Source organism: Hypanus sabinus, chromosome 3, assembly GCF_030144855.1.
Source record: "Hypanus sabinus isolate sHypSab1 chromosome 3, sHypSab1.hap1, whole genome shotgun sequence".
NCBI lineage: Eukaryota > Metazoa > Chordata > Chondrichthyes > Myliobatiformes > Dasyatidae > Hypanus > Hypanus sabinus.
In genome coordinates this window covers 176,681,079-176,825,257 of record NC_082708.1, presented here as the reverse complement: position 1 = coordinate 176,825,257, position 144,179 = coordinate 176,681,079, and the positions used below count along the sequence as shown (strand labels likewise).

Here is a 144,179-nt window from a genome sequence, read left to right as displayed (position 1 = left end):
GTATTTATAATTATCTGGATAGACGAGATCTGATTAGAAGTAGCCAGCATGGATTTGTGCGTGGAAGGTCATGTTTGACAAACCTTATTGAATTTTTTGAAGAAGTTATGAGGAATGTTGACGAGGGTAAAGCAGTGGATGTAGTCTATATGGACTTCAGCAAAGCCTTTGACAAAGTTCCACATGGAAGGTTAGTTAAGAAGGTTCAGTCGTTAGGTATTAATGCTGGAGTAATAAAATGGATTCAACAGTGGCTAGATGGGAGATGCCAGAGAGTAGTGGTGGATAATTGTTTATCGGGATGGAGGCCGGTGACTAGCGGGGTGCCTCAAGGATCTGTTTTGGGCCCAATGTTGTTTGTAATATACATAAATGATCTGGATGATGGGGTGGTAAATTGGATTAGTAAGTATGCCGATGATACTAAGGTAGGAGGTGTTGTGGATAATGAGGTGGATTTTCAAAACTTGCAGGGAGATTTATGCCGGTTAGAAGAATGGGCTGAACGTTGGCAGATGGAGTTTAATGCTGAGAAGTGTGAGGTTCTACATTTTGGCAGGAATAATCCAAATAGAACATACAGAGTAAATGGTAGGGCATTAAGGAATGCAGAGGAACAGAGAGATCTAGGAATAACTGTGCATAGTTCCCTGAAAGTGGAGTCTCATGTAGATAGGGTGGTGAAGAGGGCTTTTGGAACGCTGGCCTTTATAAATCAAAGCATTGAGTACAGAAGTTGGGATGTAATGCTAAAGTTGTACAAGGCATTGGTAAGGCCAAATTTGGAATATTGTGTGCAGTTCTGGTCACCAAATTATAGGAAAATTATTATATCAATAAATTAGAGAGAGTGCAGAGACGATTTACTAGGATGTTACCTGGGTTTCAGCACTTAAGTTACAGAGAAAGGTTGAACAAGTTAGATCTCTATTCATTGGAGCGTAGAAGGTTGAGGGGGGATTTGATCGAGGTATTTAAAATTTTGAGTGGGATAGATAGAGTTGACGTGAACAGGCTGTTTCCATTGAGAGTAGGGGAGATTCAAACTAGAGGACATGATTTGAGAGTTAGGGGGCAGAAGTTTAAGGGAAACACGAGGGGGTATTTCTTTATTCAAATAGTGATAGCTGTGTGGAATGAGCTTCCTGTAGAAGTAGTAGAGGCCAGTTCAGTTGTGTCACTTAAGGTAAAATTGGATAGGTATATGGACAGGAAAGGAGTGGAGGGTTATGGGCTGAGTGCAGGTAGGTGGGACTAGGTGAGATTAAGGGTTCAGCACGGACTAGGAGGGCCAAGATGGCCTGTTTCCGTGCTGTGATTGTTATATGGTTATATGTACAATCCGGAGATTAATTTCTCTGTGAGGATATTCCGCAAATATAGCATAGTAACTATACACCTCACAATTACTGAAGTTAAGTGACTACCAACTATATGTTGGTTTGGACATGAATGCTTTGGTAAACAATAATCTCAATAAATCTTCCTCAACTATATCAAGCTCTCAGGAATCTGCTTCCAAAGCACTTAACCTCTTCTAAAGGATTTAAATTTAACTGATGTATGGAGGGTGCATAATCCATCTGCATAATCTATCCACCTTCTCCACAACATAAAACTTTCTCTTGGATAGATTACATTCTTATATCCTCTGGTTTGCTGCCTTTGGTACACTCAACAGAATTTTTGCCCAGACATCTATCTGATCACAATCCAGTTATATCTGCTTTTGATTATGGCAAAATCAAAAGTAAGGCTATTGGGTGGAGGTTTAAAAAATGACGAATTTCCAACAAAACTGACGGAATTCATAAATTTAAATAAAAATCGTGTCTCGGATGTGACAGTGGTTTGGGCCTCCATCAAGTGTTTCTTATGAAATAACGCCATATGGTTCAGTTCCCACCTAAGGAAAAGCCAACTTCAAAAGATTTCCACCCAGAAGAACAATGTAAAGTTTTAGAGAATGATCTCAAAAGGAGATACACCATAACAAAAGAAAACAAGCTCAAAACAGAACAAGCAGAATTAAATGATTTATTAATAAGCAGGGCAGAATATATGATCCATATAACCAAACGTAAGTATTATGCAGAAGGCAGCAGACCGTGCCATCTTTTGGCACTAACGCTCAAACAACAGGAAGCTAAAAGGTCTATACCAGCGATTAGATGTGCTAAATGTGGAGTAGTATCTTCAACAGAGGAAATTAAACAAGACATTCAAGAATTACTTTAAAGAACTGTATACAAGTGGCTCAGTTCCTTCTGAGAATGACTGCACTGATTTTTTTAGCGGATTAGACCTCCCTACGTAGTCATCAGAGGACACCAAAACTCTAGACTTTCCTATTACACTGGACGAGCTACTCAAAGCAGTCAAAGCTACAAATAAGGGCCGTACACCAGGTATAGATGGCATACCTGTGGAACTTTACTTAGCACTTTGGGATATTCTTGGACCAGTATGGTTAAAAACATTAAATTAGGCTATTGGAAATGGCGCTTTCCATAGAGATCTAAACACAGCCCTGATCACAGTTATACCTAAGCCCGGTAAGGACCCTTCGGAGTGTGCCAATTACCGTCCAATCTCCTTGATAAATGCTGACCTCGAGATATTTTCCGAAGTCTTAGCCAGTGGACTCGAGGCAGTAGTTGGGAATTAGCCCAGATCGAACGGGCTTTATCAGGGGACGTCTCACATCTGATAATATTCGCCGGCTCTTACACATACTGAGTGCAACACATAAAATCCCACCTGCCTGTGACCTGCTATTTCTAGACGCTGAAAAAGCGTTCCATCGCCTTGACTGGCCATTTCTTTGGAGAGTTCTAAAAGAATTTAAGTTTGGCGATAAATTTATCAATATGATTCAAACACTGTATACTAATCCTTCAGCCCGGGTATGCGTGGGAGGAGGTTCCTCAGAGTTATTTGACATAGGACGGGGCACACGACAAGGAGACCCTTTGTCTCCTTTAATTTTTACTATATCTATTGAACCACTTGCACATTTAATTAGAATCTCTCCTCAGATCTCCCCTATTACAATAGGTACAACATCACATACAATATCACTTTACGTGGACAACACATTAGTTCATATGGCAAATGTTCAACAAACTCTCCCCTATGTTTTAAAAACACTGAAGCAATTTGGATTTTTTTCAGGATACAATCTGTCAAAATCAGCACTGATGCTAATTAATACAGATAAAAGTAAAGTGTCTCTTCCTTTTCAGATTAATGTTACAAATGAGGTCTTCTAGTTAGGTATTAAAGTTAATACTTCCCTATCATCTGTGGCTAAAACAAATTACTCTTTAATTTTGAAAGAAATAGAAGATATTAACAGATGGAGACAGCTGCCAGCATCAGTCCCAGCACGCATATTGGTCATTAAAATGAACATCTTACCCCGCATCAATGATCCCACTTACACCTCCAGCAGGATATTGGCAGAAACTGGACTCCTTACCACAATGCTAGATTTGGATTGGTAAACGACCCAATATAAAGTGGTCAGCTCTACCATTCAAAAAGTCAGATGGGGGTTTGGCATGTTCAAATTTTAAACTATATCACTGGGCATTTGTATTAAAAAGTCTTAGCTGGAGGAGCATAAAGTTTCATCATGGAAAAATATAGAACAAGAGCTAATTGCTCCAATAAGGTTGAAGCACTTTCTCCTTATAGGTACATCTACCAAAAAATGTGATTTGTATTACGGTCCAATTTTAACCCATATGCTGCAAGTGTTTAGAGCAGCAGAAAAATTCCTAAAATTTAAAAGCGTATGGTGCAAATCATCTCCATTATGGAACAATAATCATTTTCTATCTGCGGGGAAACCATTCACTAACAGAACTTGGGAGGATAAAGGTATTACTACTCTTCACGTTACTAATGGGGCAAGTACTATCCTTAGTTTTCAAGAACTGGTATCTTGATATATTATTGATAAACACTTTTTTTTCTTCTACTTTAGAGTAAGATCAGCTTGTAAAGCCTACGGCATTCCCTGGGGGTCAGATTTAAAGGATTATCCCATTTTAAGTTGGATACAGAGTGCTCCAAGACAGATAGTGTCATATATCTATGACAAATTAAACTCCCAGAAATATATGCCCACATCATGAATGAAAGACTGGAACAGGGCATATCTGAATTGGGATAAGACTTAGACTGGGATGCGATTTGGGATAACGCTACCGGTGTTTAGAAAAGCCCAACCCATCAGTGTATACACTTGAAATTTTGTCATAGAGCATATCTAACACCAAGAATTAGACATCAAACGGGATTGGCTCTTGACCCATATTGCTCATTTTGCCCCACGGAACAATTGGCTCCTTTATACATGTTGTATGGGAATGTCCAGGGGTTTTTGGTTTGTGGGGGAAGGTTATCAGTACTCTTACAGAACTAACGGGGGTATAATTACCAATGGACCCCACTGTACATCTTCTAAATGATGACTCCTACCTTTCCCTTATGGAAAAAACACCTAAATTCTGGCTGGCAGGCCTGACTGCAGCTAAGAAGATTGTAGTCCTGTGTTGGAAACCTCCTCATGATATTTCAAATACTCACTGGCTTCAGAGCTTTTTGGACATTGCTTATCTGAAATTATCATCAGCAAGAGTAAATGATGCACGGCTAAACACAATCTTAATGTGGACAAATTTAATATCTAACTTAAAAGATCTTCTGTTAAAATAGGAATGCTCTGTCTGTGTATGCACTACTATTCAGTTGGTTGGAGGACAGGAGAGGGGTGGGGGGGAGAGAGAGGGGTGGAGGGGTGTGGGATGAGGGTTGAGGGTGGCTGGGTTAAACAGTCAAAATGTGATCGGCAACTGGTTGTATTGAATGTAATTTGTTGGTGTTTCAATAAAAATTAGTGATTAGAAAAAAGAATAGTAACTATAACAGGATCAATGTATGATCAACCAAAAGGCAACAAACTCTGCAAATCTAAATATAAATAAATTGCAATAAATAGCGAGAACATGAAATAACAAAGTAAAGAGTCCTTAAAGTGAGATCATTGGTTGTGGGAGCAATTCAATGGATGGGCAAGTGAGTATAGTTATCCTCTTTTGTCTAAGAGCCTGATGATCGAGGGGTAGTAACTGTTCCAGAACCTGGTGGTGCAAGTCTTGTACCTTCTACCTGATGGCAGCAGTGAGAAAGAGCATGGCCTGGGGAGTGAGGATTTCCGATGATGGATACTGCTTTCCTACAACAGTGTTTCATGTAGATGTGCTCAATGGTTAGGAAGGATTTGCCTGTGATGTACTGGGCTGAATCTACTACCTTGTATAGGATTTTCCATTCAAAGACATTGGTGTTTCGACACCAGCTATGATGCAGCCAGTCAATACACTCTCCACTACACATTTATGGACGTTTGTCAGAGTTTTTGATTACATGCCAAATCTCTGCATACTCCTAAGGAAGTAGAGGCACTGCTGTGCTTTCTTCACAATTGTATTTTCACGATGGGTCCAGGGCATGTCTCTGAAATAGTAACACTCTGGAATTTAAAGTTGCTAACCCTCTCTAACTCTGATCCTCCAATGAGGACTGGTTCTCCTGAAGTCTACAATCATGTCCTTGGTCTTGCTGATACTGAGTCAGAGGTTGTTGTTATTACACCACTCTGCCAAATTTTCAATCTCTCCCACTGTATGCTGATTCATCTCCACCTTTGATAGAGCCTACAATGGTGGTGTCATCAGCAAACTTGAATATGGTGTTGGAGCTGTGCTTAGCTGCACAGTCATTGGAGTAAAGTGAGTAGGGCAGGGGGCTATGCACACAGCCCTGCTGTGCACTTGTGCTGATGGAGACTGTGGAGGAGATGTTTCTGCCGACCCAAACTGACTGTGGTGTACAAGTGAGGAAATCCTGAGCTTATTGGAACAGCAGGTGCCTCTGACTCATCTAGAGGTGTGTTGACAACTCATGGTCATGCTGTGAAGTCAGGGATATGGTAGTGGAATCTTTGAGGTTATTGATTAGTTTTGAGGAGGTGATGGTATTAATTGTTGATCTGTAATTGATAAGGAGCATCCTGATGTATGCATCTCTGCTATTCAGATGTTCCAGGGTAATAGGCAAATTGCAGTTGGTCCAGGTCCTTGCTGAGGCAGAAGTTGATTCTAGCCATGACCAACTTCTCAAAGCACTTCATCACCATGGTTGTGAATGCCACTGGGAGATGGCTGTTGAGTCATCTCACCCTGCTCTTCTTGGCATTGGTCTGATTGTCACCCTGAATGCAACAGTGAGAGACTGAAGATGCCCGTGAACCCACCCGCCAGTTGGTTGGCACAGATCTTCTGAGGCTTCAAGGTGTTCCGAAGTCGGCCTCTGAGACAGAGATCGCTGGGTTACCAGATGCTGCAGGGATTTGCACTGATTATTCTCCCTTTTAAAGTGTGCACAAGAGGCGTTGAACTCATCTAACAGCAGTCATGGTGTTAGGTTTTGTCTTCTTCACGGGGTGGGGGAGAGAGAAAGGGAGAAAGACATTCAAGTTTTAAAAAATGTGCAATGCTTTTTTTCTTTGGGACTATAGTGAGACATCCAAGTTAAAATAACAAGACAGAAAACAGGCAAAATTCATGGCTTTATGAACAGTGATTACCAAGTGATAACAATAATCTAATAAAAAAGCAGAAAAGGCTGGCTACTTCAGAGAGATAAAGACACTCAATTGCACAGCAGATAAATGGATATTGTATACAGAATAAATTGAACAGTATTTTGAAGAAAATGAAATAGCCAATGAGAAATGAGCACCAGTGCAATTGAGTGCAATTGGTGGAAGAGTGTACAGTTTGCTTATAAGTTTAACTGCTCCTGTAGGTTTTCTCAAATAAAACAGCGTGAGGCATTTTATGTTTAAGAAAAGCCATAACAACTCATTGTGCACTCAACAAAAAGCACATAATTACATCCTCACTTCAGACCAGCCACTTAAAGTGAACCCAACTCAATGTCGGTGGTTGTGAATTATGTACAAACGTTTGTATGTTTTCACCAATTATGTTACCATACACAAGCGGCCACCTCCCCGCAGAAATCACAAAAATTGGCATTGTGAGCCCATCTGGAGCTTGGACAAGCTCCCAGGTTTGGGTCCTATGCTCCAAGGGTGGAGGAACAGCAGGTGCCTCTGACTCATCTAGAGGTGTGTTGACAACTCATGGTCATGCTGTGAAGTCAGGGATATGGTAGTGGAATCCTCCAAATCTTGGTGGGCTGGTTCAAGGACTGAAACACATTCAGGTTTACCCCTCTTATTTATGATAGCAGTCTTTTCTCTCCATTCCAAAATGCAGAATTGGCCATCCTAAGGGGGCCTAAGGGGATGTTGGTGTGTATCATGGTGGATGAAAACAAACAAAGCAGAAGGGAGGCCAACAGGAACCCAAGCCTGATGTAATCCATAATGGGAGGTAGAAATAGGTATAAAGGAATTGAATTTACTGAGATGGGTGGAACGTTGTTGAGAGGCTGACTAGGTGGTCAGGAATAAAATCACCTAGCAATAGTAACGGCGGCCCGTATACCAATTCAGCTGCAGATGACTGCAGGTCCTCTTTGGGAGGTGTTCTGACCCCAGCAGGTCCCACGGGAGATAATCGTGCCAACACTCATCCGTCCATGAAGACCTCAGAGCTGCCTTTAAAGATCGGTGAAACCGCATGCATAGTTCTTTAGAGAGTGGGTGATACGCCATTGTATGACGTAGTCTAACGCCGAGGTTCAGCCCAGAGGTCTGAAATGAACTGGGGACCGCAGTCAGAGGAAATATCAGGTGGGGTGCCAAACCAAGCAACCCAGGTGCTGATGAATGACCAGACCACATTTGCTGCTGTCATTGATCCTAGAGGGATGAACTCTGGCCACCTGGTGGTACCTACCACCACAGTAGGGAGGGGAAAGAGGACTGGCATGCGTCGTGAACTTACTTAACTTAGCAGCAGCAGTTCATTGCAATACGTAACACGGAAGAGGAAAAAAATAAGATAATAATAAAAAGAAGAAATAACTAAGTAAATCAATTACAGTATATGTATATTGAATAGATTAAAATCATGCAAAAAACCAGAAATGATATATATTGAAAAAGTGAGGCAGTGTCCAAGGGTTCAATGTCCATTTACGAATCAGATGGCAGAGGAGAAGAAGCTGTTCCTGAATCACTGAGTGTGTGCCTTCAGGCTTCTGTACCTCCTACCTGATAGTAACAGTGAGAAAAGGGCATGCCCTGGGTGCTGGGGGATCCTTAATAATAGACACTGCCTTTCTGAGACACCGCTCCTTGAAGATGTCTTTGGTACTTTGTAGGCTAATACCCAAGATGGAGCTGACTAAATTCATAATCCTCTGGAGCTTCTTTTGGTCCTGTGCAGTAGCCCCCCCATACTAGACAGTGATGCTAGACAGCCTGTCAGAATACTCTCCATGGTACATATATAGAAGTTTTTGAGTGTATTTGTTGACATCCCAGATCTCTTCAAACTCCTACTGAAGTATAGTGTAGTACAGCCACTGTAATAGAGTCAACTAAAGTGAATTAAGGAAGGTACTGGATGATGCCACAGTAGTGTACAAGTTTGGCATTGGAAAACTCAAACATATCAAGGATAAAATATTAAATGAAAATACCGCACCCAAGTTTTACAAAGCCAGTATAGTTCCTTATACTATCCATGATGAAGTAACCAGTGAGCTGGATCACATGTCGGCTGAAGGCATTTGTCCAAGTTTGAGTGGAAACCATAGGCAATGCCGATGATCCTAGTAGCCAAGAAGAATGGGTCTGTCAGGATCTGTGGTGATTTTAAGGTTATTATCAACCCACTACTGAAAGTAGATCAATACCCTCTGCCAAGGAGAGGGGATATCTTTGCAAGTCTTTCTGGAGGGAAACCCTTCAGCAAAGTGGAGAAGGCTGAGGCCTACCTACAGATGGAGATGGAAGAAGAGTCCAACAAGTTTCTCATCATAAACACTTTGTCACTAGAATAGGCTTATTTTTGGAGTAGCATCTGCACCTGCATTTTGTCGGAAAGTTATGGACCAGGTGCTGCAAGACTGCCCAGGTAATCATTGTTACCTGGATGACAATATTGTTACAGTTAAGGATGACAAAGGACGTCTCCAAAATCTCAAAACAGTGTTAAAAATATTGTAAGAACAGAGGCTCAGAGCATGTCATAAGAAATGTGAATTCTTTAATCCAAGCATCATTTATGTGATCACATCATTGATGCACAAGGATTACACAAGTGTGCTGAGAAAATTCAAGCAGTGGCGGATGCTCCAATTCCAAAGGATGTTTCACAGTTGCAATTCTTTTTAGGATTTGTCAACCTATATAACAGGTTTGTGCTCAACCTGACTACTGTGCTCTTGAACTCATTGCTACAGGTCGGTAAGAAATGGCAATAGACAAAGCAGTGTGAGATGGCTTTCAAAAGGTAAAGGAAATAGTGAAGGAAGACATGGTGCTTACACACTATGATCCATACCTTCTAGTGAAGGTTGTCTGTGACATCTCGGCTTGTGGTATAACTTGAAGTTGTACTTTTATTTAAATAAATTTTTTTATTGAATTTTCAAATAGGTTACAGAAAGAAAAAAAATGTCGGAGGAACTCAGCAGGCTAGGCAGCATCTGAGAAAAAATGTAAACTGTCAACTTTTTGGGCCAAGATCCTTTATCAGGACTGGAGAAAAAAGAAAGATGAGAAATCAAAGCAAGGTGAGGGGAGGGAAGGAAGAAGTTGAAGGTGACAGGTGATAGGTAAAACTAGAAGTAAAGAGCTGGGAAATTGATTGGTGAATGAGATATAATGGGCTGGAGGAGAGGGAATCTGATAGGCGAGGACAGAAGGCCGTGGAAGAAAGAGAAGGGGGTGGAAGACCAGAGGGGGGGGGGTGATGGGCACGTAAGAAGATAAGGTGAGAGAGGGAAATGGGAATGGGAAATGGTAAAGGGGGGCATGATTACTGGAAGTTCGAGATATCTCTGTTTATGCCATCAGGTTGGAGGCTAACCAGATGGAAGAAGGCAATATATTCAGTCCAAGGCCTCCTCTACTAAAATGAAGCCTCATTCAGTCTGAAGGAACAAAACCTTATTTTCTGTTTGAGTAGCCTCCAACCTGATGGCAAGAACATTGATTTCTCTAACTTCTGTTAAGTACCCCCCTTTACCCCATTACTGTTTGCTTCTCTTACCTTCCTCTGGTACTCCTCCCCCTTCCCTTTCTTCCATGGTCTTCCACCCTCTCCAATCAGATACCCCTTTCTCCAGCCATTTTCGCCAATCAACTTCCCATTTCTTTATTCCCCCCTCCCAGTTTCACCTATCACCTGCCACCTTGTACTTCTTCCTCCCCTCCCCCACCTTCTTGTTTACACTTCTCATCTTACTTTTTCTCCAGTCCTGATGAAGGGTCTCAGCTTGAAACGTTCACTCTTTACTCTTTTCAGTAGATGCTGCCTGGCCTGCTGAGTTCCTCCAGTATATTGTGTGTGTTGCTTGTCTACTAGTTTTGTTTCCTTGTTTTATAGTGAGGCGATCACATATAGTATGCTGGCATAATGATGTATGTCAATCACATACTTTTACATATAACCCATCACGAATTATGTAAACAGACATAATCAAACAATAAATCAAATATTACTGAAATATTTAATGCACTACAGTTACCAACAGGGGGCATCTTAACACCAGCAGAGATTCTCAACTGATCAAGTCGAGTTTACTGTCAGATGCACAAGAATATGTCTGCACTGAAAAGCTTACTTGCAGCAGTATCACGGTCACATAGCATTAGAGACATAATATTCATATGTAAATCATAAATTAAATATAAATAGTTAAACAAGGGAAAACATAGTTGAAATAAACAAAAATGAAGTCCCTTGTAGTGTAAAATGGTCCTAGTGTTTTGGTAAAGGGTCTCAGTCTGAATCGTGGACAGTTCATTTGGCCGCCATTGATGCTGCCTGACCAGCCGATTACCTCCTGTGTTTAACGTGTGTTGCTCCATGGTGTTCTTGCTTTGGATCAAGGGTCATAGATTAACACAGCACTGAAGCAGGTCCCTTATCCTCACCTGGCTGTGCTGACCATGGTGCCCTTTAGTTCCAATTACCTGCGTTTGTCCCACATCTCCCAAAACCGTTCCTGTCCATATAGCTCTCCAAGTGCCCTTTTAATGTTACTATTGAACCATTTCCCCCGGCAGCTCATTCTTCACTCTGTGAGGAATTTGCCCTTCAGATCTCTTTTCAATCCTTCTCCTCTCACCTTTAACCTTTGTCCACTAATTTTGAGTTCTGCTTCCCTGGGATACTTTCACCCACGGTTTTATACACCCCTATAAGGTCACCTCTTAATTTTTTTGGTTCCAAGGAATAAATCCTATTCTTCCCAGTGTTCCCCTATACCTAAGAATCTTGCATTGAGACTGAGAGGGACAGGGAAGGCTACAAAATACAGCAGTATGTGGAGGCTGGTACATGATAGGTACAACTAGACTGGAAGTGGTTGATGGGTAGATGGGGGGGGGGTGGCGGAAAAGATGGAAGTGATGAACAAAATGAGAAGAAACCAAGATAAACATAGAAGCATAGAAAATAGGTGCAGGAGTAGGCCATTCGGCCCTCCAAGCCTGCACTGCCATTCAGTATGATCATGGCTGATCATCCAACTCAGAACCCTGTACCTGCTTTCTCTCCATACCCCCCGACCCCTTTAGCCACAAGGGCCCGTCTCTGTGGGAAAAGTACAATGAGGCTGTCAATTACCCAACATTGCAAAATTCAGCATTCATACCAGGAGGCTGCAAGCTACCCACATGGAACAAGAGATGTTTTCTTCCAATTTACTCTATGTCAAAACATGCTGGTGAAACTAAGCAAAGACAAGGAAACTGTCTTGCAGTGCCCCTGAGCTCTGTGTTCAATGGCTATTATAATCTTGCAGCTGCATATCACTGTAACAGTCCTTCCAACTCCCATATTGATATGTCTGTCCTCAGCTTTCTACACACTATAGAGAGACTAAATGCAAACTGAAGGAATGTCAACTCCTGTCCCAATACCACTCTCCCATATTGTTCTGTCTACCCATCATCCCCTTCCCATCCGGTTCCACCAAAAACTTGGCCGCCTTTTACCGACCCTTTCCTCCACTATCATCTTGGACCTTTCACATCCATAACTGCTGGTTAACCTGTTGAATTCTTCCAGATGGAATATTGACCTTCATAAGAGGTATACTGTATTGTAGTCATACTTGGCCTTGCTGAGACTGCACTTCGGGGACCGTGTGCAGTTTTGGTCTCCTTATGTGAGAAAGGATGTTCTTGCTTTGGAGGGAGACAGCAGGACTGATGCCTGAAGAGGATCTGGGATAATTCGGCTTACGGTCTACTTTACTAGAGCTTTGAAGAATGTGACAGGATCTCATAGAATCCTGCAAAATGGGCCACCCATGCTATTTCCTTTGTTTCTGTGATGGAGAGGTTTTGTCACAAATTCCCATGTATTGTGCCAGTGTTTTGGATCAACAGACATTAATGCAGCATGAGAGTTTATAAAGACAGTTGTAGACAAATCTGTCCCCAAAAAATTACTCAGAGTCTTCCCCAACCATGAAATCCTCAACCTGCTGAGGGCCAGATCAGAGGTAGCTGGATCCTGGACTTCCCGTCAGATCGGTGGCAGGTGGTAAGAGTGGGCTCCCTCACCTCTGCCCTTCAACACAGGTGCCCTTCAGGGCTGAGTACTAAACTCCCTCCTTTACTCTCTGTATACCCATGACTGTGATGCCACCCACAGCTCCAATCTGCTAATTAAATTTGCTGACGACACTACACTGATTGGCCTAATTTCCAATAATGCAGCCTACAGAGAAGAAGTCATCACCCTGACACAGTGATGTCAAGAAAACAACCTCTCCCTCAATGTTGCAAAAACAAAGGAGCTGGTTGTGGACTACAGGAGGACTGGAGACAGGCTAACCCCTATAGACATCAATGGATCTGGGGTTGAGAGGGTGAACAGCTTTAAGTTCCTCAGCATAAACATCACCGAGGATCTCACTGGTCTGTAAATACTGGCTATGTGGTGAAAAAGGCACAACAGTGCCTCTTTCACCTCAGACGGTTGAAGAAGTTTGGAATGGGCCCTCAAATCCTAAGAGCTTTCTACAGGGGCACAATTGAGACCATCCCGACTGGCTGCATCACAGCCTGGTATGGGACTCTGCAGAGAGTGGTGCAGACAGCCCAGTGTATCTGTAGATGTGAACTTCCCACTATTCAGGACATTTACAGAAAACAGTACGTAAAAAGGGCCCGAAGAAGCTCTGGGGACCCAAGTCACCCCAACCACAAACTGTTCCAGCTGCTACCATCTGGGAAATGGTACCGCAGCATAAAAGCCAGGACCAACAGGCTCTGGTACAGCTTCTTCCACCAGACCACCAGACTGATTAATTCATGCTGAAACAATTATATTTCTATGTTATATTGACTATCCTGTTGTACATACTACTTACTATAAATCACTATAAATTGCACATTGCACATTTAGTTGGAGATGTAACATAAAGATTTTTAGTCAAATATGTGGAGGATGTAAGAAATAAAGTCAATTCAATTCATTCAAGCCTGGCAAACAAGAAAGTTACAAGAGGTCCAGGTATGGACTCCGGAAAACCATCTCATGGGTGAAGTGGCAATTCCGGACTAAACTTTAACCAATGAAGGATGCTTGATAGGGATCGAATGCTATCGCCTCTTATAAAGTAAAATCAAGCAACATAGGTAACAATGGGATTTCGCCTAACGATGAAGGCTAAATGCCTTCTATGCTTGCTTTGATCATCAAAAGATGGAGGAATCATCACTAATTCCTACAGCCCCTGATGAAACAGTCTCTGAGGGTCACATGCAAGGAGAGTGAACCCACAGAAAGCATTCGGCCTGTGCTGATCAACCAGCTGGAGTGTTCACTGAGATCCTTAATCTCGCACGTTGGCAGTCTGAGATACCCACCTGCTTCAGGCAAGCTTCACTTATCCTGGTGCCTAAGACGAATATAGTAACCTGCCTCAATGACTATCATCCAGTAACAATTACATCCATGGTATTGAAGTGCTTTGAGAGGTTGGTGATGAAAAATAGCAACTGCTGCCTGAGAAGCGACTTGGATCTCCTCCAATTTGCCTACCGGAGTAACAGGTCGACAGCAGATGCCATCTCATTGGCTCTTCACTCAACTTGGAACACCTGGACAGCTAAGATGTATACATCCGGATGCTCTTTATTGATTACACCTTGACATTCAATACCATCTGATTAATAAGCTTCGGGACATTGACCTCATTACCTCCTTGTGCAACTGGAACCTGGATTTTCTCACTTGGTGACCCCAGTCAGTTCAGATGGGCAACAACATCCCCTCCACAATCTCCATCTGCACTGGTGCGTCACATGGCTGTGCACTTAGCCTCCTGCTCTACTCAAAGTTTCAAGTTCAAAGTAAAAATTGTTTTCAGAGTACATACATGTCACCACATACAATCCTGAGATTCTTTTCCTACTCGCTTTACATTAAGCACAACTGCAATGACATATTCAAGTTTGCTGACAACACCACTGTTGTAGGCTGAATCAAAGGTGGTGATGAATCGGCATCTTGGACGGAGATTGAAAACCTGGCCGGGTGATACCACAACAGCAACCTCTTTCTCAGTGTCAGCAAGAACAAGGAGCCGGTTATTGAATTCAAGAGGAGGAAAGCAGAGGTCCATGAGCCAGTCCTCATCAGTGGTTTAAAGGTGGAGAGGATCAGCAACTTTAAATTCCTTGTGTTATCATTTCAGAGGACCTGTTCCAGACCCAGCAGATAAGTTCAATTACTTCCTTGGGAGTTTGTAAAGATTCAGCATGACATCTAAAACTCTGACAAACTTCTATAGACGTGCGATGGAGAGTGTATTGACTGGCTGCATTGCAGCTTTGCATGGTGTTACGAAGGATGAACAGCTCTGATGGGCAGAAGGGTGCAAGGTTGCCCATGTCCCCCTCCCCTGGGAGAATTACAAACCGTTACTGTTGCCAGGCTGTTAATGAGAGAGAAGGAGTTGGAACAAAACATACTGGGACTGGAACATTTGCTTCAGACAAGGACGAGTAACACCGGGAGAGAGAGAGACCATATTATGACTCCAGTAAGACTTACGGCTCCGGAGAGGGCTGGTTACTTGGTACTATTCTGTTCATTAAAATTCCTCAGTGGACAGCCGGAGTGGGCTGGTTTGATGGGCTAAGCCATTCAAAACTGATTGACACTGTGAGTAGGGATAAAAGTGAGGTCTGGGGAGACACCCCTGAGACACATCAGGAGACGTACCAAGAGACACACTAGTGAGCACTGTTTAAATGTTGGAACCCACAAGAAAAGTGTGGGGCATTGGAGACCGAACGAAGGATCGGTCAATTTCAACTCACAGTGTTTATAGCGAGGCCGGTGGGGGCTTGTGTGTGTATCCACCCTTGCCTGGGTGACGAGTCCACCAGAGAAGAACGGTCTAGCAAAAGGACAGAGGGGTCATACTTGAATGGCCACAACAATACATCGACGGATCAAGAAAGTAAAGGAAGGTTTGAATGGACTGTAGCTGTCACTGTTTGCTCGCCCTCTCTCTCTCCCTCCAACGATTACAACAAATGAATCAACAACTACCTCAGCCTACATGAACTTAACTGAACTTTATACTTTCCCATGATAATTCCTTATCCCCTAGACAACGATAGAGCTTGTTTATTATTGATTATTATTATACCCACACTTTTAGGTTTAGTATTGCTAACGTGTATTATCTGTATATTTGTATTGTTGATATTGATTTGTATATTTTACTAATAAACACTGTTTTGAAAATAGTACCAGACTCCAAAGGATACTTCTACCTTTGCTGGTAAGACACCCAGTTACAGGATACGTAACAATGGGAACACCAATCTCCTTGAATAGAAAATCCTACAGAAGGTAGTGGATGCAGTCCAGGCCATCATGGGTAAAGAACTCCCTACAATTGAGTACATCTTCATGGAGCGTTGTTGCAGGAAAACAAGCGTCCATCATTGAAAACCCCCACCACCCAGCTCATGCTCTCTCCTCGCCTGTGACATCAGAACGAAGGTACAAGTGTGTCATGACTCACACCAAAGGTTGTAGAACAGTTAGTAAGATGAAAGAGCTGATTGTGGACTTCAGGAAGGGTAAGGTGAAGGAACACATACCAATCCTCATAGAGGGATCAGAAGTGGAGAGAGTGAGCAGATTCAAGTTCCTGGGTGTCAAGATCTCTGAGGATCTAACCTGGTCCCAACATATCCATGCAGTTATAAAGAAGGCAAGACAGAGGCTATACTTCATTAGGAGTTTGAAGAGATTTGGTATGTCAATAAATACACTCAAAAACTTCTAAAGATGTACCATGGATAGTTTTGACAGGCTGCATCACTGTTTGGTATTGGGGGGTGGGGCTACCTCACAGGACCGAAAGAAGCTGCAGAGGGTTGTAAATTTAGTCAGCTCCATCTTGGATACTAAGTACCCAGGACATCTTCATTGAGCAGTGTCTCAGAAAAACATCCATTATTAAGGACCCCCAACACCCAGGGCATGCCCTTTTCTCACTTTTACCATCAGTTAGGAGGTACAGAAGCCTGAAGGCACACATTCAGCGATTCAGGAACAGCTTCTTCCCCTCTGCCATCCAATTCCTAAATGGACATTGAACCCCTGGACACTATCTCACTTTTAAAATATACATTATTTTGGTTTTTTGCACAATTTTTAATCTATTTTGTATATGTATACTGTAAATTTATTAATAATTTATTATTATTATTATTATTATTATTATTATTTTCTTCTATATTATATATTGCATTGAACTATTACTTCTAAGTTAACAAAATTCACAACACGTGCCGGTGATAATAAACCTGATTCTGATTCTTACCCCCGCCATCAGGCTCCTGAACTAGAGGGGATAACTTCACTCAACTTCACTTTGAAAGCATTCAAACATTCCCACAAGCTCTGGACTCAGTTTCTCTTTATCTCATGTTCTCGATATGTATTTCTTATTTATTTAATTATTACTTTCCTTTTGTATTTTCAACAGTTTGTTGTCTTTTGCACACAGATCAAACACCAGTTAGTGTGGTCCTTCATTGACTCTATTCTGGATTTAATAAGTATGCCGGCAAGAAAATGAACCTCAGGGTTGTATATGGTGACGTATATGTACTGTAATAATAGATTACTTCGAACTTTGAACTTTGTATATAGGAGACAAAAAAATCTGAATAAAAGCATAAATTTGCATAAGGCAACCATTCTTTGAGAAAGTTTTGGTCACACTCTTGAGCTTCTGCCTATATTCTGCATTGCAACATTAATTTCAGCATTCTGCTTTTTTTAATTTTTCTGCTTTTCACTTTCCGGATGGATAAAATTATCTGTTTGGATAACATGCAAGCAAATGTTTTTCATCAGATCTTGACACATGTATTCATAATGAACCAATTCCTATTCTAATCTCCAGATCAGGAATGAGGAATCTGATCCCAGGCCAGGAGCAGAAAGGTATAGTGCAGGGAGATGGGGAGGAATGGGGCGAGGGGCAAGGGTGTAGTGTCCCAAAACATTTGGATTATACGATTGTCACCATAACCTTGGTGGATGTGACAATAATAAACCAATACCAATTCCAAGATAGGTATCAGGAGCCATCGGGAAGGGATCTACCTACTGAGTCATCAGGAGGTCAACAAGAGGCCATATGCAATACTTCATGACCATAAGCTAATCACTTCCAGCAAACACAATCCATGATTTTATAGGGTGAGTTAAAAGGGAGCAGTTTCAGGTTATTGCTGGCCTATATGGAACTGGAAGATAAGCTGAGACCAATTGAATATGAAAGGAAAGTGTGTATACTTTATATCTTTAAGGAATGTGATTAAGGTTAAGTTTAGCACAATAATGCTTACCTGCTGTTAAATATTAAATTTACTGGCCCACATTGGTTCACACTGTTGTACACCCTCTCTTAATAAAATGTGGTGACTTCAAGTGCTGCTGTACCTCTGAGGCAACCTGAGTGAATGCTTGGTGCTTACAATCAGTTAAAGGAAAACAAGGCATCAGCATTTCTATTTGAATTCTGGAGAGACACAGGTTAACACAACAATGCCTCTCCCTACAGCACAAAGAAAACGCTTGAGGAACTCGGCAGGCCCGGCAGCACCTGCAGAAAAGAGTAAACAGTCGGCATTTTGGACCGAGACCCTTCGTCAGGACTGGGAAGAAAAAGATGAGAAGTCAGAGTGAGAAGGTGGGGGGAGAGGGGGGAGGAAGAAGAACAAGGTGGTAGGTGATAGGTGAAAGTGGGAGGGAGAGAGGGATGAAGAGAGGTTGAGCGAACTCGGCCTTTTCTCCTTGGAGCAGCGGAGGATGAGAGGTGACCCAATAGAGATGTATAAGATGATGAGAGGCATTGATCGTGTGGATAGAGGCTTTTTCCCAGGGCAGAAATGGCTAACACGAGAGGGCACAGTTTTAAGGTGCTTGGAAGTAGGTACAGAGGGGTTGTCAGGGGTAAGTTTTTTTTACGCAGAGAGCAGCGAGTGCATGGACTGGACTGCTGGCGATAGTAGTGGAGGCGGATACAATAGGGTCTTTTAAGAGGCTCCTGGATAGGTACATGGAGCTTAGAAAAATAGAGGGCCCTTGGCCACCCTAGGTAATTTCTGAGGTAGGACATATTCAGCAGAGCTTTGTGAGCTGAAGGGCCTGTATTGTGCTGTAGGTTTTCCATGTTTTTATGTTTCCAAGTAAAGAGCTGAGAAGTTGATTGGTGAAAGAGATAAAGGGGCTGGAGGAGGGGGAATCAGATAGGAGAGGGTGGAACATCATGGAAGAAAGGGAAGGGGAGGGAGCACCAGAGGGAGGTGATGGGCAGGTAAGAAGATAAGGTGAGGGAGGGAAACAAGGAAAGGGGGAATGGTGAAGAGGGAGGGGCAATTACCGGTAGTATGAGAAATCGATGTTCACCCATCAGGTTGGAGGCTACTCAGACAGAATTAAGGTGTTGCTCCTCCACCCTGAGTGTGGCCTCATCATGGTAGTAGAAAGGCCGTGGACTAACATGTCAGAATGGGAATGGGAAGTGGAATTGAAATGGGTTCTCATCCTTTTATTCCAGTCCTGATGAAGAATCTCTGCCAGAAATGTTGACTGATTAGCCTTTTCCATTCATGCTGCTGGGCCTGAGATCCTCCAGCATTTTGTGTGTCCTGCTTGGATATCCAACATCTGCAGACTTTCTTGTGTTTATGCTAACACCTCTTCCTAACTTACCACCATCTCCAAGTTGTCAGGCTGCTTGTCTGGAAGAGTTGCACCATTTCCTCCCTAAGTCAAATCAAATCAAGTTTAATAGTTATTCAGACCAAACATGGATATAGCCAATCAAGACAGCGTCCCTCTGGGGCCAAGATGCAAAAATATACATGCGCGTTCAAAATAATGAGAAAGTGAAAAAAAGGAAAATGGGCACGTAAGAAAACAAATTTTTAGACCAAGTTCCTGAGTGAAAGGTTCCGCAAATTGATGGTTCCCAGCAGTCTGGCCTGTAATTCCACCAATCTATCAGTGGAGGGCAGCACCAACTGGAGTGGCCAGTCTCAGCCAAGCCTGGACTTCACACTACAATGCAAGCCTGAGGTCCTAATTACAACCGAGACACCGCTGTTGCCTTTCCACCTGTCTCTTCCAACCAAACAAGGGGAGTAGGCCTGCGGCAATCAATGCCCAAAAGAGTCTTGTGATTGCAAAAGAAGCATCCAAGACAGTCACTTCAGGTTTCACTGCACGCAGCCTTCACACCAACTCGAAGTCCCAGCTCCAATCAGTGCCAGGTTAACCTTGTAGCAAAAGTAGCATATGCTACGGGCCCCGCCCGCGCTAAATGCTTGCAAGCTGCAGTCTGGTGAAATCGGCATCTCACTGTATTCTCACGACGATCTGGCAACGCTGTTGTTTTCATGTTGGGGGAGCTGCGTGCTGCATGTTGCGTGTGCAGGCGTGAGTTGGCTCCTTGCTGTGTCGTGGTGACCTTCGTGCTATCTCCCACCTCCCCGGCCGCTGCAGCGTGCGCTGTTACGCTGCTGGAGGGTGCGCCGCCGCGGTGAGCCTGCGACAAGGGATGTGCGACTCAACAGTTTTATGTGACCCTGTTCATGATTCCTCATTGTATTCCTGATTTTAGGTGGACCAAACCAGCTCAGGAACGTACAAGATCGGATTAGCCTGTGAGTTTCAACCTGTATTTCCCAATGAAATGAGTTTCAGTAAGCAACTAAACAGATCATTTTCAGAACACTATTCCTAGTTGGTTGTTGAGTGCATGTGATCCACACGTGTTCATAGCCACAACAATCACATAAATTTGTTATTGTTCACTAGTCTTTGTTGATACCGCTACTTAGCTTTTGTAACATAAACTATTTGTTTTTAAATGCATATTTCTTTTTTTTTCCATTGCAGATAGCAATGAGCAATAGAAACAGAGATATTGGACATCATTATGCTTCTGGAAGTGCAACACGTAGAGGGAAGGAAGAAAAAGAAAGAAGAGACCAACTTGTGATATCAAAAACACGTAAGTTGACAGAATATTTTAAAAAAGAACTAAGGGGCACCATGGGTCAAAACAGATTGAACAATCTCATTCTAATGAGCATTGAACATGAACTTCTGCGTGAAATAGACATTTCCAGTATCATCAACAAATTTGCTCATGCTAAGTCCAGAAAATGTAACTTTTAAATTGTAATTTTGTTACTTTTGACATTTGAAATTGATACTTACATGTAAGTAATACTATTACTGAAGTGTCAGACATTTGTCGTAAAAATTGAATTACTTTACTATGCAAGTAAATAATATGTTTTAATTCTTATGTGCATTTTTAAAATTTAGGGCCTCTTGATAACATCTGCTACAGGCCCTGCACTAACTTAATCTGGGCCAGGCTCCGGTACCTCCGAGTAGCATGCAGCAGAATGGTTTCCACTCAGATCAGCTCTTCCAATCACAATCTGTCTTCTCCTGCGGCCTGATGGCCTGGCTTGAACCCCAGGCCCGATGGCCCAGCTCAAGTTGCTAGGCCTGATGGCCCAGCTTGACATCCCTGGCCCCGAATGCCCAGTTCGACCTCCATAGCCCATGGGCCGACTCACCTTTTCCAAACCACCGCCAGGCTCTTATGACACCCTGGCTGGCTACTCCAAACAATGATCAGCTCGCTGATGTGATGGGCATGCTATACAGGTAGTTATTGGAGTCAAGAGTAGTCTTATTATGTATAAGATCACATTCAACAAGGAAAAATTTGTAAAGCCTCTGGTAGCTGATTTTAAAATTCTATTTGTTTAATGTTTAGCTGTCAGAAGAAGCAGATGAAACAGATGCAATAATAATTTTTAAAAGAGAGTCGGTCAGGTACATGGATTGGAAAGGTTTAGGTAATGGGTGAAATGCTGGCAAATGAAAGTAGATTAGATGTGTTATTTTGGTCAGTATGGACTAGTTAGGCCGAAAGGCCTGGCCTGTTTCCTGCTGTATGACTTTATGACTCCGTGAACATTACTTTCAGTACCTGTCACTACTCTGTTCCTAATAATGGCTAGCTATATTGGAAAGATAGATGTGTTTGATTGCACAGCAGATAACCAGCTCATGTTTACTGAGGAAAATGAGCAGTATTTTGAAGCGAATGGAAGAGTTAATGAAAAGTAAGTGCCAGTGCTGGGTTCAAATGCATACAGTTTGCTTAGAAGTTTAGCGGTTCCAACCAAACCAGCTGAAATGAGCTCGGTGAATATCGTAAAATAATGCAGGGAAATCTGTGGAGCGCAGAATCGGTAGGTTTCATAAACAGTATCAAAAGCAATGGGAGTTTGTTTCAGCACACACAGCTGAATTGAAGAGAATGTCTGAGCATTATCAGCTCAGTGATGTGCCTAATGATGTACTGAGAGATTATTTAGTTTGTGGAGTCTTACAAAAATGCATTCAAAAATGGTTCCTAACTGAAGCACAACTTTGAGCAATGGAGAAAACAGACAGAGACACAAATGCATTGCAGTCAGGAATGAAAGTGAGTGTGAAAAAAGAAATTGTGAAGTCTAACCAGGAACTGGCTTGGTCAAACATAGCCATATCTGCTTTCAGGATGAGGCTTTTCATTCCAGAGCAGAGGAGATGTCATCCTTCTTCAAAGAAAGGGGCTTCTTTTCCATCAGCACTGCCCTCAACTACATCTCTTCTATTTTGTGCACATATGCCCTCATCCTATCCTCCAGCCACCCTACCAGGGATAGTGTTCCTCATGTCCTCACCTACCACCCCACTAGCCTCCACCTCCAGCACATAATTCTCAGCATCACAAATGGGATCCCACTACCAAGTGCATTCCACGCCCCTTCCCCACACTTCCTGCTTTCAGCAGGGATCGTACCCTACGCAATTCCCTTGTCCATTCATCCCTTCCCACTGATCTCCTTCCTGGCACTTATCCTTGCAAGCAGAACAAGTACTACACCTGCTCCTACACCTCCTCCCTCACTACTATTCTGGGCCCCAGCAGTCCTACCAGTTGAGATGGCACTTACCCCGTGAATCTGTTGGGGGTCATCTCCTGTACCTGGTGCTGGCGGTGTGGCCTCCTGAATATTGGTGAGACCCGGCATAAATAGGAAGACCGCTTTGCCGAGCATCCATACTCCATCTGGCAGAAAAAGCAGGATATCCCAGTGGCCACCCATTTTAATCCCACTTCCCATTTGCATTCCAACGTGTCAGTGCATGGCCTCCTCTACTGTCGCAATGAGGTCACACTCAGGCTGGAGGAGCAACACCTTGTCGTTCATCTGGGCAGCCTCCAATCTGATGGCAGGAACATCGATTTCGTGAACTTAGAGTAATGCCCCCCCCCCCACCATTCCCCATTCTTTTTTTTCTTCTCTCACCTTACCTCCTTACTTGCACTTTACCTCTCTCTGGTCCTCCTCCCTCTTTTCTTTCGTACATTGCCTTCTATCCTCTCCTATCAGATTCCCCCTTCTGGATCTCTTTCACAAGTCAACTCCCAGTTCTTTACTTCACCCCTCCTCCTCTCCCAGTTTCACCTATCATCTTGCATTTCTCCCTCTCCTCTCCCCATCTTCTAAGTCTGGCTCCTCATCGCTTCCTGATGAAGGGCCTCGGCTCAAAACATTGACTGTACTATCTTCCACAGATGCTGCCTGGTCTGCTGAGTTCCTCCAGCATTTTATGTGTGTTACTTGGATTTCCAGCATCTGCAGATTTTTTCTTGTTTATGACTGGTCAAACGCATTATGTTACCTTTGTGACAGGGACTCACATACACCAGGCCAATGCAGATTTAAAGGTGAAACTTGCAGAGACTTAGCTGAGGCCTACTTACAGAAGGAGATCAAAGAAGAGTCCAAAGTTTTCTTATAAACACTCAAAGGGCTGTATTGCTATAATAGACTTTTTTTGGGGGTAGCGTCTGCATCTGCACTTTGGCAGAAAGCTATGGACCAGCTGCTGCAAGTTGGCCCAGACATTCAGTGTTACCTGGATGACATCATTGTTACTACCAAGGTGACAAAGACCATCTCCAAAATCTCAAAACAGTATTAAAAATATTAGAAGATTATGGACTAAGAGCACAATGCAACAAGTGTGACTTCTTCAAACCAGGCATCACTTACAATGGTCACACCATTGGCACACAAGAATTACACAAGGGTGCTGAGAAAATTCAAATAGTGCTGGATGCCCTAAGGCTAAAGGACGTTTCACAGTTGTAGTCCTTTTTAGAATTTATCAATGACTATAACAGGTTCCTACCAAACCTGGCTACTGTGCTCTACCTCTGAAACTCATTACTACGGATCGGGAAGAAATGGCAATGGGCAAAGCAGTGTGAGGTGGCTTTCACAAAGGTAAAGGAAATGGTGACATCAGACACTGTGCTCACACATTATGGTCCACTTCGTCCAGCTACACTTGCCTGTGATGTCTTGCCTTATGGTATAATGACCTGTCATAAGGATGGACCCATCAGCCTATCCAGTCCACTTATGGCGGAGGTGTTGTTGCCGAGCCGTGCTCGTCGCACTTTGTTGGTCAGAAATTCCAGGATCCAGTTGCAGAGGGAGGAGTTAACTCTCAGCGTCCAGAATTTTGTGATGAGTTTACTTGGAGTAAGAGCGGCAAAGACTTAATCACCATGAAATAAACAATTGTCTGACACAGGTGTCTTTACTGCAAAGGTCACTATTTTAAAACTCTCACCCTTCCTTTCTGGTCCCTTCATGGTTCCAGTCTCTGAAATTTCCTCCACCCTTTAAATCACTCCCCATCTCCATCCACCCCTTCAGCTGCCAAGATCCTAATTTCTAGAATTCCCACCATAAACTCTCTCATACTCTATTGTTCTCTTTAGTTGCTCCTAACTCCCAGATATTTGACCAAGCTTTCAGTCTCACCTTAGTAATATTTATGCATTTTAGTGGGAAGCTTTGTTTGTTTCTTTAGTAGCACACATGGAATGTTGGAGGAACTGCACAAGTCAGGCAGCATCAATTCAATTGAATAAACAGTCAATGTTTTGGGCCGAGACCCTTCTTGGAAAGGAAAGGGGAAGATGCCCGAATAAAAAGGTGGACGGAAGGGAAGGAGAATAGCTAGAAGGTTGTTTCTTCATTCATTTTTTTTCTCTGGGCGTGGGGATGCGCATTTTGCTGAATTGACTCCACAACCAATAGACTCACCTTCAAGGATTCATTCACTTTTTTATTATTTGCACTATTTGTCTTCTTTTGCACATTAGTCCTTTGTCAGTCTTTGTTATTTATAGTTTTTCATAAATTATATTTTTTTACTTACTCATAAATGCCTAGAAGAAAATAAATCTCAAGGTAATATATGTGACATACTATACGTACTTCTTTCAGAAACAGATTCTTCCCCTCCGCCGTCGGATTTCTGAATGAACAATGAACCCATGCACGCTACTTTGCCATTTTATTTTGCTCTCTATTTGCCCTACTTATTTAATTTCATATTGTGTATATATATATATGTTTCTTATTATAATTTATAGCAGTAGGCAGTCGTCGATCCCAGGGGATCACGGGTTTGCGCCTCTGGTGGACCGTGTCCTCTCCAGGGTGCAAGCCTGGGCGGGAAGATTTGAAGAACAGCTATTGCCCCTGCAGCGGGTTCCCCCTCTCCTCGTCACTGATACAGCTCGGCACCAGTGTCGCAGAGGTTGCCAGAGTGAAATTGTAAACAACATCAAATTGCCTTAGGGACCCTGGCACTGGATTTCTCCCTCAGGGTTTTCTCCCGAAGATTTTCCCACGGGTGGGTACGGCTGCAAGGCAGCACATGTTTAAAATCAGTTTTCCTTCTCCTGGGAGGACTGCTGTCCAAGGCTGACGAGCCCCTCCTGCATGATTGTAATTTATAGCATTTTATTATTATGTATTGCAATGTACTGCTGCCACAGAACAACAGATTTCATGACATATGCCAGTGATATTAAACCTGATTCTGATTATTTACTGCAAAGGCCAGTGTTCACTGCCCATTCCTAATTGTAATGCTCTCTCAAACTGCTGCAGTGATGCACCTGATGGATACGTTATATCACTTGTTAAAATTCTAGATAAGGTTAAGTATCATCATCACTCAATAGCTATTTAATTAAAGGGTTTCAATGTTTAAATTTTGCATTTGTTCAACCACAGTCTTAAATAAGAACTACATCAACCACTGACATGTGCAAATGACAAAGAAGTCCACTTCACAGCCTCATTGAGAACAAATTTAATAAACTAATGTATGATAAATCCATTGATGAATTAGATCAAACATGGGCATTGCAGAGTACATATACATAAATTAATAGGGAGAAGGTTTTAAACAATAGAAGGAAGGGAGGAATGAGAGCTGGAAGAAAAAGAGAGAAAGCAGGAGAAAATTTTGGAGGGAAGGAATGAATGATCAAAGGAAAGAATGGGAAGAAAGGATGAAGCAGAGGAACATGGCAAGTTCTAATGTTACCCATTCTTTACTGGATGTGGACAATATTATAAACACAAGAGCCGGGTGTCAGAGCCCGACCTGCATCCACGTGATGACCACTGGAGCCAGGAACGGGACCGAATGCCAAGAAGAGATGGTCAGTGTGCCAGAGGACAACCCACGAACAACCCATGGAATAAACAGTCAGTGTTTTGGGCCAACATCTTTCATCAGGTTATAAATATTGAAAAGCTTAGATAGAGTGGATGTGGAGAGGATATTTCCTCTCGTGGGGGAGTCTAGGACCAGAAGATACAGCCTCAAAATAGAGGGCTGTCCATTTAAAACAGAAATGAGGAGGAATTTCTTTAGCCAGAGAGTGGTGAATCTATGGAATCTGTTGCTACTGACAGCTATGGAAGCCAAGTCATTGGGTATATATAAAGTGAAGGTTGATATGTTCTTGATTGGTTAGGATATCAATGGCATTGAAAGGGATAATAAATCAGCCATAACCGAATGGCAGAGCAGACTCTCCTTCACCATTCTCCATCCCCTTTTCCCTCTCTCACCTTATCTCTTTGCCTGCCCATCACCTCCCTCTGGTGCTCCTTCCCCCTTTTCTTTCTTCCTTTACTTCACCCCTCCCCTCTGCCATCATCCCCGTCAGTATCCTCCTCCAATCCAACAGGGTATTCTCCCTCTCATGCCCCTGTAATCCCCTTCAATCCATTGCAATACTGATACATGTAACTGATGTTTCTCTCAAATTGCATTATAAATTCAATCATATTATGGTCACTGCCTCCTAAGGGTTCTTTGCATTAAGCTCCTTATTAAGATCTGGGTTATTAAACAACACCCAATCTAATTTACTCGTTCTCTGAGTAGGCTCAAGCACATTCTGCTCTAAAAAGCCATTTCATAGGTATTCAACAAATTCCCTCTCCTACAATCCGATACCAACCTAATTTTCCTAATCCCCTTGCATATTCAAGTCCCCCATTACAATTGTGTCATTACTCCTATTATACGGCTTTTCCAGCTCTCTTTGCAATCTCATCCCCGCATCTTGGCTACCTAATGGAGACCTATATATAATTCCCATAATGGTTTTTTTTACCCTTGCGGTTTCTTAATTCCATCCACAAAGATTCAACATTCTCTGACCCTAAGTCACCGCTTTCTAAAGATGTAGTTCCATCTCTTAACATCAGAATCACACCACTGCCTATGCCTTCCTGCCTGACCTTTCAATACAAAGTATATCCTTTGCGGTTAATCTCCCAATTATGGCCTTCTTTCAGCCAGGATTCAGTGATGCCCACAACGTCATACCGACCGATCTCGAATTGCGCCATGAGTTCATTCACCTTATTCTGAAATGCTATGTGCATTCCAATACTGCACCTTCAGCCCTGCATTCTTTGCCCTTTTGAATTTTGCCTCTGTGGTGCAATTTAATTCTTTTCTCTGTCTGCATTTGTACCCAAGCAATGGCTTGTCCATTCATGTAACATCCATTATCAACTTGTAAACCTGCTGGCTTATCTCAGCTCTATCTTTCTGGTTCCCATCCCCTTGCCATATTAGCTTAAACCACTCCCAACAGCTCTATAAACATGCCTACAAGAATATTGGTCCCCCTTGGATTCAAGTGTGACCCGTCCCTTTTATACAGGTCCCACCTGCCCCTGAAGAGGTCCCAATTATCCAGAAATCTGAACCTTTGCCCCTGCTCCAATTCTTCAGCCATGCATTTAACTGCCACCTTGATCTATTCCTATCCTCACTGTCGTGTGGCACAGGTAGTAATTCAGAGATTACTACACTTGAGATCCCGCTTCTCAACATCCTTCCTAACTCCCTGTATTCTTTTTTTCAGGACCTCCTCCCTTTTTCTACCTATGTCATTGGTAGCAATATGTACCACGACTTCTGGCTGCTCAGCCTCCCTTTTCAGAAGAACATGGATGTGTTCAGAAACATCGCAGACCCTGGCACCTGGGAGGCAAACTACTAACCGGGTTTCCTTTTGGCATCCACAAAATCGCCTGTCTGTCTCCACCTGACTATAGAGGTCCCTATTACTGCTGTTATCCTCTTCAGTTCCTTACCCTTTTGAGCCACAGGGCCAGACACAGTGCTAGAAGCAAGGCCACTGTTGACTCCCCCAGGTAGATTATTCCTCCCACACCAGTACTCAAATGATGGCCAAAGGGGTGCTCTCTGCTATCTGATGTTCTCCCTTCCCTCTCCTGACAGTCATCTATTTATCTGTCTCCTGTGGCCTTGGGGTGACCACCTCCCTGTAGCTCCTATTTATCATTGCTTCACTGTCCCTCACAAGCCGAAGGCCATCGAGCTGCAGCTCCAGTTCTCTAACACAGTCTCCTGGATAAAAACCTACTAGCCTCTGCCAGCAAGCTTAAACTTCCCGCCAGACAACGACCCAAAGCACACTGCCAGCGCAACTGTGGAATGCATTCAAATGAAGAAAATTAGTGTCCTTGAGTGGCCCATTCAGAGTCCTGACCTTAACATGATTGAATACACTGTCAATACCAGAATGCTGTTCACTGCCACCCGGCAACTAACCTGGCACAGTTTGAGCAAGTTTGCACCTTGCTCCATCATGTTGTGCAAAGCTAATTAAGAATCTCACCCAAAAATGACTACTGGGTGTAATAGCTGTGAGAGGTGGTTCAGGTATGTATTGAGTAAAGGGGGATGGATACTTTTGAGCTGGTGACATTGAAATTTCTGAGTTTTTTTTAATTCTTTACAATTTCCCCCGTGTTTTGGGATGTACTGTGAGAAGAGGAGCATTGATTCCCACAAAAAAACTCTTAGTTAAATTGATCAAAATCAGTTGTTGAGGGCTGAATACTTTTGCAAGGCACTGTAAGGTGGCAGACAAAACTGTCATGCATCATCCCATTGATGACACCACACTCAGTGGAATCATACAGTCAGAGATCGCTACAGCACAGAAACAGACCCTTTGGTCCATCTAGTCCATGTGAACCATTAACTTGCCTACTGCTATCAATCTGCCCTCCAATCCATATACCTATCCAAATTTCTCTTTAACGTTGAAATCAACCCCACATCCACCACTTGTGCTGGCAGCTCATATCACACTCTCACCACCCTCTGAGTGAAGAAGTTTCCCCTCAGATTCACCTTAAACATTTCACCTTTTACCCTTTAACTGGTCTCACCCTACTGAGTTGGGTGAGACTAGTTGTAGCCTCACCCAACCTCAGTGGGAAAAAAAGTCTGCTTGCATTTACCTGATTTATACCTCTCACAATTTTGTATAACCTCTATTAAATCTTCCTCAATCTTCTACGTTCTAGGGAATAAAGTCCTAAGCTATTCCATCTTTAAATATAACTCAGGTCCTCAAGTCTCAGCAACATCCTTGTGAATGTTCTCTACACCCTTTCAGTCTTACTACATAGGTGACCAAATCTGCACAGAGTACTCATCAATGTCTTATACAACTTCAAGATAGCCTCCCAACAGCTGTACTAATACATTGACTTATGTCAGCCAATCTCCAAAAACTTTCATTACAACCTTTTCTACCTGTGATGCCACTTTCAAGGAACTGTGGATCTACATTCCTAGATCCCTCTAGGAATCTAGCTCATCTGATTTTCCTATGATACTCCTTACACTAAAATGCACACAGTTCAGAACGTTAGTCCCACAGTACTTGACCTTTTAATTCCTGACGTTGTATATAGGCTTCATAACATCTTTCTTCACAATCACTCCACTATTTGTTCTGCTGTTCTGGTTCCCATTCCCCTCAGTAGAGCACTACAGCACAGAAACAGGCTCTTCGGCCTATCTAGTCCATGTCAAACTAATACTCTGCCTGAGCACCTTAGATCCACACCTGGATATCCTTCCCATCTATGTACTTACCGAAACCTCTTAGAAATTGCAATTGAGCACACATCCGCTACTTCTGCTGGCAGCTTGTTTCCCCTAAATATTTCACCTTTCACCCTTAATCTAAGCCCTCTAGTTCTGGTCACACCCAATGGTTACATTTATCCTATTATACCCCTCATAATTTTGTATACCTCTCGACTATGTACTGCATTGGAACATGATGCTAAATCTTGAGGGGAAAGAATTGCTGATGGTTAACAAGAAATTGTATTTTGAGTCCATATTGTTAGAGAAGTGAACTTAAAGTAAGCCAATGGAAGTATTACGGCTTAGCTGAGGTTGGCAAATCTAGTTATTTCTCTTTCTAATCATTTAAGCTTTTAATTTCAATGAAGTTCACAAGTTGGACATTTGGGCAATTATAAGCTAGATTTAATACGTCCTTAATGAGTGCAGTGATGTAGAAGCCGCCTGGCTGGATATTTATAATTGTGCTTTGGGCTTTTTAATTATACACGTGTGAGGAAAGGCACATGTTTTTTTTAAAGCACCTTATTCTGTGCCTCTGAAATGCCTTAAAGTACTTCACACTTCTCTGGAGACTTGGCCATTAGTATGGAGGTAAATTTAATGGGTTGAGCAGCATCTACAGAGTGTGGAGGAACTGTCAAAATTTCAGGTGAAGACCCTGCATGTAAACACCTTGTGCTGTTAGTTACTTACGTAAGGTTTTGAGGATTGGCTGGAAGGACAGATGTAATGACAACAGCATAGGGGTGGGGCCAGACTGAACGGCATCTCCACCATGATAAAGTGACACCAACTCCAAAGGATAGTTCATGCTACCCAGATGCCTAACACATGTCTCTCAAACAGATCCCTTTCAGCCATTTGAAGGAAGCCCCTGGTGGGCAAAATAAACATTTCGAAAGTAACATTAAAATCAGCCTGAAAATGTTCAACTTTGCATCTAAAAATTGGCAAGACATGGCACTCAATGGATAAACCAGTTCATGAGGGAGCAGCGTTACATGAGAGTGACCTCTGTCGTGCTGCAGATATTGGAGTATAAAAGTTGCAACTTCTATTTGCTATGCATGTATCCAATTTAGTAGGAGAATGAAATATTAAGAATGTAGAAGACAATGGTGGGTTAATGAAAGGTAGCTAAGAGATGTAGATTAGAACATGATTAAGTCAATGGGTAGAAACAGTAGTGGCGGATGTACTAGTGATATGCAACTGTAGACCGATTGGATATGCTAATGCAACTAAACCAGGAGATTGCTATAAAAAATGCTATGTCCAAGGATCGGTGGGCAATCAGCAACTAGCTCAATGACTGTCTCAGCTTTGATTTGCAAATTAAAGTTTAACCCTTCTTGTAGAATCTTCTGCGTCTCCTGGTCGTTTGTGGGGCACGAAAAACCACGACACAGAGAACAAGCGGTGGCTGATAAAAGGAGACAACAAACAACCAAAAGAACCGGACACTGACCACAGCCATCACTTATTTGTGTCCACACTGAACCAGAATATGTAGATCTCGAATCAGCCTCTGTAACCACCTGGGAAGCTGCCAACAGACAAAACTAACAGGTTTGGCTGTTCTGCTAGCTTTAGTGCCAGTGAGGGGTTGGGAGTGTTTGGGATTTGTGAATTTTTGTCTGATTGAGGCCTATCTTTCAACTACTTATAACTACATGAAACCATGTTATGTGGTGTCATCAGTGATAAGTAGCTGTCATGGCATCACCACCTCTGAATAGTTGTTTAATTTTCTAAGATCCATACCTTTGCAGAAAACCTTGCCAGTATTACTGGGGACAGTAAAGTTAAGTTCTCTTTCCCAAATTCTTAATCTTATAAAAGGCCTCTGAACATATTTTCATAATTATGTTGTAAACATTTGATATTACATCTTTCTGAAAAGGATTTAGTTCTAACAATTTCTCCAAAATACCCACTGAGTCTAGATTTGGAAAGGTAGGAAGTACAGTATTTAAAAAGTTATTTGAAAAGACCTGGAGGCCATTCATTCAATATTTTCACATGACGTAATTTGACCTGGTTCCAATTCTATTTATTTTTTCCTTTTGGGTCTGATTTTATATAGGTAGAGAGGATCAGAGTAGATGACACCATTGATTTTTCGCTTTTTCTTAGATACTATAAACAGCCCATGTGTTTTTTTCTTCTTTTTTTTATTAGTTAGTGGTTATTTTGTTAGATTAGTTATTGTGTCGTTTTGGGGATATAATTTTTTTTCTTCTTTTCCTGTTTTTTTATATTGATATACCCATTTTTTTTGTCCTGTTTATATTATATATTTGTATCATGTATGTTTTGGGAAGACCTAACTATAGGGTACTTATTGTTTATGTATCCTTTTATGCTCATTTTAATTTTGTAATTTTGTAATCCCAATAATTATGTATCAAGTTTATCATGTTGATATTAATAAAAAGATTGAAAAAGGAAGTATTACTGGGGATTGTTTAAACATCTTTGGCAATCATAAAGTGAAATCAAAAACAAAGAAATAAAGGACGTAAGACCATAAACAATTAAGACATAGGAGCAGAATCAGGCCATTTAGCCCATAGAATCTGCTCTGCCATTCCATCATGGCTGATTCCGGATCTCACTCAAACCCATACATCTGCTTTCTCACAATATCCTTCGATGCCTTGATCAATCAGGAAACTATCTCTTCCGCTTTAAATATACCCACAGATTTAGCCTCCACTGCAATCTGTGGCAGAGCATTCCACAGATTCACTACTCTCCAGCTAAAAATCCTACTTACCTCAGTTATAAAATGTTGCCCCTCAATTTTGAGGCTGTGCCCTCTAGTACTGGAAACACCCACCATAGGAAACATCCTCTCCACATCCACCCTATTTAGTCCCTTCAAAATTCGATATGTTTCAATGAGAACCCGACACATTCTTCTAAATTCCAGAGAGTACAGGCCCAAAGCTGCCAAACAGTCCTCACATGTTAACCTCTTCAGTCCCAGAATCATCCTCGTGAACCTCCTCTGGACTCTTTCCAATGACTACTCATCCCTTCTGAGGTATGGTGCCCAAAACTGTTGATAATACTCCAAGTGCAGCCTGACTAGTGAATTATGAAGCCTCAGAGTTATCTCCTTGTTTTTATATTCTATTCCCCTTGACATAAATGCCAACGTTGCATTTGCTTTCTTTACCACAGACTCAACCTGTAAATTAACCTTCTGGGAGCTTTGCACGAGAACTTTTAAGTTCCTCTGCACCTCTGATGTTTGAACCTTCTCCCCATTTAGATAATAGCCTGCACTATTGTTCCTTTTATGTAAATATATTATCATACATTTCCAACACTGTATTCCATCTGGCACTTTTTTTGCACATTGTTCCAATTTGTCTAAGTCTCGCTGCAATCGCATTGCTTCCTCAGCACTACCTACCCCTCCACCTTCTCCGTGGATTGTCACCTTGTCGTGGTGGAGAAGCTTGTGTGGTCCTGAGATCCCGAGAGGGATGCTGTCTGGAGCTATGCTCCTGGTAGGGTCACCCATGGTGCCAAGGTCGAGGGTGAGGTCCCTGACAAAGAACAATCCAACCAAGACCTCAACAGTGGAACAGGTGGATGAAGTTACTTCGAACTCAACAGCTGTGAAGGCAGATGAAGGCCACCACAAATCCATCAGCTCCAGTCACCGTGGTTTCCATGCCATCGGAATCAGTTGGTTGATTTGTGAAGTATCATGTGCTTCTTGGAGTGCAACATCAAGTACATGTTAAACAGATACACGCACAGGTCGTGGGCCACTTCACTAAGATTGTACTCATAAGCCACTTGAGAGCCCATAAGTAGATCATTGGAATGAAGACCATCATCCTCAACCTCGAGGGATAGCCATGATGACCCCTCCACCTATCTTCACATCATCCAGAAACTTTGCCACAAAGCCGTCATTTCCATTATCCAAATAATTGTCAAACAATATGAAAAGTAGTGGTCCCAAAACTGACCCCTGAGGAACACCACTAGTGACTGGCAGCCAACCAGAAAAGGACCACTTTATTCTCTCTCACTGCTTCCTGCCTGTCAGCCATTCCACTATCCATGCCAATATCTTTCCTGTAACACCATGGGATTTTATCTTGTTAAGCAGCTTATGTGTGGCACCTTGTCAAATGCCTTCTGAAAATCCAAGTAAATGACATCCACTGCCTCTCCTTTGTCCACCCTGCTTTTCACTTCCTCAAAGAACTCTAACAGATTTGCTATGCAAGATATCCCCTAACAGAAAACCATGCTGACATTGACTTATTTTATCATTAATTTCCAAGTACCCCGAAACCTCATTCTTAATAATAGACACCGAGTCTTTTCCAGCCATTGAGGTTAGGCTAACTAGCTTATAATTTCCTTTCTTTTGCCTTCCTCCCTTCTTAAAGAGTGCCAGTCCTCCAAGACCAGATTCTTGAAAGATCACGATCAATCCATTTGTTATCTTTTCAGCAACCTCTCTCAGGACTCTGGGATATGGTCCATCTAGTCCAAGTGACTTATCCACCTCAAGACCTTTGAGTTTGCCTAGCACTTTTTCCTTTGGCATTCACTCCAGACTCTAGTGTTTTCCACAGTAAATACTGATGCAGAGTACTCATTGAGTTCATCTGCCATTTCTTTGTCTCCATTACTTCCTCACCAGCATCAGTTTCCGATTGGTCCAATATTAACTCTCACCTCCTTATATACTTTTATATACTCCTTATACTCTTTATATAACGGAAAAAACTGTTAGTATTCTGCTTTATATTATTGACTAATTTACTCTCGTATTTCAACTTCTCCCTTCTTATAGCTTTTTTCAGTTGCCTTTTGTTGGATTTTAAAAACTTTATAATCATCCAACTTCCCACCCATTTTTGCTACCTTATGTGCCCTTTATTTGGCTTTTATGCAGTCACTAACTTCCCTTGTCAGCCACGGCTGCCTACCTCAGCAATTTGAGAACTTCTTCCTCTGTGGGACATATTTATCCTGCGCTTTGTGAACTCTACCCAGAAACATCAGCCATCTCTGCTCTGCTGTCATCCCCACCAGCAACTAACCCCAATCCATCTGGGCCAGCCCCTCCCTCACGCTTCTGTAATTCCATTCATTCCATTGTGATACTCATTGTGAGTTATGCTTCTTCCTCTGAAAATGCAGTATGAATTCAAACATATTATAATCACTGCCTCCTAAAGGTTCCTTTATATTAAGCTCCCTAATAAGATCTGGGTTATTACAAAATGTGTAGCCCCCAGGTTCGATGGGCTGCGTTAATCTAGGGAAAGACACTCTCTGGCCCACCAAATTTGTGAAATCTCATTTGTGTGGATGCTAAGTGATGTTTTCCCCTGTTACAAATCACAAAATAACAAAATAACAAATAGTGCACCATATGCAATTAAATAATTTTGCTTTGTAATTCTTAATTTGACTAGAGGGTTAGTAAAGAAAACAAAAAGAAAAGGGCCCATTTAAATGAAATAGTCTAATGCACACATTGGTGCTCACAACTTTCCCATCTGCTCGTTCTCCATCGATTCCACCCCCCCCCCCCACAGGTGTTGTCGACTCCCCACCACATTCCATGTCCACTCTGTCCTGCAGTCTACAATCTTTCCATTCTGGCCTCTTCTCTCTCCATCTTCTGCCGAACAGAAGCCCGCAAATCCCTCACTCGGGCTCACAAGAAAGAAAACCACTCCCTTCTTTAGATGCCACACATTCCAGAGCCCCCATTATCTCTCGTCATAACCCAAATACACTGCTGCCACAGAGAAACTATTACATTAGGAGTGAAACTTTTCCCAGGGTGTTACACATGCAATCTAAGATAACCTTTCCTTTAGTAGGCTCAAGCACAAGCTGCTCTAAAAAAGACATCTTGTAGGCATTCAACCAATTCCCTCTCTTGTGATCCAACCTCAAACCGATTTTCCCATTCCCCTTTCATATTGAAGTCCCCCATTACAACTGCTTCCTTACCCCATTACATGCCTTTTCCAGCTCCCTTTGCAATCTCAACCCGACAACCTATTTGGAGGTCTATATGTGATTCCTATAATGGTGTTTTTACTCTTGTAGTTATTGAACTCCACCCACAAAGACTCAACATTCTCTGACCCTGTGTCACCTCTTTCTAAAGATGTAATTTCATCTCTTACCAACAGAGCCACACCACTGCCTATGTCTTCCTACCTGTCCTTTTGATACAAGGTATATCTTTTCATGTTAAGCTCCCAACTATATCCTTCTTTTGTCTACAACTTAGTGATGCTCACAACATCATACTGACTTATCTGTAATTGTGCCACAAGTTCATCCACCTTATTCCAAATGCTACACACATTTAAATACAGCACCTTCAGTCCTTCATTCCTTGCCCTTTTGAATTTTGCCTCCATGGTAACTTAACTCTTTGCTCTGCCTTCATTTGTATCCAATTATTAACTTGTCCTTCCCTACATTCATGTTACATCCATCATCTACTTGTAAACCTGCTGGCTCATCCTCTGATCTATCCTTAGAGGAAAACCCTGCTTGACAAACCCACTGCAATTGTTTGAGGAAATTACAAGTAGGCTAGACAAGGGAGATGCAGTGGATGTTGTGTATTTTGATTTTCAGAAGGCCTTTGACATGGTGCCGCACATGAGGATGCTAAACAAGATAAGAGCCCATGGAATTATGGGAAAGTTACATACATGGATAGAGCATTGGTTGATCGGCAGGAAACAGAGAGTGGGAATAAAGGGATCCCATTCTGGTTGGCTGCCGGTTACCAGTGGTGTTCCACAGGGGTCTGTGTTGGGGCCGCTTCTTTTTACGTTGTATATCAACGATTTGGATTATGGAATAGATGGCTTTGTGGCTAAGTTTGCTGATGATACAAAGATAGGTGGAGGGGCCGGTAGTGCTGAGGAAACAGAGAGTCTGCAGAGAGACTTGGATAGATTGGGGGAATGGGCAAAGAAGTGGCAAATGAATTACAACATCGGAAAGTGTACAGTCATGCAATTTGGTAGGAGAAATTGCCTCTGCCTGTTTATTATTTAAATGGGGAGAGAATTCAAAGTTCTGAGATGCAATGGGACCTGGGAGTCCCCTTAAGGTTAACCTCCAGGTTGAGTCAGTGGTGAAGAAGGTGAATGAAATGTTGGCATTCATTTCTTAAAGGAATAGAGTATAGGAGCAAGGATGTGATGTTGAGGCTCTATAAGGCACTGGTAAGACCTCACTTGGAATATTGTGTGCAGTTTTGGGCTCCTTATTTAAGAAAGGATGTGCTGACATTGGAGAGGGTTCAGAGAAGATTCACTAGAATGATTCTGGGAATGAGAGGGTTAACATATGAGGAACGTTTGACCACTCTTGGACTGTACTCCTTGGAGTTTAGAAGAATGAGGGGGGACCTCATAGAAACATTTCAAATGTTGAAAGGCATGGACAGAGTGGATGTGGAAAAGTTGTTTCCCATGGGGGGGGGGGGAGTCTAGTACGAGAGGACATGACTTGAGGATTGCAGGGTGCCCATTCAGAACAGAGATATGAAAAAAAAATTTCAGCCAGAGGGTGGTGAATCTGTGGAATTTGTTGCCATGGGTGGCAGTGGAGGCCAAGTCATTGGGTGTACTTAAGGCAGAGACTGATAGGTATCTGAGTAGTCAGGGCATCAAGAGTTATGGTGAGAAGGTGGGGGAATGGGACTAAAGGGGAGATTGGATCAGCTCCTGATGAAATGGCGGAGCAGACTCGAATGGCCGACTTCTGGTCCTTTGTCTTATGGTCTTATATCATACTGGTTCCCATCCCCCTGTCATATTTGTTTACACCACTACTAACAGCTTTAGTAAAGCACATATATGGTGGTATATATGTAGTTTGATAATAAATTTACTTTTGAACTTTAAAATAAAGCTTTAAACTATTAAGATTAGTCAATAAAATAAATAGGCCACAGAAATCAAGGCAACAAGCAAATTGAGTCAACTTGCCAAAGATGCTATCATGGCAAAGTTAAAGGTGATGCATCTAAATGCTTGAAATTGTCACAAAGATGAAACAGTGGCACAAATATTTGTGAATAAGGATGTCCTCATTGCATTATAGAAACATGGCTACTAAGTGATCAAAGTGAGGAACTAAATGGGTGTTCAAAGAGAATCGATATTTTTGAAGAACAGAAAAAATGAAAAGGAACTGGAATAGGAGGATGAGATAGAGCGATGGGATGATCCTTGACAATGTAGAGGAACAGAGGGTTCTTGGGGTCCAAATCCAGAGATCACTTAAATCTGTAGTGGAAGTTGATAGAGTTGTTAAAAAAGGCCAGTGCTATGCTAGTCTTCGTCAGTTGGGCGAATGAGTTCAAGTGCCGTGAGCTAAAACTCTTGTTAGAACACACATCGAATATTGCGTTCAGTCTAGTTACCTCATTATAAGAAGATTTTAGAAGCTTTAGACATGGTACAGAACATATTTTTGCCAGGATACTGCCTGGATTAGAGAGCATGTTTTATGAGTAATGCTTGAATAAATTAGAGTTTTTCTCTTTGAGACAATGGAGGATTAGAGGTTACTTGATAGAGGTGTATAAGATTATGAGAGGCATAGATATGGTGGACAACTGGCACCTTTCCTCCAGGGTGAACATCAGAGGACATCCGCTTAAGATGAGTGGAAGAAAGTTTAGGGACGATGTCAGAAGTGGGTTGTTTTACGCAAGGAGTGGTAGATGTCATACCAACCTGTCTGTCCACCAGAATGCATTGCTAGAGGTGATTGTAAAGGCTGATAAAATCAGGACATTTAAAAGTCTCTGAGATGCATGGATGTAAGAAAAATTAAGGATTATAGGCTGTGAAGTTGGGAAGGGTTAGATTGACGGTGAAGTAGATTGACACAACATTGAATTTCCTCCAATGGCCAGTGGGTTTAGAGCTTCCTATTTTATCAACAATTTATACCTCAGGAATTTTTATTCTAGGAACAAAGCCCCACGGTATTGCAGGATACAACATGAATTTTCGACGAGATGGTGCCGGTAATCCACAGCGACATTCTGCAAGATCTGTACAATATTTCTAAAAATACCTCCATTGAATTACTCTCACTGCAATCTACAGCAAGTAATTTCCCTTTAAGAAATGCACTTCTAAATCAACTTAATGATCTATTGAAGGACTTGGCGGACCGAGCAGGTACAACTTTTAAGCAGATGAATATTCATGGCCATGGCCAGAAACGAGACTGGAAGGGGAGACTCGAAGCCAGGCTGAAACACAGAGAGATGAGACCCCTCCCCCCTCCTTCCTACCCAGCATTTTGTTAGCAAATGTGCTGTTGCCGGAGAGCAGAACTGAGCACCTGAGGTCAGAGAAATGAACCATTATTGTGTTCTATGTTTGAAGATGACATGGTTTACACCGATCATATCAGATACAATGATCAAACCCATAGGCTCCTTGATTCACAGGATGGGCCAAGCTGCTGATTCAGAAAAGGCAAAAGATGGAGGTGTGTGTTTCATGATAAACTCTCAGTGGAGTTCTGATATGGCAGTTTAGTCAAACTCCTATCCCGCTGACCTTGAACTCTTAATGGTCAAATTCCATCTGTTCTACTTAACCAGGGAATTCTCCTCCATAATCCTGACAGCAGTTTACATAAAACCAACAGCTGACTATATTCAAGTGCCTGAGATACTACATAATGCCGTCTCCAAACAAGAAACAGTCCATCCCAAGCATTCCAAAAAGACACTCGGGAAGTCCAACCAGGCTTGTTTGGAGAAGTCTCAGCCCAATTACCATCAGCATATACCCTGTAGCACTAGAGGTCCCAACACACCAGACCACTGTTACACTACGTTAAGGAATTCCTACCATTCCATGCCCGGACGGCACTTTGGCACATCTGATCACCTGGCTGTCCTTCTCCTACCTGCTTATAGACAGATGCTAAAGAGCAAGGCCCAGAGATTATGACAACAAAGAGGTGGTTGTGGGAGGCAATGGAGTGGCTATAGGATTGTTTCAAGTGAGTGGACTGGATCATGTTCAGGGACTCATCCATGGATCTGAATGAATAAACCATAAAAACAGTTAGAAACATAGAAAACCTACAGCACAATACAGGCCCTTCAGCCCACAAAGCTGTGCCGAACATGTCCATACCTTAGAATGTACTAGGCTTACCCATAACCCTCTATTTTTCTAAGCTCCATGTATCTATCCAGGAGTCTCTTAACAGACCCTATTGTTTCCGCCTCCACCACCGCCGCTGGCAGCCCATTCCATGCACTCATCACTCTCTGCATAAAAAACTTAACCCTGGCACCTCCTCTGTACCTATTTCCAAGCACCTTAAAACTATGCCCTCTCATGCTAGCTATTTCAACCTTGGGAAAAAGCTTCTGACTGTCCACACGATCAATGCCTCTCATTATCTTATACACCTCTATCAGGTCACCTCTCATTCTCCGTCACTCCCAGGAGAAAAGGCCAGGTTCACTTAGCCTATTCACATAAAGCCTGCTCCCCTATCCAGGAACATCCTTGTAAATCTCCTCTGCACCCTTTCTATGGTTTCCACATCCTTCCTGTAGTGAGGCGACCAGAATTGAGCACAGTACTCCAAGTGACGTCTGTCCAGGGTCCTATATAACTGCAGCATTACCTCTCAGCTCTTCAAACTCAATCCCACGATTGATGAAGGCCAATGCACCGTATGCCTTTTTAACCACAGAGTCAACCTGTGTAGCAGCTTTGAGTGTCCTATGGACTCAGACCCCAAGATCCCTCTGACTGCCACACTGCCAAGAGTCGTGCTATTAATGCTATATTCCGTTATCATATTTGACCTACCAAAATGAACCAACTCACACTTATCTGGATTGAACTCCATCTGCCACTTCTCAGCCCAGTTTTGCATCCTATCAATGTCCCACTGTAACCTCTGACAGCCCTCCGCACTATCCACAACACCTCCAACCATTGTGTCATTAGCAAATTTACAAACCCATCCCTCATCCAGGTCATTTATAAAAATCACGAAGAGTATGGGTCCCAGAACAGATCCCTGATGCAGTCCACTGGTCACCGGCCTCCATGCAGAAAATGACCCATCTGTAACCACTTTTTGCCCTCTGTGGCCAAGCCAGTTCTGGATCCACAAAGCAATGTCCCCTTGGATCCCATGCCTCCTTACTTTCTCAATAAGCCTTGCATGGGGTACCTTATCAAATGCCTTGCTAAAATTTATACAGACTACATCTACAGCTCTACATTCATCAATGCGTTTAGTCACACCCTCAAAAAATTCAATCAGGTTCATAAAGCATGACTTCCTTATGACAAAGCCATGCTGATAATTCCTAATCATATTATGCCTCTCCAAATGTTCATAAATCCTGCCTCTCAGGATCTTCTCTATCAACTTACCAACCACTGAAATAAGACTCACTGGTCTATAATTTCCTGGCCTATCCCTACTCCCTTTCTTGAATAAGGGAACAACATCTGCCTCCAATCCTCCAGAACCTCTCCCATCCTCACTGATGATGCAAAGATCATTGCCAGAGGCTCAGCAATCTCCTCCCTCACATCCCACAGTAGCCTGGGGTACATCCTGTCCAGTCCCGGTGACTTATCCAACTTGATGCTTTCCAAAAGCTCCAGCACATCCTTTTCCTTAATAACTACATGCTCAAGCTTTTCAGTCCACTGCAAGTCATCCGTACAACCGCCAAGATCCTTTTCTGTAGTGAATACTGAAGCAAAGTATTCATTAAGTACCTCTGCCATCTCCTCTGGTTCCATGCACTCTTTTCCACTGTCACACTCGATAAGTCCTATACTCTCACGTCTTATCCTCTTGCTCTTCACATACTTGAGGAATGCCTTGGGGTTTTCCTTAATCCTGTCTGCCAAGGCCTTCGCATGGCCCCTTCTGGCTCTCCTTACTTCACTCTTAAGCTCCTTCCTGCTAGCCTTATAATCTTCTACATTCATATCATTACCTAGTTTTTGAACCTTTCGTAAGTTCTTCTTTTCTTCTTGACTAGATTTACAACAGCCTTTGTAGGGTTCCTGTACCCTACCGTCCTTTCCCTGTCTCATTGAAATGTATCTAAGCAGAACCCCATGCAAATATGCCTTGAACATTTGCCACATTTCTTCCATATGTTTCCCTGAGAACATCTGTTTCCAATTTATGCTTCCATGTTCCTGCCTGATAGCCTCATAGTTCCCCTTACTCCAATTAAACACTTTCCCAACTTGTCTGTTCCTATCCCTCTCCAATGCTATGGTAAATGAGATAGAATTGTGATCACTATCTCCAAAATGCTCTCCCACTGAGAGACATAACACCTGACCAGGTTCATTTCCCAATACCAGATCAAGTACAGCCTCTCCTCTTGTTGGCTTATTGTGTCAAGAAACCTTCCTGAACACACCTGACAAACACCACCCCATCTGTACCCCTCACTCTGGTTGTTGACGAGTGTGCCCCCACAAAGTCATTCAGAGTCTTCCCCAACCAGAAGCATTGGATGAACCATGAAATCTGCAATCAGCTGAGGGCCAGAGCAGAAGCACTCAAATCTGGTGACCAAGAATGTTATAAGAGGTCCAGATACGATCTCCAGGAAGCCATCTCACAGGTGAAGAGGCAAATCTGGACTAATGATGCATCAATGAAGGGTGCTCAGCTGTGGCAGGGCTTAAATAGTACCACCTCTTCTAAAGTTAAATCAAGTGACATGGGCAACAACAAGCTTTGCTTCCAGCTGAGCTTAATGCCGTGTATGCTTGCTTTGATTATCAAAACATAAAGCAATCATCACAAACTCCCACAGCCCCTGATGATCCTGTGATTTCAAACTCTGAGGCTGATTTGCGAACAACCTTCAGGAAGGTGAACCCCGAAAAGCATCCAGCCCAGTCCAGGTACCTGGCCAAGAACTAAATACTTGTGCTGGTCAACTAGCTGGCTTGTTCACTCAGATCTTTAACTTCTCGCTTTGGCAATCTGAGGTACCCACTTGTGGTAACCTGCCTCAATAACTATCATCCAGTAGCACTTACATGTACAATGATGAAGTGTTTTGAGAGGCTGGTAATGAAACATATTGACTCCTGGCTGAGAAGCAACTTGGATCCACTGCAAAATGTCTACTGAAGCAACAGGCCCACAGCAGATGCCATCTCACTGGCACTTCACTTAACCCTGCAACATCTGGACAGCAAAGATACATAGATTCTGATGCTCTTTATCGACTGCAGCTCAGCAGTGAATATCAATACCCCCTCTAAACTAATCGATAGGCTTCAAAACCTTGGCCTCAATGCACCCTTGTGCAATTGGATCCTCTGTTACCTCACTTCCCAATCTGATTAGCAACAACATCTCCATAAATTTCCGTTAGCACAGGCGCACCACTAGGCTGTGTGCTTAGTCCCCTGCTCTGCTCGCTTTATATCTATGATCATGTGGCCAAGCACAACTCCAATTGGCATATTCAAGTTTGCTGATGGCACCACTGTCATAGGTCAAATCAAAGGTGGTGATGAATCAGCGCCAAGGAGGAAGATTCAAAATCTGGCTGAGCAGTGCCACGACAACAGCCTCTCACTCAATGTCAGCAAGACCAAGGAGCTGACTATTGACTTCAACAGAAGGAAACCAAAGGTCCATGAGCCAGTCCTTGTGTTGCCCTTAAGGCACTTATTTAACTTTATTAAATTTCCACTTTAAATAATTTGTTTGTAACTATTTCCAGTTAAAGTTAAAGGTTGATAACTACATTACAGTTTAACGAAGGTAAAATTAATTGTCTATGATATATCTCAGCATGTGATGATGTCACTCCCCCCCGCCCCCAGTTTTGCAGTGTCTTGTGGGTAAGTTCCGGTTCAGAGAAACAAGAAGCTGGGAGCTTGCATGTGCAGGACCAACATGAAAAGCTCCATTTCGATCCAAAAAGAAACATCATAGAAGCAACGCCATAAGTTCATATTTCAGTTGATATGTTGAAATAAAAAATATTAACACTGATTCTGTTAAAAGAAATGATGGTTGATAAAAACACAAAATGCTGGCAGAACTCACAACAGGCCAGACAGTATCTATGGGAGGAGGTAGTGACGACGTTTTGGGCCGAAACCCTTCATCAGGAGTGAAGTAACATGGGATGGTCGAGAGGGGATAAGAAGTGGGGGGAGGGATAAAGTAGAGAGTTAGGAAGTGATAGGCTGGAGGGAAATGGGCTAGGGGGAAGGTGGAGAATTATGGGAAATAAAAGAGAAAGAAAGGTAAGGCTGGGGGGGAGATTATAGTGAGGGGGAAAATGGAGAGAGAAAGAACCAGACTAAAATAATAGATAGGGATGGGGGTGGGAGGGGCAGGGGTATCAATGGAGGTCAGCGAGTTGGATGTTCATGCCGGCAGGTAGGAAGCTACCTAGGCAGGAGATAAGGTATTGCTCCATCGACCTGCGTGTGGCCTTGACGGTAGAGGAGGTAGAGGAGGCCATGGACAGACATGTTGGAGTGGGAGTGGTCTGTGGAATTGAAGCGTGTGGATAAGGTTTATTTTCTTGTGCCATTGAAAGCATTGCTGGAAAAATTGTGTTGAAGCCTACCTAAAACCATTGATGGCTTAAGCAGGTTCTGCCTATATGTAGTACTTTAATGAGACTTTAATGTAATGCAGTTCATTATAGTTTTATTTTTAGAGATATTTATGATGCAAATGTGGTGTCAAGAAGGAAACAGACACTGTATATGTTTTGTATTATTTATCAATAGTTTCCACCATACGATAATGTGAACAGTAAACTGTTAATCTTATTGCGACTCTGTCTTCATCGGCTCCAGTTTAACTTGGTGTTTAGTCAGAGATTCAACACACTGCATGAGAACACTACAGTCCTCATCAGGGAATCAGAGGTGGAGAGGGTTAGCAGGTTTAAATTCCTTGGTGTTATCATTTCTGAGGCTCTGTCCTAGGCCTGGCATATAAGTACAATTACAAAGAAAGCACACTACCACCTCTACTTCCTTAGAAGTTTGCAAAGATTTGGCATGACATCTGAAACTTTAACTTCTATAGTGGGGAGTATATTGACTGGCTGCATCATAAACTGGCAAGGAGATACCAACGCCCTTGAATGGAAATTCCTACAAAAAGTAATGGACATGCCCCAGTTCATCACAGGTAAACCCTCCCCACCACTGAGCACATCTATATGAAGCATTGTTGCAGGAAAGTCAGCATCTATCATCAGGGACCCCCACCCCCCAGGACTTGTTCTCTTCTTGTTGCTGCCATCGGGAAGGAGGTCCAGGAGGCCCAGGACTCACACTATCAGGTTCAGGAATAGTCAATAACCCCTCAACCATCAGGCTCTTATACTAAAGGGTATATCTTCACTTAACTCCATTTCATCATTGAAATGTTCCCACAACCCATGGATTCACTTTCAAGGACTCTTCATCTCATATTCCTGATATTTATTGCATATTTATTATTATTATTATTATTATTATTATTATTATTATTATTATTATTATTATTATTATTATTATTATTATTATTATTATTATTATTATTATTAATAATAATAATTTTTAATTTTTATTTGCACAGTTTCTTGTGTTTTGCAGACTGGTTGAATGACCAAATTGATGTGGTTTCGTTAATTCTATTATGATTATTATTATATTCTGGATTTATTGAGTATGTCCACAAGAAAATGAATCTCAGGGTTGTACATGGTGACGTATATTTACTTTGCTAATAAATTTACTTTGAAGTTTTCTATTTCATAAAACTGATAATTCAGCACATTTTGGTCATACTGGATAGTAGAATTTCTGGACTGTTGGATGTTATTCTACACTAACACACATTTTAATTCACTCATTTTAAGATATTATTTTGTACTTTAATAAATTTTCCAGTTGACCTCAAAATGTTAAAGGTCAGTAGAAAGTCTACTAAATGGAGCCACAGGGATTTGGATGGGCAGATGGGAATGAGTGCTATAGTGAACAGGAGGAGGTGTGAGAAGGGAGGTTCAATCAAGTCAAGAAACTGGAGCTGCAGTGAGTAGATGGGAAAAGCAAATATTAACTGATGAGTCACAGTAGATAGGGTTGTAAAGAGAGCTTTTGGCACATTGGCCTTCATAGATCAGAGCAATGAGTACAGACAAGAGTAAATCTGCAGATCTTGAAAGGTCTCGGCCAGCAACTCCGACTGTACTCTGTTCCATAAATGCTGCCTGGCCTGCTGAGTTCCTCCAGCATTTTGTGTGTGTTTAAATGAGTACAGAGGTCACGATGTTAGGTTGAAGTTGTATAAGACATTAGTGAGGCCTCATTTGGAGTATTGTGCGCAGTTCTGGTCACCCACCAAACTGGAAGATATCAAAAAGGTGGAAAGAGTACAGAGAAAACTAGGGTGTTCCTGGCACTTGAGGACCTGAGGTATAGGGAAAAGATGAATAGGAGAGGACTTGATTTTATGGAGTGTAGGAGAATGAGGACATAGTTGATAGAGGTATACAAAATTATGAGGGGTAGGTAGACTAAATGCAAGCAGGCTTTTTTCTGCTGAGGTTGGGTGGGACTTGAACTGGAGGTCATAAGTTGTAAGAGAAAGGTGAAATATTTAAGGGAACCTGAGAGGGAACTTCTTCACTCACAGGGTGTTGAGAATGTGGAACATGCTGCAAGGGGAAGGGGAGGATACAGGTTCAATTACAATATTTAAGAAAAATTTGGACAAGTACATGGATGGGAGTGGTATTGGGACTATGGTCCAGATGCACGTTCATGGGATGAGCCAGAAAAGTAGTTCAGCATTGAGAAGATGGACCAAAAGGCCTGTTTCTGTGTTGTAGTGCTCTATGACTCTAAACCCCAAAGCACTGCATGTTCCAATGTGTTATCATCATTTACTGAAATCAGTAATTTTTATTTAATTCTAATATTGTGTAATAACTCATCATTAAAGGTTTCCTGAAAGTCTTTAATCTACTCATCCTGAGTGCACATTCAAAATATTCAACAGACTCAAATCGAAATCAAATTGAGTTTCATAATTCAAACCATACATGAATACAGCTAAAATAGACAATGTTCCTTTGGGGCCAAGGTGCAAAAACATACATGCACATTGAAAATAGCGAGAGAGAAAAAACAATATAGTCACGCAAGAGACAGTCTGAGTGAAAAATCACACATGTTTATGGTTCCTGGCAGCCCAGCTGGTAATTCCATGGATCCAACACTGCAGGGCAGCATTGATAGGAGAGGCCACCCACAACTGAGCACAGACACCTCACTACACAGTCTCCGGCATCTCCTCAACTGGACTACAGCAGCAGACAAGCCCGAGGCTTGAGGACCAGTCCTTGCTACAACAGAGGTGTCACTGCAGCCTCGCCTGCTGTGACTCCACCAAACAAGAGAAACAGGCCTGCGGCAATCAATGTCCAACAGGGCCCAGAAAAGTCATTCACGGTTTCACTGCACACTGCCTTTGCACACCAACTCCTATGCCTTTGAGTAGCAGGCAGCAACATGATCTGCACCCAGGTCATCTCTCCTGCAGCTCGACTCTGTCCTCATGGCCTGGTGGCCCGATTCTCCACTCACAGCCGGCTACTTCAAACAACGAGCAGCTCACTGATATGGTAGACCTGCTGCACCAATAGTTATTGGAGTCCAGTATAGTCTTACAAAAATAATAACTCATTTAACAAAGATAAAAAAGCACCTTTGGTTGGACCCCGAGAGGTCGCTGTGTCTGCATGCCCAGCCATCTTACCAGACTTATCAGAATCTACGTGTAATGAATCCATGGTGCTTTATTTAGTACAAAATAAATTAGAGCAGATCAAGGAAAATACTAATGTCAATTAAATGCTTCGGGACTGTTTTGTTAGTTATTTTCAAAAGCTAAAGAATAGGCAGTTTACAAAATGATTGAGGTACAGAAGGAAACAGTTTGGCCTTTCAAGTCAAATAAAGCCTCAGATACCTAGCTGACTTATCCTATTCCCTCACCTACTTCCCATATCCTTATAATTACCTTTCCAGCTCTCGGAGCAGATTCAATGGGCCAAATGGCCTAATTCTATTCCTTTATCTTATCGTCTCTTCTGAGGGATATGTACATGTGCAGACAGAAGAGATTAGGTGTCATTAACATAATTAGTTTGACCCCAATGGTCCAAAGAGCCTGTTCCAGTGCTCTACACTTCTATATTCTGAATTACTAACCGCTGCTGTATGTTGGAGCTTCCTGTGTACAAACTGATTGAAATATTTTCAACATTATAACAATGACCAAACTTTACACCATTAGGTTTTCGAACAAAAAGTCATAGAGCTCTACAGCACTGAAACAGGCCCTGCAACCCATCTAGTCTGTGCCAACTTGGTTTTCTGTCTAGTACCATCTACCACTACCCATCCAAATTTCTAATTATGTTTTGTTGCAACGTTACAAAACTCTAATTAGACCGCATCTGGAGTACTGCATATAATCCTGGTTTCCCCTTTATAGCAAGACCATTGAGGCCTTGGAGAGGGTGCAAAAGAGGTTTACCAGAATGGTGTCTGGATCAGAGGGCACATTATAATGAGATGTTGGACAAACTTAGGCTGTTTTCTCTGGAGCAGCAGAGGCTGAAGGGAGATCTGATAAAGGTCTGTAAGATTATGAGACACACAGATAGAGTAGACATACAATGTCTCTTTCCAAGGATTAAGATGTCTACTACCAGAGGGCATGCATTTAAGGTGAGAGGGGGTAACTGCAAAGGAGTTGCGAGGGGCAAGTTTTTAAACACAGAGAGTGATGGGTGTCTGGAATGAGCTGCCTGGGGTGGTGGTAAAAGCAGATACATTAGGGACTTTTAAGAGTCATTTAATAGGCACATGAATGTGAGGAAAGTGGAGGGATATGGACATTGTGCAGGCTCAAGGATTAGTTTAGTTGGCCATTTGATTACTAAATCCTTAGGTTCGGCTAAACCTTGTGGATGGAAAAGTCTGTTGCTGTGCTCTGCTGTTCTATGTTCTAATTGAAAATGCACCTACCACTTCTGTTGTCAGTTCATTCCATGCTGATGATCAAATATAAAACAAAGATGGTTTTGTGTAGTCCTTCGACAACCAATAGAGTTCCCAGCCCCTATTATGGCCTATGGATAACCTCTGCATTACTGTCAATTTTCTTATGTTGAAAGGCACAGCACTGAATTGAACTGAACTACACTAAACATTCCCCGGCTGTTTCAAGGATTCTGCGGTTTGATGTTTAATATCCAGTGTATTAATCGCTTCTGCTTTTGCTATTTATGCGATTTGTTTTTTTTTGTGTGTGTTGGGTGTTTGATGTTTTCTTTGAAGATGTTCCATGGGGTTTGTTTCATAGCTGCCTGTGGGAAGAAGAATCTCAGGGTTGAATACTGCATATATGCTTTGATAATAAACGTACTTTGAACTTTGGGCATACACTACTTAATATCACCAGTGCAAGGTCTTTGAAATAATTAATGACTCAACTATCTGCCCTTTCCACAATGGATTAAATTTAATCTTGTCCTAGATATGAATGAAACACCTTGGTCACATTTAGATAGCACTTGGTATTATCGTGTCTATCTTGGCAAACTGACAGGCTCTTGGTTCAATGTCTTACCCTAATCTCTAGGTAGTGTAATGATCCTGCACCAACTTTGTAAACTACTCCAATGTTTTAGCAACAGCTTCTACCTCTCCACTAGCAGATGTCTGAATGGACAATGAACCAACCCATGAAAACCACCACACTCTTTTTGCTCTCTATTTTTTTTTAACAGCCACATCGCGGAACAGATCCTTCAAGTCCATTGAGCCGCACCACCCAACAACCCAATTATGTAAACTTAGCCTAATCACAGGCCAATTTAAAGTGACCAATTAGGCTACTTAGTTCATCTTTGGACTGAGGGAAGAAACTGGAGCAGCCAAAGGAAACCCACAGAATTCACAGGGAGAACGTATGAGGAGTGATCATGGCCTAAGGTAGAAGGAGATGAGTTATTAACGTCAAACTGTCTGCATAATCACTCAAAGAGTTGAACTGCAAGTGCATGTAACGAGAACTGTATAACTCATCTCCTACCTTAGGCCACGAACTTATTCTAGAGGTCCAAGATCAGTATGCTCCAAGACCGCTGGACTAAGTGTGTAAATGTAGGAGGGGACTATGTTGAAAAATAAATGTGCTAGGTTTTCTAAAATTGACTCCTTCTACCTTAGGCTACAAACTTATCACCCCTCGTACAAACTCCAAATGACATTGGAATTGAACTCTGAACTCCAACGCCCCGAGTGACACTAACTGTTACCTTCCCGTGGCTTCCCACTACACTTTATGCACTACTTTTTAAATTCAGTTTTTGCATATTTTTCATATTGTAATTCATAGTAATTTTTATGTATTGCACTGTAATGCTGCCACAAAACAAATTTCACAACGTATATCTGTGATATTAAACCTGATTGAGATTAGTTCTGCATTGATTGCATAAAGCACTGATTCCAATTCAGATTCATTTATCATTAAGCACAGGGAAACATACAGTGAAACATCTCGCTTGTGTCGACAATCAACACAACCTGGGGGTGTGCCAGGGGCAGCCTGCAAGTGTTGCCAATGTAGCATGCCCTCTCGCACTCCATTTGATCATCATGGCATAAGATAAGCAACAAACAACATATTGATGCAATTGATGAAAAAGGCACAACTGCGGCTTTACTTCATTGATGTCACAACCAGGGATCATTCTTCAAAAATGTGTTTTTTGTGGATTAGTGGGTGGACTGTATTTTCTCAGTGTCACCTCATTGGAATGCATTGTCCTTGGTTTGTTTACCTTTTATGTCTAATTGTCTTTGGGCTAGCTCTGGATTTTCACTTTGGTTTGCAGGTTTTGGTATCATTTGGTATCACGGGAATGGTTAAACTCTATATTTATAATTTTTTTCAATTTGGCATCATCAGCACAGTATATTCAATGTCTTGCTTTGTAGTTGTTGGCTTCGGGGATTATTGCTTTGTCCGGACACTTGCGTTACCTGATTGCTGCAGAATTCCTATGGGCTCCAGGATATATTTCGGGGGACATGCCACCCCCTCTTTGAAACTCAGACTGAGCTTGTGCTAGTTTTTTCTTAATTCCTGTATTAAATCTTTAGTTTTATTTTAATTGCTGAAGTCTCTGTGATTCCTGTGCTTGAGTTTGCCAGTGAGCCTTTCACTTGAGGAGATTTGGTATATCACCAAAGACAATAGCAAATTTCTACAGATGAATCATGAAGAGCATTCTGACTGGTTTTATCATTGTCTGGAATGGAGGTGCTGCTGTGCAGGATAGGAAAAATCTGCAGAGGGCTATAAATTCAGCCATCTCCATCATGGGCACCAGCCTTCGCACCATCAAGGGCATTTTCAAAAGGTGGCATCCACCATTAAGGACATGCCCTCTTCTCATCGCCTAAAGACACATACTCCACATTTCAGGAACAGATTCTTCCTCTCCACCGTCAGATCTCTGAATGGACAATGAACTCATGTACACTACCTCACTACTTTTTGTTCTTTTTTTACTCTTTTGCACAACTTATTTTTAAAAATTTGCATATATATTTTCTTCATGTAACTTTTTATTATTAAATATTGTGCTGTACAGCTGCCGCAAAGCAACAAATTTCACACCCAGCCCATGATCACCACTCACTATTTTTGCTCTTTTGATTATTTATTTAATTTATATTTCTTAGTTTGTAGTTCTAATGTTCTACTGCTTCCATAACACAACAAATTCCATGACATATATCAGTGATATTAAACCTAATTTTGAATCAAATTCTGATTCAATAAGCACAGTAAGCTCCCTGTACTATAGTGATTTTTGCCTAAATGTTAATTTTAAAGACGAAGTACAAATCATTGTCATTATCTAGGAATAAGTCTAGGCATCTATATGATAGAATAAAAAAAGTTTCCCAGACCCTATGACACATTCTAACTGTGGGAAGCAAAGTGGCTCACTGGGGCTTTGACGATACATATTCCCACTAAGTGGCTTTTTCCTTCTTTCCAGCTTTGGTCGGACGCAATCGGTGTATCAGGCTCCTGAGGACTTGGTAGGCACAGAATACGATCAACACTACAGCCACCAATGCAAAGCCACAGACGTCCAGTAAGTACAGCTGGTACGTAGGCATTTGGTAAGAATGAGGCTTTAAGTGTGCCCCACTTCCGACTTTCAGAATCGACTCAATCCACCTGCTGGTGAGCTCTGCCGTGGTGAAGGGCTGGAACCTGAGTTGCTTGCTTGTCCTGATGGCATTCTGCTTGAAGCTGAAAAGACAAGAACGACATTTATGTGGCATCTCCTGTACAGTGGCACATCACATGGCATTTAGCGCAAGTGGAATTTGACAAAATTCGAGTTGAAGGCAGAAGTTAACAGTCATGCCAAATAGGTGATCAAAGAGGTGAAGGAAGGGATGGTGGCAAAGTTTAGAGTTTGGGGGCATGGCTGGGGAATTGATAAAGACACAAAGACACCTTGAAGTGAATAAGTGCCATGTAAAAAGTAATGGAGACCACGCTACCCCGTACAATTACAACTGATATCTTACACTATCAAGAGGCAGATACATTAGAGGCATTTTAGAAATGCCTAGGCACATGGATATCAGAATATTAGAGGGCTATGTAGGAGGAGAGGATTAGATTGGCCTTAGAGTAGGTTAAAAGGGCAAAACAACACCGTGAATCAGAATCAGAATTACAATCTGTTTTATTATCACTGGCATATGACATGAAATTTGTTGTTTTGCAGCAGCAGTACAGTACAATGCTTAATAAAGTAAAACATTGACAAATTTCTATAGATGTATGGTGGGGAATATATTGACTGGCTGCATCACAGCCTGATACGGGAACAGCAAAGCCCTTGAATGGAAAATCCTACAGAAGGTAGTGGATGCGGCCCAGTCCACCATGGGTAAAGCCCTCCTCACCATTGCGTGCATCCACATGAATTTTTTTCACAGGAATGCTGCTTCCATCATCAGGGATCACCCCACCCCCACCCCCACCACCCATGCAGCAGGACATGCTCTCTTCTCGCTGCTGTCAGGAGCCTCAGGACTCACAGCATCACATTCAGGAATAGTCATTACCTTTCAATCATCAGGCTCCAAAACCAGTGCAGAGAACTTCACTCCACCTCACTTGCCCTCATTGAAATGTTCCCACAACATATGCGTGTATTTTGATAAAAAATTTACTTTGAACTTTGCTATGTATATCTCCTCCTCATGGACCGTTACCTTGTCATGGTGAGGGGGCTTGTCTATCTCAGTGACATCATGAGCTATACCATGTAGTGCTATAGGTCAGGGCAGAAAGGTCGGACTAAATGTGGTCCACTGGAGAAGGAAATGGTAACCCACTCCAGTAATTTGGCAAGAAAACCTTATGGAACAGTTCATGAGGTCATACAGAGTTGAACTTGACTTAATGACTGAACAACATATATACAATTGAATTAAATAAGTAGTGCAAAAACAGTGTTAAAAACAATAATAAGGTAGTGTACATGGGTTCAAAAATCCATGATGAAGGAGAGGAAGGAACGTGATGGTAGCAATGAAAGGAGGCCATGTCCTGGGCGATTGGAGTCCTTAATGATGGATGCCACCTTTGTGAGATATCACTTTTTAAGATGCTGGGGAGGCTCGTGAGTGTGATGTAGCTTTGTGGGCCGAAAACAATATTTTCTATCCAGACTTCAGAAGTTTCTTGTTTCCATTCTTGGCCAAACACTTATTGGGATTAATAGGCTTAGCCTTACGGTTTGAATGATGAAGAAGTAAACAACATTTATATACCTTCCACATCAGAATGCTGCTAAGTCAATACAGGTTATGTGCAGTAATGAATAGTTCGGATTTTCAGAATCAGGTTTAATCTCAACACCATATGGTCGACAAATTTGTTAGCTTGGCGGCAAAAGTACAATCCAGTAGATGATCATATAGTAAAAAATAAATAAGTAAAACAATTACAGTAAATATATATCTGTATATCAAATAGTTAAATTAAAAATAGTGCAAAACAGAAATAATAAAAAAAGTTGGATAGTGTTAATGGGTTGAATGTCTATTTTGGGGATCAGATGGCAGAGGGGAAGAAGCTGCTCCTGAATCACTGAGTGTGTGGCTTCTGCACCTCCTACCTGATGGTAACAGCGAGAAAAGGGCATGTTCTGGGTGACCCTCAATAATGGACGCCCCCTTGAGACAACGCTTCTTGATGATGCCTTGGATGCTACAGAGACTCGTACCCATGATGTAACTGACTAATTTTACAACTTTCTGTAAGGCCATAAGACATAGGAGCAGAATTGGGCCATTCAGCTCACCGAGTCTGCTCCGCAATTCCATCATGGCTGCTCCCGGATCCAACTCAACCCTACACACCTGCCTTCTTGCCATATCCTTTGATGCCCTGACCAATCAGGAAACTATTAACTTCCACTTTAAATACACCCACGGACTTGGTCTTCACTGCAGTCTGTGGCAGGAGATTCCACAGACTCACTCTGCCTAAAAGATTTCCTCCTTACCTCTGTTCTGAAAGGTCGCCCCTCAATTGTGAGGCTCTGTTCTCCAGTTCTGAATACCCTCATCATAGGAAACATCCTTTCCACATCCACTCCATCTAATCATTTCAACATTGGGTAGGTTTCTATGAGATCCACCTGCATTCTTTTAAATTCCACTGAGTACAGGGTGAAAAATGCAAATGCTCCTCAGATGTTAACCCCTTCATTCCTGGAATCATTCTCGTGAACCTCCTCTGGACTCTCTCCAATGACAACACATCCTTTCTGAGATACGGGGCACAAAACTGTTGACAATACTCCATGTATTGTCTATACATGTATATGTACTCCATGACAATACTCCATGTATTGTCTATAAGACTAGTGTCTTATAAAGCCTCAGCATTACCTCCTTGCTTTTGTTAATTTTATTCCCCTTGAAATAAATGCCAACATTGCATTTGCCTTCTTTATCAAAGACTCAACCTTTAAATTAACCTCCTGGAAATCTTGCACAAGAAATCCTCTGCACCTCTGATGCTTGAACCTTCTCCCCATTTAGATAATAAGCTGCAAAATTGATCCTTTTACCAAAATGCAGTATCATACATTTCCCAACACTGTATTGCATCTGTCACTTTTTGGCCTAATCTTCCAGTGTGTCAAAGTTCTGCTACAATTGCATTGCTTCCTCAGCACTACCAACCTGTCCACCTATCTTCATATCATCTGAAAACTTCACCACAAATCCATCAATTTCATTATGTAAATCATTGACAAACAATGTGAAAAGTAATGTTTCCATTACTGACCACTGAGGAACACCACTAGTCTTGGGCAGTCAATCAGAAAAGGCCTCTGTATTCCCACTCAATGCCTCCTGCTTGTCAGCTATTCCTCTATCAATGTCAATATGTCTCCTAGAACATACAGAACCATACAGGCCCTTTGTACCACGATGGGTGTGCCGATCTTTCAACCTATTCTAACATCAGTCTGGCCCTTCCATCATACCATATTTAATTGACTTTTCTTTCAACCAAGTGCGTGTCTAAGAATTACTTAAATGCCCCTCATGTATCTGCCTCCACCACCACCCCGGCAAGGTGTTCCATGCATCCACCTCTTTCTGCATAAATAACTTACCTCGGACATCCCATTATACTTTCCATTGATCGCCTTAAAATTGGGCCCTTGATATTAACCATTTTTGTCCTGTTTAAAGGTCTCCGTCTATCCACTTGACCTATACCTCTTATCATCTTGTACACCTCTGTCAAGTCACCTCTCATTGTCTTTTGCACCAAAGAGAGAAGCCCTAGCTCGCTCAGTCTATTCTCATAAGACATGCTCTCTAATCCAGAATCTAATCCACAACCTACCTTATTTTGATTTTGCACCTTATTGTTTACCTGCACTGAAGAATGAGGAGAGTTGGAATATCAGCAGAAACTCGAGCAAAATCTACAGGTGTAGCTTGGAAAGCATTCTAACTGGTTGCATCATCATCTGGTATGGGGGAGGGGGGATCTGCTACACAGGGGTAGAAAAAGCTTCAGAAAGTTGTAAACTCAGCCAGCTCCATCATGGGCACTAGCCTCCCCAGCATGGACAACACCATCAAAAGTCAATGCTTCAAAAAGGAGATATCCATCATTAAGGACCCCCATCACTCAGGACGTACCCTCTTCTCATTGCTACCATAAAGGATGAGGTACAGGAGCCTGAAGATGCACATTCATTGTTTTACAAAAATCTGTTTTCCCTCTACCATCAGATTTCAGAATGGACATCGAACCCATGAACACTACCTCAATATTTTTTGCTCTCTTCTTACATGACATATTTAATTTAATTATATATATATATATAATGTAATTTACAGATGTTTTGTTTGTCATTACAGTGTACAGCTGCCAAAAAACAACAACTTGCATAACAAAAGTATATTCCAGTTAAAAGCGAGGTCAGTAAGGATGGGGAGAGCCAGCCTTGGATAACTAAGGAAATAAAGGAAGGCATCAAACTAAAAGCTCGTGTGTACTAAATTGCCAAGAGTCATGGGAAACTGGAAGATTGGGAAAACTTTTAAAAGCAACAAAGAACCACTAAGTGAGCAATAAAGAGAGGGAAGATAGATTATAAAAATAAACTAGCACCAAGTATAAAAACAGATAGTCACAAAGTTTTTATAATTATATAAAGCGGAAAAGGGTGGCCAAAGTGAACATAGGTCCCTTAGAGGACGAGAAGGAGGAATTGATATTGGGTAATGGGTAAATGGTTGAGGGTTTGAATGACCATTCTGTGTCAGTTCTCATGGTGGATACACATCAAACATGCTGAAGAGATATGATATTGATGCGACGGAAGGTGAGGACCTCAATACAATAGCTATCACTAAAAAGGTAGTGCTGAGCAAACTTGTGGATCTAAAATAGACAAGTCCCCTGGTCCTGATGGAATGCATCCCAAAACTCTCTGGACTCTGGGCAGATCCTAGTAGCTTGGCAGAAGGCGAATGTCACGCCACTGTTCAAAAAAGGATGTAGGCAAAAGGCAGTTAACTATAGGCCAGTTGGTTTAACCTCTGCATTTAGGAAAATACTTGAAGCTATCATTAAAGAAGAAATAGCAAAGCATTTGGAAAATATGGATCCATCAGGCAGACACAACATAGATTCAGCAAAGGTAGGTCATGTTTGACAAACTTATTGTAGTTCTTTGAGGATATAACAAGCACAATGAGTAGAGGGGAATAGATGGGCATTATTTATGGGCATTATTGGATTTCCAGAAGGCGTTCAATAAGGTGCCACATAGAAGACTTATCCGTAAGACAGGATGCAAGGAGTTGGGGGCGATGTGTTAGCATGGGTGGAGAATTGGTTAACCAATAGAAAGGACAGAGTTGGGATATATGGGTGGCAATCAGTGGTGCAGGGTCGCAACTGTTCACAATATACATTAAGGATCTGGAAGAGGGGACCATGTCTAGTGCATCTAAGTTTGCTGATGACACTGAATTGAGTGGAAAAGCAAATTTTACAGAGGATGTGGAGAGTCTGCAGAGAGATATAGATAGGTTAAGTGAGTGAGCAAGGTCTGGTAGATGGGGCACAATGTTGGTAAGTGTGTAGTCATCCACTTTGGAAGGAAAAATGAAACAGCAGATTATTATTTAAATGGTAAAAGATTGCAGTATGCTGCTGTGCAGAGGGACTTGAAAGTGTTTGTGCATGAATCACAAAAGGTTGGTTTGCAGGTACAGCAGGCTATCAAGAAGGCAAATGGAATGTTGGCCTTCATTGCTAAAGGGATTGAATTTAAGAGCAGGGACTGCAACTATACAGGGTACTGGTGAGGCCATACCTGGAGTACCATGTGCAGTTCTTGTCTCTTTACTTAGGGAAGGATAGTACTGACTTTGGAGGCAGTGCAGAGGAGGTTCACCAGGTTGATTCCATAAAGGACTATTAGGAGAGACTGAGTCGCCTGGCACTGTACTTGCTGGGATTCAGAAGAGTGACAGGAGATCTTATAGAAACATATAAAATTATGAAAGGGATAGATAAGATAGAGGCAAGAAAGTTGTTTCCACTAGTAGGTAAGACCAGAACGAGGGAACATATCGTCAAGATTCGGGGGAGTAGATTTAGGACAGAGATGAGGAGGAACTGCTTTTCCCAGAGAGTGGTGAATCTGTGGAATTCTCTGCCCAATGAAGCAGTGAGGCTACCACAGTATGTATATTTAAGACAAGGTTCAATGGATTTTTGCATAGTAAGGGAATTAAGGGTTATGTGGAAAAGGCAGGTAGGTGGAGATGAGTCCATGGCCAGATCAACCATGATCTTATTGAACGACAGAGCAGACTCAATGGGCCAGATGGCCTACTCCTGCTCCTATTTCTTATGTTCTTGTATTCTTGTATGCCAGTGATACTGGACCTAATTCTGATACGCTTCCAGTAGCTTTTACACTTTATTCTGCATTGTTATTGTTCCACATTATTCTAGCTCAATGCACTAAGTAATGATTTGATCTGTATGAGCAATATGCAAGGCAAGCTTTTCACTATGTCTATTCACAGGTGATGATAAATCAAACCAATCCTTCAGCGCCAAGGTACAAAGGTATCAAGTGAGCCATATCCAACATTGGCAAATGAGTAGAGTACACAATTTAACAGCAAATTGTAAATAACTAAAATTCATGTTTGAAAAGTTTTGTCCCAAATGTAGTATGTTGCAATACATTCATACCTGCAAAATCACAACCTTAAATGTTGATCAAAGTTCAAAGTAAATTTATGATTAAAGTACATATATGTCACTATCTATAATATTGAGATTCATTTTCTTGTGGGCATACTCAACAAATCTATAGAATATGTATAATATATTTGAAAGACGGAGAGAGAGAGAGAGAGAGGGAATGAGAGAGAATACAAGGCTGGAACTGTTCAAAATCTATGTATGAGAAGGGATGTGTTTCAAGACTCAGCAGTTAGAACTATTTCCCACAAATTCGTCCTCCACATTTACTGTCAAATTTGAGCAGAAGTGGTTTTGCAAAAATCATCCCACTGTTAACCATTCCTTTGTAGTTCACTCAGTTAGTATTCACTTACAAAAGAAATTTACAGAAATTAGGGTGGCTTAACCTGCATAGGAATTGATTGTGGACTTCGGGAAGGGGAGATCAGGAAAACACGTGTCAGTCCTCACTGAGGGGTCAATGGCGGAAAGGGTGAACAGCTTCACATTCCTGAGTGTGAACATCTCAGGGAATCTAATCTTGGGCTGTCACAATGATACCCTCACAAAGAAGGCACATCATCAGCTACATCTGAAGTTTGAGAAGATTTGGTACGTCACCAAAGACTCTAGAAAGTTTCTACTGTTGTGTGGTGGAGATAATTCTGACATTTTGTACAACTACCTGCTATGGAAACTCCAACTTAAAAGAGGCTACTGTGAGTTGTAGAATCAGCCGGTTTTATCACTGGTACAACCCTCCCCACCATCTGGGCCATCTTTGATTTCAGAGCCCGACTAAGGGCCCTCACCATCCAGAACATGCCCTCTCCTCATTACTACCATCAGGCAGGTAGTGTAGGAGCCTGAGGACCCATAATATTTAAGGAACAGCTTCTTCCACTCCACCATCAGATTTAGGAAATAAGACCATAAGACATAAAAAGAGGTTTAGTCCATTCAGCCTTTTGAGTTTGCTCAGCTGTTCCATCACGGTTGATCCCGGATCCTATTCAACCCCATACCTGCCTTCTCACCATATTCGTTGAAGTTCTTGATGATCAAGAAACTGTCAACTTCCGCCTTAAATATACACATGGACTTGCCTCCACAGCAGACTGTGGCAGAGCATTCCACAGATTCACTATTCTCTGGCTAAAAAAATTACTCTTTACCTCTGTTCTAAAAGCTCACCCTTTTTGAGGCTGTTTTGAGGCTGTATCTAGTTTTGGATACCCCCACCAGTGGAAACATCCTCTCCACATCCACCCTATCTAGACCTTTCAACATTCAGTAGGTTTCCCCCCCTCCAACACATTTTCCTAAATTTCAGTGAGCACAGGACCAAAGCTGCCAAACACTCCTCATATGTTAACCCCTTCACTCCTGGAATCATCCTTATGAACCTCCTCTGGACTCTCACAAATGACAACACATTCTTTCTGGGATATGGGGCCCAAAATTGTTGACAACACTCCAAGTGCAGCATAAGCAGTGTCTTATACAGGCTCAGCATTATCTCATTGCTTTTATAGAGGGCTATGGATAACCCTAGGTAATTTCTAAAGTACATGTTCGGCACAGTATTGTGGGCGGAAGGGCCTGGATTGTACCGTAGGGTTCCTATGTTTCTAATAATAACTCTAACAGAGATAATGAAAGACTGCCCAACTGGAGTGTTCAACCAGGCTGCAGACAACAACAAACTGTACAAATATAAAAGAAGAAACAATACCAAGAAATAAATAAACAATAAACATCAAGAACATGAGATGAAGAGTCCTTGAAAGTAAGTCCATTGGTTGTAGGAACATTTCAATGAATTCAGAATGGAATCTGATAAATATTTTGAAAGACAAAATGTTTGCATGGCTGTGAGGGAAGTGTAGGAGAATAACACTCATGGAAAAGAGTCCAAGAGCAGACCAAAACTCAACGGGCTGAATGGTCTCATTCTGCACTTTTTTTTTAAGAATGTCGCACCAGTCAGCCATTCTTGTCTGGCGCGTGGTGTCAGGATTGGTCTCCTTTCGGATTAACTGGGTCACAATATGAACGTTCCTGACCCGACCCTTGTATTTTTTTTTTTACAAGGCTGAGTGGCTAGCTCGATGCTCAACCGGCACGGATGAAAAGTGTGCTCGGGGGTGGCCCAACTTGGATTCAAACTCGGGAGCCTTCACTCCGGAGTCCGGTGCTGATGCCATTGAGCCACCAGCCGGCCATTCTGCACTGTAGGACTGCATCATTATTAGTGCTTATAAATTCTGAGATTGGAAATGTACCATGTGCTATCTATTTAAGTAGAAATACGTTACCTGGGGTTGGTTAGTAGTTGTGTCAGCTTTGTGCGTAAAGTCTCTTCTTCCAGTTCTCCTACGGATATAGAAAGGGCCATTCCTTTGCTCACCAAGCGGATGATGTTGTCCATCTGGTCGTAGAAGAGAGCCATACCCAGCACTGGGACTCCGTGGTACACGGCCTGGTGCAAACTGTTTATCCCCCCATGCGAAATGAATGCTTGGACCTGCGGGTGTCCTACATGCAAAATATTATTTGACCAATCACACTGCCCTACTGTGCAAAAATACGTTTAAAGTTAGGGTAATTTTGGTTATAGAGTGGAAGCATAGTAGACATTTATTGCCCATGCCTGGTTGGTTTTAATGTCGTTTGACTTTCTGTAACTCTTCTGTCAAAGATGTAGAGTTATGGAAGGGATACAGAGAAGTGGAAGGGTTTATGGATGGATGTTTATCGTCAGGGTCACCGAGGTGCAATGAAATTCCTTGTTTGTACGAAGCCATAGAGTAAACAGTATACAGAAAATGAGAATGATGCAAAGGATAGTGCTGTAAACACACACAAGATGCTGGAGGATTTCAGCAAATCAGGCAGCATCTATGGAGGGAAATAAATGGTCAACAATTCAGCCTGAGACTTTCATTCAGACTGGAAAATAGAAGCCAGAGTAAGAAGGTTGGAGCCCCAACAACAGTAGGCTTTCACAAACAAAAACAGTGAGGAATTTTATGTATAAGGAAAACCGTAACAACCTCCTTTATTGCTCTCCAAACACTGAACATAAAGCACAGTAACATAAACTTCCACATAATTATGTCATCATGACAGACCAGCCTCTCAAAGTGAACCACAACTCAATGTTGGAGGTTGTGTGAATTTTACGCTACACCCGAGCTTCTTATTCTGGATTCCAACCCCTTTTCTTTCCACTCCTGATGAAAGGTCCTACCCTAAAACGTTGACTGCTTATTCCCTAGACAGAGAAGATCGAGGGGAAATTTGACAAAATTATGAAGGGTACATATAGGGTAAATGTAAGCAGGCTATTTCAAATGAGGTTGGCTGAGGCTACACCTAGAGGGCATGAGTAAAAGGTGAAAGGTGAAATGATTAAGGGGAACATGAGGGAGAACTTCTTCACTTGGATTGTGGTAGGAGTACAGAACGAGAAGCCAGCGGAAGTGGTGGTTTGATTTCAACATTTAATAGAAATTTGGATGAGTACATGAATGCAAGGAGTACTGAGAACTGTAGTCCAGGTGCCAGGCGATGGAACAGGGCAGTTTAAATGGCTTGCCAGAATAGATAGGCTGAATGACTTGTTTCTGTGTGGTAATGCTCTGTGACTCTAGAAGTGAATGATGGCTTCTCCAAATTTCCTTTCAACATGTTTCTTCCTAATCCTGCTTCTATTATAGTGACTGATTTCATCAAAAGTGCAGATGACTTAATATCTCTTGATTATATTGAAGCAGCATGTGTGTTCTCCTCTAAGACGACCACAACCTTGTCGTGGCTTGGAGGCCCGCGTGCCTCAATGGGTTGCAGTGCTATGTTGGCTGGAGTCAGGGCTTTATGTTTTGGCTCTCGGTAGGCTCACCCAGGTCAAACAGATCAAAGGGCACAGGCCAGACTAGGAGTGGTCCAGGCTCGGGGGTTCAACTCAAAGTAAAACATAATTGTCATGGAAATAGCAATGAAGTGCGATGGTTTTCCCGAATCTCCATGCGGGACTTGTATGACAGACAGTAGTGAAAACTGACAAGAAGCTACTGACATGATGAAGGAAGCCCTGAACACCACCAGAGATGGGGGGCCTTAATTACTGCCCTAAACGCCAGCAGTAAGTGAATGTGTGTAGTGTGCTGGGAATCAAATCTTGGATGAAAGGTTCAATCTCAGTCCTGATGAAAGATTATTTCTCCAAACCCCAGATGTTGCCTGACAGCCAAATGTTTCTAACAATTTTTGTTTTCCAGCACCCATCATAACTTCCACCCCGTTTGCATCGAGGCATGTCTTACCCAGCAAGTCATTCTGTGGAAGCCATTTGTATATTTTCACATTACTGGGAAGGCTGAGGCCAGGAGGCCAGGAACTGTTGTTGAATCGCCATATGACCTTGTGTGGAAGCTGAGAGAAAACTCTGGTCATCTTCTTTACCAGGTGCTGATCTGTGATTGACTCCGCCATTGTACCTAAAGCCACTACGATGAAGCCCTGCTCGCTTGTTACAAAGTCCTCTATTTCCTATGGATGAAAACTAAACACCATAAAAATCACATTTCACATACAGAAATACACCCAGTGTCCACTTTATTATGTACCTCCAGTGTGTATGTTTTTGGTCTTCTGCAGCTGTTTCCCATCCAAGTCAAGTCAAGTCACTTTTCATTGCCATTTCGACCATAACTGCTGGTACAGTACACAGCAATTCAAGTATCAACGTGTTATGTGTTCAGAGATGCTCTTCTGCACACCACTACTGTAACACATGGTTATTTGACTTACTGTTGCTTTGCCATCAGCCTGAACCAGCCTGGCCATTCTCCCCTGACCTCTCTCATGGACAAGTCATTTTCACCCACAGAATTGCCGCTCACTCGATGATTTTTGGGTTTTTTTGCACCATTTACTGCGAACTCTGGAGCAGGGGGTTACCAACCTGGAGTCCAGGGAGCCCTCAGTTAATGGTAGGAGTCCAATGTTGGAAACACCTAAAATCTCTCTTTATGACCCTGTCTATCTGTGATGCAACTTTCAAGGAATTATGGAACTGTAATCTCTGATCCCTCTGTTCTACTGCTCTCCTCAGTGCCCTACTGCTAACCTTGTAAGTCCTCCCAACGTGCAGCATCTCACCTTATTTTCCATGAAATTAAATTTAAATTTCCTCATATATAACCCAATACAAATTTAAATACCCATTGGTGGGATTGGAGTTGAAACTAATCTCTCCCCATCAAAAGTCAGGGCCTCCAGAAATTACTCACAGGGACTAGATGTGAGAAATACACTGCCTGTATACCTACCTGGGGCAATGATTCAGCAGGCTTAGCGAGATAACTACCAACAAAGACCACATTGGGCTGCAGTGGTCGAGGATATTCCAAGAAGAAGCCCGTGTTATAGATCCAGAGCTCTGCTTTATGCTGTAGGTCCTCCAGATTTATATCCTCGCCCGAGAAATGCTTCCTGATCACACCGTCAAAGCGACTGAAACACATCCGACCTTCAAAATAGTTCCGCAGTTGCACCCAGGCATTCTGGAGGCGCTCAAGAAAGTTCATGGAATCCGTCAAGTGGGACATAAAGGCAGGCACGTAACTGGGGTTTGAGGGCATGTGAATGTAGCGCGCGTTGTAGGCCGAGGTGCCATAGATGGCAACAAAAGGCACCTGGAGCTTCTCGGCCAGCAGAAAGGTACAGAAGTGAAAGGCCTCAATCACCAGCAGGTCAAAGTTTTTGTTCCTTAGCCTGGTCAATACATCAGAATCAGATAACAGCTTGTCACACTCATAAGCATGCAAATCCAAGATATTGAAGAACCAATGAAGAGAATACCTGTTTTGGAGAGAAGACAAAGGCTAATATTAATAAATTGCCATTAGCTTTCAGTGTTTAGTGAGCTTGAGGTTGCGATGTGCTTGGGCTTACTGATAAGACTTTGAAATTAATTTAAAAATAGAAGACAATCAACGTAGGCAATACCCACAAATTGCTGGTGGTTAGGCAGCATCTATGGAGGGAAATGGAAAGGCAATGCTTCGGGTCGAGATCCTACATCTGTCCAAAGCATCGACTGTTCATATCCCTCCATAGATCCTACCTGACCTGACCTAACTCCCCTTCCAGTTTCTAGCTGCTTGTCACAAGACAATCAGAAAATTAGTTGCATCTACTTGATGAATTCCCCACAATAGACAGTGGATTATGGTTATTTGGGACACATCTATAGGCATCCATTAATCTTGTGAGACAATGAATTTGCATCTTAGAAAGTTTCCAGGGCACAGGCCTGGGCAGGGTTGTATGGGAGACCAGCAGTTGCCCATGCTGCAAGTCTCCCCTCTCCGCATCACTGATGTTGTCTAAGGGAAGGTCAACACCGCTTGGCACCAATGTCGTCGAAGAGCAATGTGTGGTTAAGTGCCTTGCTCAAGGACACAATGCGCTGTCTCAGCTGAGGCTCGAACTAGCAACCTTCAGATCACTAGACCAACGCCTTAACCACTTGGCCACGCGCCAACACATCAGGACCGGTACATTTTGATCCACTTAAGTGGCCGCCCTAATTCGCCTAAATTTTATGGAAATAGTTAAAAATGTATAAAGAGACAAGCTACTATTTAACTGAGTAACAAATTATGTAAAGTGAAATACACGACAGATTAGAATGCTAACAGATGGTTGTCTGTCGTATCCAACAATGACAGGTGAACTGTGCAGGGGTGTTTTGAAATTGAAAAAGCTGTTACAGTGGGGCAGTTCCAATCTCTTGAACTTATAAGTCTGGATCCAGAGGCACAAGGAGATGTCACAACTGGGGTCTTTCCTGGTTGCAGTGAACGACCATGACCTCATCATACTCTTTGTTCTCCACGTACCATTGCAGAATAGCTATTCTAGCAGTTGGATCCCATTGTAGATCTCATCCACTCAGTATGCCGGAGCTGACTTAGCATGCTAGGACAGGCAGATCCCTTTCTCACTGGGGTAGAAGACTCATTGGCTACTCTCACCAGAATTAGCCCGCCTGTTTAAGCAGTGTACTGAGGTGTGGCCCAGTCACATGCAAAAAGCTACTTGGAGTCACAGGTTTCCAGTGGGTTCCAAAGGTAACTTCCAGAATGACTGTCAAATTCTTCATAGTGCCTAACTTGTTGAAGCAGTGAAATCATTTCATTTTCACTCCTGGCCATTTCTGGCATTTCCAGGTCGGTATACTTGAAACCACAGTGAGCAAAACAGTGACTGGGGCTGCTTAGAAACTGTTTGCCAATATTCTCCTGTCCCAATGAAGCAGCGTAGTGTCCCAAATAAACAGAGTGAGGGGAGTGGAATCCCAGCCATTTTCTCAATTAGTTTTTGAGTTCTCCCAAATAAGCAGCTGACTCGATTAACTGATGGCCCAAATAACAAATCTACTGTGCTGAAAGCACATATCAAACGTCAAAAATTAGAGGGCATAGGTTAAAGGTAACGGAGATTATAAATTGGAGAAGTGTAGAACAAGATTTTGAGTTCAATACATGGGACGTAATTAGTGGAATGGGCTTCCAGGTGAAATAATGGAAGCAGATGTGACAGTGAAGGGGATGGAGGGATTAGTTTAATCTGCATCACAATTACTATAGACGTCATGGGCCACCCGGTGCTGCATTGCTCTATGTAAATCATGCATGAAATTCCTAAATTCTGGAGAATGCAACATTAGTTTACATAATCTCTAAAAACAACTTAATCCTTTGCATTCCGGGACAGTGGGGCAGCAGTTAACTGAACAGACTTGGCGATGAGAGATCAGAGACTTGGCCGCTCCGTGGCGGCTGGGAACTTTAAATTCAAGCTGGGTGAACTTGAAGTAAGCAACGCTACAGTCTGTAATATCGAATCAGTGATCTGTTGGCCTCTCATCTCGCTGAGGCAGGAGCGATATCTCTCTCTCTCACGCTTGCTACTGAGAGAGAAGGCCTGTTAAGATGTTGAGGCGTTGGGATGAATAGTTTTTGATGGACAATTGACCATGGTCTTTGGGGGCTTGCTGTTGCTTGTATGGTGGGTGGTTGGTGGGGGATACCGAAGCTTTTTGCTGGGACAAGTGGGGGAGGTGAGGTGGGTTGACGCTTTGGGTTCTAAGGTTTTTCTGTCATTCATTCTTTGGGTTTCTTTTCTCTCTGTTTTGTGGATGTCAGTAAGGATTTCAGGCTGTCTACTTTGTATATTCCCTGACATTAAATTGAACACTGAAGTTCAAATTTAAAGCCATTCAACCATACACTTGGATCCAGCTAACAAAACAATGTTCCTACGGGAGCAAGGTGCAAAACACAGTAAGTATATCACATACAGCACATAAAATTAACACAATAATATTAACAGATACAAAAATTCTGCAGATGTACAAATTGACATAAAGTGCATATACAATATATAGTTAAATATACAATGGTACAATGCTACTGGCACTGCCATAAATAATGTGTACTGGGTGATAGCAGGCTGTTCAGAAATCTCACAGCGCGGGGGAAGAAGCTGCTATCCTGTCTAACAGTCCCCGTTGTTATCTTGAGGTACCGTCTGCCTGATGGTAGGAGGTCAAAGAGATTGTGGATGGATGGGAAGTGTCCTTGTGAATGGTGAGGGCTCTGCTAATGCAACACGTTTTTGTATATTTCCCGGATAGGAAGACCTTGATGGTTCCGTTGTCACATATACTTTATTATATACAAATGTACACCTGCTCATTAATACAAATATTCAATCAGGTAATCATGTGACAGCAGCTCAATGCATTAAAGCATGCAGGCATGGTCAAGAGGTTCAGCTGTTGTTCAGACCAAACGTCAGAAGTGGGACGTAATGTGATCTAAGTGACTTTGGCTATGGAATGATTGTTGGTGCCAGACAGGGTGGTTTGAGTATCTCTGAAACTGCTGACCTCCTGGGATTTTCACGTACAACAGACTCTAGAGTTTACAGAGAATGGTGCAAAAAAACAAAAATCATCCAGTGAGCAGCAGTTCTGTGGTTGGAAACGCCTGGATTATAGGAGAGGTCAGATGAAAATGGCCACAAAGTTTCAAGGGTTCTTTTTATTATAAAAATATGTTTGTAGAACACAACTCCGAGATTTGTCTTCTGCAGCCAGCCATAAAATACAGAAAACCATTGAGTGTAGTTGATAGACATTATCTCCCCTCCAACATGAAAGGAAAAAGAAAAAAACTCACAAGCATAACCCTTCCCCACAACCCCTCCCTCACTCAAAAACTAACAGATCACCCGCATGGAGAAACAGAAACAGGAACATCAAACCCCAAACCCACAGCCTACCAATCGGCAACAAGAAAGAATGGGTGAGAACACAAAATAAAAGATAGATCTGAAAGAGACCAATATGAGCTACAGTCCAATCCATAAATCTCAGAATATTGATAACATCTCCGAGAGCATCAGGACCCAGTGACTCTCAATGCAGCAACTCAAACCTAACATGAACCAGTGACCTCTCCAAGGGCAGTGTCTCAAACCAGCAGCCCCTTCGAGGGCTACAACACGAACCAGCAGCCTCTCTGAGGGAAGTGACTCAAACCCGCAGGCCTCTGTCAGAACAGCTCGCTCTCCCTCCGCATCTGCCTTGCTGTTTCAATCTTCCTCGACGTTTCAATTGGCAAGAAATGTAGTCAATCATGGCCCCTCGTCTCATCTCCGGTCTTCTCCTCGTGGTAGCTCGGGCTTGCATTTCTCTCCTGAGAGTTTTCTCGGAGACCGCAGAGCGCTCGCTCACTCGATCGAACTTCAGACTGTAAGTTGCAGGCTCCAACAGTTTCAGAAACAAAATTAAGATAAAAATAATAATAAAAAGACAAGGAAAGCTGAAATGATTGAATATCTGGAAGACATCGCCTGAGGAATCGTTGTTCACTGGCGCCATCTTGGCCAGAAACTTTGTCCTCAAAGTCACATGGGCTCAAGCAGACAGGAAGGCAAGAGTAACTCAGATAACCACGTGTTACAGCTGTTGTATGTAGAAGAAGATCTCTGAATGCTCAACACGGTGAACCTTGAAGTGGATGGGTTAGAGTAACAGAGGACCACAAAAATGCCATTCTATTAAATACAGGAGGTACAGTCAGTAAATAATGAAGTGGCCATTCAGTGTATACCAGGATGCACTGAAAAGCTCTTGTTTTCCTGCCATCCAGACAGAGTATTCCAAACACAAGTACACTGAGGTAGCACAAAATGAACCAAAGACAGAATGCAAAATCATGGTGTCTCTTTTACAGAAAAAGTAGAGTGTCAGCAAAGGTTTATCTTCATGCTGACTATTCAAAACTCTCACTGTGCTTTTGGCTTAGCAAAGCTGGAATTTGTTTTCAAAAACCTGTATGTTTTGTGGAAATTCTGCAGTGCTTTATCCTTCCCTAAAATACAAAAGGCTTCTAAAGCCATTTAATGCCCTGCTTGCAGACAATGAAGCTCTAGTAAAGGGTGTATCTGTCGTGCCAAAACTTTCTCCCCACCAATGTGTCAAGTGAAGTTTGCAACTTCCCTTAAAATAAGAAGTGCATTTAAACTATAAACTTACTTTCCTTGAAGAGCATTCTGCACAAATGCATACTTGACTTTTCGGTGTATTTCTGGATAACTTCCTCCAATGCTCCAAGGGATGTATGTATAATTATCTCGTGTGATCTCTGGTTCTGAAAGCCAAAATATTTGTTTCAAACTTCTTGTTTTTTTGGTCAAACAGTTGCATGGCACGGAAAACAGGCCATTCAGCCCAACAAGTCCATGCTGACAAAGTCATTTATTTGAACTAGTCTTGATTGCCTGAATGGATCTGGTCAGGATCACACACAAAATTGACCCTCCCTTCATCGTTGCTGCGTCTAAATCCTGTTAATCAGTCCCTAATAGCAGAAAAAAATTACTCTCTTTGAGACCACTGCAGTGGCTTTAGAAGGTAGCTCAATCAAGTCTTGGCAAAGTCTATGAGAGAATGACAATAAACGCTAGTCTTGCCATAGAATGGTAAAATAGTAGACATGCCCCAGTCCATCACAGGAAAAACCCTTCCTCTCATTGAGTGCATCTATAAGGAGCATTGCCACAAGACAAAGCAGTATCCATCATCAGGGACCCCCACCATCCAGAACATGCTCTCTTCTTACTGCCGCCATTGGGAAGGAGGTACAGGAGGCTCAGCACACACACCACTGAGTCCAGGAACAGTTATTACCCCTCAACCATCAGACTCCTGAACCAGCATGGATAATTTCAGTCACCTCAACAATGAAGTGATTCCACAACCTACGGACTCACTTTCAAGGACTCTACAACTCATGTCCTCAGCATTTATTATTTACTTTTTTTTTGCACATTGGTTGTTTGTAGGTCTTTGTGCACAGTTTTTCATTGATTCTATTGTGTTTCTTTGTATCAACTGTGAATACCTGCAAGAAAATGAATCTCAGGGTAATATATAAGGACTAATATGTACTTTCATAATAAATTTATACCATAACATTATGAGACCTAATATCAAAATTAGGCCATTTGATCCATCAAGTTTGCACTGCTATTCCATCATGGCTGATTTATTATCCCTCACAATCCCTGCCTTTTTCCCCATAAACTTTGACACCTTGATTAATCAAGAATCTATCAACTTCCACCTTATAGATACCCAGTGACTTGGCATGCAGAGTCATCTGCGGCAAAGAATTCCATGGATTCACCACCCTCTGGCTAAAGAAAAATGTTGTCATCTCTGTTCTAAATGGAAAGCCCTCAATTCTGAGGCTGTGCCCTTTGGTCCTAGGCTCCCCACCACAGAAAACATCCTCTCCACATTCACTCTATCCAGACCTTTCATTATTTGATAGGTTTCAATGAGATCACCCTCATTCTTCTAAACTCCAGCAAGTATAACACTCCATCAAACATTCTTCCTATGCTATCCTTTACATTCCTGGGGTCATTCTCATGAACCTCCTCTGGACTCTCTCTAAAGCCAGCATAACTTTTCTTAAATAAAGGGACAAAAACTGTTCACTATATTCCAAGTGCGGTCTGACCAATGCCTCATAAAGCCTCGGCATTACATCTTTGCTCTAGTCTTCTCGAAATGAATTGCAACATTGCATTTGCCTCCCTTACCACTGACTCAACCTGCAAATTAACCTTTCAGGAATTCTGCACGAGGACTCCCAAGTCCTTCTGCACCTCAGATTTTTGCATTTTCTTCCCAATTACAAAGTGGATGACCATTCACTTCCTAATTCCATATTCCACCAGCTACTTCTTTGCCAATTCTCCCAACCTAAGTCCTTCTGCAGACATCCTGCTTCCTCAACATTACCTGCCCTTCCACCAATTTTTGTATCATCTCCAAACCTGGCTACAAAGCCATCAATTGTTTCATCCCAACCATTGACAGATAACGTGAAAAGAAGCGGTCCCAACACTGACCCCTGTGGCACACCACTATTCACCAGCAGTCAACCAGAAAATGCCCCCCTTTATTCTCATGCTATGCCTCCTGCCAGTCAGCCAATCTTCTATCTATTTTAGTACCTTTCCTGTAATACTATGGGCTCTTATTTTGTTCAGCAGTCTTGAGTGGCACCTTGTCAAAGGCCTTCTGAAAATATAAACAAACAACATCCTCAATTCACCTTTGTCCATCCTGCCTGTAATTTCCTCAAAGAATTCTAACAGATTTGTCAGACTAGGTTTCCCCTTTAGAAAAATTATGCTAATTTTAGTCTACTTTATCATGCACCAATAATCACCCTGAGACCTCAGAAGACCATAATACATAGGAGCAGAATTAGGCCCTTCAGCACATCAAGTCTGCTCTGCCATTCCATTATGGCTTATCCCAGATCCCACTCAACCCCATACACATGCCTTCTCGCCATATCCTTTGACGCCCTGACCAATCAGGAAACTATCACATTTCGCTTTAAGTATACCCACAGTCTTGGCCCCCACAGTTGTCTGTGGCAGAGCATTCCACAGATTCGCCATTTCCTGGCTAAAATAATTCCTCTTTACTTCTGTTCTAAAGGGTCACCCCTCAATTTTGAGGCTGTGCCCTCTAGTTCTGGTACCCCCATCATAGAAAACATCCCTCCACATCCACCTTATCTCGTCCTTTCAACGTTTGGTAGGTTTCAATGAGACCCTCCCCCACCCCCCCCCACCTCCCGCATTCTTCTAAATTCCAGTGAGTACAGGACCAACGCTGCCAAACTCTCCTCATATGTTAACCCCTTCCTTCCCAGAATCATCCTCGTGAACCTCCTCTGGACTCTCTCCAATGACAACACATCCTTTCTGAGATATGGGGCACAAAACTGTTGATAATACTGCAAATGCTATTGTCTTATAAAGGCTCAGCATTATCTCCTCGCTTTTATATTCTAATACCCTTGAAATAAATGCTAACATTGCATTTGCCTTCTTTACCACAGACTCAGCCTGTAAGTTAACCTTCTAGGAGTCTTGCACAAGGACTTCTATGTCCCTCTGCACCTCTGATGTTTGAACTTTCTCCCCATTTAGATAACAGTCTGCACTATTGTTCCTTTTACCAAAGTGCATTATCATACATTTCCCAACACTAATCCATCACCCACTTTTTTGCCTATTTTTCCAGTGTGTGTAAGTTCCGCTGCAATCATATTGCTTCCTCAGCACTACCTACCCCTCCAACTATCTTTGTATCATCTGCAAACCTTGGCACATAGCCATCAATTCCATTATCTAAATCATGACAAACATTGTAAAAAGCAGCAGTCCCAATACTGACCCCTGAGGAACACAACTAGTCACCAGCAGCCAACCAGAAAAGACCTTCTTTATTCTCACTTGATGCCTCCTGCCTGTCAGCCATTCTGTTATCCATGCCAGTACCTTTCCTGTAACGCCATAGGATTTTATCTTGTTAAGCAGCCTCATGTGAGGCACCTTATCAAGTGCCTTCTGAAAATCCAAGTAAATTATATCTACTTTCTCTCCTTTATCTACCCTGCTTGTTACTTCCTCAAAGAACTCTAACAGATTTGTCAGGCAAGATTTCCCTTGACAGAAAACATGCTGACTTTGACATTTTACCATTACTCTCCAAGTACCTTGAAACGTCATCCTCAATAATAGATTCCAACACTTTCCCAACCACTGAGGTTCGGCTGACTGGCCTATAATACCCTTTCATTGGCATTCCTCCATTCTGAAAGACTGGAGTGACACTTGCAATCTTCCAGTCCTCCGGGACCATACCAGAATCAAGTAATTCTTGAAAGATCATGAACAATGCATTCATTATCTCTTCAGCACCCTCTCTCAGGACTCTGGGATGTAGTCCATCTGGTCCAGGTGACTTACCCACCTTAAGACCTTTGAAGTTCCCTAGCACTTTTTGCTTTGTAATAGCAATGGCACTCACTCCTGCTTCGTGACTCTCACGGACCTCTGGCACACTGATAGTATTTTCCACAGTGAAGACTGATGCAAAGTACTCATTAAGTTCAGCTGCCAGTTCTTTATCCCCCATTGCTACCTTACCAGCATCATTTTCCAGTGGTTCAATATCAACTCTCACCTCCCTTTTACTCTTTAAATAACTGAAAAAAACTTATAGTATCCTGCTTTATATTATTGGCTGATTTGCCCTCACATTTCATCTTTTCCCTTCTTATAGCTTTTTTAGTTGCCTGTTGTTGGATTTTAAAAGCTTCCTAATCAACTTTTCACTCATTTTTGCTACTTTATATGCCCTTTCCTTTGCTTTTATGCAGTTCTGAACATCCTTTGTCAGCCACAGTTGCCTACCTGTGATAAAAATGGCATTAGGGGATACGGTGAGCGAGCAGGTAAGTGGACATGAGGCTAGGTTTAGATCAGCCATGTGATCTCCTGGACCAGTTTTCGATAGCCTGGATGGGTCGGAGAGGAATTTTCCAGATTTTTTCTCCTCAATTGGCAAATCGTTTTTTTTTTCCCCGGGTGATCACATGGGTTTGGGTGGGATGAATAATAAAATAAAATGGGCAGCATGGTGCCCTGTTGGTTGGCACTGTTGCCTTGTGGGATTTGGTGAAAACTAGAGTTAAGATTGGATCAGCCATGATCTTGTTGAATGGCGGAGCAGGCTTGAGGGGCCAGTTGACCTACTCCTGCTCCTATCTCTTATGTTCTTATGTTCTTATGTACCCCTTGCTATTTGAGAACTTCTCCCTCTGTGGGATATATCTGTCCTGAGCCTTGTGAACTCTTCCCAGAAACATCAGCCATCTCTGCTCTGTTGTCCTCCCCACCAGTATCCTCCTCCAATCCATCTGGGAAAGCTCCTCTCTTATGCCTCTACATTTCCCTTTATTCCACTGCGATACAGATGCATGTGAGTTATGCTCCTCCCTCTCAAAATGCAGTATGAATTCAATCATATTATGATCACTGTCTCCTAAGGGTTCCTTTACGTTAAGCTCCCTAATAGGATCTGGGTTATTACACAACACCCAATCTAAGATAGCCTTTCCCCAAGTAGGCTCAAGCACAAGCTGTTCTAAAAAGTCATCTGACAGGCATTCAACAAATTCCCTCTCTTGTGATCTGACACCAACCTGATTTTCCCAATCCCGTTGCATATTGAAGCTCCCCATTACAATTGTCATTACATTAATACACGCCTTATTCAGCTCTCTTTGCAATCTCAACTCCACATCTTGAATACTATTTGGAGGCCTATAGGCGACTCCCATAATGGCTTTTTACCCTTGCAATTTCTTAACTCCAGCCGCAAAGATTCAACATTCTCTGATCCTGTGTCACCTCTTTTGAACGATGTAGTTCCATCTCTTACCAACAGAGCCACACCACTGCCTAAGCTTCCCTGCCTGTCCTTTCGATACAAAGTATATCCTCTGATGTTAAGCTCCCAACTATGGCCTTCTTTCAAACATGACTCAGTGATGCCCACAATGTCATCCCGCCCAATCTCTAAATGCGTCACATGTTCACCCACCTTATTCCAAATGCTATGTGCATTGAAATGCAGCAGCTTCAATCCTTCATTCTTCACCCTTTTGAATTTTGCCTCTGTGGTACAATTTAACTCTTTGCTCTGTTTGCACTTGTACCCAATCATTGGCTTGTCCTTCTTTATATTCATGTTACACCCATCATCTACCTGTAAACCCACTGGCTCATCCTCAGCTCTGTCATACTGGTTCCCATCCTCCTGCCATACTAGTTTAAACCACTCCCAAAAGCTCTGGTAAAGTTGGCTGCAAGAATATTAGTCCCCCTGGAATTCAAGTGCAACCCGTCCCTTTTATACAGGTCCCACCTGCCCCCAAAGAGGTCCCAATTATCCAGCAATCTCATAATTCTTCAGCCATGTGTTTATCTGCCATCTCATTCTATTCCTATCCTGATTGTCACATGGCACAGGCAGCAATCCCGAGATTACTACCCCTGAGATCCTGCTTTTCAGCTTCCTTCCAAACTCCATATATTATTTTTACAAGACCTCCTCTGTTTTTCTTCCTATGTCGTTGGTACCAATATGTACCACAACTTCTGGCTGCTCACCCTCCCCTTTCAAAGCATTGTGGATGCATCCAGATACATCTCGGACCCTTTCAAACTACCATCCTCTTCCTTTTTCCTTTTTGTGTCTACAGAGTCATCTATCTGGCCCCCTGACTACAAGGCACCCTATAACTGCGGCCATCCTCTTCAGTTCCCTACCCTTCTGAGCCACAGGGCCAGAGGCATGGCCGCTGTTGCTTCCCCCAGGTAGGTCACTATCCGCAGCAGTACTCAAAATGGAGTACTTATTGTTGAGGGCTATAGCCGCAGGGGTGCTCTCCACTGTCAGACGTCCTCCCTTCCCTCTCCGGACAGTCACCCATTTATCAGTCGCCTGTAGCCTTGGGGTGACTACCTCCCTGTAGCTCCTATAGAAGCACAGAAAACCTCCAGCACAAAACAAGCCCTTCAGCCCACAAAGCTGTGCCGAACATGTCCTTACCTTAGAACTACCCAGGCTTACCCATAGCCCCCTATTTTTCTAAGCTCCATGTACCTATCTGGGAGTCTCTGAAAAGACCCTATCATTTCTGCCTCCACCGCCAGCCCATTCCATGCACTCACCACTCTCTGTGTTAAAAAATTACCCCTGACATCTCTGTACCTACTTCCAAGCATCTTAAAACTATGTCCTCTCATGCTAGCCATTTCAGCCCTGGAGAAAAGCCTCTGACTATCTGCACGATCAATGCTTCTCATCATCTTATACACCTCTATCAGGTCACCTCTCATCATCTCTCCAAGGAGAAAAGGCCGAGCTCTCTCAATCTATTCTCATAAGGCATGCTCCCCAATCCAGGCAACATACTTGTAAATCTCCACTGCACCATTTCTATGGTTTCCACGTCCTTCCAGAATTGAGCACAGTACTCCAAGTGGGGTCTGACCAGGGTCCTATATAGTTGCAACATTACCTCACGGCTCCTAAATTCAATTCCGCGATTGATGAAAGCCAATACACTGTATGCCTTGTTAACCACGGAGTCAACCTGCGTAGCAACTCTGAGTGTCCTATGGACTCGGACCCCAAAATCCCTCTGATCCTCCACACTGCCAAGAGTCTTACCATTTGTGCTATATTCTGCAATCATATTTGACCTACCAAAATGAACCACCTCACACTTATCTGGGTTGAACTCCATCTGCCACTTCTCAGCCCAGTTTTGCATCCTATCACTGTCCCGCTGTAACCCCTGACAATCCACACTACGCACAACACCCTCAACCTTTGTGTTATCAGCAAATTTACTAACCCATCCTTTCACTTCCTCGTCCAGGTTATTTATAAAAATCACAAAGTGTAGGGGACCCAGAACAGATCCCTGAGGCACACCACTAGTCACCGACCTCCATGCAGAATATGACCTGTCTATAACCACACTTTGCCTTCAGTGGGCAAGCCAGTTCTGGATCCACAAATCAATGTCCCCTTGGATCCCATGCCTCCTTACTTTCTCAATAAGCCTTGCTTGGGATACCTTATCAAATTCCTTGCTAAAATTTATAGACACTACATCTACGGCTCTACCTTCATCAATGTGTTTAGTCACATCCTCAAAAATTTCAATCAGGCTCGTAAGGCACGACCTGCCTTTGACAAAGCCATGCTGACTATTCCTAATCATATTATGCCTCCAAATGTTCATAAATCCTGCCTCTTGGGATCTTCTCCATCAACTTACCAACCACTGAAGTAAGACTCAACAGTCTTTAATTTCCTGGGTTATCTCTACTGCCTTTCTTGAATAAAGGAACAACATCCGCAACCCTCTAATCCTTCGGAACCTCTCCCGTACTTACTGATGATGCAAAGATCATTGCCAGAGGCTCAGCAATCTCCTCCCTCGCTTCCCACAGTAGCCTGGGGTATATCCTGTCTGGTCCCAGTGACTCATCCAACTTGATGCTTTCCGAAAGCTCCAGCACATCCTCTTCCTTAATATTTACATGCTCAAGTTTTTCAGTCCACTGCAAGCCATCCCTACAATGGCCAAGATCCTTTTCCATAGTGAATACTGAAGCAAAGCATTCATTAATTACCTCTGCTATCTCCTCCAGTTCCATACGTATTTATGGTAAAGGAGATAGAATTGTGATCACTATCTCCAAAATGCTCTCCCACTGAGAGATCTGACACCTGACCAGGTTCATTTCCCAATACCAGATCAGGTACAGCCTCTCCTCTGGTAGGCTTATCTACATATTGTGTCAAGAAACCTTCCTGAACAGACCTAACAAACTCCACCCCATCTAAACCCTTCACTCTAGGGAGATGCCAATCAATATTTGGGAAATTAAAATCCTCCACCACAACAACCCTGTTATTATTACACCTTTGCAGAATCTGTCTCCCTATCTGCTCCTGGATGTCCCTGTTACTATTGGGTGATCTATAAAAAACATTACTGGATTGACCCCTTCCTGTTCCTGTTCCTAACTTCCACCCACAGAGACTTCGTAGACAACCCCTCCATGACTTCCTCCTTTACTGCAGCCGTGACCCTATCCCTGATCAGCAGTGCCACGCCCCCACCCCTTTTGCCTCCCTCCCTGTCCTTTCTGAAACATCTAAAGCCTGGCACTTGAAGTAGCCATTCCTGCTCCTGCACCATCCAAGTCTCTGTAATGGTAACAACATCATAGCTACATGTACTGATCCACGCTCTAAGCTCATCCGCTTTGTTTGTAATACTCCTCACATTAAAATAGACACATCTCAAACCATCGGTCTGACTGCATCCCTTCTCTATCACCTGCCTATTCTCCCTTTTGTACTGTCTCTAAGCTTTCTCTATTTGTGATCCAACCTCCCTATCCTCTGTCACTTCAGTTCAGTTCCCACCCCCCAGCAATTCTAGTTTAAACTCTCCAATATCCTTAGCAAATCTCCCTGCCAGGATATTGGTCCTCCTGGGATTCAAGTGCAACCTGTGCTTTTTGTACAGGTCCTATTTGCCCTGGACGAGGTTCCAATGATCCAGAAATCTGAATCCCCGTCCCCTGCTCCAACCCCTCAGCCATGCATTTATCCTCCACCTCACCCTATTCCTATACTCACTGTCACATGGCACAGTCTATCACTACTTCACTTTCCCTAACAACCCAAAGGTCATCGAGCTGCAGCTCCATTTCCCTAATACAATCTCTAAGGAGCTGTGCCTTGATGCACCTGGCTCATTCTTAATAAAAGACTCCAATATCTTTCCATCCACTGAAGTCAGCGAAATCGGCCCATAATTTCCTTCCTTCTGCCTCCCTACCTTCTTAAAATGTGGAGTGACATTTGCAATTTTCCAGTCCTCTGGAACCATTCCAGAGTCTAGTGATTCTTGAAAGATCATTACTAATGCCTCCAGGATCTTTTCAGCTACCTATTTCAGAACCCAAAAAAAATATTTTGAACTTTGAACTGGAACTTTACCCACATTCTGAAAAAGAAAATTGATTTAAAACAAATGTAAAGTCATGAAACTCACCATCAAATGAATTGAGCACGTGATGGAAGTTGGATACACTATGGCCCTCCCGTGCCAAGATCTTTGAGATTTCCTCCATCATCAGAGTATGACTTCCACCTGAGAATACATTCACAGTCATAAATTAAAGTCTCAAACCTTTCAAAATATAATGCTAAGATGAAAGTGTATCTACTCAGAAGGAAAAGAGATTATTTCCAGGCAACATGAATCAGTCTCCCTAATAAAGGTTAAAACCTACAAAAGATAATAGCAAGGATGCAGCTTGGACAAGGCTGCATCATACCTCAAACACCAGCTTTCCTGTAGATCTGCTTCTCCCTTTTATACGTAGAGAGATCTATTGCCTAAATTTGAACACAGCAACACTTGAGGCATCTCAATTGTCCAGAGTGGAGAATATAGGGAAATCACTGTGGAAAATGGAACCCAGAACACAGGGCATAAAGCAAAGTGTACTGCAGGCTTCCAATAAGGTCAAAGGCCATGATGAAGTAGATTGTGAAGTCAAGCGTCCATTTTATCATACTAGAGTGTTCCATTTTCTTATAAAAGTAAAGTAGAAGCTGTTCTTTGAGCCTGGTGGTACCAGTTTTCAGGCTTTTGTATCTTTTACCCCACTGGAGGAGGGGGAGGGGAGTAGGCAGCTTGTCTTGGGATGAAAGGGGTAACAAGCCAGCAGGAAATTAGAGCCCACAGAGGGACACCCGCTTCCTATGATTTGCTGAACTGTAAGTAAAACTCTCTGCAGCTTCTTGTCGTTAAAAGATCATAGAACAGTACTACATGGGGACAGATTCTTAAATCTACGATGCCTGGACTAAACATGTTACCATATTAATCTAAATCTTTTCTGCCTGCACTTAATGCATATCCTCCATTCCCTGCACAATCATGTGGCTCCCTGACACTGAAACATGACCATCATACCTGCTTTCACCACCACTCCTGCCTGGCAGCCAATTCCAGACACCCACCACTCTATGTGAAAAAAAACTTCCTGGCATGTATCCTTTAACCTTTCCCCCTCTCACTTTAAATGCATGTTCTCCACTAGAAATTTCTGACAGTAAGTCATCCAACCTGCTGAAGAGATTTCTACTCTGGCTTTGTATCTTAACGTAAAACTCCGGTTCTGAAACGATTTGTTTACTTTTATTGTTTGCACAATTTGCTTTTTCTTTTCTCTCTTTCTGTGTAGTCAGTACTTCATGTCTTTTTTTTTAAATGGCTTCTTCTGGAGTTTCTTTGTTTTGTGGCCGCCATTAAGGAGACAAACCTCAAGACTGTATAATATATACATATTTTGATAATAAATATACTTTGGACTTTCACAAACTTTTCTCAGGATAGCAGACTGTGAATGTAGTTAGTGTTTGGGTACCATCTTCATCTACAATTTGTCTGACAGGATTAAATGTCAGACTTCCAAGTTTGTTAATGATACAAAATAGAGTGAGCTACCAGAAGTAGTGAGTCTGAGGCAGTGTGGTGAACTACGTATACCTGTCTGTAGACGCCCCTCTGCTGACTGCTCCTGTGGCTCCTCCCACAGACCCCTGTATAAAGGCGGTTGGAGGCACTGCTCCCCCCTCAGTCTCCAGGACGTTGTGTGCTGGTCTCTTGCTACTAATCATGGTCTCTTGCAGCTAATAAAATCCTATCGCTCGCCTCCCGTCTCCGAGAGTTATTGATTGTGTATTAATTTTATTAGCTGCAATTTTAAAACATGGAGAGCATTTTACGACCAGATAAATTGGACATTGATCCTGAAGCTCCTGAAGCAGCCATGGCCTTTGAGCTCTGGCTTGCATGCTTCCAATCATACCTGGAAGAGATTCCCGTGACGGAGCCTGCTATCATGCACAGAGTTCTCCTCTCCAGAGTCAGTCCGCAGGTGTACTCCCTTATCAGAGACTTGCCAACCTACAAGGGGCACTGGATGCCCTCAAAAGTCAGTACTTGTGGCCGGTAAACACCGTCTACACAAGACATTGCTTAGCGACGCGGCGGCAGCGGGCCGGAGAGTTGAGCGCTGAGTTTGTCCGGGCCCTACAGACACTCGTGCGGGCCTGCGACTGCAGGGGACTGACGGCGAAACAGCATGTGGAGCTCCTGGTACGAGACGCCTTCATTACGGGGATCAGGTCAGTGTACGTGCGCCAGCGGCTGCTGGAAAACGCCAATCTTACCTTACAGTCGGCGATCGAACTGGCCGACACGCTGGAGGCTGCTCTGCACAATGCTGACGTTGTCCAGCCGCGCGATCTCCCGCCGGTCCCATGGACGCTGCAGACCCCACCACCCACTGGCAAATCGACCACAGCTGCTGCCACTCGTGAGTCCGTGAACTCCCCGCGACCCGCCAGCGAATCGACCTCGGCTGCTGCCAGTCGCGAGCCCGTGAAGTCCCCGCGATCGACCACGGCTCCTGCCAGTTACAAGTCTGCACAGTGTTACTTCTGCGGACTCGAAAAGCACCCCCGAAATCGCTGCCCGGCCCGAAAAGCTACGTGCTCCAGCTGCGGAAAGAAGGGCCACTTTGCCAAGGCCTGTAAGCCTAAACTACGAGCGGGGTCAAGCAGCGAGGCATGGGGGTGGCCATCTTGCCTGCCCGCCTCATGCGAAGCATGGGGATGGCCATCTTTGTTGGCGCCACCTCGCCCTGTCTCCGACCCATGGGTGCTTACCAGGCACCAAGATGGCGATTCAGCTCTGGCCTCCGTAACCCTCAACCAAAGCACTCCACACCAGCTTGCAAGGTCAATGATGGACATCCTGGTGGAGGGGCACAGGACTAGCTGCCTTTTTGACATGGGCAGCACTGAGAGTTTTATTCACCCAGACATGGTGCAACGCCGCGGACTTGTGACATGACCGGTAAGCCAGAGGGTCACCATGGCTTCTGGGTCACAATCCACAGACATCCAGTGAGGATTGAGTAGCGACACTGGTGGTGCAGGGCACAGAATATCGGAACTTTGCGTCAACTTTGCGTCATGCCTCAACTGTGTGTCCCTGTGCTATTGAAGCTCGACTTCCAGAGCCACCTGAAAATTGTGACAATGGAGTATGATGGGCCCCACCCACCAATCACTGTCAGAAATCTTCTGTTTTGTGGGGCTTCGTTATATACCCCACTACTGACCACACACACACCGACCCGCACATCCCACCCAGCACCATGCCAACAGCCACACCACTGACACCACTTGCAGCCTCTCCACCCTCAAGATCCCTCCCCTACCGCTGTTCGCCAACCTGACCCCCGACTGTAAACCTGTGGCAACTAAAAGCAGGAGGTACAGCGTGGGGTACAGGGCCTTCATTCAGTCGGAGGTGCAGCGGCTGCTCAGGGAGGGGATCATTGAGCCAAGCACACGTCCTTGGAGGGCCCAGATGTTCGTTGTTCAGACAGGGCAGAAAAATAGGATGGTCGTGGACTATAGCCAAACCATCAATAGGTTCACGCAGCTTGACGCATACCCCCTACCTCGCATCGCGGATATGGTCAATCAGATAGCTCAGTACAAGGTGTACTCGACAATAGACCTGAAATCCGCTTACCATCAGCTCCCCATCCACACGAAGGACCGCCCCTACACCACCTTCGAGGCGGGCGGCAGGCTCTATCACTTTCTGCACATTCTCTTCGGTGTCACAAATGGTGTCTCTGTCTTCCAGAGGGAAATGGACCGGATGGCGGACCAGTGCCAACTGAAGGCCACGTTCACATATCTGGATAACATCACCATCTGCCGTCATGACTGGCCGGATCACAACGCCAACCTCCAACGATTTTTCCAAGTGGCCAAAGCCCTGAACCTTACTTATAACAGGGACAAGTGTGTGTTCGGAACCACCCAACTTGCTATTCTTGGGTATGTCGTGGAGAATGGGGTCATTGGCCCTGACCCGAACCATATGTGTCCCCTGTTGGAACTCCCTCTACCCACCACACTCAGAGCCCTCAAACGGTGCCTGGGCTTCTTTTCCTATTACGCCCAATGGGTCTCTCACTACGCAGACCAGGCCCACCCCCTGGTCAAGTCCACCGTATTTCCCCTCTCAGCCGAGGCCCGCGCGGCCTTCAGCCGCATTAAAGAGGACATTGCCAAAGCAACGATGCATGCGGTGGATGAGACCATTCTCTTCCAAGTAGAGAATGGCGCTTCTGACTTCGCGCTAGCTGCTACCCTCAATCAGGCAGGAAGGCTGGTAGCATTCTTCTCTCGTACCCTTAAAGGCCCTGAAATTCGGCACTTCGCAGTGGAGAAAGAAGCCCAGGCCATAGTGGAAGCTATTAGGCACTGGAGGCACTATCTCGCCGGCAAAAGGTTCACCTTGCTGACCGACCAGCGCTCAGTTGCGTTCATGTTCAGCAACCAACAGCGGGGCAAAATCAAAAATGATAAAATTTTGCAGTGGAGAATAGAACTCTCCACCTACAACTATGATACCCTGTACCGGCCTGGAAGGCTCAATGAGCCCCTGATGCCCTATCCCGGGGAGTGTGTGCCAGCACACAGCTCGACCAGTTATACATGCAGATCTTAGCCACCTGGGGGTCACCCGATTTTACCACTTCATGAAAGCCCAGAAACTGCCGTACTCCCTTGAGGACATCAGGATGATGACCAAGGACAGCCAAGTCTGTGCTGAGTGCAAACGCACTTCTACCGTCCTGAAAAGGCGCAACTTATCAAGGCCACCCGCCCCTTTGAGCAACTGAGTGTCGACTTTAAGGGCCCCCTTCCCTCCACCGACCACAATGTCTACTTTTTCAACATAATTGACGAGTACTTGTGGTTCCCCTTTGCCATCCCCTGCCCCGATACCACTGCCACATCCGTCATAAAAGCCCTGCGCCAGTTCTTCACTCTGTTCGGATATCCCTGCTATATCCACAGTGTTAGAGGGTCCTCGTTTATGAGTGACGAGCTACGCCAGTACCTACTGGCTAGAGGTATTGCTACTAGTCGGACCACGAGTTATAATCCCCGGGGAAATGGACAGGTGGAGAGGAAGAATGCACCTGTGTGGAAGACCACACTCTTAGCCCTTAGGTCAAAGGGATTGCTGGTCTCTCGCTGGCAGGAGGTCCTCCCCGAGGCACTCCACTCCATCCACTCCCTGTTATGCCCGTCCACCAATGCCACCCCTCATGAGCGACTCTTTTCTTTTCCCAGGAAGTCTGCCATTGGGACCACCCTACCGGTTTGGCTGATGTCCCCAGGGCCAGTGCTGCTCCGGAAACATGCGAGGAGCAATAAATACTCCCCGATGGTCGAGAGGGTTCACCTACTTCATGCAAACCCCCAGTATGCCTACGTGGTCTTACCTGATGGGCAGGAGGACACGGTCTCCGTCCGCGACCTGGCGCCCGCAGGAGCACCAGACCCCTACCCCGAACACTCCACGGTGACTCTGAACCCCGTACCCACCGAGGTGTATACCCACGAGACATCGCGCACACCAAGCCCTACACAGACTCCTCACGACACTCCCATACCGGGCGCCTCGCACACGCATGAGGGATTACTGACGCCTAATGGGCTGACACCTCAAGTCAGACCGGAGCCAGCACAACCGCCGTCACTGGTGCAATCACCACCGGCACTGGTACAATCACCACCAGTGCTACGTAGATCGCAGTGACAGATTCGACCGCCTGATAGACTTAACCTGTAAACATACTTGTAAGAAACTTTGCCCCATGGGGACTCTCTTTTAAAGCAAAGGTGGGGGTGTGAATGTGGTGAACTACATATACCTGTCTGGACACACCCCTCTGCTGACTGCTCCTGTGGCTCCTCCCACAGACCCCTGCATAAAGGCGGTTGGAGGCACTGCTCCTCCCTCAGTCTCCAGGATGTTGTGTGGTGGTCTCTTGCTACTAATCGTGGTCTCTTGCAGCTAATAAAAGCCTATCGTTTGCCTCCCGTCTCCGAGAGTTATTGATGGTGCATCAGGCAGGTACAATGACAACCTTTAAAAGACATTTAGACAAGTATGTGGATAGGGAAGCTTTAGAAGGATATGGGCTAAATACAGACAAATGGGACTCATTTAATTGTCACTTTGATCGTAGGGCTGAGGGGCTTGTTTCTAGATCTGACTATACAGAGGGAGGAAGATGTAAAGAGCCATCAAGAGGATACAGACAACAGCACAGTAAACATACAGTATAATACAATGGCATCTATTTTGGTTCACAAAACAGAAAATACTTTTACAATTGTAACAGATTGGGAAGTGTTTACGTTCACATTGGGAGGAATCGTGGTGTCCTTGTACATAAGTCACCGACAGGTAACATGCTCATACGTCAAGCAATATGGAAGGGAAATGTTATACGTTGCCCTTCAAACGAGTGGTAATAATGCATTACTGAAATTATAGAGCCAGAGAACTGTGCACTGATCTCTTTGCCCAAAAGCTTATGCTTTGTGTAGATGGAGTGTAATAAAGAACTTCAGATGTGGGTTTGGCACTGTGGAGTGATTAAGAGTAGCAGTGCACTCACTGAAATACAGAACAGCATGGTACAGGACTCGCCAATCTTTTAACCTACTCCGGGATCAATCTACTGCTTCCCTCACACATAGCCCTCCATTTTTCTTTGTACCTATCTAAGTGACTTTTAAATATCCCTAATGTATTCACCTCTACCCCCACCAACCGCTATGCACTTACCATTCTGTGCTTAAAAAAATTACCTCTCATATCCCACCTATACTTTCCCCCAATCAGCTTAAAATTATGCCCTCTTACATTAGTCATTTTGGGCTCGGGAGAAAGGCACCGGCTGCTTTCTCTTATCATCTTATACATTTCTGTTAAACCACTGCTCATCTTCCTTCGCTCTAAAGAGAAAAGCCCTAGCTTGCCGAACCTTTTCATGTAAGGCATCCTGCTTAATCCTAGTAAATCTACACCCTCTCTAAAGTTTCCAAATCCTTCCTATAATGAGGCGACTAGAACCAAACTCAATTCTCCAAGTGTGGTCTAACCAGGGTTTTATAGAGCTGCATCATTTCTTATTGAATCCAAAACTTCGACTAATGAAGGACAATACAACATACTCCTCCCATCAAAACGCATGACAACTGACGAATCCATGGAAATGGATCCTGTTACTCCGCACTGCTAAATATCTTACCGTTAACCTGGTACTTCACCTGGGAGTCCAAATTTCCAAAGTGCATCTCTCGTCACTTTTCCAGATTGAACTCCATCTGCCACTTCTCAGACCAGCTCTGCATCATATCAATTGCCCATTGTAATGTACGACCATGTTCCTCACTATACACAACACCAGCAAGCTTGACAGGGTGAAAGCAGGGAGGGTATCTCAACTGGCTGAGGAACCTCAGACCAAGGGCTAAAGTCTCAGGATAAAGGGTACACCACCAGGGAATGAGGTAAGGTAAGGTTCCCTCACTCAGGTAGGAATAAATGTTTGCAGTCCTCTACCCTGGATGTCTGTGCTGGCTCAGTTATTAAGTATGGTCAAAATAGTGATTGATTTTTAGTCATTAAGGTAGTTGAGGGACCTGGGGATGGTAGAGGAAAATGGAGCTGGGGTATTAGATCAGCACGACCTTAGTGAATGGAGGAAAAGCCACAAAGGAGCAAGTGCCTGGTGGGTACAAAGTCCAGAATGAGGCATAAAGCATATTGCTTGCGATCACTGTATTAGGAGTTACAAGAGTGGAAAACAAAACAAAGTAGTAGGAGTGAAGAGAAGGATTAAAAGAATAAGAAAAATTCAGTTGTAGTCTTGTTCTATGCAGACGAAAGTAAACAAAAATTCCAGTGATAACAATTAACCTGCAACATACCCAAGTGTGTGACTTGTGCTATTGAAACCCAAGAAGCTTCTAGAAAAATACAGAAGCAACTGTAATCACTGGAAAATTCACCGAACAAATACATTTAAAAAAGGTGATTATATAAAAATACAAAGGTTCAAAGTACATATCTTATCAAAGTATGTATGCATTATACAACCTAGAGATTTGTCCCCTAATATGAAGCCACAAAACAAAGAAACCCAAAAACAAACCCCAATTTGTATATAACGAAAAAGGCTGTCTGCAGAGAATAAAAATGGCCATGAGAAAATGAAATAACCCATCAAAAATCAGTCAAACACCCAGTGAGAAATGAAAAAAAATCATGCAAAGAATAACTGTAAGCAAATAGTGTTTTTGAACTGAAGTCTGCAAGGGAGTCCCACGGTTCAGCACAAAGCTGAGTAAACATCGTGGAGCAGTGATCTTAATTGGCCCGTACCTCACCCTGACCCTTCCATCACTTTGACCTTTTCAACCTGACCCGGCGCTTATCTCTCCATTCAAACATCCGGTTCTAGCCCGTACCTAGACATGGGCATCGACATGCTGACCTGTTCCATCTGGCCTGGCGCTTAAATCCGTTCTGCTGCTTGGATTCGCTGGGCTCAGACCTGCAAATCTCCATTCACATATCGTGCTCAGTCGCGTCTGGTGCCTGGAAACCTGCAGCTTCGATTGGCCTGTGCCCCATCTTTCATGTTCTTCCACGGCCTCAGCAACGGGCCTGCTGCCTCGCCTCGCCTCAGTTCTGCCACACTGAATTGCCTCCAAGTCCAAAGGGAAGTTACGCACTATTATTGGTGGTGATCGTTTGCCACAAGAAGTGTGGAAAAAAAACACAGTAGCTATCATCCACCAGCCAGACGTCGCTAAGGTTCACCACTGCCTTCTTAAACACAAACAGCCAAGCAGAGGAACGTTAAAGTCCAAGAAAAATATTAATTCTATGCCCTAATCCTACATGCTCTATTCACAAGACCACAAGATATAGCAGCAGAATTAGGACATTTGGTCCAACAAGTCTGCTCTGCCATTTCATCATGGCTTATCCAATTTTCCTCTCAGCCCCAATCTCCTGCCTTCTCCCCGCATTCTTTCATGCTCCTCTTCAAGGTGTGGGACGGCAGGGAGTGTCCCTGATGACTACAACTGCGAGAAGTTCATCCAAGCCTCAGCTTCTAACAAACCACATTAAGGAGTTGGAGCTGGAACTAGATGAAATCCAGATCAATCTGGGGGGCTGAGGGGTGACAGATAAGACATGTAGAGAGACACAGGAGGTTGGGTGACAGCCAGGAAGGGGAAAGCGGTTAAGGAGCCAGATGGAGTTGCCCTGTGGCCAACCCCCTTGAAAACAGGTGTACTGCTTTGGATAGTGCTGGGGGGGGGGGGGGGGGGAAATGACCTGGCAGAGGAAAGTCATAGCAGTAGGATCTGTAGCTCTGAGTCTGAAAGGAAGGGGGGGAGGAGAAGAGGTGCACGGCGGTGATAACTGATTCATTAGTTAGGGGAACAGAAAGGAGGCTCTGTGGGTGGGAACAAGATTCCTGGATGGTATGTTGCCTCCCAGATGCCAAGTCCGGGACTCCTCCGATGGAGTTCTCTGCATTCTTAAGCGGGAGGGTGAACAACTGGATTTCATGGTCCAAGCGGGTACCAGTGACATGGGTAGGACAAGTGACGAAGTTCTGCATAGAGAGTTGAGCGCTAAGTTAAAGCGCAGGGCTCCCAGGATTGTGATCTCAGAATGGCTACCCATGCCATGTACTGGGGAGGCCAGAACTAGGAAGATTGTACAGTTTAACATGCGGCTAGGGAGTTGGTGTAGGAGGCAGGCCGTAAGATTTTTACATCACTGAGCTCCCTTCCAGGGAAGATGCAACCTATACAGAAGGGACGGTTTGCACCTGAACTGGAGGGGTCTGATATTCTAGTGGGATGGTTTGTTAATGCTGCATGGTGGGGTTTAAACTAGAGTTGCAGGGGGATGGGAGCCAGAGAGCCAGAACACTTCATGGAGATGTTGTGGAGACAGGTGTTACTGAGACCTCTGTCAAAGTTAGGAGTCAAAAGGTTGAGCATGGTGAGACTAGTGTCCTGAAAGCATATTCTTCAATGCAAGATGCACCATAGGAAAGGCAAATGAGCTCAGGGCATGGATCAACACCTGGAATTATGACATTGTAGCCATTAACGAGAATGGTTGCGGGGGGGGGGCAGGACTGGCAGCTCAATATTCCAGGGTTCTGTTGTTTTAAATATGACAGAGAGGGAGGGGTAAAAGGAGGAAGGATGGCGTTACTAGTCAGGGAAAATGTCATGCCGGTGCTCAGTCAGGACAGATTGGAGAACTCGTCTAATGAGGCATTATGGGTGCAACTGACAAATAAGAAATATACGACCACGTTAATGGGGCTATACTACAGACCACCCCACAGTCAGAGCGGGAGGGATGAAAGGAGGAGAAGAATCCTTCTACATCAGAGTGTGACAGTATCCCGGAGTCTCCACCCGAGACTTGCATGACTGATGGAAGTGAAAACTGAGAGAATGCTACTAAGATGAAGGAACACCGCCAGAGATGGAGGAAATCCATTGCTGCCCTAAATGCCAGTGGCGTAATGAGCAGTAAGTTTAAGTCAGATAGATAAATGTGCAGGGAGCACAGGCAGGCAGAAGAGATTTTGATTAATTAAACACAGTGTTTGATGCCGAAGAGCCTGGTCCAGTACTGTAGTGTAAGTGGTGTGGCATAGTCTTGTAGAACCAGTGATTAAGGTTCAATTTCCCTTGTATGTTCTCTCAATGACCGTGTGGGTTACCTCGCACTTTCTAAAGATGTACAGGTTAGGGTCAGTAAGTTATAAACATGCTATGTTGGCACTGGAAGCATGTGAGACCTGCTGGCTATCCTCAGCACATCCCAAGACTTTGTTGGTCATTGACGCAAACACCTCATTTTACTGTACTGTATTGTTTCAGTGTTTTAATGTACATGTGACATTGGGTGCTGAAAAGGCCCATAGTTTGCTTTATCTTTATGGCATTTTATCTTTATTGTGCACTTTCTTTATGGCACAATATGGGCCTTTCAGCACACAATGTTGTGCCGACCTATACAGTATACACCAACTCCACAATTCTATATAACCTTTCCACATCACCAGTATAACCCTTCTCCACTACGTAGCCAACAACCCTTTATCTTTCGTACATTCTTGAGCCTATCTAAGAGACTTGATGTCTCTAACCTATCAGCCCCTACCACTACCCCAGCAGTGCATTTTAGACGCTTAACGTTCATGTAATAAACTATCTCTGATAACTCCCCTAATCTTTTCTCCTCTCATCTTTAATAGATGTCCTCTGGTACTCTCCAATTCCAACCTAAGAATAAAGAGAGGCTCTGGATGTCCACTCCATCCAGGCTTCTTAATATCGTATACACATCTAGTTGCCTCTCATCCTCCTTCACTCCAAAGAGAAAAGCCTTAGCTTCAGAATAGACCACATTGCAGTCACGGACTGCAGTTCAGTAGACTGGAAAAGTTGCCTCAGCCAGAGGGACCATTTGGGTCGGCTGGAAGCAGCCAGGTGAAAGGTCAACTATTATGTCTCCTGTAGTCCTGAGGAAAGTGCTGTCGGGTAGGGAGTGGTTGGTGTAGATAGAGGAGTGGACCTGGGAGCTATGGAGGCAGCAAATCCTTTGAAAGGGAGCGACACATAGTGCAGCAATTAGCACCCCACTTTACAACGCTAACAGGGCTCAAGGTTCGATTCCCATCACTGTCAGTAAGGTGTTTGCGCTTTCTCCCCGTGACTGTGTGAATTTTCACCTGGTGCACTGATTTCTTCCAAAAGTTCCAAGAAGACTTACAGTTCAGGGTTAGCGAGTTGGGGGTATGCTGTTTTGACGCAGGAAGCATGGTAGAACTTCCAGGCTGCTCAGCACAATTCTTGCAGATTTGATTTGACACATTTCACAGGATGATTTGATGGACATGTGTCAAATAAAACTAATATTTTTCTTTATCTTTGAAATGCTGGAAGGAGAGGAGAGAGTGCATCTCATGGCAGAAGCTTGTAGGAGCTGGTGGAAATTGTAAAGGATGACCCGTTGAACATAAATTCTAGTCAGGTGGAGAGTGAGGACCAGGAGAAGTATTCTTGCTTTGTGTAGGAGGAAGGAGAGGTTAAAGATGCAGGAATTAGCTGAAATGCATTCATGGATTCTGATCATTATGATACAGGGGAAAGAAATATCACAGCCTGATATGGAAACACCAATGCCCATGAACGGAAAATCCTACAGAAAGTAATGGATACCGCCCAGTTCATCCCCACCATTAAGCACATTTACACAGAGCACCATTGCAAGAAAGAAGCATTTATCATCCAGGGCACTCACCATCCAATCATGCTCTCAGATTCCCCTTATATATTTCACCTTTCACCCCAAACCTATGGTCTCTGGTTCTAGTCTCATCCAACCTAAGAATGGAAACCATATGACATCTAAGTCATTGACAAACTTGTCTGGATGTGTGGTGGACAGTACATTGTCTGGCTGCATCACGTCCTGGTGTGGAAACACCAATGCCCTTGAATGGGAAATCCTACAAATGTAGTCCATCAAGAGTAAAGCCCTCCCCACCACAGAACACACCCACACGGAGCACTGTTGCAGGAAAACAGCATTCATCATCAGGGACCTCCATCATGCCGGTCATGCTCTCTTCTTGCTACTGCCATCAAGGACGAGGTGCAAGAGTCTCAAGGCACACATATCCGCTTCATGAACAGTTATTACCCCTTGGCCATCAGGGTCCTGATCCAGAATTCACTCACCCCACCACTGAACAGCTCCCACAAATTATACACTCGTTTTCAAGAACTCCATCTCATATTCTCAATTATTGTTTATTTATTTATGATTATTATTATTATTATTATTATTACTATTATTATTATTCATTCTTTTTGTATTTGCACTGTTTGTTGTCTTTTGCACATCATTTGTCTGCCTTGTTGGTGCAGTCTTTCATTGATTCTATTATGGTTCTTGTATTCATTGAGTATACCCGCAAGGAAATGAGTCTCAGGATTGTATATGGTGACATATATGCACTTCGGTAATAAATTTACTTTGAACTTTAAAGAAAGACATTCCAGAAACACTTGAGCAGAAAGTATCATGACGGGAGCAAATACAATGGAGTCAGAGGAACTAGAAGAATGGAATAGAGTCCATGGAGAAGAGAGAGTCTGAGTAAGCTCAATAATCAATTTTATTTATCAAATGTACATGAAAACATACAGTGAATGCCTCATTTATGCTAACAAACAACACACCCAAGGGCGTGCTGGAGACAGCCCACAAGTGTTGCCATACATTCAGGCACCAACATAGCATGCTCACAATGCTCAGCAGAACAACACAGAACACAACAAAACAAAGCCCGCTGCTTCCCTCTTACCCACACCCATACACAGTCCTCTGACCCCAAGGCAGTCCGCCTTCTTTGGCCTCCAGCTTTGGCTCAGTCAAGGACACACAGACATCGGGCCTTATTCTCTCCTAGTGGTCTGACAGGGAAGGCAGTCAAGACAGCTGTGGCAGTCTGTGAACTTGTAGCAGATGCTTGTTACTTGCTTGAGATGGAGAGATCCAAAAGGGAAAGTGAGGTATGGAACAGGTAAAAGTGAGGCAGGATGGAAACTGGCAACAAAAGTGATGAAGTTTAAGTTCTGTAGCAGGCTAGGCCAATCCAGTCATCAACGCCTAGGAGAAGGAACTGAGGAAATGGACCTAATCTGATAAAGATGCTGTTCTACATGTTCAAGACACATTAGGTGTATCTTGGACCTATCCAAGTGCCCAAGATCTGGAGAGACGGAGGGGCTTTGAGGCTGTAACTTTCTAAGTGTTTTTAAGCTCCCACCCACCTTCTCCCTCAACTGCTTTCACCTATCACCTGCCAGTTTGTACTCCTCCCATTTTTTTATTCTTGCTTCTTCCCCCTTCCTTTCCAGTCCTGACAAAGGGTCACAGCCCAAAATAGTGACTGTTTATTCCACTCCACAGGTGCTGCCTGACCTGTTGAGTTCCTCCAGCATTTAATATGTGTTACTCTAGATTTCTAGCATTTGCAGAATCGCGTGTTATTTTAAGAATTCTAGTTGTACCCAGATCTACGATTTTCACTGGCAGCTTGCTTCATATACACACCACCCTCTGTCATAAAACTTACTCCTCAAGTCCCCTTGGTGCAGCGTGTTCCATACATCCACCACTCTCTGTGTAAAGAATTTACCTCTGCCAACCCCTCTACAGTTTCTTACAATTATCTCAAAATTATTCACCCTTGTATTAGCCATTTCCTCCCTGGGGAAAAGTCTCTGGTTGCCCACTCTATCTCTGCCTCTTATTATCTTCTCACCTCTATCAAGTCATCTCTCATCCAGTTTTGCACCAAAGAGAAAAGCCTTAGTTCAAACAGTCTATCCTCATAAGACATGCTTGCTAATCTAAAATCTAATCCACAATCTACCTTATTTTGATCTTGCACATTATTGTTTACCTGCTCTGCAGATTGAGGAGATTTGGAATGATACCAAAGACTCTAGCCCTAATTCACCCAACCCAAGACATGTCCTCTGGTTCAGGCAGCATCCTGGTAAGTCTCTTCTGCACACTCTCCAAAGCTTCCATATCCTTCCTATAATGAGGCAACCAGAATGGAGCACGATAATCCTGCACTGTGACTCCATCTTGTGAATTGAGAATTGATCCTGCTTTGGGATCCTCTAATCTGAGCAACTGAATGTGGACACAAGGAGTTTCTGCTGACCTGCTACACCTGCGATCATTCTCAGACGAGCTGTATATTGTGTATAACAGCAGGTTTGCAGAGGTAATCTCATTAGACTCAGGGTCTGGATCACTTGGTTTGACTGCTTAAAACTTTCCAAAGTTGAAGAGAACAAACAGCCATAAATTGCCAGTTGTCAATTCTGAATCAGAGCCAATAAGAAGGTGTTAAAGGTCAGTCAGATAATCCATAGTCAATAACACAGAAAGGCAACATTTGAACTACTAAGGAATGAGTATAAAAGCAGAGATTTTAAGATCCAAGATAGTGATTACTCTCCAGGAGCTTCAAAACGCGACTACAAGGAACATGAGGCCAACAGAGAATCATTTTTACTGGTATCGCCTTTTCTATTCTTTGACTGCTCATGGAGGGTCAGGAAAACTTAGTCAGTGTGTACACAGGTATTCGGTTCCGTAAATTCGTGTGCTGTTCAGTTGAGACAATAAAGATACTTGCTGAAAATTACAGCTTCTCTCTGTGTCTCCCCAATCATTATTGCTAAGAGGTCGATCTTTGTAACACTAGGATGCAGTTTGTCAGGCCCTGGGGATTTATCAATCCTTATGCTCCTTAAAATCAGCATAAATAACTCTATTGTAATGTGCTTCAGGACATCATCATTTTCTTCCCAAAATCCCCTAACTTTCATGATTTTCTCCATGGCAACTACAGATGAAAGTATTTCTTTAAGGCCATGCCCATTTCCAGTGGCTCCACACATAGACTAAGCACTGATCCTTCAAGAGACCTACTCTGTACCTAGCTACCTTTTGCCCTTAATATAATGGTATAATCTCTTAGGATTTTCTTTTACATTATCTGCCAATGTTATCTCATCTATTCTTTTTGCTATCTTGATTTCCCTCTTAAATATACCCCTCCACCCCTTATACTCCTCAATGAGCTTTCTTGTTCACAGCAATCTGTACCTGACCTATGCCTCTTGTATCTTCCTGGCCAGAGCCTCAATATCCCTGGTGAGCTATTCCTACATGAAGATAATAGTTCCCTGTTAACAGAAGCTGGAAAGTTGCCCCATCTTAAGACAGCAACCTCAGAATTTATTTTAATATTTTGCCTTTCACATAGAACATAGAAGAGGCCAGGCCATTTCACCCACAATGTTGAACCAAACGAGCTAAAAAGCAAAATCAAAAACCACCTAAGCACTAATCCCTCCACCTTTCATACATCCGTGCGCTGATCCAAACTTCTCTTTAAAGTGTACTGTCTCCTTGCACTTGCCCTACCAAGGTGCAACACCTCACATTTATTTGGGTTAAACTGCATTTGCCATTTCTCAGCCCATATCCGCAACTGACTTATATTGTGCGGTATTCTTTGACAGTCTTCTACATAATTCACAACTCCACCAAGCTTGGAATCATCTGCAAATTGACTAACCCACACATCTACATTTTCATCCAGGTCACTTATATACATTACAAACAGCAGAGGTCCCAGCGCAGATCCCTGCAGAGCTTCACTAAGGCTATGTCCACACTACACCGGATAAATCCGTAACCGAAGCTTTTTCTCTTCGTTTTTACCCTCCATCCACACTAAAATGGCATTTTCGTCCCCTGAAACTTGAGCTTTTCAGAAACACCTTCCAGGGTGGGTATTTTTGAAAATGCTGCTCGGGCAGATCAGTGTAGATGGAGTAACCGGAGACTTCTGAAAACGCTGTCAGACGGCAGCGTGCTATTTCATTTTCTTGAACGCAACCTAACAATTTCAGTACAGACGGCAAAGAGACTGAAGCCAGAAGAGTTAGAAATGTACTCACCAAATTCTCTGACCCATAACTTACTGAATAAATAAGTATACTGTATTCACTTTGCCTTATTTTCTGTCCTTGCTCGTATGAAGGTGGTTTACCTATCTATGCAAGTATTTCACTGACAATTGATGTCTAATAGCCTAATGTAACATTGTATGGAAATACAAGATAACACTGATGCAGGCATGTTTTATACATTTAACAAGGTGCTTTATTAATGCAACAGAGTTAGTCAGTTTTTCAATGTTCATCGTCAGCCGGGTCAATCTGTCTGTGAAATCCTTGTCGGTTGCCTCTGTACACTCCAGTATTTGTTTTTTTTTACTTTTAAGTTCTCCTGTGCGAAAGCCAACAGCCGTCCGTCATTTTAAGTTTTTCTAGTCTGTAACTACACAAACACTCACTTTTACAGCGAGACTCAACACCAAGCACGTCGCTTGTTTTCAGTAGATGTGTCCTGCGAAGGAGGAGGAGATTTGCCGAAATCTCTGGTTCAATGTGGATAGAGATATTTTCAAAAACGCATAGCGTGGATGCCTATCGTTTTTACGTGAAACCGGCGTTTTCAAAATTACCCAGTCTAATGTGAATGTAACCTAATTACAGACCTCCAGTTCGAAGAAGTCCCTTCAATCAACACCTCCTGTGTTCTAGGCACCAAACCAGTTCTGAATACAAACAGCCAATTCACAATGGGCCCCCTCCACCACTCATGAGGGATTTTGTCAAATCGCTTACTAAAATCCATCAATCTCTCTTGTCTCCTTGTCAAAACCTCAATCAAATTGGTAAGGTACAACCTGCCACACAAAAAGCATGCTAGCTCTCCCTAATTATACCATGAGTTTTCAAATATACTATCCTCAAGAATTATCTCCAGCAATTTCCCTATAACTGAAGTAAGACTCACCAGTCTGTAGTTTCCAGGATTTTCCCTTCTAAAAACAGAGATATAACATTAGCCATTGGCCAGTCTTCCGGGACCTCGCCTGTGCCTAGAGAGAACATGAAGATAGTGGTTAAGGGCCCAGCAATCTTATGTCTTGCCTCCTTCAATAACCTGGTGTAAATTCCATCAGGGCCTGGCGACTTATCCACCTTAATACTCATTAGGAGGTCCTCAATTCTCCTTAGGGGTAGGTTCCTCCTCCTTGACCTCTAAACACCTTAACATATTTATACACGCAACAGTGGTCTCCTGGTCCTCCATATCCTTTTCCTTGGTAAACACTGATGCAAAGTACTCGCTAAGCATCTCACTCATACTCTCCACATCCAAGCATATGTTCCCCCCTTTATCCTCGAGTGATCACATATTTTAAAATAGTTCAAATCGGGCTATAACATATAGAAGCAGATTTAAACCATTCAGCCCACTGAGTCTGCTCTGCCATTCCATCATGGCTGATTTATAATCCTTCTCAACCCTATTCCCCTGCCTTCTCGCTATAACATTTGACACCCTTACTAATCAAGAACCTATCAACCTCCAATATCAATCTGTGGCAATGAATTCCACAAGCTCACCACCCTCTAGCTAAAGAAATTCCTCCTCCTCTCTGTACTAAAGAGACATCCTTCTATTCTGAGGTCATGCACAGATGGTGAGGTCAGCTGAGAAGATCATCGGGGTCTCTCTTCCTACCATCATGGAAATTTACACTACACGCTGTATGCGCAAAGGAAACAGCATTATGAAGGACCCCACGCACCCCTCATACAATCTCTTCTCCCTCCTGCTGTCTGGGAAAAGGCTCTGAAGCATTCTGGCTCTCACAACCAGTCTATGTAACAGTTTCTACTCCCAAGCCATCAGACTCCTCAATACCCAAAGCCTGGACTGACACCTTGCCCTATTGTCCTGTTTATTATTTATTGTAATGCCTGCACTGTTTTTATGCACTTTATGTAGTCTTGTGTAGCTTTCTCTGTGTTGTTTTTTTTTACGTAGTTCAGTCTAGTTTTTATACTGTATCGTGTAACACCATGGTCCTGAAAAACATTGTCTCATTTTTACTATGTACTGTACCAGCAGTTATGGTCGAAATGACAATAAAAGTGAATTGACTTGACTTGGGTCCTAGACTTCTCCCACAGTAGGAAACATCTTCTCCATATCCCTTCTATCTTCAGAGTCATGAATGGAAGAAGTTTCAAATCCTAATCAATATAAAAGGTCTTTATCTCTAGCCCGGGGGTCGGCAACCCACGGCTCCGGAGCCACATGCGGCTCTTTCATCTCTGTGCTGCGGCTCCCTGTGGCTTTGGAAAATAAATGGTCAGTATTTAATTAAAATGTATTTTATGTTAGTTTGTTAGTTTTTGAAATGTAATTCTAAATTTGAAGATTATGGTGATCTTGTACAATCTAAATAAAACGCAGTTTTATTAAACTATTTTATTTAAACTGACTGCAGTTTACTGACTGCATGTAGCACACCACTACAACGTGTTTTTATCGCTGGCTGAGAGGTGCTGAAACGCTTTGTCGCGTGTCTGGAAGAAATGAAAACTTTCCTGGGCAGCAAAGGGCTCACCTTTCCTGAGCTGGAACAGCCAAAGTAGCTGGAAAATCTACACTTCATGGTAGACATGACAGCGCATCTGAACACGCTGAACACAGTTCTTCAGGGGAAAGGACGTACAGCCCTACACATGTTGGAGGATGTTTTGGCGTTCGAGCGCAAGTTGACAGTGCTTGCCAGAAATTTACAGAAAGGCACATTGTCTCACTTCCCCAATTTGAGAGAGTTCAAACAAGGTCACAACATGATAAATTCAGAGTATTTACATTCTGCAATCATCGCAATGCAAACATCGTTTGGGAAACGCTTCTGTGAGTTCAGAGAGGAAAAAAACACATTATCCTTCCCGGTCACTCCCCTAAGCATCGATCCATCCCTACTGAATACGACTGCATTGGCAGGTGTGAGTCAACCTGATCTTGAGATGGAACTGGCCGACATATGGGTGTGCAAGTTTAGACGCTTGACAGCAGACCTTGAAGATGTTGCCCGTCAGAAGGCCGTTCTTGCTCAGAATCACAAATGGAGTGATATTGAAAACCTCCTCAAACCAGACAAACTTGTGTTCGAAACATGGAATGCTATCCCTGACAATTATGTAAACATTAAAAAGTATGCGCTTGGAGTCCTGTTGATCTTTGGATCCACATATGTATGTGAGCAGGTGTTCTCCAACATGACTTTATTAAAAACAAACATTGCGCACGCCTCACAGATGACAGCTTGCGATCCTGTGTAAAGATGAAGGTGACGTCATACAGTCCTGATGTGCAGACGCTGTGCGCTGAGGTCCAGGAGCAGAAATCCCATTAACCAAGTATGATAAATATTTTAATTGCCTATTATTTTACATATATTCATATCTTTTCATTGTTCAGTGAAATAGTCCTTTTATTTTTCAGGTTGACAGCTGGCTGACGTTATTTTTGGTTTGCTGCTGGTGGAAAATTTAAGTTTGGCGTTTTTCATAAATACAAGAAGGACTCAAATAGACATTGAGTATTTTATTTAAAAGTAACCTTCAAACCAACGTCTTTTTTTCGGAGTTCAAAATGTTTTTGTTGCATGCAGAAATGTAATTTCGTTTTCTCTGCAGGAGTTCATCAATTTCATAAATGCAACACATTATAGTTTGTTTATACATAGCATAAAGGCAAAAAAAACGTTGTATGCAGTGTTATTTCATTTTAAATGTCAAACGGGTTTTGTGGCTCCCAGTGTTTTCTTTTCTGTGGGAAACGGGTCCAAATGGCTCTTTCAGTGGTAAAGGTTGCTGACCCCTGCTCTATATACATCAAAGCATTTCCATAGTTAGTGAAATATTTTTGCAATGGAGCTGTGGTATTGTCAAATATAGATGATAATCTTTACATACTAAGCTCCTACAAGAACAAAGTGATTATGCCATATTTCAATTATATTGGTTGAGTCATAGAGTCAAAGAAAAGTAAGCACAGAAACAGGCCCTTTGGCCCAAGTCGTCTGTGACAATATCACTTAAGCTACCTACTCCCACTGACCTGCACCAGGACCATCAGCTTCCATACACCTACTATCCATGTACCTATCCAAACTTTTCTGAGATGTTAAAATCAAACTTGCATGCATCTCTTCTGTTGGCAGTTCATTCCACACTCTCACAATCATCTGAGAGAAGAAGTTTCCCTCATGCCCTTAAACTTTTCACCTTTCACCCTTAAACCCACGACCTCTAGTTGCAGTTCCACCGAACCTCAGTGGAAAACACCTGCTTGCATTTACCCTATCTATACTCCTTGTTAATTTATTATACCTCTATCAAATCTCTTCTCAATCTTCTATGTTCTTAGGCACAAGTCCTAACCTATTCAATCTTTCCTTATAATTCAGGTCCTCCAGACCCCGCAACATCATTGTAAATTTTCTCTGTACTCTTTCAACCTTACTTATATCTTGCCTGTAGGCAGATGGCCAAAACTGCACACAATACTCCAAATTAGGCCTTACCAATGTCTTATGCAACTTCTCCTGTATGTAATACTGTGATTACCAAGGTTCCCTGCACTTGTTATCTTTAGCTTTATTCTGACAGGCACATACAAGCTTTGTACTCTCAAAATTTCACTTTTGAAGACCTCCCACTTACCAAATACACCTTTGCCAGAAAACAGCCTGTCCCAATCCACGCTTGTTAGATCATTTCTGATACCGTCAAAACTGGCCTTTCTCCAATATGGAAGCTCAACCTGTGGACCAGACCTATCTTTTTCCATATTTACCTTGAAACTAATAGCATTGTGGTCACTAGTTGCAAAGTGTTCCCCTACACAAACTTGTCACTTGCCCTGTCTCATTCCCTAAAAGCAGATCAAGTATCATATATTCTTCTTTGGTGCCTCTACGTACTGACGAAAGAAACTTTCCTGAACATATTTGACAAACTGTATCCCATATAATCCTTTTACAGTTTGGGAGTCTCAGTCAATATGTGGATAGTTAAAATCACCTACTATAACAACCTTATATTTCTTGCAACAGTCTGCAAATACTCTACAAATCTTTTCCTCTAAATCCCCAGGACTTTGGGGTGGTATGTAAAGTAGCCCCATTAACTTGGTTGTATATTTCTTATTTGTTGGTTGCACCCATAATGCCTCATTAGACAAGTTCTCCAATCTGTCCTGACTGAGCACCGCCATGACATTTTCCCTGACTAGTAATGCCATCCTTCCTCCTTTGATCCCTCCCTCTCTGTCACATCTAAAATAACGGAACCCCGGAATATTAAGCTGCCAGTCCTGGTCCTCCTGCGATCAAGTCTCACTAATGGCTACAATGTCATAATTCCAGGAGTTGATTCATGCCTGAGCTCATCTGCCTTTCCTACGATACTTCATGCATTCAAATGTACGCAGTTCAGGACACTAGTCACACCACACTCAACCTATTGATTCCTAACTTTGTCTGAGGTCTTACCCTCTGCCTCCACAAACTCACTACTAAATGTTCTGGCACTCTGGCTCCCAACACCCTGCAACTCTTGTTTAAACCCAATGGAAACCTTCCTGAGTCAATGGATACTGTTCCTACTGCCAAATAAAGAGCCGTTCCTTTTACATATAATGCATTGGGATGTATCTGGTCTCACTACTTGAGGAAAGATATATTGACTTCGGAGGTTTGTTGGGTTTATTCCAGAGATTAGGGTGTTAGCCGATGAGCAGAGATGGAAACACAAGAGTAATACTCATTAAATGCCAGAGGAACTCGGCAGATCAGGCAGCATCTATGGAAGGAAATAAACAGTTGATGTTTCAGGCTGAGCCCAGCTTGCCTCAGGTTAAGGGGTCTCGGCCTGAAACGTTGGCTGTTCTGATTAGATGCGGAAAGATTGAGTCACCTGGCACTATTCTCACTGGAATTCAGAAGAAGAGAGAGGATCTTATAGAAGCACATAAAATTATGAAATGGACAGTTAAGGCTGAGGCAGGAAAGTTGTTTCTCCTGGTAAGTGAGATTAGAACTAAAGGGCATAGCTTCAAAATTCAGAGGAATAGAATGGAAATGAGGAGAAACTGCTTTTCCCAGAAGGCAGTGGATCTGGAATTCTCTGCCCAAGGAAGTAGTAGAAGTTACCTCATTAAATACATTTAAGATACAGTTGGAGAGACTTCTGCATAGCAGAGAAATTATAGGTTATGGGGAAACAGTAGGTAGATGAAGCTGATTCCAAGGCCAGATCAGCTATGACCTTATTGGATGGTGGTGCAGGCTTGATGGGCCAGATTGCCATCTATTTCTTATACACTGGCCACTTTATTAGGTACACCTGTACACCTGCTCGTTAACACAAATATCTATTCAACCAATCATGAGCAGCAACTCAATGCATATAAGTGTGCCGACAAGGTAAAGTTGTTCTTTAGACCAGCCATCAGAAGGGGGAAGAAATGCGATTTAATTGGTTTTAACCATGGAATGATTGTTGGTAGCAGATGGGGTTTGTTTAAGGATCTCAGAAACTGCAGATGTTCTGGGATTTTCACACACTACTGTCTCCAGCATTTACAGAGAGCGGTGTAAGAAACACTCAGCGAGCAGCAGTTCCATGTGAAAAAAATGCTTTGGTAAGGACAGCGGTCAGAACAGAATGAGCAGACAGGAAGATACAGTGATTCCAATAACCACACATTAGAACAGTGATGTGCAGAACAGCACAACAATTCAAACCTTGAAGTGGACGAGCTACAGCAGTACACCATGAACATCAGATTTGAGTGTACTGTATATTACATTGACTGTTCTATTTATTATAATTATAAATGACTATGATCGCACATTGCACACTTAGATGAAGATGTAATGTAAAGATTTTTACTCCTCATGTATGCAAAGGAGGTAAGAAATAAAGTCAATTCAGGATCAGGTTAAATATCACTGGCATATGTCGTGAAATTTGTTAACTTTGTGGAAACAGTACAATGCAATACATAATATAGGGAAAAACTATATACATATATCAAATGCTTAAAATAAATACATAGTGCAAAAACATAAAGAAAAAAAGTAGTGAGGTTGTGTTCATGGCTTCAATGTCCATTCAGAAATCAGATGGCAGAGGGAAAGAAGCTGTCCTTGAGTCACTGATGTAAAGTGGCTACAGAGTTTACTTAAGACAAAGAGATTTTTCTGCATAGCAGGGGCGTTGGGGGTTATGGGGAAAAGGCAGGAAGATATAAGATGATCTGATCCAAGACCAGTTCAGCAAAACGGTCTCCCAGCTGGTGTGGTATACTGCATCCAGTGCTCCTGGTGTGGTCTTTTATATATTGGTGCGATCTGACGCAGACTGAGAGACCGTTTTGTTGAACACCAACGCTCGGTCCCCCAGAGAAAGCAGGATCTCCCAGTGGCCACACATTTTAATTCCAAGTCCCATTCCCATTCTGATATGTCTATCCATGGCCTCCTCTACTGTCAAGATGAAGCCACACTCAGGTTGGAGGAACAACACCTTATATACCGGCTGGTAGCCTCCAACTTGATGGCATGAACATTGACTTCTCTAACTTCCGTTAATGCCCCTCCTCCCCTTCTTACCCCATCCCTGATATACTTAGTTGTTTTTTTCTCTCTCTCTGCCCATCACTCTGCCTGTTCTCCATCTCCCTCTGGTGCTTCCCCCCCCCCCTTTCTTTTTCCCCAGACCTCCTGTCCCATGATCCTTTCCCTTCTCCAGCTCTGTATCACTTTCACCAATCACCTTTCCAGCTCTTAGCTTCATCCCACCCCCTCCGGTCTTCTCCTAACATTTCACATTTCCCCCTCCCCCAACTACTTTCAAATCTCTTACTATCTTTCTCTACAGTTAGTCCTGATGAAGGCTCTCGGCCCGAATCGTCAACAGCGCTTCTCCCTATAGATGCTGCCTGGCCTGCTGTGTTCCACCAGCATTTTGTGTGTGTTGCTTGAATTTCCAGCATCTGCAGATTTCCTCGTGTTCTGCCGTTTCAAACCCAGTTTCTCTCTCACAAATCATCTTCCCAGCTCTACTTCACCGTCCCCCTCACGGTTTTACCTATCACCTTGTGGTTCTCCCTCCCCTCCCTTCACCTTCTAACTCTGACTCCTCATATTTTTTTCCTCCAGTCCTGATGAAGGGTCTCGGCCTGAAACGCCTTCTCCATAGACGCTGCCCGGCCTGTTGAGCCTCTCCAGCACTTTGCGCGTGTTGCACCTTCTCTGTTTTCAGGGATAAGGGCCACAGGAGAGAGAATAATGGGGACGAGCGAATGGCCATGGGAATCACGGAGCGAGCGATCCCCGCGGGAAGCGAAGGATGGGATGCGGAGAGCGGTGGGTAGGTGAAGTTGTGTTTGATCCTGGGGTCCCATTGAAGAAGGCGGAAGTTGCGGAGAATGAAGTGTTGGGTGCGGAGGCTCGTGGTGAGAACAAGAGGCACTCTATCCGTGTTAAGACGGGAAACGGAGGAGATGCGGGTGAGGGCTGCCACGATGGTGGAGAAAGAGGAAATCCATTCTTTGGAGGTGGTCATCTCCTGGAAAGAAAATCCTTATCCTGGCTGCTGATGCGTGGGAAACGAGAGGACTGAGAAAAGAGAAAGCATTTTTTCAGGAGACAGGATGGGGAAAGGAGGTCACGTTGGCCCGGGGGATCGGGAGAATTATAAAAGATATCGGTAGATATGTACTTTAGGAAAGTCAAGGTGCAGCGGTAATAATGCATATGGCCCATGCTGCAGCGCAGGCTACACAAGATGCGTTACAGAGTAGTTCTACTTGTTCCAGATACCAAATTCGTAACTTGAAAACAACATCGAGAACTGCTTACCCATCAGGGCCACGGTTAACAGTTTTGCGCAGTTTCCCACTGAGATGCACGTTAACAATACGAGCCAAATTTGCTTTGCCATTTCGCACCGCACCAAACGGATCTCCCGCTGGCGGCTAACCCGCGTTCAAGAAACTGTGAGCGGACTGTTCACGGCGATTTCTGAGAACTGCGATCGTGGGACAAAACAACACCCTTTCCAGAGCCGCCGGCTGCCGATTGGAGACCCGAGGCCACACCCATCCCCACTGACTTTCAAATTGCCCGGAACTGTTGTCCACAACCAATTCCTGCAGTCCCGGAGCCAATTCCTAAACCACCATGGAGGAGATCAGATCCTAGAAACCACGGGTCTCACCTGCCAAGCAGAGTGATTCCCTTTTGTCAGAAAAATACGTTATCGCTCAGGAGTAGGTAAAACTCCACAGCGATCGAATCTTGAGGGCTGGAAGGGACAATTTAAAAAAGTATCATTGTGGTGAACTATGTGCCTGTCTGGACACGCCCCTCTGCTGACTGCTCCTGTGGCTCCTCCCACAGGCCCCTGTATAAAGGAGATCTGAGGCCTGACGCTCAGGACATAATATGATGGACACTCACTCCTGGTTCCTTCTTCCAGTCAATAAAAGCCGATATCTCGCCTTACGTCTCAGTGTGAGTTATTGATGGTGCATCAATCATGCTGCGTCGTCTGTATGTAGTAGTTCTATTATGCAGTTTACTGTGTATAGAAACACGCAAATATAGAATTTCTAGCATCTGCAGATTTTCTCGATACTGTGTATTGAGGTAAGATGAAATTGAGTTGGATTTACAGCTAAGCAGGGAGGAATCGTGTGTATTTAATATTCCAGTTATATTTGAGTAATCTTTTTGTGTGTGTGTGTGTGTGTGTGGATTGATTGATTAAACATTCTAGTTTATTTAAATGATTCGTTTCTGGTTATATGTTAAAAGAGTGAATCGCTACGTCATGACGCTACCAGGTGATGTGCGCACGCCAAGTTTAAAGTCAAAATAAAGTCCACAGTTTATCTTGCAACTTACGTTTTTCCTTGAATTTGTTTTGTTTAGAAGCTACAGAATGTAACATTCAGCTCTGCAGCGGGTTGGGCAGAGCTTCGTCTTCTCAGCTTGGGCACCAGCATCCTCACGGGAAGGTTTGCTCGTTTAAAAGTGTCAAGGAGACTAACGAGGTAACACGAGTGAATCTGCAGATGCTGGAAATAAATAAAAACACAAAATGCCGGCAGAACTCAGCAGGCCAGGCAGCGTCTATGGGAGGAGGTAGTGACGACGTTCCAGGCCGAAAACCTTCATCAGGAGTTTCTGATCCTGATGATCCCTCAGGAGATCCTGATGAACGGTTTCGGCCGGAAACATCGTCACTACCACCTCCCATAGATGCTGCTGAGTTCTGCCAGCATTTTGTGTTTTTATTAACGAGGCATATTTTTTTTACTCAGAGAGTTGCATTGCCTAGAATGTGCTGCCTGGGACGGTGGGGGAAGAAGTTAAATAGGAAAGGATAAGAGGTATTTAGACCAGACAGGTGGGATTCATTTAAATTGTCATCATTGGTGCAGCAACTACTCTGCCCGTGACCATAAAAAAAATGCAGAAATGCAGAGACTTATGAACACAGCTCAGCACGTCATGGAAATAAGTCTCCCCCACCCCCCCAGGCACTGTCTGCACTTCCCATTACCGTAGTAAAGCAGCCAGCCTAATCAAAGATGCAATCTACCCTAGAGAGTTTCTCTACCCACCCCATCCCCTTTCCAACAGAAAGTACAAAAGCCTACAAGCACATACGGTCAAGCTCAAGGAAGTTTTCTGCCCCTCAGTTAAAGACAACTGAATGGCTTTGACCTCACAATCTGCCTCGTTATGATATTGCATCTATATATTTACCTGAACTGCACTTTGTTCGTAATTTATTCTGTACTTGTGATTGTTTTACTTGTACTATGCCAATGCAGCCATGTACTTTATGAACACTATGCAGGACAAGCTTTTATTTCTGCTTCGGTACACGTGACGTTAATAAGCCAATTTTATGTCCAATTTCAATTCCAACTGCTCTGCCCACAACCATAAGCAAGTGCAGAGTTGTGGACATTGCTCAGCACCTCACGGAAAACAACTTCCTCTCCATGGACTTCTGTCCATATTTCCTGCTGCTGTGGGAAAGCAGCCTGCTCACACCCAGCTTCTTCCCCTCAGCCATCCAATTTCGAAATGGCCATTGACCTTATGAACACTACCTCACTTTTTTATTATTTCTGTTTTTGCACTATTTTTTAGTTTAATGATTTGGGTTTCAGTAGGTTTCAATGGGTATGTTTATTGTCAGAAAAATGTATACAATATACATCCTGAAATTCTTTTTCTTTGCAATCATCCACGAAAACAGAGTATACATATACTTACTGTAATTCATATATTTATTTTTTCATTTATCATGTATTGTACTGCTGCCATTAAATTGGCAAATTTCACAACATATGCTGGTGTTATTAAACCCGATTCTGATTCATCCCTCTCCCTTAGGGCAAAGTATAGAAAAGTCTGAAAGCACATATCACCAGGCTCAAGGACAGCATTTATCCCACTGTTAGAGACTCCCTAGTATGGTAAACCGGAGTATTGACCTCATAATCTGCCTCATATCTTGTGCTTTATATCCACCTGCTCTGCACTTTCTCTGTAGCTGGTACACCTTATTCTGCACTATTGTTGTTTTACCTTGTACTACTTCCGTGTGTCATGTACTGTATGAACGGTTATGCAGGGGAAGCGATTCAGACTACCACCTGACAATCGTGAACTAATTCCATTTCCAATTCTAACTGCTCTGCCTGTCACAATAAACTGCAGAGAGTTGTGGACATAGTTCAGCATGTCATGGAAACCAGGCTTCCATCTGTGAATCAAGCTGTGCCTTCTGAGAAGTATAGATGGTAAAGTAGCCAGCATAATCAAAGATTTCAACCATCCAGGACATTCTCTCTTCTCTACCCCCCCATCAGACACAAGTTTTTAAAAAAAAGTCTAAAAGGATGTGTCACCGGACTCAAGGATGGCTTCTACCCGGTTTCATCTATCACCTTTCACCTATCACCTTGTACTTCTTCCTCCCCTCCCCCCACCTTCTTAATCTGACCTCATCTTTCCTTCCAGTTCTGATGAAGGGTCTTGGCCCAAAGCATTAACTGTTTATTCTTTTTCCAAGAATGCTGCCTGAGCTGCTGCGTTCCTCCAGCTGATTGGTCAAAATGATAGCAAAGTGGGATGGAGACAGTTCATTGTGGACTTTACACGCCAGTTTTAAAATGCGAGCGGGGCTTATCTGCAGAGCGGAGGATCATGGAGCGATTTGCAGACGGTTCCTAATGGACTCTACCCACTGGTTTTAAAAAGCGAGCAGGGCTTGTCGGGATTTGGGTTAATAGTAAAAGCAAGGACCGATAAAAAGAAGTGAGATGTAAGTGAAGCTGCTATTGCTGGAGCGAGTCAGGGTTAGAGTCAGAGGCTTTGGTTCAACAGACTTTGGCAAGAACAGCCGGAGGGTAAGGGTGCTGAGTCAGTTGGAATCATCTAGTTGACTAGAATTTAAATTTATCAAGTTAGAGCCAAAGGTATAACAAGTTAAAGGTTAAGAGCACCAAATTTCTTGGTGTTCACCTGGTGGAGAATCTCACCTGGTCCCTCAACACCAGCTCCATAGCAAAGAAAGCCCAGCAGCGTCTCTACTTTCTGCAAAGGCTGAGGAAAGTCCATCTCACCTATCACATACCATCTTGTACTCCTTCTTCCAGAACTTTCTTATTGTGGCTTCTTTCCTCGTCCTCTCCAGTCCTGATGAAGTATCTCGGTGCAAAACGTCGACTGCTTATTCCACTCCATAGATGTGGACTGACCTGCTGAGTTCCTCCAGCATTTCGTGTAAGTTGCTCTGGATTTCCTGCATCTGCAGAATTTGTTGTGCTTATGGAGTCTGCCATAGACCTGTTTCAAAGTTCAAATTGCAAAGTAAATTATTATCAAAATACATGTCACCATGTAGTACCCTGCGATTCATTTTCTTGCAGGCATTGACAATTGAACAATTGAGTCAGTGGAAAACTACACACAGGGAGCCTCACCACCCAGGTTAGGCTGTCTTTTTGCTGTTGCCGTCAGGAAGAAGGTATAGGAGCCTCAGGACAAACACCACCAAGAATAGGAACAGTTATTAACCCTTCAAGCATCAGGTTACCGAACCAAAGGGGATAACTTCACTCAATTTTACTTGCCTCATTATTGAAATATTTGCATAATCTATGGACTCTCTTCCAAGGATTTTTGATCTGATGTTCTCAATATTTTTTGCATATTTATTATTGCTTTTATTTATTTTCTTTTGTATTTGAACAGTGTGTTGCCTTTTGCACATTAATTGAACGCCCAAGTGGGTACAATCTATCATTGATTCTATTGTAATTATTCAATATGCAAAAAAGACAGTATGTGCAAATATGAACAAAATATAAGCAACAAAACAAATAGATAGCTAAATAAATAATACTGAGAACATCAGTTGTCGAGTCTTTGTTTCAGCAGTAGGCAAATTGGAAGGCAAAAGGATTTGCCTTATTCTCTTTACAATCATAGGAGACGAGGAATAGAAGCCTAAAGACCTGAACACAATGATTCAGAAAGAGCTCCATCCCTTCTGCCATTAGATTTATGAATAGTCCATGAACACTATGTCTTTATTTTGCTCTCTACTTCTGGATTCCTTTTTGTGATTTATTTATTTTTGTATTTATGGTAATTTTATGTTTTAGCACTGAACTGCTGCTGTAAAACACACTAGGCTTGTCAGTATTAATAAATCTGATTCTGACTTTTTTTCTGGAGAAAAGAGCCCAAGCCCTTACATTTTTCATAGCAGTCATTAGTTTCCAGTTATGGCATCATTCTTGTAAATATATCTACACCCTCTCTTTTAGCTCGACATTCTTTAAGTGATGCACACAGCACTACACAGCTGAATCACCACTGAGAGGCGTTTCAGGGGTCTTGACCTGCTACCATCAGGGAGGTGGTTTAGGAGCCTCAAGACCCACAGTCAACAGCTTCTTCCCCACACATTCAGATTTCTGAATGGACACTTGTGCCCAATTACATTACCTCACCTTTTTTTTTTGCTTTTTGCACTATTCATTCAATTTATAGAATGAATATATGTATATAGATAGAGATAGATAGCTGGGGTAAACAGAAGAGATTCTGCAGATGCTGGAAATCACAAAATACTGAAGGAACTTAGCAGGTCAGGCAGCACCTATGGAAATGAATAAATAGTCGGTGTTTTGGGCCAAGACCCTTCATTAGTCCACGGCTCCTCCAGCATTTTGTGAATATAGTTAGGGTGTCTAAGTCCTTTACACAGTACCATATTTGTTAACATGGAGCAGAGAGCAAGTTTGTAAATCTGGCGTGAGCAAATGGTGCTAGGAATGGTGAAAGTGAGGGTGGCGGAGGGGTGAGGGGCAGGTGGCAGAGAAGGATTGCCAGTGGCAGGCGGTGGTGTGGGTACACCAGACACGTCCATTTGATTCCATACAATTGGGTTATTGATCAACAATAAAGACCCAAATCAGAATCAGGTTTATCATCACTCACATATGTTATGAATTTTTTGTGGCAGCAGTATAATGCAATACATAAAACTTCTGTTGTGCTGTACAAAAGGCTTAGGCTCCCCTAGCTATATATACAATATGTGCCTAAAATGTTTGCACAGATCTGTATTTACACTTCTTATTGCATTACGTATTGCAAGGTATTCCTACGGCAAAACAAGACATTGTATGACATTACCGGTGACGTTAAACCTGATTCTGATTCTGCTATGAACAAAATTGAAAGTATGGCAATGAACAGGAACATAATGCTAGCACATCCTTAATCTAATTTATCTAAGCATAAAAGGATTTTAAAAAACACCCTTAGTAGCATGTGTAACAAAATTACATTATACTCTGGAGGCATCAAAATTGGTGCTTTGATTAAACACAACATGCTTATTTGTTAAGTCACCGATGAAACTGATGAACCTCCAAGAATGATATTTAATGTAAAATGCTCTTTGAAAATCGGTCAATCTGCTTTGCTGTAGAGATTTATAAATTTAATGTAATTGCCAAAATTGTAGAGGCTTTGTGAGAGAGAATAACATTTCATAAGAAGTATTATTGGAAGTGTATTCTGTGAAATAGCAGAGAAAACATACTCAGTAACAACTTTCAAAGGAGACAAAGTCACTGAGTCATCAAGCACTACAGCACAGAAACAGGCCCGTCGGACTATCGAGTTCATGCTGACTCATTATTCTGCCTAGTCCCATTGATCCACAACTGGAAGCTGCCCTCCATACACTTCCCATCCATATATTAGTCCCAATATCACTTAAACATTGGAATTGAACCTACCTCCACCATTCCCACTGGCAGCTCGTTTGACACCCACACCATCCTCTAAATGAAGACAATCCCCCTCTGGGCACTATCTTTACAAGATGGGTGACCCCAGCCATTATCAATGCACTTCAGAGAATGCCTGGTATCAGTGGTCACATAACCAGGACTTGTGGTGTGCACCAGCTGCTCATACGGCCATCCACCAACTGCTCCCATGATTTCATGTGACCCTGATCAGGGGAGGGGGCTAAGCAGGTGCTACACCTTGCCCAAGGGTGACCTGCTGACTAGTGGAGAGAAGGATTGCTGACACCCATACACCTCCTGTTGTAGAGTCATATCTCCAGCCTGCCACCCAATCAAGGTAGTCAGAATAACATAAATTTGAATTACAGAATATATTGTGGTAGTAGTAGTAGTGTGACTGCTCAAGTTGAGTATGATGTTCTCCTAAGGGGTTATTACCTGAATGGAGAATGCCTGTGCATAATTTTTTTAAAATGTGGGGAGCCTAATGCACAGGCAGCCACCAAAACATACTTGAAAAGTCGGGGTTGGGGTCCAGTGGCATAGAATGCAAGATGAGTGAGGACCCTTCATTGCTGCAGCCTTCTTCCTTCTTCACTACCATTATCACTAACACTATCATTGTGATGTATCAGCCCCACTACTGAGGTCTTCACTGAATTGAACTTCCTCCATGACCTCACCAGGAGCTATGCTCCAGATGGCATCACTCTAGGGATTTCAATTTCTCACAAGCCCCTCCACCACAACAAGGCGACAATCCTCAGAAGATTTTTATTGTGTGAGAGGTCCATTCAATTGTTTTGTAACAATGGGATAGAAACTGCCCTACAGCCAGGGGACATGTGTTCTCAGGACTTAGCACTTCCTGCCCACGAGAGTGGAAATTGTAGACAGAGTTTATTACAGGGGAGGCTGATTTTCATGACGGACAGGGCCGCATTCACAACTCCCTACAATTTGCTGCAGATGTCTTGTTCAGTGATAAGATGAGACAAAAGCTCATTTGGCATTTTCTGAATGGCACTCATGAAATACGGGCGGCGGGGTGGATCTATGTCTCTACCAATGGAGGTCCAAGGTGCTCCTTCCCTCCACCAGTCTGCAAGTCATCCTTGGGCAAGGTGTTGTACCTGCTTAGCGCCCACCTCAGGGTCATGTGAAGCCACAGGACCAGGTGGTGGATGGTCATATGAGCAGCTGGTGCATATCACAAATCCTGGTTATGTGACCACTGATGCTAGGTAGGCAATCTCTGAAAAGTATTGATAATGGCTGCGGTCACCCATCTTGTAAAGACACTGCCCAGAAGAAGGCAATGGCAAACTGCGGCTGTAGAGAAACTTACCAAGTGACCATGATTGCCCATGTCATACAACGTGGCACATGATGATGACTAATAAAATTCAGGCCTGTCCTGCAGATGGAGGATTGTATTTCTGTATGTGTGAAGGGGCGAATGGTGGGAGAGAGGAAAGGGGCTTGTTTTGTTTTATTGTTGTGGTTGTGTTGTTTTGTTGTTGCCTGTGTTGAACATAGTAGACATGCTATGTTGGTACCAGAATGTTCCAGTTCGGGTTCAAGTTTATTGTCATTCAACATGGGTACCACCAAATGAAACAACGTTCCTCCAGACCAAGGTACAGAACACAGTATTTGTACCAACAACCAATGCAACCCAAGGCTGTGTTGGGGTCAGCCTGCAGGTCACCACACATTCTGGACTATATTTTATTATTTGTTAATTTATTTGTGGTCATATTACTTCATGTGTTGTGTATGACTTACCTTCTCTGGACTGAACTAGTCTAGCCATTCTCCTCTAGCCTCTCTCGTTAACAAGATGTTTTTTTCTGACAGAACGGCTGCTCTCTGGAAGCTTTCTCTGTAAACTCTAGAGACTGCTGTGCACGAAAATCCCAGGAGATCAGCAGTTTGTGAGATACTCAAACCATCCCTTCTGGTACCAAATGTCACTCCACAGTCAAAATCATTTAGATTAACTTTGTTCCCTGTTCTGACGTTTGGTCTGAACAGCAACTGAACCTCTTGACCATGTCTGCATACTTTAACGCATTGAGTTAGAAACATAGAAAATAGGTGCAGGTGTAGACCATTCGGCCCTTCGAGCCTGCATCGCCATTCAGTATGATCATGGCTGATCATCCAACTCAGAACCCTATACCTGCTTTCTCTCTATACCCCCTGATCCCTTTAGCCACACGGGCCATATCTAATTTCCTCTTAAATATAGCCAATGAACTGGCCTCAACTGTTTCCTGTGGCAGAGAATTCCACAGATTCACCACTCTCTGTGTGAAGAAGTTTTTCCTCATCTTGGTCCTAAAAGGCTTCCCCTTTATCCTTAAACTGTGACCCCTTGTTCTGGACTTCCCCAACATCGGAAACAATCTTCCTGCATCTAGCCTGTCTAATCCCTTTACAATTTTATATGTTTCAATAAGATCCCCTCTCAATCTTCTAAATTCTAGTGAGTATAAGCCTAGTCAATCCAGTCTTTCTTCATATGAAAGTCCTGCCACCCCAGGAATCAATCTGGTGAACCTTCTCTGTACTCCCTCTATGGCAAGAATGTCTTTCCCCAGATTAGGGGACCAAAACTGCACACAATACTCTAGGTGCGGTCTCACCAAGGCCTTGTACAACTGCAGTAGAACCTCCCTGCTCCTGTACTCAAATCCTTTTGCTATGAATGCCAAATTACTGCCAGGCGATTGGCTGATTAGACATTTGCAATAATGAGTAGGTGTACAGGTGTACCTAATAAAGTGCCCTCTGGATGTATATGTGCACTTGTTGTGAAATTTGTTGCAGTTCAGTGAAACACAACAATATGCTATAAATAATAAGAAATACATAACTCCTGCACCAAATAAGGTGACCTTTGTCGGTGATAATAAATCTGATTTGGATTTTGGATGTAGGTGACAAGATAATGATGACATTAGTGGCAACAGTAATGGAGCAAGCAAAAGGTGAATGAGTTCAAAAGGAAACAGCTAGAGGATTCAAGTATTCAAAGTACACTTATTATCAAAGTATGTGTACAAATTACAACTCTGAGATTCCTCGTGCCCGCAGACAGCCACAAAATAAAGAAACATGGAACCCGTTAAAGTAAACATGAAGCATCTAATGCATGAAGAACAAATTTTGCAAATGGCAAAAAGAAAGCGACAACATACAAAATATCCAACGTCAAACCAATAGTATTCATTTTAGCTCAGCTCAGCATCCCACTGCAGGCTGAAGCACCCCAGGCCACACCGATTACCCTGAGTGAGCAGCTGAAAAACAGAAGAAGAAAGGGCAACCAGAATCGAGGCACCCATGCAACATGAACCCCCAAAGTCCCCCAAAATGAGTCTAAAGTCTCTTCAACAACCCTCACAACATGGACCCAAGACCTCTGCACTTTCCTCTTACAGTAGCTAGTGAGCGGCAGAGGAAGAGCAGTCAAACATCAGAATCAGAATCTGCTTTATTACTGGAATTTGTAAACTTAGCAGCAGCAGTTCAATACTATACATAATATAGAATATGCCCTGGAGGTCCTTAATAATGGACGCTGCCTTTCTGAGACACTGCTCCTTGAAGATGTCCTGGGTACTTTGTAGGCTAGTACCCAAGTTGAAACTACCTAAATTTATGACCCTCTGCAGCTTCTTTCAGTCCTGTGCAGTAGCACCCCACCACCCCATACCAGACAGTGCCGCAGCCTGTTTGACTGCTCTCCATAGTATATCTATAGAAATTTTTGAATGCTTTTGTTGACATATCATATCTCTTCAACCTCCTAATGAAGTATAGACACTGTCTTTCCTTCTTTGTAGCTGCGTTGAAAGGTTGGGACAAGATTAGGTCCTCAGAGTTCTTGACACCCACGAATTTCAAACTGCTCACTCTCTCCACTTCTGATCCCCCATAAGGATTGGTATGTGTTCCTTCGTCTTACCTTTCCTGAAGCCCACAATCAGCTCGTTCGGCTTTCCGGCGTTGAGTGCAAGGTTGTTGCTGCAACACCGCTCCACTAGTTGGCATATCTCACTGCTGTACACCCTCTCATCTCCATCTGAGATTCTACCAACAACAGTTGGATCATCAGCAAATTTATAGATGGTATTTGAGCTATGCCTAGCCACACAGTCATGTGTATAGAGAGAGTAGAGCAGCAAGCTAAGCACAGACCCCTGAGGTGCACCGGTATTCATTGTCAGCGAGGACATATTATCACCAATCCACATAGATTGTGGTCTTCCAGTTAGGAAGCTGAGGATCCAATTGCAGAGGGAGGTACAGAGGCCCAGGTTCTGTAACTTCACAATCATATTGTGGGAATGGTGGTATTAAATGCTGAGTTATAGTCGATGGATAGCATCCTGACAAGGGTGTTTGTATTATCCAGGTACTCTAAGGGCACTTCAAGAATGAGTATATAGAAAGTATATATACTTACAGTAATTCACAGTTTTTTTTCTCTATTATGTATTGCATTGCACTTCTGCCACCAAGACAAGAAATTTCATGACATAAACCAGTGAGATTAAAGCTGATTTTGATTCTGACATTTTGGGTGAAGATCTGATGCAAGATTTCGATCTGAGCTATCGACCGTCACTTTGCCTTCCCAGATGCTTTATGACCCACTCGGTTCCTATGCAGTTTGCTTTTCAGTCCCAGATTCCAGTCTCTGCAATCTCTTGCGGCTCCCAGGCCTGCTAGCTTTAGGAGAGAATGTGTCCTTCTGATTTTTGAGGAGGGCTGTGAGGAGGGCTACTGTGCTAACTTGCCTTTTGACCTTTACTAGGTCTTCTTGACTATGAGCCTGCAGAGGAAGACACATACACAGAGATCAGAAATCCCAGCATGCAAATATGCACAGGTTTCAATTCTAGTAGTAAGACTTGAAGATACCTTTTTAAGAAATAGCTTAACTTATCACATGTACATCGAAACACACAGTGAAGTGAATGGTGTGCGCCAAATCAAATCAGCGTGTATTGTGCTGGGCAAGTGTCACCATGATTTTGACATCATCATAGCATGCCCTCCATTTACTAGCCAGAATCATACATCTTTGGAGGAAATCAGAGCACCCAAAGGGAATCCACACAGTCACGGGGAGAATGTACAACTCACAGACAGCTGTGAGAATGGAACCATGATCTTACAGGAGGTGCTGTAAAGCTAAGCACGACACTACCATGCCGCCCTATATCATGGAGTAACAAAAGTATACAAAACGAGCTAGCTCTGTCTGCTTATTGTTAGATAGTGTTCCCTTCAAAAGTAAGTGTGAATGTGCTTAAATCTGGCAGGAAGTAATAGAAGCCAAAAAATACGTGCAAGAGTAGTAATGGGAGTGTCCCGAAACAACAATGAAATTGACACCAGTCAACTGCCTGGACAACTAAACCAGAAAATGCTTCATGAAACAGGATGAGAAAGAGTAGCTATTGGCAAAATAATGTCTGTTAGAGTAGAAAGAGAGAGCTGTGGGTACAGAATAAAGAGGTAGCTCATCAAGGCTAGTCATACAGCATGGAGTCAGACCCTTCAGGCCATCTACTCCATGCCAGCCCAGATTCCCATTGAAGCAAGACCCATTTATACACTTTTGGCCCACATTGCTGTAAACATTTTCTATTCATCCATGTATTAAATGCAGTTAGTGAAGCAGAATTGTGTTGATTTCGGACATACGTCATGATATTTATTGTCTTGTGGCAGCAGTATAGTGCAAAACATCAAGAGTTATTATAGGTTACCATAATACATTTAAAATAAATAAACAAACAATAAATAAAAATGTAATTAAATAGATAGATAAAGCAATAGTGCAATAAGAGAGCAAACTAGTGTCCTTGGGTCCATGGGCTATTCAGAAATCTGATGGTATATACGAAGAAACTGTTCCTAAAACATTAGTATGGACATTCAGACTCCTGTACCTCATCACTGATGGTAGTAATAAGAGGAGGGCATGTCCTAGGTGGGAAGGGCCTTCATGATGGATGCCACCTTCTTCAAAAATCACCTTTTGAAGATGTCCTCGATGGTATGGCGTGGAAGGTTATGACGACATGAAAGAAATCTGGAGGTCAAACTTGACCAGACGGCTCAAAAAGAGGATCTTCATAGCAGTCATAGAGTCCATTCTCACGTACGGATGCGAGATGTGGACACTCACCAAGACCATGCGAAAGTCACTAGATGGTTGCTATACACAAATGTTCTGGATGGCTCTTGACGTGAGTTGGCAACAGCACATGACGAACATCAAGCTCTATGACGACCGACTGATGCTCACTACTAAAATCGAGGTGAGAAGACTGCAACTAGCGGGGCACTGTCTATGCCACCCCGAGCTACCTGCCAGCCTAGTCATCACATGGGAGCCCAAGCATGGGAGGATGAACCCTGGGCACCCTCCCAAGACTGTGATCACCATGCTCCCAGAAGATAGTGGCGGGGCTAATGTAGATGAACTGAACACACTGATGAGGGAGAGGGAGGAGTGGAGAGTCCATCATCGTGCCTGACACCGGCTCCCTAGGTCTGAGCTGATGTAGCAGTAGTAGTAGTCATTGGTAGGGAGGCTAGTGCCCGTGATAGAGCTGGCTGAGTCTCAGCATCCTTTTTCAATCCTGTTCATTGGGATATTCTTAGCAGGTGGTGATACAACTAGTCAGAATTGTTTAATGCTTAATGTCATTACCAGTGCCTAAATGTAAAGGAGAATGAAATAATCATTCTTTCATATCCAAAAAGCACAAAAAGATAATGCGTAAGTGACAAGATAGCTTATATACATAGATTCATTGTGTGTCCATGGTGTGAAGGTAGGCACAGGAATGTCTGTACATAAGATAACTGACAGGAAAGTAGTGTTGGAGGGTGTGGAAGGGTGAGTTAGTGGGTGGATGTGTATATCAGCCTTATTGCTTGGGCCTGTTTTTGAGTCTGGTCATCCTAGCATGGATGCTGTGTACAGTGGTGCTAGAAAGTTTGTGAACCCTGTAGAATTGACCTAAAATGTGATCAGATATTCATCTAAGTCCCAAAATTAGATAAAGAGAACTTAATTCAATAAATAACACAAAAATATTATACTTGTTCATTTATTTATTGAGAGAAATAATCCAATCCAATAATCCAATATCACGTGTATTTGTTGGAAGAGGTATGTGAACCTCTACAAAAGCTATTTGAAGGCAGGTGTTCCAATCAATGAGACGAGATTGGAGATGTGGGTTGTAGAGGTGCCCTACCCTATAAAAGAGACAAAAAAAATTTCAGGATGTATATTGGAAACATTTCTCTGACATTAAAAGTACCTTTTGAAACCTATTGAAGTCAGCTTACTGACAGAGCCTGCTATTCTCAAGAACGATCTGTTGATGTGCACCATGCCTCGATCAAACCAACTTTCAGACGACCTTAGAAGAAGAATTATAGAGATGCATGAAGCCGGAAAAGGCTACAGAAACATTTCTAAAGACCTGAGCATTCATCAGTCCATAGTAAGAGAAATTGTCTCCAAATGGAGGAAGCTACTCTCCCTAGGAATGGGCATCCTACAAAGATCACACCAAGAGCTCAATGTGCAATGCTGAAGGATGTGAGAAAGAAACCAGGGGTAACAGCAAAAGGCCTGCAGAAATTTCTAGAACTTGCTGAAGTCTCTGTTCATGTGTCCACTATAGGAAAAACACTGAACAAGAATGGTGTTCACGGGAAGGACACCACGGAGGAAACCACTGCTTTGCAAAAAAAACATTGCTGCACATCTCAAGCTTAGATAATCTTAAGTTAGATATGGCCCTTGTTGCTAAAGGGATCAGGGGAATGGAGAGAAAGCAGGTACAAGGTTTTGAGTTGGATGATCAGCCATGATCATACTGAATGGCGGCCAGGCTCGAAGGGCCAAATGGCCTACTCCTGCACCTATTTTCTATGTTTGTTATGTTTCTATGTTTCCGAAAGACCATCTGGATGTTCTCCAATGTTTCTGGGACAACGTTAGGTGGTCAGATGAGACAAAAGTTGAACTTTTGGCACAAATGCACATTGCTATGTTTGGAGGAAACAGGGCATTGCACACCATCACCAAAACCTTATCCCAACTGTGAAGCCCGGTGAAGTCAGCTTGGAATTGTTGAAGGAACATTGAATTCAAAATTGTATCAAGATGTTTTACAGAGAATGTCAGGGTTCAGTCCATCACCTGAAGTTTAATAGAAGTTGGATAATGCAACAAGACAATGATCTAAAAGATAAGATTAAATCAACATCAAAATGATTTAAAAAGAAGAGAATTGGTGTTTTGGAATGACCGAATCAAAGTTCTGCTCTTAATCCCATAGGAATGTTGGGAAAGGACCTGAAGTACGTAGTTCATGCAGGAAGCCCACCAACATCCCAGAGTTGAAGCAGTTTTGTAAGGAGGCTAAGCCTAAAGTTCCTCCAAGCCAACATGCAGGACTGATCAGAAATGTTCGGTTAAAGTTATTGTTGTACAAGGGGGGCCACAACAGTTACTGAAAGCAAAGGTTCACATACTTTTTCCAACAAATACATGTAATATTGGACAATTTTTCTCAACAAGTATAATGTTTTTTTGTGTTTATTTAATTGGGCTCTCTTTATCCAGTTTTAGGACATACGTGAAGATCGGATCATATTTTGGGTCATATTTTATGCAGAAATAGAGAAAGTTCTACAGGGTTCACAAACTTTCTACAAACCACTGTAGCCTCCTCCCTGATGGAAGTGGAACAAACAATCCATAAGCAGGGTAGGTGAGATCCTACATGACGTTACCTTTCTGTATACATGTCTTTGATAGTGGGTAGGCTGGTGCCCATTATGTGTTGGGTAGTTTTGACCACCCGTTGTAGACCCTTCCTGTCCTCTGCAGTGCAGTTCTTGTACCATGAAGTGATGCAGCAACTTGGGATGCCCTCTTCTGCACATCTGTAGAATGACATGAGTATACAGCAGACATGCAAAGACAAGTTGTCTTCAGCCTCCTCAGAAAATAGGTCTTTCCTAATTGTGTAGGATGTTTTCAGTGTCCAACTACAACAAGAATGTCCTGACCTCACTGGGGTATGAGGCTCACTGGCTATCCTCACCTCGTTTTGCTCACCCGTCAAAATGGCGTACAGAGGTGCAGCCTCTTTCATCTTTGAACAGCTACTTGGAGCCACAGGTGAGAACTGAGTGTCTGATGGGGACCAAAGGTGAGTGGCTGCTCTGGAATGGATACACAAGCCTCTTTACCAGAGGTGCTAGATACCACGTACACCCTAGAAGAGGTATATATCCTTACAGACAAAAAGACCTGTGTACATGTGTGGATGTGATATCATGTACTGAGATATCATGTGATGTGATAGAACAGGACCACCACAGGGATATGTGCTTAGCCCCCTGCTCTACTCGATTTACACCTGTGACTGTGTGTCTAAGTACAACTCCATCACCATAGACAAGTTTGCTAATGACTCCACTATTGTGGAGCATATCAAAGGCGGTAATGAATCAGCATACAAGAGGAGATTGAAAATTTGGCTGAGCGGTGTAATAACAACAACCTCTCACTCAATGTCAGTAAGACCAAGGAACTGAATGTAGACTTCAGGAGAGAGAAACCAGAGGTCCATGAGCCAGTAATCATTGGAGGATCAGAGGTGGAGATGGTCAGTAACGTTAACTTCCTGGGTGTCACGATCTCAGAGGACCTGTCCTGGACCCATCATATAAATATTATTGTGAAGATAACATGACGGCGCCTCTACTTCCTCAGGAGTCTGGGGAGGTTCAGCACGTCATCAAAAACCTTGGCAAACTTCTATAGACGTGTGGTGGAAAGTGTGCTGACTGGCTGCATTAAGGCCTGGAACACCAATGCCTTTGAGTGGAAAATCCTACAAAAGGTAGTCAATTTAACTCATCACAGGTAAAGCCCTTCCAAACGTTGAGCACGCCTATATGAAATGTTGCTGTAGGAAAGCAGCATCCATTTTCAAAGATCCCCACCACCCAGGCCATACTCTTTTCTCACTGCTACCATCAGGTAGAAGGTACAAGAGACTCGGGACTTGCACCACCAAGTTCAAAAACAGTTACTATCCGTCAACTATCAGGCTCTTGAACAAACAGGGATAGCTACACACATTTAAGGACTCTGTTATATTGTTATTTCATGCTTAGTATTTATTGCTATTTATTTGCAGATTGTTTACAGTTAATAGTTCCTAATGTTTACAGTTCACAGTTTTGCTCTTTGTACTTCGTACTATTTTAAAGTATTAATCAACTGTGATTAACAGGGGACTGTGGCCAATCACTGTGAGATACCTGATCTCCTGGAGACGAACATCCAGCTGTCCCAGTGTACACCCTGCATCAAAGGCAGGCAATACAATTAGCTCTGCTTCTCTTTCTGCCCTTTGACCTGCTACAAATTTTCATCAGTCTTACCACAGCATGATTGAAGTCTCTCTGCCTTAGCTTTCCGCCATTCACTTGGGACAACAAATCAGAGCCAAAGCAGCCCTTTCTTCTCCTGGCCATTGTTCGTCATTACAAAGCACAAAAGAAAATGATAGCTGAGTCAATCTAATAATACTATTCCTCTGAGCAATGGGAGAAAAAAAAATCTCTATTTTTGGGTACAAAAACCATCTCAGTCCTTTTAAACTGAAGTCAAACTTTTCTGGCCAGTATCACTTTAGGAACAAAAAGTGAACAAAAGTTACTGATTTAAGTTCAAATTCAAGTTCAAGTTTGTCATGTATGCAGCTAAAAGAGACATTGTTCCTCCAGGGCCAAGCTACAACATACAAAACATGTATCGCACACAACATAACCTTTGTTTTACCTGTTTCAATCTTTCCTGAAGCATGCATAGATTGAAGTTGGTGAAGGTTTATGATTTAAGTTGTAAACTGTGTAGAAAGATTTCTGTGGCATGAAATACCACTATTAAAAGTCAAAGTAAATTTATTATCAAAGTACCGTACATATATGTTACCATATACTAACATGAGTTTCACTTTCTTGCAGGAAAGTAAAGAAATACAATAAAATGGAGGCAAAATGGTACATTAACTTGGAACATAGAACATGACAGCCCAGTACAATCTCTTAAGCCCACGGAGTTTCGTCAACCTTCTAACCTGCTCAAAGATCAATCTAACAATCTATACTTTATTAACCATATCACAATCACACCACGGAAACAGGCCATCTCGGCCCTCCTAGTCGGTGCTGAACTCTTAATCTCACCTAGTCCCACCTACCCGCACTCAGCCCATAACCCGCCACTCCTTTCCTGTCCATATACCTATCCAATTTTACCTTAAATGCCACAACTGAACTGGCCTCTACTACTTCTACAGGAAGCTCATTCCACACAGCTATCACTCTCTGAGTAAAGAAATACCCCCTCATGTTTCCCTTAAACTTCTGCCCCCTAACTCTCAAATCATGTCCTCTCGTTTGAATCTCCCCTACTCTCAATGGAAACAGCCTATTCACATCAACTCTATCTATCCCTCTCAAAATTTAAAATACCTCGATCAAATCCCCCCTCAACCTTCTACGCTCCAATGAATGGAGACCTAACTTGTTCAACCTTTCTCTGTAACTTAAGTGCTGAAACCCAGGTAACATCCTAGTAAATCATCTCTGCACTCTCTCTAATTTATTGATATCGGTGACCAGAACTGCACACAATATTCCAAATTTGGCCTTACCAATGCCTTGTACAATTTTAACATTACATCCCAACTTCTGTACTCAATGCTTTAATTTATAAAGGCCAGCGTTCCAAAAGCCTTCTTCACCACCCTATCTACATGAGACTCCACCTTTAGGGATCTATGCACTGTTATTCTTAGATCTCTCTGTTCCTCTGCATTCCTCAATACCCTACCATTTACCCTGTATGTTCTATTTGGATTATTTCTGCCAAAATGTAGAAACTCACACTTCTCAGCATTAAACTCCATCTGCCAACGTTCAGCCCATTCTTCTAACCGGCATAAATCTCCCTGCAAGCTTTGAAAACCCACCTCATTATCCACAACACCTCCTACCTTAGTATCATCGGCATACTTACTAATCCAATTTACCACCCCATCATCCAGATCATTTATGTATATTACAAACAACACTGGGCCCAAAACAGATCCCTGAGGCACCCCGCTAGTCACCGGCCTCCATCCCGATAAACAATTATCCACCACTACTCTCTGGCATCTCCCATCTAGCCACTGTTGAATCCATTTTATTACTCCAGCATTAATACCTAACCACTGAACCTTCTTAACTAACCTTCCATGTGGAACTTTGTCAAAGGCTTTGCTGAAGTCCATATAGACTACATCCACTGCCTTACCCTCGTCAACATTCCTCGTAACTTCTTCAAAAAATTCAATAAGGTTTGTCAAACATGACTTTTCACGCACAAATCCATGCTGGCAACTCCTAATCAGATCCTGTCTATCCAGATAATTATTAATACTATCTCTAAGAATACTTTCCATTAATTTACCCACCACTGATGTCAAACTGACAGGTCAAACTAATGTCAAACTAATTGCTAGGCTTACTTCTAGAAACCTTTTTAAACAATGGAACCACATGAGCAATACCAATCCTCCGGCACAATCCCCGTTTATAATGACATCTGAAAGATCTCCGTCAGAGCTCCTGCTATCTCTACACAAACTTCCCTCAAGGTCCTGGGGAATATCCTGTCAGGACCCGGAGATTTATCCACTTTTAAATTCCTTAAAAGCGCCAGTACTTCCACCTCTTTAATTGTCATAGGTTCCATAACTTCCTTACTTATTTCCCACACCTTACACAATTCAATATCCTTCTCCTTAGTGAATACCGAAGAGAAGAAATCGTTCAAAATCTCTCCCATCTCCCTCAGCTCCACACATAGCTGACCACTCTGATTCTCTAAGGGGCCAATTTTATCCTTCACTATCGTCTTGCTTTTAATATAACTGTAGAAACCTTTCGGATTTACTTTCACCTTATTTGCCAAACCAACTTCGTATCTTCTTTTAGCTTTTCTAATCTCTTTCTTAAGATTATTAGGAGTTTGGAGAGATACGGTGTGTCACCAAAAGTACTCAAAAACTTCTGTAGATGTACCATGGAGAGCATTCTGACAGGCTTTCCACCCGCCCCCCCCCCCAACCTTCTTTATAGGACCCCTGCCCCCCCCTTCTTTAGTCCTGACAAAGGGTCTCGACCCGAAACGTTGACTGCTCCTTTCAACGGATGCTGCCCGACCTGCTGAGTTCATCCAGCTTGTCTGTATATCTTGCATCACTGTCTGGTGTCAATGGGGGTGGGGGGGGGGGAATGTGGTACTGCACAAGACCGGAAGAAGCTGCAGAGAGTCGTAAATTTAGTCAGCTTTGTCTAAGCACCCAGGACATCTTCAAGGAGCAGTATCTCAGAAAAGCGGTGTCCATTATTAAGAACCTCCAGCACCCAGGGCATGTCCTTTTCTCACTGTTACCATCAGGTAGGAGATACAGAAGCCTGAAAGCACGCACTCAGCAATTCACGAACAGTTTCTTCCCCTCTGCCATCTGATTCCTAAATGGACATTGATCCCATGAACACTACTTCACTTTTTTAATATATGTTTGTATATTATTTCTCTTTTTGCACAATTTTTAATCTATTCAATGTACATATACTGTAGTTGACTGATATATTTCCCTCTATACTAAGTTTTGTATTAAACTGCTGCTGCTAAGTTAACAAATTTCACAACACATGCTGGTGATAATAAACCTGATTCTGATTCTAAAGACTGACAAACAACAAAAGACAAACTGTGCAAACAAAAAATAAATAATACTGAGAACATGAGGTGTAGAGTCCATGAAAGTGATTTGTAGGAAGTGAAGCTTGTTCAGAGTTGTGGTGAATGTTATCTACCCTGGCCAGGCGTATCAGATTAATACTTTCATGGAGGCGAATTGGAAAATAAGTCTCTCTTCCTCCACTAACAAAACATAATTGCATGATGTGAAATTTTCTCAAAAAACTTTTAAAAATTGCATTGGACTTCATACATTAAAACAAAATGGGAGAAGGAAGGAGGGATAATTATATCTGAGGAAGAATGGACAATAATATGGAGGTATCAATGGAAGTGTACCAGTTCACAGAAATGGAGGGAGTTTGGATTGAAAAACTTGATAAGATATTTTATTACACCCTCTCAGAAATCCCATTATGATAGTAACCTCCCTGTTTGCTGGAGAAATTGTGGAAATCAAAATGCAAATCATTATCATATTTTTTGGGACTGCTCTGTTATCAAAAACTATTGGAGGGGCATACACAATGACATCTTTAAATGTGAAATACCCTTAGAAAGTAAGACCATATATTTTGGGTATATACCTCAAGAATGGTTGAAAAGAGATAAATGTTTAATGAATATACTGTTGGTGGCTGGTCAAAAGACTCTTACTGGGAAATGATTATCACAGGAGAGCTCAACTTTAAATACATGGATGGAAGTTACAATGGACATTTACAAAATGGAGAAGATAACAGCATCTGTTAACCATAAGCTGGAACAATTTGATTCATACTGGGAAAAATGGTTTAACTACATAATGCCTCATAAGCTTGATTTTATTCTCACAAATCAATGAATCTGTTGTAAAAAAAAAGATCACTCCCTACGTGTACATAGTCCTTTCCTTTTGCTTGTTTTTTTCTTTCCACTCTTTTCTATAAGTGTATACCTCAGATAAATACTTTGTGGAGATTTGTGATATATATGATTATATGATATATATGTACAATGTCTGAAATACATCTTATGGAAATGTTTGTTTGATGATGAACTTCAATTAAAAAAATTGCAATCAAAAATCTGAAACTTTCTGGACAACACTGAAAATTCTCAGTAGTCACCCACTGAGCTTCTAATAAATATGAGGAAATCTGTAGCCTAATCACCAGAAAATTTGCAATGGCCAATTAACCTAATACCCAGTTCGTCTTTGCACTGTGGGAGGAAACCAGAGCATTCAGAGGAAACCCACATGCACACAGGAAGGCATGTACAAACTTGCTTACAGTGGGTGCCAGAATCAAACTCTGAACTCTGATACCCTAAGTTGTAATATGCTACCATATTGACCTGAAAAATTAGCTGTCCTTTTTCTTTTGATAGATGTTGACAAAATTAATTATCCTTGACAGAAAGTACTGTAATTGCTTAGTTTAGAAGAATGTGAGGTGATCTCTTTGAAATCTAGCAAATATTGAAAGACATAGATAGAATGGATGTGCAGGGGATGTTTTGAATTCTGAGAGAGTCCAGGTCAGAGGGCACAGCTTCATATTAGAAGGACATCCATCTAGAACAGAGATGAAAGGAAATTTCTTTAGCTAGGGATCTATGAATCTGTGGAATTATTGGCTGTGGGAGCTAAGTTATTGGGTATATTTAAAGCAGATGTTAATAGGTATTTAATTATTCACGGTGTCAAGGATATGGGGTAAGCAGGAGAATGGGATTGAGAAGGGAAAAAAACCACCCATGATCAAATTGCACATCAGACGTGATAGGCTGAATGGTCTATTTCTGCTCCGAGGCATTATGATCTTGGTTGTCTGAGAAGTGATGGTAATTTTGATAATGAAATGATATTTAACAGAGGCACAAATAATAAAAAATAGAATTGGGAATAACTTGTGAGTTTAAAAATAACACAATAGCACGATATCACCTTGGTGAAGGACACAAAAGAATGATGTACTTTTTAATAGAACCTTTCTTTAATTTCCTGGGATCATTCCAAATTCAGTCATTTAAAACAGTGTGCAAAAGCAAGTAGCAGCTTCATGTACAACAATTTAACACAACTTAATCTTTGAAAGTAATGGAAATGTGACCAAAAATATTGTGATTTTTATCAGGGAGTCATTCTGCTGCCCTAGATTCCTTCAATAGCATTATGTTCTGATAACTCTGCTCTTCCTATTAAATCAATCCACAGGGGAGATATTCAACTGTTCAGCAAATACTGTGAAGAGGAACTTCATTTTTATATTGCGTTTGGTCACACCATATTTGAAGTGAAGCACATCATGAATACAATTCATGTATTAAATTTGTTGCTTCTCAGTGGACTTCAGTTGAAATGTCCTTGGCCATTTGGCAGGTGGCTGAATGTATAAAATCTGATTTTCTCTGATAGCCATCACTGCCAACTCTTTATCATTCAGAATCTTATGTATCCAGGAGGAAATATAACTTGTACAGCTTCATTGATGTGCTAAAATGCCAAGCATTTTTTTTAATCAAACATCGGAGAGACGCGATTGCACTAGAAAGATTACAGGGGATGATGTCTCCTGGTCTGGAGGACTTCAATCATGGGGAGGGAGTGGATAAAATGGGCCTGGTTTCCCTGAAGGCTGAAGGGTGACCTGTTTAAAAAGATATATAAAATATTACAAGAGGCATTGATAATAGATGGGGTAAAGCATGGTAGAGATATCAAGAACAAGAAGGCTTAAGCTTACAGTGAGAGGAAGGAGTTTAATGGGCATTTAAGGAGTATTTTTTTTACAGAGAATAGATGGTATCTGGAATGACACAGGCAGTCACTGGAGGAACTCAACATCAATGGGGAAAAATAAACAGGCAGTGTTTCAGACCGAGACCCTTCATCAGAACTGGAAAGGAAGAGAGCAGAAGCCAGAATAAGAAGAGGGTGGGGGGAGAGGGAAGAGTACAAGCTGCCAGTTGAGGGAGAAGGTGGGTGGGTGGATGAAGGGGAATGAAGTGAAAAGCTGTAGGTGGAAGAGGTAAAGGGGTGAAAAAAAAATCAACTGACAACAGAGGACAGTGGATAATGGAAGAAGGGGAAGGAGGAGGGGAACCAGAGGGAGGTGAATGGGCAAGTGAAGAGAAGAGAATGGGGTAAGAGGAAAATCAGAATCTTGTCATACAGGGCAATATTAAAGGAGTGCAAAGGAAGGAAGGGGTGGGTGTTACACACTGTTGTAGAATGCGTAGTGAAACTTGCGGGTTGCCCAACACAATCCTCGAACTGTGTTGGTCATCGACACAAGTGACGCATTTCACTGTCTGTTTCAATCTACATATGACAAATTAAACCAATCTTGGAAAAAAAAGAGGATTATGGACCTTACTCTAACCCTAACAACCTCATGATTAATGTCAACAAAACAAAGAAGCTGATTGCTGACATCAGAAAGGGAACATTGGGAAAGTTCGCAATTGAGAGATGAAGGATTTTAGATATCTCACAGGGAAATAGGATTGGAGAAAGATACAGAGATAGTAGACAGAAAGGTCATAGAACATTGAACAGTACAGACCCTTTGGCTCATAATGCTGTGCTAACCTTTTAATCTAGGTCCAAGATCAATCTAACCCCTCCCTTTCACAACTCCCTCCATTATTTCTGTAATCCATGACTGAAATGAGCAAGTTTTAAAATCAAGAGTGAAGTGCAGCCAGGTGACTCAGTAAGGACAGCGATGACAGGCAAATTCTCCTTTGCTTAAACTGGTACACGGACAGGAAGAATTTTGGTTCAAAGTTACAGAGCGATGTCAATCAGTGGTGGACAGGAATGATCAACTCAAGAGGAAACAAAGGCATGCGTGTGACGTTCAGCAGCATTTCAGGGGTGGGTTTGCCAGAAGGCATGGACTTGCGTTAATGTAAAATAAAATTAGATCTGATTGATGCACAAATTATTTCACTTCAAACATGCTAAATATACAGTCCACAAAATTTGAGAGCCAGGACAAAATGGTTATAAAACACTATAAGAAAGCAAGCATAGTGGAGATATGTGGGATTATTTCATGGTGTATTTCAGTCAAAGTAAATTATAATCAAAGTTCATACATTGTGTAAATTAATCTCAAGGTAATATATGGTAGTATATACCATATATGTGACTGATCCATTTTCACTCAGCCTCAATGACTTGCCTTCTCCATGTATCCCTTCATGCCCTGAACAATCATGAATCTATAAACCTCTGCCTTAAACATACATAAAGACTTGGCTTCCACAGCTGCCTGTGGCAAAGAATTCCACAGATTTACCACTCTCTAGCTAAAGAAATCCCTCCTTACCTCTGTTCTAAAATGATGCCCCTCTATTCTGATGTTCTGTTCTCTGGTCTTAGACCCTCCCACCATAGGAACCATCCTCTCCACATCCAGTCTATCAAGGCCTGTCACCATTCAATACTTTTCATTCTTCTGAATTCTATGGAAAACAGGCCCAGAGGCATCAAATGCTCTTCATATGACAACCCATCATATGGAATCATTTTTTTAACCTCCTTTGTATCTTCTCCAGTTTCAGCACTTCGTTCCTAAAGGGCCCAAAGCTGCTCACAATACTCCAAGTGAGGCCTCACTAGTGGATTACAAAGTTTCAAAATTGCATCCTTCCTTTTATGTTCTAGTCCTCTTGAAATGAATGCTAACATTACACTTGCCTTCCTCACCATAGACTCAACCTGTAAGTTAACCTTTAGGGAATCCTGCACAAGGACTCACAAGTCCCTTTGTGCCTCAGATTTTTGTATTTTCTTGTAGGCATATGCACTCTCACTCAATGTCGGCAAAACTAAGCAGTTGATTATTGATTATGGGAGGAAGAAGCCAAAGGTCCTCATTAGGGTATTAGGAGTGCAGAGGGTCAGTGACTTCAAATTCCTTGGTGTTATTATATCAGATGATCTGGCCTGGGACCATCACAGAGAAGGCATGACAATGCCTCTATACACTTAGGAATATGTGGAGATTGAACTTGTCACCTAAAACTGACAGTGCAGAGTATCACAGCCTGGTGCGGAAACACTAATGATCAGGAATGGATAAGTCTACAGAAAGTGATAGATACAGCCCAGCCCATCACAGGCAAAATCCTCCCCACCATTTACAATGATCACTGCCACAAGAAAGCAGCATCCATCACTGAAGGTCACCACCGGCCAGGCCATGCTCTCTTCTCACTGCTACACTCAGATAGGAGGCACAAGATCCTTAGGTACCATGCCACTAGGTTCAGGAACTTCTACAACAATCAGACTCCTGAACCAGAATGGAAAACTTTTCCTATTCTAATTTAAAAAATATTGATAAACATATAGTAATTAGGACTTTATGAAAGTTAACAAAGAACAGCACTAATATCTGATATTCTCTGTGTGAGATTAGGTTCTCCCCCTTTGCAACTATTTAAAATACATTCAGTGGCCACTTTATTGTGTATATCCTGTAAAATTACTTTGTACTTCGAACTTTACTGCCTCAGGGTTGGTACAATCAGCATTCACTGTATTGATGTCTGGGCTGAAATCACTTTTCAACGGCAAATCAATGGATACTCTGTGGACTTTAGACAAATGAGAAACAATTTCATGTAAGTGTACACTCAGTGATCACTTTATTAGATACCTCTATACATCTGCTCGTTGATACAAATATCTAATCAGTATGCTTGTGGTCTTCCGCTGCTGCTGTAGTCCTTCCACTTCAAGGTTTGTCGTGTTTTATGTTTGAGGATATTTTTCTGCATACCGCTGTTGCAACATGTGTTTATTTGAGTTACTGTCGCCTTCCTGTCAGCATGAACCAGTCTGGCCATTCTCCTCTGACCTCGCTCACTAACAAGGCGGTTTCACCCACAGAATTGCCACTCACTGGATGTTTTTTTCTCCTTTTTTTACAGCATTCTCTGTAAAGTTTAGAGTCCTTTGTGAGTGAAAATTACAAGAGCTTAGCAGTTTCTGAGATACTTTAACCACTCTGAGCGACAGCAACAATCTTTCCAAGGTGAAAGTCACAAGGTCACATTTCTTTCCCATTCTGATGATTGGTCAGAACAACAAATTAACCTCTTGACCACGACTGCTTTTATGCACTGAGTTGCTGCCACATGATTGGCTGCTTAAATATTTGCATCAACAAGCAGGTGTATTGGTGATTTGCATGACAGTACTGATGGATTTGTGGCCAGGTTTGCAGACAATACAAAGATAGGTAGAGGGGCAGGTGGTGTTGAGTTAACAGGGAGCCTGCAGATGGACTTAGACAGACTGGACGAATGGCCAAAGAATTGGCAGATGTCCTCTTTGGTAGAAGGAATAAAGGAGTAGACTATTTTCAAAACAGGGAGAAAATCCAGAAATCAGAGATGCAAAGGAACTTGGAATCCTTGTGCAGATTCCCTAACGGTTACTTGCAGATTGAGTCAGTGGTGAGGAAAGCAAATGCAACATTGGCAGTCATTACAAGAGGACTAGAGTATAAGAGCAAGAATGTGACACTGAGGCTCTATAAGGCACAGTTAGACTGCACTTGGATTATTGTGAGCTGGTTTGCGTCCCTCATCTAAGAAAAGATATGCTGACATTGGAAAGAGTTCAGAGGAGGTACACAAAAATGATTCTGGGTATGAAAGAATATTATTTCATACAGTATTATTTAAAAGCCTTAGGTACATATTTATAGCTAGGGTGCCTAAGACTTTTGCACAGTACTGTAGTAATTGTATATATTGCACTGTACTGCTGTCACAAAAAAAAACATGACATATGCGAGTGATGATAAACCTGATTCTGATCTGCGTCTGTATTGTGGAATGAGATTGGGAAGGGGTCAGGGAGAGGGGAATCATGGTTGGGAAAAGGGGAAGGGAGAGGGAAGGGAGTGGGAAGCACCAGAGAGATGTTCTGTAATGATCAATAAGCCAGTTGGTTGGAATCAAACAATCTAGCCTGATGTCTCAGGGCTGGGAGTGCCTTCACCTGCACTACCTCCCCATCCCAGCACTCCTTCTCTGCCACTTGTCCCACCTACCTGTCGCAGCACTCCACCCTCACCATTCCCAACATCCTTTGCTCCCGCCAGGTTTACAAACTCGCTATCTGGTCCACATTGACAAATATAGTATTATGCAAAAGTCTTTGTGTTACAAGGGGGCGTTGGGAACAGACCCAAGTGCAGGACACAGACACAGAGGTAGTATAAACAGAACTGGGTTTATTGATAGTTACTAGGAAGACCAGGGAGCGAGGACTAAATGTCAACATGGACGTAAACATTGGATAACAAACCGGTAAAACCTGGACTAGGGCTTGGACTTGGAACCTGGACTCAGACCCTGGACCTTGGCTTGGACTCAGAACTTGGATCTTGACTTGGACTTGGAACTCAGACCACAAGTTTGGAATTGGACTGGACTTTTAGCACAAAAAGACAGAATACCAAATTCGGAGTAGCAGCGAATGGCCAGATCTACTCAGCTGGAAGGACTTGGACAATGAGGAGACAAAACCACACAGTGACAGTCCATACGTATGTTTGCTCAGAGTGGCAGCAAATGGTCAGCAAGTCTTCACCTGGCCACAAAACCACATAATTAGTACCTCACTCAAAGCCGCGGCAAAACAGCCGGCAACTCAGCTGGACACAAAAACGACTGAATTCGCTAAGCAGCCACAGGCACCGAGGCGACTAGAGTCCACGATTCACGATGGTCCCAGGATGAACATAACCGTAGTGGCTACGGTGAGATGACTGGTTTCCGGTGACTGGTTTCTGGTGACGGTTCAGCAAGCAGTACTGTAACCTGGAGCCTTTATGTTGCCAGTATGAAATGAAGATCAGGTGCTTTAATTAAGGCGCCCAACACAACACAGGGAAAAGGAAATAAGTGGAATGACGAATCCATGGACCGGACCGTGACACTTTGGCAGCCTAGCTTTATGTACGTGTGATGCACCATCAATAACTCTCGGAGACAGGAAGTGAACAATAGGCTTTTATTAGCAGCAAAAAGGGAGCACGACATCTCAGAGACTGAGGGAGGAGCAGTGCCCCAATTGCCTTTAAACAGGGGTCTGTGGGAGGAGCCACAGGAGAGTCAGCAAAAGGGCATGTCCAGACAGGTATGCATAGTTTACACAACGTGCCCAAGACTTTTGCACTGTATGAGAAGCATTTGATGGCCCTGGACTTGTACTCACTGAAGTTTAGAATAACGGGGGTGGGGGGGGGGGGTGGGTGAGGTAGGTGGAATCGCTTTGAAGCCAATCGGACATTCACTGGCCTAGACATTATGGATGTGGAGACCATGTTTCCTATAGTGGAGGGATATAGCAGCAGAAAGCACAGCTTCTGAATAGAAGAATGCCCCTTCAGAATCATAGGAGGGAGAATGTCTTTGGCTAGAGTGTGATAAATCGTGTAATTCATTGCTACAGATGGCTGTGGAGGCTAAGTCATTGGGTGTCTTTAAAGCAGAGGTTAATGCTCCAATGTCTTATGGCCTTATGGTCTTATGGTTTTTATAGTATTATTTTCAAACTGCATATACATCATCACAAACTACCCCGAGCTTCATTTACTAGTGGGTAATATTTATCCAACCTTAAAAAAAGGGACCAAAATGCAACACAAAATTCAAGTGTGGTTTCTGTAGATGCCTGCACTGTTGTTACAAAACTTCCTACCTCTTGCACTCGATCCTCCATGCAACAAAAATACAATATTCTATTTGTCTTTGTCATTACTTGCACTATCACATTTCATCAGCTGCTTTCATGAAGTCCCTGTGGTGAACTATGTGCCTGTCGGGACACGCCTCCTGCTGACTGCTCCTGTGGCTCCTCCCACAGGCCCCTGTATAAAGGAGATCTGAGGCCTGACGCTCGGCCTCAGTCTCCAGGACATAATATGATGGACACTCACTCCTGGTTCCTTCTTCCAGTCAATAAAAGCCGATATCTCGCCTACGTCTCAGTGTGAGTTATTGATGGTGCATCAGTCCCTGAATTTAATTTTCATGTCTAGCTGTGCATGATCTTTGGTGCATTTTGAGAATTTACTTCTTTGGTTTCACATATCCAATACTCACTTTTTTTTAAACCACATAAATCTGTTATATTAATGCAGCACATTTGAGGTCATGTAAATGTACATTTGCTTAGTGTAGCAAGGATCTGAAATGTATATTAATCTGCTTCCTGTTAAAGTACCAGTGTGATTCAGTAATAATAGCAATGGCAGACTTGAGACCTGTCCCTGTCAGACACTAATAACTAATCATTATATCATATTTATAAGTCTTTATAAGGCATTGGTCAGACCATACTTGAAGAATTGTGAACAGCTTTGAGTCCCTTATCAAGAAATGGTTGTCATAGCATTGGAGAGGGCCCAGAAGAGGTACACAAGAATGATTCTGGAACTGAAAAGGCTGGGGAATGTTTGATGGCTCTGGGCCTGTGCTCACTAGAGTTAAAAGAATGAGGAGGGATCTCATTGAAACCTATTGAACATTGAAAGGCCCAAATAGAGTGAATGTAGAGAGGATGTTTCTTATAGCGGGAGAATTTAGGGCAAGAGTGTGTAACTTCAGAACAGATGGAACTTGACCCAGTACACGGCAACATGAATGGAGTCTGATAAAGAATTTTACTTTGAACTTTGAATTCCTTTTAGAACAGAGATGAGGGGGAATTTCTTTAGCCAGCAGCTGGCGAATCTGTGGAATTCATTGCCATCGTCTGTGGAGGCCAGGTCATTGGGTATAGTTAAATTGGAGGTTGATAGATTGTTGATTAGTGAGATGTCAAAGGTTACAGGGAGAAGACAGGGAGAATAAATCACCATGATGAAATGGCAGAGCAAACCAAATGGACCGAATAGCCTAATTCTGCCTCTTTGTCTAATGGTCTTATTTGGAAATAATTAGCAAGTCGACGGCATCTATAGAGAGAGATGTCTCTGGTCATTATCCTTTCGTCAGAACTGGGAAATATTAGAGGAAATGGATTTAACAAAATGAAAGATCGAAGCAAAAAAAAAAACAAACTATCAGAGAGCAAAACAGAATTTCATTAAGTTCAAAGCTCAAAGTAAATATATCATCAAAATACATATATGTCATCATATGCAACACAAGATTCATTTTCTTATGGGAATACTCAATAAATCCATAATAGAATAATAACCATAATAGAATCAATGGAAGACCGCAACAACTTGGGTGTTCAACTAGTGTGCAAAAGACAATAAACTGTGCAAGTACAAAAAGAGAGAAATAATAATGAATAAACAAGCAATAAATATCAAAAATGTGAGATGTAGAGTCCTTGAAAATTAGTCCATAGGCTGTGGAAACATTTCAGTATTGGGGCAAGTGACATTGCGTGAAGTTACTGACTTTGGTTCCAGAGCCCGATGTTTGAAGGGTAATGACTATTCCTGAATCTGGTAGTGTGAGTCCTGAGGCTCCCGCAGCACTTCTAATGGTAGCAGTGAGAACAGAGCATTGCCTGGGTGGTGTGGATGCCTGATGATAGATGCTGCTTTCCTGCAACAATGCTCCATGTGAATGTATTTAATGTTTTACCCATGATGGACTAAACGATTACAGGCCCAAACTCAAATCATACATTAACCTTTCCATTCCTGGGATGATTCTCATAAACCTTCTCTGGACCCTCTCTCATGCCAAAACATCATTTCTTAGATATGGTGCCCAAAGTTGCTCACAATACTCCAAATGTGATCTGATTGATGGCTTATAAAGGCTCAGCGTTACGTGTTTAATCTTATATTCTAGTCCTCTCGAAATTAATGCTAACATTGCATTTGCCTTCCTTACCACAGACTCAACCTGCAAATTAACCTTTAAGAAATCTTGCATGCAAAGTCCCATGTCCCTTTGCACCTCTGATTTCTGAATTTTGTTCTTGTTTAGAAAGTAGTCTACACCATTATTCTTTCAACCAAAGTGCATGACAATGCACTTCCCTGTTATATTCCATCCGTCACTTCTTTGCCCATTCTCCTAATCTGTCCAAGCCCGTCTGCAAGCTTCTTGCTTCTCCAACACTGCCTGCTCCCCCAACCTATCATCTACAAAGCCATCAATTCCTTCATCCAGGTTATTAAAATACAGTTGAGCACTGTTGATTAGAGAAGCTGAAATCTGAAAATCTCTAAAGTCCTACATTTTTTTGAGCACTGACAGGACACCACAAGTGGAAAATTCCACAAGGCGCTGGGAAGATTCCCAGGTGATGTGCCAGTCTCTGCACACCATACAGAGCTCTGAGAAGTGACCTCACATACGCTGAGTGGGGCCCTATTGGCCCCAGTTTGCTTTCAGCAGTCGTCATAGCCAGATCTTTCTGCATTGCTCAAGATTCAAAGTACATTCGTTATCAAAGTATGTATGCAGTATACAAACCTAAGATTCATCTTCCCCACAGACAGCAACGAAACAAAGAAACACCATGGAACCTGTTCAAAGAAAAATATCAACCCCATCTCCCCATGCACAAATTGCAACAAACAAAATTAAGTGGAAAACAAAGGTTATAAAACACAAAATCAAAAGAGTCCAGACATATTCAGTTCAGCTCAGGTTGTTATCTACAGGCTGCCCTGATTCAAAATTCCCCAAAACTGCAGCAAAAAATAAGGAGTGACTAGAAACCAGAAACACATCATAATGTGAACAACAGAGTCCAATCCATAAACCATGTCGATTAAACCTTGCCCGAGACCCAGAATTCGAGGCACTGGCCTCGATGATCTCAATCTTTGTCAGTGTTTTAAATTGGTGAGAAATGGAGTCGATCACGGTCTTGCGCCCAGTCTCCGGGCTTCTTGGCCCTGACCGTGCACCCTTTGCTGAAAGCCTCACTGAACAGACTCCATGGACCAAATGACCCAATTCTGCTCCTATAGCTTACTGAACACCCTCTGAGACAACAGTGCACCAGCTCGCTCAATTGGCTGGCAAATACAGCACCAAACTGTAGAACACAAGCTCCAACAGTAGCAGACCCACATTTGAAAGAAAAAGAAGTGGTAAAAGAGGTGAAAGGAGTAGTTTTGTGGACCGTCTGGTGGATGTTGCCTTTGGTCACTTTGTTCAGTGGCACTATCAATCACAGTGATTAACATTTGTTTCGTACTCATTCTCTGTTCTGAGCTGTGAAGATATTGCTCAAAATGTCAAGAAGTCCTGCAGTTACACCAGGAGTAATAGTGAAAAGAGGAATAAACGCTTTTGTTTATTTATAACGTGGAAAGTCAAGTTGTTGGAAAAACTTGAGAGCGGTGCAAATGTGAAGCACCTGACAGAGGGGTGTTGTGTTGGAACGGCCATCATTTATGACCTGAAGAATCAGAAAGACAAACTGTTAAAGTTTTACACAGAAAGTAATTAATGGAGTAAATGAAGAGGTCAGTAGTGTATTGAAAGAGTGGACTTATTAGTGATGGAGTGAACGTATGCCAATTAACGAACGGTACGCTGATTATGAAACAAGCAAAGGTCTATCAAACCAAACTGAAAATAAAATCCCAAGTTGAAGTGTAACAAGACCAACATCAATATTGTGTCAAAAATGTTGACTTCTCAGTTTTTTTCCACAAAAGTCTGAGGTGTAAAGGGTTTTGGGAATCCTCGTCTAGGATTCCCTAAAGGTGAACTTGCTGGTTAAGTCGATGGTGAGGAAGGCAAATGCAGTGTTAGCATTCATTTCATAAGGATTAGGATATAAGAGCAAGGATGTAACATTGAGGCTTTACAAAGCACTGGTGAGGCCTCACTTGGTGTCTTGTGAATGGTGTCTTGGGACTGTTATCAAAGAAAGAATGTGCTGACATTGGAGAAGGTGAATCCGGAACTCGTTGCCACAGGCAACTGCGGAGGCCATGTCATTGAGTGTACTTAAAGTGAAGGCTGGCAGATTCTTGATAAGTTAGGGTGTGAAAGGTTACACAGGGAGAAGGCAGGAGAATAGGGCTGAGAGGGAAATGGTTCAGCCATGATCAAAAGGCAGAGCAGACTTGAAGGGCCAAATGGCCTAATTCTTCTCCGGTGTCTATTGAAGTTAATCTTTTGTTTTTACAACTTGAATAAAACTTAAAAGGTAAAATACAAATATGGTGTATGGTAACCTTTTAATCAAACTTTGGCATCGTAGGTGGAGACTGAAATCCTGCTGTTGCGTGTTGCCGATCAATGGCTGATTCAGGTCCTCTCCTGATGCTGCTTTGCTGGTTTTGTTACAATGCACATGGTATATCTTCATTATATTAATAGTATTTAATCATTTTTACTGGTAAATACACGTGTGATGCGCAAGGGTAAGACGAAGACTGTTCAGTCGGGAATGATGGCGATCCCAAACAGCCACTAACTGTCCACCTGGGCAGCCGAATAGTGATAACTTGCCTTTTTGGTGGTTCAAAGTACAAATTATTGTTTCATGCACAAGATTATTAAAAATGTTACGTGAGAGCCTTCAGTAGGTATATGTATAAGGTGTGTTACTTGTTTATTTATTGTGATACAGCGTGAAATAGGCCATTCCAGCCCTTCGAAACACACCGCCCAGCAATTCCCTGATTTAACCCTAGACTAATCATGGGACAATCTATAGTGACCAACTAACCTACCAACCGGTGCATCTTTGGACGGTGGGGGGAAGCCAGAGCTCCCGGAAGAAACCTACGCCCTCACCAGGATAAGGTACAAACTCCTTTAAAGGCACTGGCAGGAATTGAACCTAGGTCACCTGCACTGTGAAGTGCTAACCACTACACTACTGTGCTGCCCCGTACGTTATGTAAATAGACTTGAGTCATTCCGAAGCTATCTCATTATATAGACGCAAATATTCCAAAATTCGAAATCTGAATTCCAAAACACCTCTGCCTCCAAGTGTTTCAGATAAGGGGTGCTCAACCTGGATTGCATGAAAAGTAGTGGAACAACACCAACCTTTTAATCGATGGAACAGCTGAATTCTAGAGCAAACTTTCCCAAGGGGTGATCTGATAATGACTGACAATTTGTATTTTGTTATTGCGTTGAAGCGTTAAGGCACCAGAGGCAAATTCCCCAGCTCCCCATTGTAAAAAAACTGTAGTTGAATTGTTTTACATGTATCTGAGAAGGCAGCTGGCCTCAGTTTAATATCTCAGTTTTTAAAAAATGCACATAAATTCATTTTACACTGGGAGGTTTTATGCTTCAGTCTCCAACATGGGACCTTAACTAAAGCCTTCTTCCTTAAAAGTGTGAATGTCACCTACTGAGCCGCAGCTGACATGCACAAGGAACTGAATACTTTCATCTAATTTCACAGGAAACTAGTCAACAACTTTCATTGGATAATTTTTAATGTATAAAGTCTTGCAGTAAACTTATTGATGGTTCAAAGTCTGGGAAAGAAATGTTTCAATGCATTCAAAGATTACTGGAAAAGTCATTATAAACCCATCCTCCCTTTGTGAGTGTTTTTTTCTCAGCATTATCAGAGGGCACAAATCAATTATTTGGCTGTGCTCCAGGATAGATATGGAGACCAGATCTAAAGCTGTGGCCAGTTTCTCTCCTTGAATGGTTTCAATTAACAAAATAGGTTTTCTGTGACACAAGGGATACCGCAGGTGCTGGAAACCCAGAAAAACACATACAAAATGCTGGAGGAACTCAGAAGATCGAGCGGCATCTATGGAAAGGAATCAATAGTCCATATTTTGGACCAAGAAACTTCATCAGGATAAGTCTCAGCTAGAAACATCAAATGTTTATTTCTTTCCATAGACACTGGCTGACCTGCTGAGTTCACTTAGTATTTTATATGAGTTACCCTGGGTTTTTTTGTGATAATCCATTTGCTTCATCACCCTCATTATTAGAAACATAGAAAATAGGTGCAGGAGTAGGCCATTCAGCCCTTCAAGCCTGCACCGCCATTCAGTATGATCATGGCTGATCATCCAACTCAGAACCCTGTATCTGCTTTCTCTCCATATCCCCTGATCCCTTTAGCCACAAGGGCCATACTTAACTTCCTCTTAAATATAGTCAATGAACCGGCCTCAACTGTTTCCTGTGGCAGAGAATTCCACAGATTCACCACTCTCTGTGTGAAGAAGTTCTTCCTCATCTCGGTCCTAAAAGGCTTTCCCTTTATCCTTAAACTCTGACCCCTCGTTCTGGACTTCCCCAACATCAGAAACAATCTTCCTGCATCTAGCCTGTCCAATCCCTTTAGAATTTTATACGTTTCAATAAGATCCCCCCTCAATCTTCTAAATTCCAGTGAGTATAAGCCTAGTTGATCCAATCTTTCTTCATATGAAAGTCCTGCCATCCCAGGAATCAATCTGGTGAACCTTCTCTGTACTCCCTCTATGGCAAGAATGTCTTTCCTCAGATTAGGGGAGCAAAACTGCACACAATATTGTAGGTGTGGTCTCACCAAGGCCTTGTACAACTATTCTAGGTGCGGTCTCACCAAGGCCTTGGACAAATAATTGATCATTTAATGAACAAAATCTTTGTTTTGATCAGCTATTTTCCAAAAAAGTGTCATTGAGAAAGGTCATGGAATCAGAAGTCCTTCAACCAATAGAGCCTGTCCCAACCATCAACTACATTTATAATACTGCTCAAAAGTCTTAGTCATATATAGTTAAGGTGCCTAAAACTTTTGCACAGTACTGTATTTGTCAACATGGAACGGAGAGCAAGTTTGTAAAATTGGTGGGAGCAAAGGATGTTGGGAATGACAAGGGTGGAATGCCGCAGGAGGAGTGTGGTCCAGGTGACTGTAAATGAGTACTGGGGCAGGAGGTGGCATGTGTGCAGATACACCCAGCCCTGAGACACCAGGCAAGGTCATTTGATTCCAAACAATTGGTTTATTGACCATTAGAATGTCTCTCTGGTGCTTCCCACACTCTCTCCTTTCCTTTTTCTTTTCCCCAATCATGATTCCCCTCTCCTTGCCCCCTTCACACTCTCAGTCCACAATGGAGACCCATATCAGAATCAGGTTTATCACCATTCACTCATGTCATGACATGTGATTTTTTTTTGTGGCAACAGTACAGTACATAAAATTACTCCAGTACTGTGCAAAAGTTTTAGGCACCCTAGCTATATACATGACTGATTATGAGTAGCCAATTAACCTCCCTTTGGGATGTGAGAGAAAACCAGAGCACCTAGAGGAGACTGATAGGGTCACAAAGAGAACATGCAAGCTCCATAAAGCCATCACCCAAAGTGAAGACTGAACTCTCTAGCTGCTTCCTTGGGCCATCCATTGATTTTAGGTCATTGGCTAACTAGTCCAGTAAGTTAAACGTTATGCAACTGTACCACAATCTCTGTAAGTGATCTCAATTTCTATTAAATTTCAGTCAATTTTGTGAGTGTGGCACTGACTCAGTGAGAACACTTTCTTGGATTGCACAGTTGTGTAACCTGATGTGAAATTCTTTGGCAAGTTGCAGCCATGACTTGCAAAGAACATCTAAAACAGGATTAAAGTGTCAGACCCTTAGCAATTGCTTTACAATTCAAAAATATCAAGACTGACCTTTCTTTTCAAGAGAGGTTACAAAGTCTCTGTTCTTATTCCTTTTTTTTTTAAGGAGGGACAGAGTGCAAGTCAGACTCTAGAGCATAGGTGTCAAACTCAAGGCCCACGGGCCATATCCGGCCTGGCGTACAATTATATCCGGCCCGCGAGATCATTTTAGATATATCTATTATTTTAATTATTAATGGCCCGGCGATATGAAGCCTATGATTGTAAGTTAATACCAATCATAAAAATAATGCTTGCTCAGCAGTCTTCTTCATAAGAAATGGAATTTGTGAAGTGAAACACTTTGTAGTTATAGCAGAGACTGAGACACATGAGAACAGGCTGAAAAAACGGAGGCAATGAAAGCTGCGTTCGCACGCGCCCGACTGATCCGGCCCGCATGAAGTTGCATTTTTCTCAATCCGGCCCGTGACCTAAAATGAGTTTGACACCCCTGCTCTAGAGAATATCAATCTACAACAGTAAGGTATAGTTCAAGATGCACCAGCCATTGTCTAGGCCATTTCTCATTTTCTACCATAGCATATAATTTAAAAGGCAACCAGAATTGGATTACTGATAAGAACCTGATGCATATCACATGTCCTGGTTGTGTGATCACTGACCAGGCAAACAATCTCTGAAGTTTATTGATAATGGCCAGGATAACCCGTAATGTGAAGACACTGCCCAGGTGAAGGCAATGGCAAATCACTTCTGTAGAAGAATTTGCCAAGAACATCCATGTCCATGGATATACTATGATCACCAACATCGTGTGACATGGCACATAATGATGATGACTGATGAGTGGGTGGTGAATCTATGGAATTTATTGCCACAGTCGGCTGTAGAGGCCAAATTATTGGCCAAGGTTGATAGGTTCTTAATTAGTAAAGGTATCAAAGGTTATGGATAGAAGGTAGGAGAATGGGATTGAGTGGAAAAATATATCAACTATTATCAATGGCACAGCAGACTTGAGGACCTGAGTAGGTAGTTCCACTCCTATGAGTTACAGTTTTATGAGGAAATTGAGGCTTTAGCACATTGATACGAATGACATGTACAGACACTCTTATCACTGCCACATTTACAGGAAGAAGGTTGTCTCAGGAATTGAAGCTTATGCCTCCATGGCAACAAGACTTGGAGAGTCCACAGGCATGGACCGATGATTACAAATAATGGCCTGCATGTATCGTCACACATAGCATGCCTGCAATTTTCAGCCGAGCAACACAAGCAATAATAGCAGAACAACTGCATAAAATAGCAATTGCAAAAAACAAACCTCTTTCCTCCATCACCTCCACCCACCCACCCTCTCACACACACGAACAGAGTCTTCCAACTGCTCCCAGGCCTCCAACCTCCAGTGGGCTCAAGGATTTCAAGACATTGGGGCTCCAACTTCCCCACAGAACTTGCATTTGCCGACCCAAGACTTTGGCCATCAGGCCTCGACTTTCAGTCTCCCAATTGTCCTCCGGCTTCAATCTTCGGTATCAACCCTAGAACTCACCAATGACAGGAACCCAAACTCCAGGCTTCCAAATCCAGACTCGCCAGCTCGCACACTTGGGGGGGGGGGGGGGGTGGAAATCACTGTCTTCAAATGTGCAAAGACAGAAAGCAGAGTGCAAAGCACACAGCAAAGGCCTAGACTCTAGCCTGACCTCTATCTCCCCAACATCCCTGTCCCTGTACCCTAACCCGATCCCCTGAACCCAAAGCCAACCCTACAAGCTTAAAAAAACCCAGCTTAGTCACATAAAAAAATCGTGGTTATTTTCTGTTGGAGAAGGCTTCTCACAAACTACCCACCCACCTTTTTCATCAGCTGCCATCTAGCCAATCCATAGAGCCATCTGCAATTGTCAGTCACGTCAGAGCCAATAAAATGCACGCTGCTGTAGGAGTAAGCAAAATGTTATTACCACACCAATGACCCAGGTTGTGTTCCGCCACTGAATGTAAGGAGTTTGTATGTTTTCCCAGTGACCACACATGCTCCAGTTTCTCCCACCTTCCAAAGACGTACAGGTTAGTAGGTCATTGATTACATGGGTATGATTGGGGCCGGAACACACTGTTACCATGCTGTATCGCCAAATGAATAAATAACAGAAGCAAAGGCAAATCACTCTTGAACCCAAGAGATTACCTAAGAGAAAGAAAAAGCAAAATAGCCATGCTGAAGGCAATATTGAGAGAATCTAACCACCCAGGCTGTAGATGTAATGGCTGAGTTCTCCAACATCAATATCTAGAGGTCATCATTAACCAGAAACTTATTTTGGTCAGTTAGATAAAAATTTTGATTTTTAGAGGAGGTCAGTTCATGATAAACGCAAGAGATTCTGCAGGTGCTGTAAATCCAGAGCAACACACATGAGATGCTTGAGGTACTCAACAGAACAGGCAGCAACTCTGGAGGGGAATAAACAGTCAATCTTTCAGTCTGGTCATCAGGACTCAGCCCTGCACTTACTCGCCTGGCCTCTTCTGACCATGCCTTCTGAGCCCAAGAAAGACGAGGTGGGAAGGAGCAGGGATCC

At 42.7% G+C, this 144,179-nt stretch overlaps 1 protein-coding gene and 1 long non-coding RNA gene across 4 annotated transcripts; one reads left to right on the top strand and one right to left on the bottom strand.

Annotated features, from left to right (window-relative positions):
* Nucleotides 1-47,241: 47,241 nt before the first annotated feature.
* On the bottom strand, nucleotides 47,242-104,849 carry LOC132391921 (UDP-glucuronosyltransferase 3A1-like). 2 transcript variants are annotated; one of them, XM_059965699.1, is made up of 8 exons: nucleotides 104,619-104,748; nucleotides 96,674-96,758; nucleotides 79,247-79,345; nucleotides 69,757-69,871; nucleotides 64,475-65,006; nucleotides 63,467-63,692; nucleotides 61,457-61,676; nucleotides 47,242-52,622 (listed from the first exon to the last, which is right to left on the bottom strand). In XM_059965699.1, the coding sequence occupies exons 3-8, from the start codon at nucleotides 79,326-79,328 to the stop codon at nucleotides 52,337-52,339; spliced, it is 1,461 nt and encodes a 486-aa protein (XP_059821682.1). In that variant the 5' UTR covers nucleotides 79,329-79,345; nucleotides 96,674-96,758; nucleotides 104,619-104,748; the 3' UTR covers nucleotides 47,242-52,336. The 2 variants fall into 2 exon arrangements, with proteins under 2 accessions (XP_059821682.1, XP_059821681.1); XM_059965698.1 differs by lacking the exon at nucleotides 96,674-96,758 and having other exon boundaries at nucleotides 47,243-52,622; nucleotides 104,619-104,849.
* Nucleotides 104,850-105,017: 168 nt separating this feature from the next.
* On the top strand, nucleotides 105,018-120,590 carry LOC132391922 (uncharacterized). Of its 2 annotated transcripts, none has more exons than XR_009511388.1 (4): nucleotides 105,018-105,272; nucleotides 105,693-105,814; nucleotides 108,440-108,566; nucleotides 119,790-120,590. It is a non-coding gene; the product is annotated as an uncharacterized LOC132391922 (long non-coding RNA). The 2 variants fall into 2 exon arrangements; XR_009511387.1 differs by lacking the exon at nucleotides 119,790-120,590 and adding an exon at nucleotides 108,713-109,376.
* The last annotated feature ends 23,589 nt before the right edge of the window (nucleotides 120,591-144,179 follow it).

Excerpts from the sequence above, each read along its gene's own strand:
- LOC132391921 (XM_059965698.1), bottom strand. The coding sequence starts at position 104,700 with ATGGCAAAGCAAATTTGGCTCGTATTGTTAACGTGCATCTCAGTGGGA. Across the intron at positions 69,872-79,246 it reads CGTGCTCAATTCATTTGATG|AACCAGAGATCACACGAGAT; the intron begins GTGAGTTTCATG and ends TTTGGCTTTCAG. Across the intron at positions 61,677-63,466 it reads TCCACAGAATGACTTGCTGG|GACACCCGCAGGTCCAAGCA; the intron begins GTAAGACATGCC and ends TTTTGCATGTAG.